Source organism: Pelodiscus sinensis, chromosome 10 (genome assembly GCF_052426305.1).
Source record: "Pelodiscus sinensis isolate ZL-2025 chromosome 10, ASM5242630v1, whole genome shotgun sequence".
In the NCBI taxonomy this organism is placed as follows: Eukaryota; Metazoa; Chordata; order Testudines; family Trionychidae; genus Pelodiscus; species Pelodiscus sinensis.
In genome coordinates, this window is record NC_143061.1 from 57,212,489 (window position 1) to 57,353,308 (window position 140,820).

Consider the following 140,820-nt stretch of genomic DNA (forward strand, 5'->3'; position numbering starts at 1 on the left):
CCCATCTGCTCTGCCCCAGGCGTCCTGATTCAGCTGCTGCTGAAACTGACCAGCAGCGGCTGAATCAGGACCTGGGGCAGAGCAGCTGGGGTGCTGCCGGGTTGGTCCAGTAGTGCCCAGAACGGCGCTGCAGGACCAATCGGCAGCGCCCCAGCTGCTCTGCCCCAGAGTCCAAAACAAAAGCCTGGTCTGCTGGGGGGGGGGAGCACACTAGCTGCGCCCCCCCCCCCCAGCAGACCAGGAACACGGGGAGCAGAGCCGCAGCGGCAGCGGGGTGCCGCGCCTCTGAGGCTTTGCTCTGGCAAAGCCTCAGCGGCGAGGGACCCCGCCGCGGCTGCGGCTTCAGTCCCGGTGCCTGTGGTCTGCTGGGGACGGTCCCCAGCAGACCACAGGCACCCGGACTGAAGCCGCAGCCGCAGGGGGGGGGGGTCCTCAGCCTGGGGCAAAGCCTCAGAAGCGCGGGAACCCGCCCGGTGCCCCTGGTCTGCTGGAGACGGTCTCCAGCAGACCAGGGGCACCGGAGCAGCTTACGAACGGGGCTCTCGCCCCGGAGCTCGCAGGTAGCAATCCGCCACCTCGACCTCCGGGGCGAGAAAGCCCCGTTCGTAAGTGCGGATCCGACGTAAGTCGGGGACTGCCTGTATACAAATCCATGGTACTCCCACATCTTGAGTACTGCGTACAGATGTGGGTGCCTCCTCTGAAAAAAGATATACAATAAAACGCCTGTTGTCCAGCATCCAGTGGTCCGGCACTCCTGATAGTCCGGCACCAACTGGAACCCAGAAGTGTTCCGGCCAGCCGGACAATTGGAGCTGCTGTGAGCCCCATGAGCGCTCGCAGCTGGTAAAGGGAAGGGGGAGGGGATTATACCCCTGTGACAGGTCTGCCGAGACACGCACTGCGTCCAGGTGGGGGGTGGGTGGGGAATGGCACAGTGAGGGGCAAACCCTCCACCGTCTTGCAGGAAGGCTGGGGAAGCCCCGCGCCGCTGCCGAGAGTTTCCGGGAGGGGAGCGGGCTCCCCACCCCCCAGACTGCAGTTACCGCCGAGCGGGGGGTAAGGGACGGCGCTGCAGGACAGCTGGGGTGTTGCCAGGTTGGTCCTGCAGCGCCGCCCCTCCCCCCCTGCTCGGTGATAACTGCAGTCTGGGGGGTGGGGAGCCCACTCCCCTCCCGGAAGCTCTCGGTGGCAGCGTGGGGCTTCCCCTGCCTTCCTGCAAGATGGCGGAGGGTTCACCCCTTGCTGCGCTGTTCCCCACCAACCCCCCGGATGCGGTGCAGGTCCCGGCAGACCTGTCACAGCCCCCTGCCAGAGTACCTCCCGATACTCCGGCATATCTGATAATCCAGCACCACACAGATCCCAAAGGTGCTGGAGTATCGGAAGTCTACTGTACTAGCATTAGAAAAAGTTCAGAAAATGGCAACCAAAATGATGAGGGGTTTGGAACAGGTATCCTATGAAGAGAGATTAAAAAGACTGGGACTTTTCAGCTTAGAAAAGAAGAGATACTAAGGGGGGATATGACAGAGGTCTGTAAAACCATGAGTGGTGTGGGGAAAGTGACTAAGGAAAAGTTATTTACTTGTTCCCATAATATAAGAACTAGGGGCCACCAAATGAAATTAAGCAGCAGCAGGTTTAAAACAAATAAAAGGACGTTCTTCTTCACACAGCGCACAGTCAACCTGTGGAACTCCTTGTCCGAGGCAGTTGTGAAGGCTAGGACTATAACAGGGTTTGAAAAAGAGCTAGATAAATTCATGGAGGTGAGGTCCATTAATGGCCATTAGCCAGGATGGGTGAGGAATGGTGTTCCTAACCTCTGTGTGTCAGAGGGTGGAGATGGGTGGCAGGAGAGAGATCGCTTGATTATTACCTGTTGGGTTCACTCCCTCTGGGGCAGTTGGCATTGGCCTCTGTCGACAGACAGGATACTGGGCTGGATGGACCTTTGGTCTGACCCAGTCTGGCCGTTCTGATGTTCTTATAATGCCATCTATGTTTTTTGTTAGTCTCTAAAGTGCTGCAGGACTAGTCATTAAGCTTTTTCTAGAAATGTTCATCTTCTTACTCTGACTTCCTGCAGTTTTATTGTGACCCATTTACCATATTTAATACATTATTAAAAACAAAATATTAAGTCTGTGTTCATGTGACTTCACTGTTGCCTCCATTGGTGCTTGACACAAATGGCTAGCTCAGAGCCAGCGGAGAGCAGGCAGCGGTTGTTCCTGTGAAGTCTTTTACACACAAGTAAAAACCAATATTGTGCTACTTCAGGAAATTGGAACAGAGCACAGTTTGTGATGCTACGTCCCTGTTCCAGCCATGTCCTCCTCGCTGAGCCAGTTCTGCACCCTGCAGGGAGTCATTATGCTTTAACAGTGCTGTGGTGCTACAGAGAAGATGAGGAAATATTCCCAACTCCTGAGTCCCCAGTGTCTCCATGGGTTTGGGTCTCTGGCTGCCAGGCTGAGCTGGGCCCTGCCTGGACTGTGGCTCCAGGTAGATGCTGGGCAGGGTTTTCTAGCCTCAGTCTCTAGACTGAGCAGGCTGTGAGGAGGGATGAGAGGCTGCTCTTGGCTGGAGTCTTGCTGCCTAAGGAGTGAGAGCTGTGGCAAGATTTAGAGCAGAGGTGGGGAAACTTTTTTGGGTCATGGGCTATTGACCCCCAGGGAAGTAGACTTGGTGTGCTCCAGCCCCACCGTGGTATAGCAGCAGGGCTGGAGTGCCAGCATAAGCTCCCCAATTCTAGGGAGGAGCCCTGAACCTCAGGGGCCAGATCCAGACAAGCCGGGGGCTGCAGATTCCCCATCCAGATTTAGAGCAAGTGGTTCAGCAGCTGGGAGCCTGCATACTAAGGAGCAGGTTGTGCAGTGTGTAGCACCAGCGTAATACTCTGGGACAGGCTTTGCTAGGTGCTGGCTGTAAGATGGGAGCAGGGTCAGGGAGGGTGCAGGAAATAGGGGCCCAGTGGTTATGGGGGGCAGCAGTCATGAGCTGAACCCACATGTTAGCTTGTGACACCCCCATTCATCTCTTCACCCATCCATGTGTCCCGCTATCTGTACACCTCTAACTATACACCTCTAACTATCTGTATACCTACGCCCATCTCCATATGCGTCTCTGTCTTGATGGCCATGCAGTGTCTAGCACAATGAAGCCACAACCCTGAATGAGGCTTTTGGAGGCTGCAGTAAAGGAGTGGGAGTGTGGATCCAGGCAGCTCCAGTTCTCACTCCACTTCCTCTGAGCCCAACTGGATTTCATGCTTGTTAGTCCTAGAGTTCGTGGCCTCATAGACACCTGAGTGGCCACTCACACGGTGACTCAGTTACAATAATAATCTTCTGCAACTCTGTCTGAAAATTGGGGGGGAAGGAGCAGCCCCCTGAGTATGGCAGGCCATATACATCTTTCCCAGTATGGCAGAGATCATGCCCATAGGCAGATAATACCTGCTCAGGCCATGGGACACTGGGATGGGGGGTGGGCAGGGGACAAGGCTACATGCCTCTGAGCATGACAGGCGATGTGGACCCTCTCATGCGTAACATGGGGCACATGGCTTCTTGAGAGCATCTGGATCCTACTTGCAGCGTGGGAAACCATGGGGTCACTATCCAGCATGTGGCTCTGCTGAAGGCCCTCCACATCATCTCCAGCATGTCTACTTTTTCCTCCTTGGATCGCTGCAAGAGGAGGAGGCTCTGTTACCAAGTGATGGGATGTATACTGACTTAAGAGCTTGGAGGAGGGATGAGAAACCTACATCTGGGCTGTAAATTCTAGAGGAATTGATTATAGGATAGGCACACCCATTCAGGGGTCAGATCGATCATCCAGCTAGTCCAGTATCATTGTGTATGATAGTGGCCAGTGCTGGATGCTGCTGGCAGTTGAAGGTTTAGCAACACCCCAAAGCATAAGGGTGGTTCCTGACCATCTTGGCTGAGAGCTACTGGCAGAGTGCTATCCTCCATGCTGTTAATACCTAGATTAGCTATGTGAAATACAGTACTTCCTTATGTTTGCTTTTAAACCACTGGTCTATTAAAAGCAACAAAAATGATTAAAGGGCTAAAAAAATTGACCTATTAGTGAAGATTGAAAGAACTGGGTTTGTTTTATCTAAAAAAGAGACAAACAGCTTTCAAGAATCTAAAAGGTTGTTCCCTAAGACTGGAAGATAGCTAATGTGACACCAATCTTTAAAAAGGACTCTAGAGGTGATCCTGGCAATTAAGGATGTTAGAAAGTCTAACATCAGTACTGAGCAAATTAGTTGAAACTATAGTAAAGAACAGAATTGTCAGATATATAGATGAACACAATTTGTTGGGGAAACATGGCTTCTAAAAATGGAAATCATGCCCTACTAACCTACTAGAGTTGTTTGAGGGCATCAGTAAGCGTGTGGACAAGTGGGATCCAGTGGATATATACTTAGATTTCCAGAAAGCCTTTGACAAGGTCCCTCGCCAAAGGCTCTTAAGTAAGCTATTGTGCGATAAGAGGGAAGGTCTTGTCATGACCTTCTAAGTGGTTAAAAGATAGGAAACAAAGGATAGGAATAAATGGTCAGTTTTCAGAATGTAAAGAGTTAACTAGTACATGAGTTTGCACTGGGACCAACCCTATTTAACATATTCATAAATGATCTGGAAAATGGGATAAACAGTGAGGTGGCAGATGATACAAACCAAAGCGGACTGTGAAGAGCTTCAAAAGGATCTCACCAAATTAGGTGACTGGTCAACAAAATGGAAAATGAATGTTAATTTTGATAACTGCAAAGTAATGCATATTGGAAAACATATTCCCAGATTCTCTGGTCTCCCCCGGACAAGGCACAGAGATGGGGTAATCCCCTCCCACTCCTGATGAGCAGTGCAGACACTGAACCACTTCCGTGCTAGGAGGATGCATTTTTGGGGCACAGCACCCAGGAAACCAACCCCCAAAAGGGATCAGACCCCCAAATAAATCTTTCAAAGTTTTGCACAAAAAAAGCTCATGTGGATGTTCACTCTCTTTATCAGTGAAAGCAAGAATATGCACACTGATTGCTTCCCCCTCCCCAAAAGTAACAGTTATTTACACTGCACTTGATAGTAGACAAAAATAACTTCATTAAGTACGAACAGTAGGATTTAAGCAGTTGCAAGTGAAAACAGACAGATCAAAGTAAGTTACAGAATTAAAACAAAAAGACCCACATAGCTAGTTCTCATACACCAACGCTTATTACAAACTCTCCCTAAAACCTGCTCTTTCTTCAGGCATGCTTTCAAGTCATAGCTGATCTTTTTCTCTGACTTGGGTCTCCAGCTCTCCTCTTGGGTGTGTGTCACTCACCAAAGACAAAAAGTACCGATAGCTTCCCATTGTTTTTATAGATTATCCCTGGGTGGGAATCTTTTGTTCTCTACACCCACCTTCCATGGAAAATTACCTGGTCAAGCTGATATCCCATTATCAGGTGATATGGTCATATGTCTTTCTAGGACTGCCACTGCTTAGATTTAAAGGACGAACAAGGTTGTTCTTATGCTGTTAAGTTGATGACCCAGTCATTAAGGCTGGGGGCGGGCCATTAAGGGCTTACATTTGCACATTTAAAACCATAAACCATCTCATACCTCATAGTTCTAAATTTACATATAATAATGATACATTCACCCATGTATAAACAGATCCAGCAGATTGTTGCATTAAAATGGATAGGTTCTATGAGGTATTTTATCCAAAGCATCTTCAAGGTAGGCCTATTTGTATTTATAAGCCAGTTTCATAAAGTAAGGAGGGGAACCATCACAGGGAATCTCAAGATAGGGGGCTGTGTGAATGGGAGTGCAGGAGTCAGGGTAGGAGTTGGGGGGGTCTCAAAGCAGAGAGTTGCATTGGGCGGGGAGGCGGAGAGCAGGAGGCTGGGTGTGTGTGTGTATGGGACGATGTGAGGCTGGGGCAGCCCACTGCTGGGTTATCTTACCTGGCTGGTGGACGGGTCCCTGCCCTGATACTCCTGTTTGCTGCTTCTGCCACAAGGGAGCTAGGGGTTGGCTGTTTGTGGAATCAGCGGCAGTGCAAGAGACCCACTAGCCTGCTGCTCCCTTTCCCTGGCTTCTTCCCAGGGCCACTGGCAGCGTGCGTGCCACAGACTGCATGTGCACTTCCCAGTGTCCAGCGAGAGAGGGGCAGCAGGATAGGTGCAGATGCACCAGGAGCTCAGCTGGGGTGACTCACCTCCCCTACAGTGTGCACCCAGCTGGCCTCTTTCACACCTGCCTGCCTCACCTGGCTGCACAAGCAGGACCACCAGTGCCAGTCTGCAGCAGGAGTTCCAAGAGCGCAGCAGGGAGAGCACGCTGCAAGCCACACTGTGAGCTTCTCCCTGCTACGGAGTTCCCCAGCCAGCTCTTGCTGGAGCGCTGCACCAGGGCACACTTCCTTTCTTTCATCTCTTGTCTCCCCCAGCTCCAGCCCTGCTGCTGGCCTGCCAAGATGGTTATCCCCAGCCTCCTGAGACCAGTGGAGATGCTGCTGCCATGCCCAACCAGTGTGAGAACTGCTGATCTGCTTAGTCTGTCTGCTCCCAGCCCTGCTGTTGGCCTCCTCAGCCCCCTGTGGCCAGCTAAGAAGCTGTGCCTTGTCCAGGTTGTCTACTCGCAGCCCCTGCCCCTCTTCTGACCTCCCTCACCTCAGCCTCTGCCTGGATGAAGTGTGCCCTACCTTTCTACTCCCCTCCCCAGCCCCAGCTCCCTGCAGCTAGCTGAGAAGCTGCTGGCCTGCCCAAGCTGTCTCCCCCCACATCTCCAGTCCTGCTATTGGCCTGCCCAAGATGTCTCCTCCCACCCCCCAGTCCAGTCCAGTTCTCCTGTCTTCAGCTGAGAAGCTGCCCCAGCTCCAGCTGTGCTGCTGGCCTGTCCAGGGTGTCTGCCCCCAGCCTCCAGTGCCAAACTGAGAAGCAGTAGGGCTGTCCTGCCAGCTCTTAAATTATTTTCCTGTGAGAGAAGCACAATAACATAGCAGCAGATGAACTGTGAATACAAGGCAGAAGGAACGGTTCACTGGGAAACACAAATCTCAGGGATGCTAAATCATCGTTTTGAGATTAAGGAGGTGAAGTTTTTATGCCCTTCAACCACAAATCCTTCCCTATATCAACTTGAAACCAGCCCAGTACTGTAACAAAGCAATGGAAGTGGGCGTAAGTGAACAGGGATTCAACACACATATCCCAAAATGTCTGCATCAGATGTGTATAGAGAATCAGTGTCAAGCCCACAGAATCAAAGCAGCAAGTTTGTATGGATGTCCACAATCATAACAGGTACTAGGAGAAAAATCCGTGGGTATCTGACAGTGGCCGAGACATGTTCTGGAATGCCCACTGCAGGATCCCATCAAAGGAGCTCTGGAAGACGAGAGAGGCAGGAAAAGGGTAAATACGTATGTTTTCTGGGATCCTTCAGAGAAGGGGCTGGAGGTGTGGGTGGGGAGGGGGGAGTTGCATAGTTAGGACAGGGGTTTGGGCAGGACAGGACAAAATATGGCCCGTGGGCCTATGGATGCAGTGGGGAGACCCTTCCTGCCCCCTGCACTGCTGAGAAAAGTGGCTGCTGCCAGGCCTTGTTTGAACAGCAGTGATCCTGGGGGAGGGGAAAGAGGCTTTAGGTGTTGCCTCCACCTCCAGTACAATCCCGTTGGCTGGTTTCTTGCCAATGGAAGCTACTTGTTGTCAACAGACATTTTGCGAAGCACCTTCCCTCTCCCCTGAGGCTTGTAGCTATTCACAGACCACGTGGCCCCTGCATCCAGTGCAGGGGCAGGGCAGACCGGTAGTTTGCCTGAGAAGGCTGCTGGCTGTGAGTCAAGCAGGTAAGTTCCCTGGCCAGAGCCTGGTGGGAACTAGGACAAATGTAACCCAATTGGGGCAGTAGGTGGCAGGTGTGGAGGTAAGCTTCCCACTGCTGTTCTGGCAGCAAGGCCTCTACTGCAGCCAGCACTGGGGCTCTGCCCCCCAGCCAGCCTGCTCCCTGCTGCAGCCAGCCCCAGGGAGCCGCCACCCAGGCAGCATGGCCCCCACTAGCACTTGCACCCCCAACATTCCCAGCCCCCCTTTTTTGAGCCCTCCTTACTCCTAAACCATGACTCCTGCACTCTCACACCCCAACCCCCTGTCTTGACTACTGCAAATCACACTCCCAGCGCCCTGCCCGAGCCTCTCCTCATCCCCCAACCTTGACTGCAGCACCCCCACACACTCCCAGCCCCCTGCCCTGAGCCCCCCACATCACAAACCCAGGGGTGGGCAATAATTTTGATCGGCAGCCACTCCAAGAATTTGGAAAGTGGTCAAAGGCCGCACTCTTCCATGATATTAATGGAGGGGGTGCAGGGACTGGGTGGAGGTTGAGTGCAGAAGGGAGCTTGCAGTAAGGGATTGGGGTGCAGGATCTGAAAGGGAGTTTGGGTGAAGACGTCAGTTGTGACCTGGAGCAGGGGACTGGGATGCAGGGGTTTGGGTAGGAGTGCTTTATGACCTGGGACAGAGGACTGGAATGCAGAATCTGGGATGGGCTATGGGGGCTGGGCTTTTGGGTTGTGACCTAGAGCAGGGGATTGGGGTGCAGGATCTAGGAGGGGATATGGGTACTGAGGGTTTGGGTTATGTTATGTAAAATATTTGAAGTGGCCCCGGGCTGCCCGGAAGGGGCGGGGCCAGGATGCTTCTGGGCTTCCCCATCAACAGACCATGATTAGTCTGGCAGTGGGGGAGCCTCTTTGCCCCCCTTCCCACTAAGCACCCATGCCCCTGGCACGGCAGGAAGAGGCTTCGCACGCTCCCCCACCCCCACGCCAGTTAGGGCCTGGGGGTGGGGGAAGCGCACGAAGTTTCCTCCATCCTGCCAGGAACACGTGACACTTTGCAGTGCCGCGTGCTCCTGGCAGGGCGGGAAGAGACTTCATGCGTTCCCCCTCCCCCTAGCCCTGATTGGCCTGCGGGCGGGAAGAGCACGCGAAGTTTCTTCCGCCCTACCCCTGCCTTGCAAGGTGCGTGAGGCACTTCAAAGTGCCACATGCTCAGCGCAGGGCAGGGGCAGAGCGGAGGAAGCTTTGTGCACTCCCCCACTCCCAGGCCGGTCAGGGCTTGGGGTCGGGGGAGCAGGTAAAGTCTCCTCCCGCCCTGCCAGAAGCGTGTGGCACTTCGAAGTGCTACGTGCTCCTGGCAGGATGGAGGAAACTTTGTGCGCTTCCCCCACCCCCGGATCCTAGGAGGCCCTTTTGCCCATCCCTGAGCTAAGGTCTTCGTATGTCTGCATTTGGCCCCAGCTGCCTTTAAGCCTGGATTGGGTGGGGAGCCTTTGCAAACAGAGGTAAGCAGAGTGCCTGTGAATTCCAGGAGCTGTAGGAACTGCTCTGTTCAGATTGTGGACTATTGACTTGCATAACATAAAATCAGAGACATGAGAAGATGAAATAGATTGTTACCTCACCAAGGAGAGAGTCCAGCTCCTCTTTATTCAGGATTGGGTCATTCCCAAGAGACTCTTCCACCACCTGCAATCCAGAACATGGCCAGACCACTCAGTTTCCCAATATGAACATGAGATGTTAAACACTTGGAAAGTAATAAAGTGATAGGGAATAGCCAGCATGGGTTTGTGAAGAACAAGTCATGCCAAACTAATCTGATAGCTTTCTTTGATAAGATAACGAGCCTTGTGGATAAGGGAGAAGCGGTGGATGTCATATACCTAGACTTTAGTAAGGCATTTGATACGGTCTCGCATGATATTCTTATTGATAAACTAGGCAAATATAACTTAGATAGGGCCACGATAAGGTGGGTGCATAATTGGCTGGATAACCGTAGTCAGAGAGTTGTTGTTAACGGTTCTAAATCCTGCTGGAAAGGGATAACAAGTGGAGTTCCTCAAGGGTCTGTTTTGGGACCCGTACTATTCAATATCTTCATCAATGATGTAGATATTGGGATAGAGAGTACTCTTATTAAGTTTGCAGATGATACCAAACTGGGTGGGGTTGCGACTTCTTTGGAGGATAGGGACATAATTCAAAATGACCTTAGCAAGTTAGAGAAATGGTCAGAGGTAAACAGGATGAGGTTTAATAAAGAGAAATGCAAAGTGCTCCACTTAGGAAGGAACAATCAGTTCCATACATACAAGATGGGAAGCGACTGTCTAGGAAGGAGCATGGCGGAAAGGGATCTAGGGGTCATAGTGGACCACAAGTTGAATATGAGTCAACAGTGTGATGCTGTTGCAAAAAAAGCAAATATGATTCTAGGTTGTATCAACAGGTGTGTTGTAAGCAAAACTCGTGAAGTCATTCTGCCGCTCTATTCTGCACTAGTTAGGCCTCAGCTGGAGTACTGTGTCCAGTTCTGGGCGCCACATTTCAAGAAAGATGTGGAGAAATTGGAAAGGGTACAGAGAAGAGCGACAAGAATGATTAAAGGTCTAGAGAACATGACCTATGAAGCCAGGCTTCATGAACTGGGCTTGTTTAGTTTGGAAAAAAGAAGATTAAGGGGGGACATGATAGCGGTTTTCAAATATCTAAAAGGGTGTCACAAGGAGGAAGGTGAAAATTTGTTCCTCTTGGTTTCTGAGGACAGGACAAGGAGTAATGGGCTTAAAGTGCAGCAAGGGAGGTTTAGACTGGACATTAGGAAAAAATTCCTAACTGTCAGGGTGGTCAAATATTGGAATAAATTGCCAAGGGAGGTGGTGGAATCTCCCTCTCTGGAGATATTTAAGAACAGGTTAGATAGACATCTGTCAGGGATGGTGTAGACGGAGCTTGATCCTGCCTTGAGGGCGGGGGGCTGGACTCGATGACCTCTCGAGGTCCCTTCCAGTCCTATTATTCTATGATTCTATGATTCTAACACAATGGGCCTGAGTCTCTCCCCAGTTACACTGGTTTATGCTGGAGTAATAAGTCTGCTGTAGCCAAGAGGAGAATCCATTCCAGTCAAGCTTATCTGTCACTGAGGGTAAAGAATTTGGTTGCTTCGTGAAGTTTGTTTAGCAGACAGCTCGGCAGTTAGGAAAAGGTGATGCTAGACTCAGCAGAACCTAAGCTGAAGCAGGGCTGTTACGCAGAAGATTGTGCTTTCATACTTGGTTTAGCATTGTGGTTTTTTCTGGTCCTGTTGACTGAAGTTCTTGGAGTGAATACTGACTAGGCAATTGGCTGTCTTCTCTGTAATCACTGGAGTAGCTAGTAAGTGTGGCGATGTCTACAAAGTGAAGTCCTGTACTATGTGCTGCTTCTTTTAAAAAGGGCTTTTGAAAATTTCACCTCCAGTCTATATCAGGTGATATGGGGCTTACTTTAACCAGAAGGACTTGGAACTGTGTACTAAGTTCAGTGGATCTCTGAATCATGTTACTCTCATAATACATGTTTTACACTATAGCCCTAGACATGTCTGTTTTTTTACAAAAGATGTGGATCATCTAAGAAGGCTGGTCTTGTGATTTAAAGTAGTGTGACCTTGATTCTGCCCCTCACCCTCAATCTGGTGACACTTGAGTAGAGAACAGCTTTTTTTGCCTCCGTTTGATCATCTGTAAAAGGGGGGGGAGCTCCTCATGAGTATGTCTGATTGTACCGTGCTTTGAGAGTCTTTGATGGAAGATGATACGGAAGGGCAAAACATATGCTGGAAGAAATTCCTTTCACTGAAACTCACATTGCTAAGTATCTTTTAAGCACTTTGAACTTCCTCACGTACTGCAAATAAGCCTTGGATTGTACTGACCTTCACTGCTCTTAGAGTAGGATTATCTGAAGCCTCGGTTCCCTCCACACCACTGGTTTCAGAGCTGTCAGAGCAGGACTTGCATAGCAAGATTTCACTGGAACAGAAGATAAAGATTATGGCTGCTAGTGAAAGCATTGCTGCGATGGTGCCTCCTCCCCATGTCTTAGGAGAATTGGCTAATGAATATGCATAAATTGAAGCTGCTTTATGCATTAGTCATGTAACACATCAATTTTACAGTTAAAATGGGCTGAATCGGCACATCCTATTTCTGTGCATGTATCATCCTTGTGTGTGAAGTTAGAAATATGAAGTGTGACTGTTTATAGATCTAAATGTGTAAATGAGGACCATTATTGGGTCTTCAGATATTAATGATTTAGTAGTCAAATCAATAACTTGTGAATGGCCTTGTTTGTCCTGTGAACTCAGGGAGTGGTTGGTCCTGAAAAGATGTGACCAGGCTACCTAGTACTGGACTTCATCTTGGTACTAGTAATTTTCCATGGGGATAGGCGATGCAAAACAAAGCATTCCCACCCCGGGGGAAAGTCTGATTGCTTCCCATTACTTGGCCTCTGTCTTCAGCAGACTTTTGAAATCCTCCCCCCAAGAGGATACAAAAGAACTTCGAAGAAGGTTATAGATTCAAGCCAGGGCAAAAGATCCACTCTGATTTGAAGCTTATACCTGTAATAAGAACAGCTATTTAGGGAAAGAATATGCATGTAACAAGTTTCTTAGTAGATTAGAATAACTATGTGTTTTCTATTCATTTTAATTTAGTAACTTACTTTGACCTGACAGTTTTCACTTGCAACCACTTAAATCCTACTTTTTATACTTAATAAAACACTTTTGTTCATTATTGAGCTCAGTGTAAATAATTGTTACCTGGGTGGAGCAACCACTGTGCATCTCTCTTTCATTGATAAGGAGGGCTGACCTAACCTTATCAGCTTTCCCTGTGTAAAAGTTTTACACGGGGTAATATGGATTGGTAGGGAGGTAGTGTTGGTCCCATTTGGGGGTTGGTTTCCTGGGTGCCAAGCCCTTAGAACTGAGTCCTCCCAGAGCTGAAATGGTTCACTGTCTGCATTGCTCTGTGGGGGGGGGGGGGAGAACCCCAACTCTGTGCCCTGACTAAGGGAAACCTGAGGATCTGGCCCGGCAGAACAGGGTGGTGGGGAGCCCCAGAAAGCAAGAAGGCAGGCATCGGTGGCATAATCTGCACACCGAGGAGCAATCCCCAGGGGGCATCTGGAATCGCACCCTTTCACAATCACCCTCAGTCTGGAAAACTCAAGAAGAGCCTTTGTAGTTGTTGGTCTGTAGGATTAGAAAAGGGAAGGGAAGCAGAAGGATTTCAGACAATGTAGAAAATGTCATTGCCATCTTTGGTAGCAAGCCAGTAGCTCTCAACTACTGGCCAGACCCCATAGTGGATCAGAATGCGTGTGCGTCGGTGCTGGAATATAGAACACGAGAGTAAATACCAGAGAACTGGGGAGCTACCCCAAATGTAACAGTCACAGATACTTTGATCTAACTGGAAAGCAGCAGTGTCCAGTGAACTTAACGCCCATCCCTTGACAAATAATGAAATCAGGCACAGTGTGAGAGAAAGCAATGCCTCTGTGCTCATGACCTCACCTGAGCCGCTCTGCCTGAGCAGGGAAGTGGCAGTGGGAGTGAAAGGCTTTGAAGCACTGGGCGCAGTAGATCATGTCTCCTTCTCCCCTGCAGACTCCACATCTCTCACCAACTGGGAGTTTCTATGGACAGGAACAATGGAGGATTTGAATTTTATTCTCAGCCCCACATTCCGGCTCAGTCGTGAGACCTGCTGGGTCTCGGGTTTTGTGCTCTGCCCATCCTTCCCAGCTCATTGTTTGATGTACAGGCCGTCCTCGCTATAAGTCCAAGATATGTTCCAAAAAACTTGGACTTACAGCGAAACAACTTCAAGTGGGGGATTTTTTCCCAGGGCTGACTTCCATTTAAGCAAATTGGGGGGAGTGTTTTACACGACTTATAGCAGGGAATGGGAGGACTTATAACAAATCAGTTCCTACAAATGTCAATGACTTTGGTGTGGAATGGATGTATACTGGGGTGACTTAGAGTGGGGACACCCTGTAGTGTATTCTCTGCCATTAGCCCAGACCTTTCTCCCCCGCTCTTCATAGGGCATGGTACGTGCTCTACTCTCCAGAACGCATGCACTGACTCCATACCTGCTGCTCTGAGTGCTGGGGTAGAAACTTCATGGAGTATTTTGGGGTACATTTGAGCTGCTAGGGTAAGATGAACATGCCTACAGCCAGCTCAGATGAGCTTAATATACTCTCTGGATTAGGAATGTTAAAATTAGGTTAATTTACTAATCAAGTAGTTAATAGAATTTTTATCGACAACTCGATTAGTTGATGGGGTAGGCAGTCTTGCTTGTGCCAGGTCCGGGAAGACTCCTGCACTGTGGCTTTGCAATTTAAAAGGCAGTAGGAGCCAGGGGGAAGGCTTCCTGGTTCCTACTGCCTTTTAAATTGCAGGGCTGCAGCAGCCCCTGTCCGTGGGTGACCGGGGGGAAGCTTGTCCACCCTGCGACCAGGGGCTGCTTTGTGGCAGCCTCCCCTCGCCCCTCCCCTGTGCTGCTGCCTCTGATAGAGGGCGTGGGGAGGACAGGCGGCGCTGCAGAGATGGTGCTGGGGGAACCGGCTTTTTTAACCTGCTGAAACAGAGGCAGCAAGTAGGGTTACCAGATGGCTTAAAAAAAACTACCAGACACACTTGATGTCAGATGGGGTGGAGAGGGACTGGCCGGGAGGGGAGCGGGACTGTCTGGGAGGAGGTCGGGGGGAGCGGGGCTTGCTGGGGGAGGTTGCAGGGGTGGGGAACCAGCCGGCGGGAAGCAGGACTGGCTAGGAGGGGGTCGGGTGGAGCGGGGCTGGCTGGGGGCAGCGCAGGGAGAGAATTGGCCAGCGGGGAGCAGGGCTGGCCTGGGCGCACGCAGATCCCGGGGTGCTGCCTGTCCTGTGCACAGTCCCAGCACGAGCGATTCCACCCCCTCCTCTCTACTGCGTAGTTGCGCACTGCCTGGCTGGTAGACATGCTTGCACTGCATGAGCGTGCCTACCAGCCAGGCAGTATGCAACTACGTACGGATACTCATAATAATAAAACTTACCTAACTAGAAAATACTGGACATTTATATGTCCTGTATTTTCTCAATTTATTTCCTGAACCGAAACCTTAAATACCAGGCTATCCGGTTCAAAACTGGACTCCTGGCAACCCTAGTAGCAAGGGGTGGAGGGAGGAATGCGAGTAGTTGACTCAACTAACCAATAAGCCTAGACTTATCGGTTAGTCAACTACTTGCTTGCATCCCTACTCTGAATCTGAATTCTGTGTACACGTGGGTTTTAAAGGCCCCATAGAGTAAATCACGTGGAAAGCAGAGTCACAAACCAGCTGTCTCTCTGGGCCCAAATTCGGCAATGGCTGGAGGGTTGAGATTGGTGTTACCACTGGCATTGGAGAGGCAGAAGGTGCAGGGAGCAGAGGTTGCTTGAAGGTAAATGAGGCATCAGAGCCTGGTTTGGGTTCTTTGATAAGAATTCTTTCCCCATCTCCAGTTGCCCTTTGTCCATACAGACCCTTCTAGGCACAAACAAAAGTGTAGTTAGTTAGTGCCTATGGCAGAGGTATAGCCAGAAGGGCCGACTTGGGTGGACCCCAACTTCAGATTGGTGGCAAGAATGGAGGAGGTAGTGTAACAGGAGGGATAGGGAACGGGATAAGCCTTGATCCCACTCCCAGACCAGAGCACTGGGGCTCAGTGAGGCAAGCCCCAGCCCCTGATCCCTAGCTTGGAGTGCCGGAGTGCAGATGGGAAAGCCCTGGCCCCTGCTACTCAGCCTGGAGCACCAGGGTGCAGTAGGGCACAACAGGGACCTCTGCAACTGGAGCGTTGGACAGGTTGGCAGGGGTGGGCCTGGGTGTAAAGTGGGTGGGACATGGCCCACTCAGGGCCACCCGTGGCTATGCCCCTGGCCTATGGAGGAGGCACCTCAGACCCTTGCAGTTGGATCTACTGATGACAGTTCTGTATAGATGTACTTCGGTCTCCTGAATGGCTGTACTAGGTGAGACCAATGGTCCCTCTAGCCCAATACGCTGTCTCTAGCAGCAAGAGTCTACAGAACATAGTGTGTGGAGCAATCCCGTGTTCTCCTGGCTTCTGACAGTCAGAGATTTAGGGCCCCCCTCAGACCATGGGTTTGCGTCCCTAACATCTTGGCTAATAGGCTAGTCATTGACCGACTTTTCTCCAGGAATTTATTTAGGCCTTTTTTTAATCCCTATTATACGTTTGGCCTTCCCAATATACCCTAACAATAGGTTAATTGTGCATTATATGAAAAAGTATTTCTTGTGTGTATTAGACCTATTAAGCCTATTCCTTTCCTCACACCTATTACACCTATTTGATCCCTGGCTTTTGCATTGTGGGAAAGGGTAAATAACTTTCTTATTCATTGTTTTCACATCATTCATGATTTTATAGATCTCTATCATCCCTACTTAATCATCTCTTTTTTAAAAACTCAGCAGTCGTAATCTTTAGTCTCTCCTGGCATGGATGTCTTTCTGTACCCGTGTTCACCTTTGTGCTCTTCTCTGAACTTTTTTCAGTTGCACTATAAACGATTTTGAGATGGGGCAATTAAACCTGGACACAGTATTAAATGTGATGGAGCACGGATTTGTATAGTGGCATTGTGATATTTTCTATTCTATGTTTTTATCCCTTTTCTGGCATTTCCTAACGTTCTGTTCATCGTTTTGACTGCTGCTGTACATTGAGTTGAACACAAGAACGGCCACACTAGGTCAGACTAAAGGCTCATCTCGCCCAGCAGTGCAGATGCCCCAGAAGGAGTGAACAGCACAGGGAATCACCACGTGACCCTTCTCGTGCCATGCATTTTCAGCCAATGACAAACAGAAGCGAGGGACAGCATTCCTACACACCCTGGCTAATAGGCATTGATGGACCTATCCTCCCTGAATGTATCTACCGTAAACTCTCGAGTATAATGCGCACCTGCCTTTTAACGTCCGAATTCTGGAATAAACTGAGCTCTTATCGATAATGCACCCCCATTGCACTCGCGATTTTACAGTCCCGCTCGCACCTGCAGGCTCGCCCTGGAAAAGCGCCCGCAGCACGAAACCTGCTCCCTGCCCAGCTGCTCGTGCACCGGGCTGAGCTCACGCCTGCTGCGGGGTCCCTTCCTCCCCTCCCTGTCTGGGAGCCTGGCTGAGCTCGCGCCTGCCCCGGCGGCCCCCTGCCCAGCTGAGCTCGCGCCTGTCATGGGGGCCCTCTGCTCAGCTGCCGGTGCACCGTGCTGAGCTCACGCGTGCCGAGGCGGCCCCCTGCCCAGCATGGTACACCGGCAGCTGAGCGGGGGGCCCCACAGCAGGTGCGAGCTCAGCTGGGTGGGGGCTCCCGCGGCAGGCGCGAGCTCTGTACAGCACGCTGGCAGCTGGGCAGGGGGCCCCGCGGCAGGCGCGAGCTCAGCTGGGTGGGGGCTCCCGCGGCAGGCACGAGCTCTGTACAGCACGCTGGCAGCTGGGCAGGGGGCCCCACAGCAGGTGCGAGCTCAGCTGGGTGGGGGCCCCGCGGCAGGCGCGAGCTCTGTACAGCACGCTGGCAGCTGGGCAGGGGGCCCCGCGGCAGGCGCGAGCTCAGCTGGGTGGGGGCCCCGCGGCAGGCGCGAGCTCTGTACAGCACGCTGGCAGCTGGGCAGGGGGCCCCACAGCAGGTGCGAGCTCAGCTGGGTGGGGGCTCCCGCGGCAGGCGCGAGCTCTGTACAGCACGCTGGCAGCTGGGCAGGGGGCCCCGCGGCAGGCGCGAGCTCAGCTGGGTGGGGGCCCCCGCGGCAGGCGCGAGCTCAGCTGGGCAGGGGGCCCCGCGGCAGGTGCGAGCTCAGCTGGGTGGGGGCTCCCGCGGCAGGCGCGAGCTCTGTACAGCACGCTGGCAGCTGGGCAGGGGGCCCCGCGGCAGGCGCGAGCTCAGCTGGGTGGGGGCTCCTGCGGCAGGCGCGAGCTCTGTACAGCACGCTGGCAGCTGGGCAGGGGGCCCCACAGCAGGTGCGAGCTCAGCTGGGTGGGGGCTCCCGCGGCAGGCGCGAGCTCTGTACAGCACGCTGGCAGCTGGGCAGGGGGCCCCACAGCAGGTGCGAGCTCAGCTGGGTGGGGGCTCCTGCGGCAGGCGCGAGCTCTGTACAGCACGCTGGCAGCTGGGCAGGGGGCCCCGCGGCAGGCGCGAGCTCAGCTGGGTGGGGGCTCCCGCGGCAGGCGCGAGCTCTGTACAGCACGCTGGCAGCTGGGCAGGGGGCCCCGCGGCAGGTGCGAGCTCAGCTGGGTGGGGGCTCCCGCGGCAGGCGCGAGCTCTGTACAGCACGCTGGCAGCTGGGCAGGGGGCCCCGCGGCAGGCGCGAGCTCAGCTGGGTGGGGGCCCCGCGGCAGGCGCGAGCTCTGTACAACACGCTGGCAGCTGGGCAGGGGGCCCCACAGCAGGTGCGAGCTCAGCTGGGCAGGGGGCCCCACAGCAGGTGCGAGCTCAGCTGGGTGGGGGCCCCGCGGCAGGCGCGAGCTCAGCTGGGTGGGGGCCCCGCGGCAGGCGCGAGCTCAGCTGGGTGGGGGCCCCGCGGCAGGCGCGAGCTCAGCTGGGTGGGGGCCCCGCGGCAGGCGCGAGCTCTGTACAGCACGCTGGCAGCTGGGCAGGGGGCCCCACAGCAGGTGCGAGCTCAGCTGGGTGGGGGCTCCTGCGGCAGGCGCGAGCTCTGTACAGCACGCTGGCAGCTGAGCAGGGGGCCCCACAGCAGGTGCGAGCTCAGCTGGGCAGGGGCCCCGCGGCAGGTGCGAGCTCAGCTGGGTGGGGGCTCCTGCGGCAGGCGCGAGCTCTGTACAGCACGCTGGCAGCTGGGCAGGGGGCCCCGCGGCAGGTGCGAGCTCAGCTGGGTGGGGGCCCCGCGGCAGGCGCGAGCTCTGTACAGCACGCTGGCAGCTGGGCAGGGGATGGTTAGGTAAAAACTTTACAAATTGCCTCGTATGTATAATGCGCACCCTGGTTTTAATCCTTAAAAACCGGGGAAGAAAGTGCGCATTATACTCGAGATTTTTACGGTAGTTCTTTTTTGACCCCTGTTAAAATCCTGGTCTTCACAACATCCTCTGTCAAGGAGTTCCACATGTTGACTGTGTGCTGCATGAAGAAAAACTTTCTTCTGTTTGTTCTAAACCCGCTACCTATTAATTCCATTTGGTGACCCCTAATTCTTGTTATGGGGAAAAGTAAATAACTTTTCCTTATTCCCATTTTCCACACCAGTCAGGGTTTTATAGATCTCTATCATATCCCCACTTAATCTCTTTTCTAAGATGAAGAGTCCCAGTCTTTTAATCTCTCTTTATATGGCAGCCATTCCAAACCCCTAATAATTTGTGTTGCCCTTTCCTGAACTTTTTCTAAAATCAATATATCTTCTTTGACATGAGGCGACCACATCTGTATGCTGTATTCAAAATGTGGACACACCATGATCTTATGTAGAAGCAATAAGATATTTTCTGTCTTACTCTCTATTCCCTTTTTAATGATCCCTAGCATTCTCTTTGCTTTTTTGACTTCTGCTGCACATTGAGTGGATGTTTTCAGAGAACTATTCACAATGTTTCCAAGATCTTTCTTGAATGGTAAGAGCTAATTTAGATCCCCCTATTTTATATGGAATTATGTTTTCCAATGTAAAATAATGCATGTTTTTCAACATTGAATTTCATCTGCCATTTAATTGCCTACTCACCCAATTTTGCAAGATCCTTTTGTAGCTTTGTGCAGGCAGTTTTGGATTTAATTATCTTGAAGAATTTTGTATCATCCGCAACCTTTTCCGGCTCACCCCCTTGATCCTTAGAAGACCCTTCTATTTACCTTTCTCCATTGTGAAAATGGATAATTTATTTCTACCCTGTGCATTTTAATCAGTTATTGATATGAAATGTAGCCGTGTTAGTCTGGGGTAGCTGAAACAAAAGACAGGACTATGTAGCACTTTAAAGACTAACAAGATGGTTTATTAGGTGATGAGCTTTTGTGGGCTCATCTGATCCGAGGAAGTGGGTCTGGCCCATGAAAGCTCATCACCTAATAAACCATCTTGTTAGTCTTTAAAGTGCTGCATCGTTCTGTCTTTTGTTTCTGATATGAAAGAGGATTGTCCCTTCACGGGAGCCAACAGCCTTGCCATGCCCCTGGGAAGTTGGAGTGGGACCCAGTAGAAGGGGTGGGGCCTTGGATGGAAGGGGTGGAGCTGGGGATAGCCAGCCCTCCACACTGCCCAGAGCACATCACGCCCCCTCCCGCCATTCAGCCCTTCACACTGTCCAGATCACACTGCCTGGTTCTAGTATCAATGTAAAGGACCCAGGACTGCAATAGCAGAGCCCTGGAGCAGCTGTCCCCTTCCCTCTCCACCCCCCGCCCGTGTTGGCGGGCCTGTGCCTCTCTTAGCCCATGAACACTGAGCTTCCTTAAGAGTCTTTGCTGAGGAACCTTGTCAGAGGCATTCTGAAAATCCCAAGTACACTGTATTGACTGGACCACCCTTCTCCATGGTGTGCTTGCTGGCACCCACAAGGAATTCTAATATGTCCCTACTGGGGGAAGCAAGGCATCCCAACAGACTGCAGAAACTATGAGCAAAATCTTGCCCACCTTTTCTTGTGTAGGTACAAGGGGAAGAAGAGGGAGGCCATAGAGCAGTGGTTCTCAAAATCTGGTCTATGGACCACTAATGGTCCATGATCATCCTGCAAGTGGGCTGCAGGCTTGGGGCTCCCTGCTTTCCCTTCAGTGAGGAGCCTGTGTTGGCATTCCAGCCCTGTGCCCTACCTTGCAAGATTGGAGCACCAGCACCAGCTTCCTGGTGGTGCGAGGTGGGGGAGCCTTGTCTGCTGGATCCAGCTTGTGGAGGAAGGAAGCGGCTCTGTGCGCTGCCACTCCTCCTCCCCCCAGCTGGGGGAACAGCAACTCAGGAAACGGCTTTCCTGGAGGCTTTCCACTCTGCACCCATTGGCTGGAATCAGACACTGGGAGCAGCAGGGGGGAAGCGCCTGGAAGTGGTGGGTGGCACAGAGCCAGGTAAGCAACCCCCATCTTCCTTATGCACCCCCTCCGGCTGAGGCCCCCTGACCCCAGCCCACTCCTGCACCCAACCTCCCACCCAGACCTCCCCCACCTTCAGCCTGTTCCTGCACCCAACTTCCTGGGCAGGCACCCATCCCCAGCCCGCACCCCACGCTCCCACCCCCTCCTGCACCCATTTTATCATCCTGGATGGTTAGCTGGTGGTTTGAGGAAAGCTCTGTGTTGAGCCAGGGTGGGGGTGGGGTGGTCCACAGATCACAAAGTTTGAGAACCATGGCAAGAGGGTTCAGATGTCACATTACATATGAAGCAGGGTAATCCCAACAGCACCTGGTGCACGATCCTCTCACTTTTGCCCCGTTTCTGCCTAGGGCACATGAGAAGAACAGCGTGGGGTTAGCAATAGGGGTGTAGTTGGATGCAGCTACATTTGGTGAATCAAGGCTCCTATCTATACCTGTGTCTCAGATGGTAGCTCTTTGGCCCGCTCCTCTTCTATGCGCTGATCCTGCTTCGCTTTCTCAGCTGAGCAAGAGATGCACCTCCATGTTCCACTGGCCAGAGTCAGATGGCAGAAAAATAGCCATGTCAATGTTTAGGGGGAACAGAGAAACGAGGAAGCAAAGCCAGCCTGTGTTTACCACAATGGTGCTTTCTTTTAGTTCCAAGGGATTTGGAGACTGAACTCATTGGTCACAGTTGTGTAAGGCAACAGTACTGTCTAGTGGCCAGTTCTGTGAACAGCAATGCATTACAATGAAGCTATGTTGATTTTACAACCTGCTAAGAACCTGCCCAAGGTGTAGTCCTCACACACCCCTGCTAGGGATGTAAGAGCTGAATCGGTTAACCGGTTAACCTATAAACTTACACTTAGCCACTGCAGCCCCAGTGCCCTGTGGAGCCAGGAGCCCCAGCAGCTCCGCAATTAACTGTGTAGCCAATAGGAATTTCTGTTGGTTACGTAGTTAATATTTTTTTCCATTTCTCACATCCCTAGTCCCTGCCTGTGTAGGAAGACTGATGCCTTCCTGAATTTAGGACAATAAGATTTTGTTTTTATTTTAAATCTGAGTAAGAAAATCCAGCAAAATAATATACAATTATTTTAGCTTTTTTATCCCTAAACTGAAAATCCTTCACTTTCTCCCCATTGCTGGACCAGAGCAAGCTGATGGGCTGATAGAGCAGTGAATACTTGCTGAGGGGATTCCTGGGAATTCTTGTTATTACCTTGGAATTTCTGTCAGTGGGGGCACGAGACAGGCCAGGTGGAAAGCTTTGGGGCAGCCGTCGCAGCAGATTAGCTCCCCTCCATCCCTGCACATTGCGCATTCATCATCGTTCTTCTGACCCAGGGAGGCAAACAGCACATGATGTAACAGAAGGTCAAAGCACAGAGAACAGACTCAGTGCCAACTTACTACTATGGTGATCCGTAACACTAGCTCAGGGGTTCTCAAACTGTGGGTCAGGACCCCAAAATGAATTGTTGACCCTGTTTTAATTGGGTCACCAAGGCTGGCTTTGCCTTGCTAGGACCCAGGGCTAAATCTTAAGCCTCAGTCCCATTTCTCAGGGCAGAAACCCTTGGGCTTCATCCCTGGAAAGTGGGGCTGGGGCTGAAGCCCTTGAACTTTGGCCTTGCCGTGCTCTTCCCCATCAGTGGCATTCAGGCTCATGTGTCAGTCCCCCTTCCTGGGTCATCTATTAATTTTTGTTCTCAAAAGAGGGTTGCAGTGAAGTTTGAGACTCCCTGTACAAGCTCAGTGCAATTCATTATACAGCAGGACAAACTGAACTTGGTCATAAGAACAGCCATACTGGGTCAGACCAAAGGTCCCTCTGGCCCAGTATCCTGTCCTGACAGTGGCCAATGCCAGATGACCCAGAGGGAATGAATAGAACAGGGAATCAGCAAGTGATCCCTCTCCTGTCGCCCATTCCCAGCTTCTGGCAGACAAGAGGCTAGGGACACCATTCCTGCCTATCCTGGCTAATAATAGCCACTGATGAACCTGTCCTCCATGAATATATCGAGCTCTTTTTTGAACCCTGTTAAAGTCCTGGTCTTCACCACCTCTTCTGGCAAGGAGTTCCACAGGTTAACTGTGTGTAGTAGAAATAAATATTTCTTTTTGATTGTTTAAAACCTGCTGCCTATTAATTTCATTTGGTGACCACTAGCTCTTATGTTATGAGAACAAGTAAATAAATTTTCCTTATTTTCTCCACACCACTCACGATTTTATTGACCTCTTTCATATTCTCCCTTAATCTCTTTTCTAAAATGAAAATTCCCAATCCTATTAATCTCTGCTCATATGGAAACTGATCCATACCCCTAATCATTTTTATTTCTGTTCCTTTTCCAATTCCCACATAATCTTTCATGAGATGATGCAAACATGTCTGCACACAGTATTCAAGATGTGGGTGTAGCATGGATTTATATAGAGGCAATAAGACATTCTCTGTTTTAGTCTCTATCCCTTTCATAAAGATTCCCAACATTCTGTTCGATTTTTTTAACCGCTACTACACACTGAGTGGATGTTTTCAGAGAACTATCTACAATGATTCCAAGATCTCTCTCTTGAATAGCTAATTTAAACCCCATAATCTCGATCTGTTGAAAAAGGTTATGTTCTAACACAGATAACTAATTAGTGAACCCTTGCTTTCAGATATCACAAAACTAATAGCTGGAGCAAAACATTAGCATCCTGGACTTCAGAAGATGCCTCTTGTTTCTCCCTCCATGACGGCTGTACAGTAAACAGAGGAGAGCAACTGAGGGAGGTCACTGCACATGTTACAGCTGGCTGCAGCTATACCATCATAACACAAGCCTGCATTACTTCTGTAGTCCCCAGAACTGTCTATGGTAGTTTGGAGAAATTATAGCTGGTGGGTGCTTCCTCTCTGGGGGTCTGGCAGGGAGTTAAAGTACAGAGCCCTACAGGAGCAGTGAATGCTTCATCCTTAATTCCAAGTTTGAGAATCCCAAATTCAACAGACACTTGTCTCCATGGATCATATAGAATACATCTGATAGCCTGCTGCAGGGAAGCAGTGTTGGGTATGTGTGTGAGAACACAACAGCCCTCTGAAACCCTTTCCTACTGCATGCTGTGGTGCCCACACAGACTGTCAGTTAAGCAGGGTGCTCTTAGGCCGGGCAGTGAATGAAAATGGTGGCTGTTTTTGTTTGGAATCTTCTGGGGAATTCCAGCTTGCCAGAGGAAGGGTTTTTTCACAAGCAAATGTTTATCCTGAATAATCCCTTGTTCCTCTTCCTCTCTGTAGCAATGCAGGCATCAGACTGAGAAAACCAGACTTCCAAGAGCCATACAGTAAATCCATGCACTGCCCTGAGACTCATTAGGAGACTCTGATTCTCACTGGGACAAGGTGGTGTATGCAGCAATGAGACATGTTGCCTTTCAGGAGAATCAATGAAAATGGGTGTGGGCCCTACACAACATTTGGAAAACTCACCCTGGAGGAGAAGAGAGTGCCACTGGGCAGAAACACACTTCCTGCTCCTGGCAGAGGGGAGGAGAAGCTGGGCTCCTCAGCAGGGTCATTACCTGGTTTAGGGTTTGATCCACGCTGTGCATAGGGGTGACATGGAACCTGCTCTGTGAATTTATTTTCAGCTCCCCATTCTGCAGCGAGAGAGAAACAGGAAAGAATAAAGGAGTTAGGCAGGAAATGCTGCTGTGATCAGACTGTCTGTATAGATGCACGTTCCATAGATGCGTGTCCTGTCTCAGAAGGATGCTAGGTTTAGGTGCTAGAGCAATCTGTGTCCCCTTGCAATGGGACCTGACTTATGCCAATGGCCACGAAAGCCATGGTGCTGCGGACGGAACACTGCTCTGACTGAGCTGGTTCAGAGACCAAGGAACAGTTAGAAAACCCCACACCCCTTTCACATTCAGCATGAGAGAAACCTGCTTTGGGCTTCCTAGGCCAGGCACAAACCTGCTTGCTAGTTTATGAAGAAAGAGGACAAGTCTGGGTGAGCTGTATGGATGGAATCAATGCAGAGTGTGAACACCCTCATTGCAGAGGGGACTCAAAGAGGACAAAGAGGCAAAACAACTCATATTTGCTGAGAGCATACACATTGGGGCCCTTGCAATCCCTTGGTTCGCACACTGGGCTTCTGGCTTCGGCTTTTGTTCTTTCCCCCAGGATCCTCAAACTTGCTTGATGCATAAAACTCGCCTCCAAGTTTGACACCTTTCTTGGAGCCCCCTGAAAGAGAAGACACTCTGGCTGTTGTAAATTGTTGCTGTGAGCACACACACGTGCTGCTCACACTATGATGCCACTCCTGGGAAGGTTTCATTGTTTACTTAGTAAGGATACAGGGGTTCAGGAAGAACTGGGGCAAAAGTATTACCTTTTAGAACATGTTTGAAAACCATTTTCTGCATTTCCCTCCCTGGTCCCAATTCAGGAGGCAGAACAGCCCCGGTCCTGCTGCTTGCCACATTGCAACAAAAATAACTCTTGTGCACCATGGCAGGATGTTACCTATGGGTGTGTCTAGACTACAGGTTTTTTTCAGAAAGTCGCCTTTTTTCGAAAAAACGTCCCCTGCGTCTAGACTGCTGCGGCATTCTTTCGAAAGTAAATCGAAAGAACACGGCAGTTTTTTCGACCACGGAAAACCTCATTCTATGAGGAATAACGCCTTTTTCCAAAAGTGCTCTTTGGCAAAGGTGCTATGTAATGCAAGCTGTGCTTTTTCAGAAGAGCATCCAGACTCTTGAAAGAGGCCTGTAGTCTAGACACAGCCCACATGTCCATGTCACAACTAGTGCTGCTTGCAAGCTGAGGTGCCCTTTGCCCTTCTTACAGACAGCAGCTATTGGCTGTGGAAGGGCTGCATTTGTTTATATTCTGCCAGTGACTTAACAAAAATTAAGACCATCTCTATTAGGAGGAGGGGTTCCAGTCCAGGGTCTCAGACCATAGGTGCTGGAACTAGGGGTTGGGGGATGCTGCAGTACCCTCTGTATTGCAGTGGTTTCCATTATATCCAGGGATTATAATTTGGTTCTATAGCTCTCAGCATCCCCACTGCACAAATTGTTCCAGCATCCTTGTTACAGACAGTACTTCTATACTTTCCACCTGAATTGGGACTCCGATGCGGGGGTCCCCTTTCCCTAACATCCCAGATATTCTCCAAATGCTAACTATCTAATTCTCTGACCTTCTTTTCTCACTTTTCAGTGTGTATGCTACTTCCAGGACCCTCTGGCTGGTCTAATCTGCTAACCCCGTCCTCCCCTGCAGGCCCCAGCATCCTCCCTATTTTCCCTCTGCGAACATGCATTGAAAACTTGCCCTACCTACAGTTGCCTGGGAGGCTTCTAGATTCAAGACAGAGGGCCCTTTTACTCTGATTAACCTGAAGAATACCTGTCCCCTGGAAAGGTTTCTGGGGCTGTCTTCGGGCAGGGAGAAAACCTGCAATGGAATTGGCCCACATCATTGTTATGAGCACTGTTCTTGAGCTCCCTAGATACTCATAGGCACTACCAGCCCTGAGTTCATGAATCCTGGCAGAACAGTAGCATATCTACCTGACTCAAAAACCTGTTTGATGAGAATTCCTTCAACAGCCCCGCAGCTCACTGGTAGATCCCTGGATGACACAGTGACAGCTCTCTGGACTGAAGCAGCCATAGTCTGAGTGCCTGTGGGTTTAAAAACAATCGTTCTCTATCCCAGTGGTGCACAACCCATGGGTCGTGACCCCCAAGGGGGTTGTGGATCTCTTCGTGGGAGGTCACGGTGCTTAGATCCGGCCGGCCGGGGGCTGGGCTCAGCAGCTGGCAGCTCCCACAGTGTGGCACCTAGATCTGGCTGGCTGGGGGCTGGGGGCTGGGCCCAGCAGTTTGGGGCCCCCATGGCATGGGGGTCACAGATCAAGAAAGGTTGCGCACCACCGCTCTATCCAACAAAAGGCCTTTGTGCATGCATTCACCCAAAGGAAGGGGGAGGGCTAAGGTTTGACGTGTGTTAAAAACTGGCAAGAAACACTGAACACAACTTGATCACCCCAAGTCAAGGGTTCTGCCAACCCTGACTGACATTTCCTGGCAAGGTCTGTCCCAGTCTCCACTAAATCACAAGCCCTGGCTGCCTTGTCCCACGCCTGGCAGGGCAGGAGGAGGCAGATTTGTTTTCCCCATCTGCTGAGATCAGCCTCTGGCGAGGTGGGTTTAACAGGGTTTGTTTTCACATGAAAGTACATTGTGGGCTTGGTCTAGTCTCCAGTAAATCTCTGGCCATATTGCCTCATAGAGCATGACTGAAGGTTTTTACATCACGGCCAAGCCCTGCTCTGGAGTAGGGGGTACCCAAAGCTGGGAGTGAGATGGGTTGGAAAGGTTATGCAACTGATGTCTGCCTTGGTTTGTTTTAAGCCATTGCTGCTAGTCCTCTGGCTTCATAAACACTAAGGGCGTGTCTGGACTACAGGGGTTTTTTTTAGAAAAAAGTGGCCTTTTTTCGAAAAAACTTCCTCTGCATCTAGACTGCTGCCACGTTCTTTCGAAAGTAAATTGAAAGAACGCAGCAGTTTTTTCGACCGCGGAAAACCTCATTTTACGAGGAATAATGCCTTTTTTCGAAAGTACTCTTTCGATAAAAGGCACCATGTAATGCAAACTATGCTTTTTCGAAAGAGACCATCCAGACCGCCTGGGGGCTTGTAGTCTAGATGCTCTTTCGAAAAAGCCTCTTTCAAAAGAGGCTCGCAGTCTAGATGTAGCCTGAGACTCCTCCCTTCACCTCCTGTTCTCTCTGTCTCCTTATGAAAGCCATCTCATCGTTTGAGGTACCTGTGTGGTGCTGCATTTGCCACTTTTTCTGGGAGGTGCAGTTTCTCTGAGACATTTTACTTAAGTTAATGCTGCGTCTGCGAGATGCCAACCCAGTAGCAACCACAGAGGTCATTGCTCTGCAGGATGGTGGATTCTCTTCCCAGGCTGAAGGACGCCCACTGACTCTGTTCAGGAATGGTTTTAGCCTATTCATTGGGCTGATGACAAAGATCTCCAAACATGGCTTGAGGAATGAGGGTAACCTCACTGATGGGGTAAGACATCACTCACCATTGCCCACCGGGAAACGCTGTATCTCCACACCTTCAGGTTTCTTTACAGCTTTTGCTTTCAGCATGGTCCCTGTGAGGTTACAATATGGGTTAGGGATAAGGATACATTTTAGATATTAGTAGATAGGCCCCCTGATGAGACAATGGAGACCTTACAAAAAACTGTGTAGTCAGGGATAGTGAATGCTCCAACATGAGCAACTAGATCTGGCTATTAAGGTGATCAGATTTTACCCGCTGCAGGGTAAGAGAAACTACATCAGATCTTCTTATTGGAAGTGGTTCTTCTTGCATATGCAGTTGTGGTGCACACCTTTGCGGCACGAGGATCTGCTGAAGTCCAAAGGCCATAGATAAAGGACAAGGTATTTTATGTATTTATATGAACTTTAAAGAGATTCATAGATTCCAAGGCCACAAGGGACCACTGTGATCATCCAGTCTCATCTCCTATGTGTAAAACAAGCCAGTGATGTACCCTCAAAGTTAGTCCTCCTTTTAGAAAAACAGCCAATGTGAATTTTCTGACATTTTCTTCATACATCTACCACATTTTCCTCCTCCTCTTTCTCTCTATTTCATATTCTCTCCTTTCAACATTCTTTTCTCTTCTCTGTCTCCATTCTTAAACATCTCCATCTTCATTCTTTTTTCCTCAGTCTTCTTCCTGTCTTTCCATCCCTCCTTCCTGTGACCTTGATTCTCCTCCATTCTTTCCATTTCCTTCTTTGTTTCTGCATTCTCCATCCCATCCTTCCTTACTCCCCCTGCCAGCCCTCCCAAACTGGCATCATTCTGCAAGGCCTGGCCCAGTCTCTGCCTGATTATAAGCCCCTGGTTATAAGACTTTGATTGGTCCCTTGCTTGGCTGCTTAGCAGAATCTAGACCTGTGGTCTCCAACCTTTTTAAGCACAAGAACACTTTCTGAATTTAAGGGTATGTCTACACTACCACTCTAGTTCGAACTAAGGTGGTAATGTAGGCAACCGGAGTTGCAAATGAAGCCCGGGATTTGAATTTCCTGGGCTTCATTTGCATAAAGCCAGGCGCCGCCATTTTTAAATGTCCGCTAGTGCGGACTCCATGCCGCGCAGCTACACGCGGCACGGACTAGGTAGTTCGGACTAGGCTTCCTAGTCCGAACTACCGTTACTCCTCGTAACAATAGTTCGGAAGCCTAGCAGACATTTAAAAATGGCGGCGTCCAGCTTTATGCAAATGAAGCCCGGGAAATTCAAATCCCGGGCTTCATTTGCAACTCCGGTTGCCTACATTACCACCCTAGTTCAAACTAGGGTGGTAGTGTAGACATACCCTAAGTCAGTCCAGGGTCTATCTCAAACCCAAATAACCCTGTCCTGCCCTTTGCTGAAGCCCGACCCTCCTCACTCTGTGAAGACAGGGTACTGGGGAGGGGGACAGAGTGACATCAATGCCCCCCTGCCTCTGTCTGCCCCACTCTTCACAACAAGCAGGAGGCTCCCAGGGGGCAGCTCTGAGACTCTGGGCAGGAGCAGCAGGGCAGTGGGGAGAGGGACAGCTGAAGTGCAGGCATTTGATAGCCCCCCAGCCAAACCAGTCAGGATCACCTGTCAAGAGGCTCCAGGCTCTACCAGTAAATCCCAGTCTACTGGTTGGTGACCACTGATCTAGACCTCTCTTCTCCACTCTAGTTAGATGGCTCGAGAGGGTGTGGGGAGTTACATGAGGCCAACAAGAAGCCAACATCGGAGTGGGGAGGTGGAAGAGCTGCTTGAAAGCCCAAAGCAGGATGATTGCTCTTCGTTGACCCTAGAGTCTGAGGTAACTGTGAACATAAGAAGGGCCTGTTGAGCTATCTGCCTGATGGGGTTGGAAGGCTGCACGCCAGCACAGCATAGGGGCTAGCATGGGCCAGGCAGTGGAAGAGGTTCCATACCAGGGTTTGAGTTGCATTTCAGCAAGGGCTGAGCTAGCAGGGGCGAGTCCCTTTCCTCTGATGCTTTCCTCTTTGGCTGTTGTTTGTGCTGGACCAAGGCCTTGGGGCTAGGGGGTGGTTTCCTCCCCCGGCGCTGTCTGCTGAGATCCACATCTGGAAGTAATGACAGCAGAGAGATTAACATGCAGGGCAGGGACACTCCAAACTGCCAGGTCTTTTTCTGGGACTCAAGATGTCTTTGTGTGCCCAATGATCTGGTGCAGGTTCACCCCTTGGTGCTGATCCTTAGTAAGACAATCACTGCTTGGAGCACAGGATCTGGTCCAAGAGGTAAATATAATTGGACCATTTGGAAATAGTGACCATAATGTAATAAAATGTAACATCCCTGTGGTGGGAAAAACACCTCAGCAGCCCAGCACTGTGGTATTTAATTTCAGAAAGAGGAACTACACACAAATGAGAAGGTTAATTAAACAGAAATTAAAAGGTACAGTGACAAAAGTAAAATCTCTGAACGCTGCATGGAAACTTTTCAAAGACACCATAATAGAGGCCAAACTTAAAGGTATACCCCAAATTAAAAAACACAGTAAGAGAACCAAAAAAGTGCCACCGTGGCTTAACAGCCAAGTAATAGAAACAATTACAGATAAAAAGACATCTTTTTAAAACGGAAATCAAATCCTAGTGAGGAAAATAGAAAGGAGCATAAACTTTGTCAAAATAAGTGTAAAAATATAATAAGAAAATCCAAAAAAGATTTTGAATAACAGCTAGCCAAAAACGCAAAAAATAATTGCAAAATGTTTTTTAAGTACATCGGAAGCAGGAAGCCGGTAAACAAGCAGTGGGGTCCTTGGACGATTGAGATGCTAAAGGATTCTAAAGGAGCACTTAAAGAAAATAAAGTAATTGCAGAAAAGCTAAATGAATTCTTTGCTTCAGACTTCACGACTAAGGATATTGGGGAGATTCCCAAACGTGAGCCATTCTTTTTAGGTAACAAATCTGAGGAATTGTCCCAGATTGAGGTGTCATTAGAGGAGATTACATAAGAACATCAGAACAGCCAGACTGGGTCAGACCAAAGGTCCATCTAGCCCAATATCCTGTCTGCCCACAGTGGCCAATACCAGATGCCCCAGAGGGAGGGATCACAACACATAATCCTCATGTGATACCTTCCCTGTCTCCAACTTCCAGAGAAACAGTGGCTAGGGACACCATTCCTACCCATCCTGGCTAATAGCCATTGTTGGACCTAACCTCCATGAATCTATCTAGCACTTTTTGAACCCTGTTAGAACCCTGTTAAAGTCATAATCTTTACCACATCCTCTGGCGAGGAGTTCCACAGGTTGACTGTGCACTGAGTGAAGAAAACTTCCTTTTGTTTGTTTCAAACCTGCTGCCTATTAATTTCATTTGGTGACCCCTACTTAGACTGTGGGAATAAGTAAATAACTTTTCCTTATTCACTTTTTCCACACCAGTCAGGATTGTACAGACCTCTATCATATCCCCTCTTAGTCTTCGCTTTTCTAAGATGAAAAGTCCAAGTCTTTTTAATCTCTTTTCATATGGGACCAGTTCCAAACCTCTAATCATTTTTGTTGCCCTTTTCTGAACCTTTTCCTATACCAATATATCTTTTCTGAGATGAGGCGACCACATCTGTACACAGTATTCAAGATATGGGCATACCATGGTTTAGGTTTGGAACAAATTGATAAACTTAACAATAACAAGTCTTTGGGACCAGGTGGCATTCACCCAAGAGTTCTGAAAGAACTCAAATGTGAAATTGTGGAACTATTAACTGTGGTTGGTAACCTATCCTTTAAATCAGCTTCTGTACTTAATGACTGGAAAATAGCTAAAGTGATGCCAATATTTAAAAGGGGCTCTAGAGATGATCCGGGCAATTATAGACTAATGTCAGTATCAAGCAAATTAGTTGAAACTATTGTAAAGAATAAGATTGTTGGACACATACATGAACATAATGGCTACGTCTAGACTGGCATGACATTGGAAAAAATAATCCCAACTATGTATACAATATGATGAGGACTAATTTAGCTACAACTACTTAAGAGAGAGATCTTCGAGTCATTGTAGATAATTCTTTGAAAACATCCACTCAGTGTGCAGAAGCAAATGTTAGGAATCATTAAAAATGGGATACAGAATAAGACAGAAAATATCTTAATGCCTCTATATAAAACCATGGTACGCCCACCTCTTGAATACAGCGCACAGATGTGGTCGCCTCATCTCAAAAAAGATATATTGGCATTGGAAAAGTTTCAGAAAAGGGCAACAAAAATGATGAGGGGTTTGGAACGGGTCCCATATGAAGAGAGATTAAAAAGACTTGGACTTTTCAGCTTAGAAAAAAGGAGACTAAGGGGGAGAGATATGATAGTGGTCTGTACAATCATGACTGGTGTAGAAAAAGTGAATAAGGAAAAATTATTTACTTATTCCCACAGTATAAGAACTAGGGGGTCACCAAATGAAATTAATAGGCAGAAGGTTTAAAACAAACAAAAGGAAGTTTTTCTTCACTCAGCGCACAGTCAACCTGTGGAACTCCTTGCCAGAGGATGTGGTAAAGACTAGGACTTTAACAGGGTTCAAAAAAGAGCTAGATAGATTCATGGAGGTTAGGTCCATCAATGGCTATTAGCCAGGATAGGTAGGAATTAGGGTTGCCAGATGGTTGAAGCAAAAATATCGACCCCCCCCCCACAAGAAAAATGAGAAAAATTCTGTTGAAGGGGAAAAAAAGGGTGGGGAGACCAAAGTTGTTGAGAAAAGAAAAAAAAGGACTCCAAGGACTAATTAAGACAAAAAAAATGAAATAAAACAGTATGTCCCCTTTAAGAGTGAGTGCAGGGTTAGGAACAGCTGAGAGGTTTAGCACTAAGACCCAAGGGAAAGCATTGCTTCCCCTAGGTCTTTTGGCCAGCAGCCATGTTGTGCTGGCAGCCTTGGGGAATCAGGTAAGCATGGGTGCTGGGGTCGGGGGAGGCCAACCACTGAGTGTTTGTAGGGTTGCCAGGTGCCCAGAATTTTCGCCTCCTGGCCGGGGAAAAATTCCAAAAATACGGGACATTTTAGGTGTCCGGTATTCTCTGATTTTTTTTACCGGACTATCTGGGTGAATACCAGACACCCTTGTAGGAATGGTGTCCCTAGCCTCTGTTTGTCTGGAAATGGGTGACAGGAGAGAGATCACAAGAAGATTATCTGTTGAGTCCCCTCCCTCTGGGGCATCTGGTATTGTCACTATTAGCAGATAGGATACTGGGCTAGATGGACTTTTGATATGGCCATTTTTATGTTCTTACTACTTGTTTCCCCCTGCCCCAGCCCTTGTTCCTTCTACATATTTCTAGGGCTGATAGTTGCCATCTGTACCTTTCCTGGGGCTGGCACGGGTGGACACGAGGCAAAGGTCTTGGTTCCTAAAGAGCCGCATGATGTGCTCTTTGGGGAAGCGTGGAGCAGAGGTCTGCTAGGTAGGAAGTTGTTCTCTTTTCCGTTCTTCTGAGCACCTCCTACCTTTGGGAAAGCTGCTCCGAATAGGCTGGAGTTTGGAGTATCTCTCCAGGTTGTAATCCTTGAAGAGGACCCTCCAGAAGTCCTGGATGGAAGCTGAATCCTGGCCCAGAAGCCAGGTCAGCATGGCATGGAAGGCCTTGTGAGAGCCCTCCTGCTTCTTCAAACTCATTGTTTCCTTCAAGAACAAAAAGAGCAGCATAATCAAAGGTGCGGTTCCCAAAGGCAAATCTCCTGTTCCCAGCTGTGCTATACGCATGCTGTGCAATGCAGGCTTAGGGCAAAAAGGGAGCTATGGTACAGCATCTGGCATATCTCTCCCCCTCCCCCACATGCTGCCAGGGTGTGCATGAATGGATGCTTTAGTCAGCCATTAAAGGAAAACAGAAAGATCACAACCATGCAGTGGGGAGTTGGGGTAAGTTGTGCTATGTTTTGGGGGGAGGTAAGACCTAGGACGGAGATGACAATGAGGTTGTCACAATGTTTAACTAATAGCCTGAGATTGAGAAGTGTATTGCCTGGAGCTGACAACACAATCACATTATTACTGTAGCATAAGATGCAGGTGGTGATAAGTCATGAGGACACCAGGTGAAGCACAGAAAGAAACCAGGAGCCAATTGTAAATATAAAAACAATGGTCTTAAATTGAAGGGGCCATAAAAAGTACTTACAAAATTCCATGAGCAACCATCATATAAAATAACTATGGCCCTGCAAATCTGTGAGTATCTCCTTTATATCCATAAGTATCCGCATCTGAGGAGATGAATGTGGATCTCTGTAGCTTATTTTTGCAGATATGGATGCAGATAGAAAATTTTGTATTGGTGCAGAGCTCTCAAAATCTCTGTTCAGGGCAAAAGTGCATCTGACCAGTCCTAAATGTAATAACCAAGACCGAGCTTCTATAGCTAGAGATCAGCTTTATAGTGACTTGGCTTCACCCCTTTTGATTTAATCCAATCAGCTCCCTCTTCCTGCACAGGCTGTTTCCCCCTTTTTCTTTGTGTGTATGTCTTCCTGCCATTAAAACACTTTTCACTTTATTTATTCAAAACAAGAGAATATAGGGGCCCCTACCAAGAAACCATCCAAAACTAAACAAGCCACCAACAAGTATTTAATGTTCCCCTCTTTGGGGAGGAGAGAAGCGGCCAGACTGACTTCCTTGCCGTATCACCTGGGCAGAAAAGGGTGCTGGTAAGAATATAAATAGATGCATTTAATAGCTCCCTCTAATGATTGAAATGGAGTCCAGCAGCCACTTTCAAGAATTGTGAACTCTGCTGATTCCAGGGAAAACTCTCCCTGAGATACTGCCCCAAGGTAAGAGTCTCCAGTCTCCAACCTGAGGAGAGAGCAGCTGAAAAACAAGGTCAACTCTGCAGCATGCATCCTGCGGTTGTTTCTCCTTCTCCTTTTTAACCCTGACCCTTACATATAACTCACCATACAGTTTTACTCCCACTACAGTTCATATGTATCACTCAACAGGTCTACCTTTGAGTTTCCACACTATCTGCACTAGCTTGTGCCACTGCGATTGCCTTTGCTGGTGAGACTCCCAGCAAGCTGTGGGGCTGGGCAGGGAATCAGAGGGTCAGACACAAACCAAGAAAATACACTTGCTAGATCTGCAGTAGAATAGTTCATTTTCCGCATTCCTTTTCAAGAGTACAAACCTGGCGCTTCAGTCAAGCTTTTCAAAAGTGCCCAGTAGTTTAGGATGCTTAACTTGATGCCTAAAAGAACCTGACTTTCAGGCCGTGGGTACTCAGTGCTTTCAAAACTTCTGCCCCTTTAGGGTGATTCTCATTGGGCACCCGAAATTGCTAGCTAATTGAAAATCTTGGCTTATGCATACGCATATATGCATATACATGTGTATATAAATAGTGGTGCAAAATTACTGCACAGCCCTAAAGGAATGTAGCCATAACCCCAGAGATCTTAACATACAACACTCTCCTCCACCCTCCATCCTCAAAAATCACCGTCCTTTTTACAGCTCCCCACATATTGTAGATGCCCTTCTTTTAGCTTGACTGGTATCCATATTCAAGCTGCTGGCAGGGTTAGAACCCTCGAGGGCCAGGGAATGCAGCTCCCCCGTCATGGTGTGCAAGGCCTGTGCTTGCCTCACCTGGAACATCTCCTCTGTCACAACGTCATGATCAGCCAGTCCATGAAGCAATGGGAAAACGTCGTCCACTGCCATGGAGATCTCTGTGCGGTACAGCTTCAGCAGCTGCCGCAGACCCCCTTCTCCCCAGGGCCTGTCGGTGCTGGACATGCTGCAATGAATCCGTATTTGTGGCGGCTTCAGCTGGAGAGGAGGGTCTCCCCTATACACTAACACCACAGGGAGCAACTGGAAGTGCAGTAACTGGGGTGCCCGTGCTGTCTCTGCTCTTACGTTGTGCCCTGGTTCTGGGAAAGGCAGGGATTGAAACCAGGCAGTGTGCATCTTATCTATGACAGGACTTGCTATGTCAAGACATTTGCCAAAACTTCCCCTTTAATAGAAGCCTGTATGTCTTGTCAGGAATAGCCAACTCAGCTCTCAATCACTGGCGGAATATTGAGCGGAATCCAGGAGTCCTGTTAAGTTCAATTATCGCACTCACCCTCATATTAACATCACTTTGTATGAGTTTCTTCTCAGGTCTCGCCTCACTGACAGTTCCTCACCTGCCCCTGGGGCGAGACGCCACCAGACAGAATGCGCTATACTGGAAAGCACTGACTCTGTTCACACTGGCGAACAAGGCAGCAGGTATTCTCTGTTTTTGTGTAGATACAGGAAGGGAGTGTGCCAGACAAACATAAAGGTATTAGTAGCTAAGCATGGTGTCTGTGAAATCCATCCTTGGCCCTTTAGTATGCAACACTTCTTAGGCTCTTTATACAGTTTAATTTGTGGTTGGAGAAAAAAACAAAATCCCATTATCGAGGAATCAGTTGGGTATCAAGGATGAGCTTCTGAAGCTTGATTGGAGAAGGAAAGGTTTCTCTTATTAAACTCATTTGCCCAGTTTGATTTTATGAGAGTTTATCGGGGATTTTTTTTTCATCCCAGCTGCACTTAAACCCTACAGATTATTATAAATTGGTTCAAAACAAACTTGCTTGGTTAATTTAGCCACATATAAAAGTATGGTAAGTGCATTATCGGGTCCGCACTGCTAGCATGAAATGTTCACTCTTTGCAAACATTCTGTGCAGATTGCTGTGTGATTTAAAATTTTGCCACGGTTGATTCTTTCTAATCAGTATTCAGTAAGTAGGAATATGTCTGGCTCATTCAGCTCTGGTCACTACTGATTTCCAATTTTTGTAAGGTCTGGCTGCTGTTTATACCCGTTGAGTGGTCATATTTACAAAACGAAGACACACATTTGCAGGCTTGCTTAATTAGACTACATGTCAGCTTTTGAATAACTTTATTTATCCAGTGGCAGTACATTTTTTGGTAGTACCTGAAATTCTAACCCACTCATATTATCAGAATGGATAGGGTATTTTTCTTAGGGGCAGAATATTCAAAACTTTAAGCATCTGCCTAACTTTCCAACCAATTTGAAATCGAGTTATGCACATGTGTATATAGGGTTAGAACCTTAATTTTGAAATTATTAGTTTTTTAACATCTGTTGTTTGCACCCAACCTTCAGTTTTTGTTTTGCTAGTGAGACTCGAAACTTCAAATGTGATTGTTTCAGCCAGTGGTGAAAGTAATTTAAAATTTCTCATAGGTCCTGTCCTATTGCAACCCGGGTCCCTGCCTGCTCTTTCGATAGTTCAACACTGCTTTCCTTAGGAAATATAATTTCTTCCTACAGTGTTCATTAGTGGCAGCTAACTGCTTGCTGTAGGTAATTTTGACTCGAATATATTAATGTTGATGAGACAATTTCAGAGATTGCAGCTCATGCAAGGGAAAAGTAACCCAGATCTTTATATAGCAGTGATGCTCACAATGCGTCTCTTTGTTCTTGTGATTAACTAATAGTCACCTAAAAATTTATGGACTTTCCAGGGCACCTGATTATTTCATCTAGAAACTCTCCTGTGTAATTTTATCACTAGCAAATATCTCTTAGTGTTTGCTCCTGCTCTCAGTGAGGTAATTGGAGTTTTGCCAGTGACCTCAGTGAAGACTGGTCAGTCCTGTAATAGAGCTAGTTCTCTGTACACCCTACACTCTAATCCTGAGGTGATGGTAGAGAAATTCAGCCCTGAGTTGAAAATCTTAGCAGCCCATATTTGCTGAAATAAACTGTTAAAATGAGAGCAGTAGACTGACAATCTCAAGTAGCAACACAGTCTGGGATGAAAAAAAAAACATTGCTTACTTCAGTGCTCGGGACTATACCCCCATGTAAGTTGTAGAAAGCAGAGCAGTTCAGGGCTTAATTCCGTCACTTGTTTATAACTTCTCTTGCCCCTTTAACACTTGAAATCTGTTCCCTTACCAAAGTGTTTTGCTCTTCTTTCACCCCCAGCTCTTTCTCACACTTCCTTGGTATTCTAAGGCTGCTCATTATGGACATGCAGAGTTGTTGATCTCTTCTGAGGAGCACAAAATGTTCTAGGATGCAATTCAGTAACCTAAAGTTATAAAGTAAATGATCTTGTGGCTTTAAACACAACATTTTTGTCTCCCTACCTCACATCTGCTCAAATCTCTCTGCGCCCAGTCATTTTGGCTGAGGACTCAGTTGATGGTGTAAGTGTTCTCCATGCCACAAGGTTTCTGGAATAAGCTAGATCCCAGCTCCAGTCCTCTGTCAAAGGGCTTCTGGAAAAGGCCGTAGATGTTTACAGCAGCTCTCCTGATGTGTGCAATATGACAGTTGTATAGTAGCACCACTAGAGTTAAGGCTGCGCCCTGAGTTTTGTTTAAAGGTCACCCCTTCAAATTCCTCTAACATCACCGTTAGGGTTACCAGATGTTTCAAAAAAAGTCCCAGACACACTTGATCTCAGATGGGGGTGGGGACCGGCCGGGAGGGGAGTGGGGCTTGCCAGAAGGAGGTCGGGGGAGCAGGGCTGGCCAGAGGAGATCAGGGGGTGGGGGAGAACGGCTGGCAAGAAGCAGGGCTGGCTGGGAGGAGAGTGGGGGGAGTGGGGCTGGCTGGGGGAGATCAGGGGAAGGAACCAGCAGGAAGGAAGGAGGGCTGGCCAGGAGATGGTTGTGAGAAGCGGGGCTGGCTGGGGAGAGAACGGGCTGGCAGGGAGCAGGGCTGGCTGAAAGGGGGTCGGGGGGAGAACGGGGCGGGGGGGAAACAGCCAGCAGGGAGCGGGGCTGGCCCAGGCGCACGCAGATCCCGGGGTGCTGCCCATCCCGCACATGGTCCCAGCAGGGTACACAGGTGAGTCTGGCCCTGGAGATTCCATCCCGCCTCACCCCCACCCCTACCCCATTCCCCTCCTCTCTACTGTGTAGTTGCGTACTGCCTGGCTGGTAAACACGCTCACGTGGTGCGAGCATGTCTACCAGCCAGGCAGTATGTACTGATACTCGTAATAATAATAAAACTTATTTAATTAGAAAATTCCGGATGTTTATATGTCCGGTATTTTCTCAATTAGTTTCCTGGAAAGAAAGCTCAAATACCAGACTGTTCATCTGGCAACCTTAATCACCGTTCAGTTAGATTGCTTCGTAAATTCGTGTCCTAGGAGAGCGCAGGGCCTAGGCTTCAGGCCCCAGTTTTGGGATCATTTGAGGGAGGAGGTTGCAGCAATATAGCAATTTTTTCAGTTTCTAGGTAAGTGTGTCGGTTCTAGCTGAGTGTCAGTTACAGACCATCCTTTCTCCCAGGAGGAGGTAGTACAGAATGGTAGTTTCCACCAGGAGGGGAGATCTGAGAGGATTGCAAGGGGTCAGTAATGTAGTTGTTACCCATAGCTTTGATTATGCCAGTGGCTAAGGGGAGGGGTATCAGCACCAGGGGTTCCCAAACTTTTTGACACGGGGACCAGTAAATCCATTCACGAGCTTTTGAAGGACCGGTAACATTCATTTGCATATTTGCATATTCATTAAGCAAATAATGAATATTCAAATAAGTTGTTTCTGGTCCTCCCAAAGCCCCCAGTGCCAACATTAGCAAAGCTTTTGATACAGTCACCCTGTGACGGGGCGAAGCAGCCCCGCACTGAACCCGCAGGGCCCAGCCAGGGTTACCTGGCTGCAGAGGCCCCTCCCCCACAGCCCTACCGAGCATGCCTGGGCTGTAGCTGTGCTATAAAAGCCTGGGGAAGGACTCAGTCTGGGGAGACAGCTGGAGGAGAAGGACCGGTGAAGGGAGCTCCCACTCAGCTGTTGCCAGGGTCTCCAGGAGAGGCTGGAAGGGGCGTGGAGGCGAGTTGGTGCAACCCAGGGACTGCCTGCCGAGGGGATGCCAGCCCGGAGCTCGCAGCAAGCTGGGCAAGTCCAGGGGAAGGAACCCTGGGGATCCAGGTAGGAAGCGGCCCAGGGCAGGAGCAGGAGCCGCCTCTCCCGCCCAGAGAACCTCGGCGCGTTTCGGCCGGATTGCCCCGCCGAGGGAGTGACCCACTACCCAGTCGCTCGCAGGGCCCTGGGCTGGGACCCGGTGGAGTAGGGTGGGTCTGGGTCCCCCTACCTGGGGTGCGTCCCCGCTACAACCCTGAACTACAATGTGGACTCAGGCTGGAGGACCTGGGCCTTGCTTAAAGGGCCAGCTATGGGCTGCATTGTGACTGTGTTGGGGGGACTCAGGCTGGAGGGCCTGGGCCTCGCTTAAAGGGCCAGCTATGGGCTGCATTGTGACTGTGTTGGGGGAACTCAGGCCGGAGGGCCTGGGCCTCGCTTAAAGGGCCAGCTATAGGCTGCATTGTGACTGTGTTGGGGGAACTCAGGCTGGAGGGCCTGGGCCTCGCTTAAAGGGCCAGCTATGGGCTGCATTGTGACTGTGTTGGGGGAACTCAGGCCGGAGGGCCTGGGCCTCGCTTAAAGGGCCAGCTATAGGCTGCATTGTGACTGTGTTGGGGGGACTCAGGCTGGAGGGCCTGGGCCTCGCTTAAAGGGCCAGCTATGGGCTGCATTGTGACTGTGTTGGGGGAACTCAGGCCGGAGGGCCTGGGCCTCGCTTAAAGGGCCAGCTATAGGCTGCATTGTGACTGTGTTGGGGGAACTCAGGCTGGAGGGCCTGGGCCTCGCTTAAAGGGCCAGCTATGGGCTGCATTGTGACTGTGTTGGGGGAACTCAGGCCGGAGGGCCTGGGCCTCGCTTAAAGGGCCAGCTATAGGCTGCATTGTGACTGTGTTGGGGGAACTCAGGCCGGAGGGCCTGGGCCTCGCTTAAAGGGCCAGCTATAGGCTGCATTGTGACTGTGTTGGGGGGACTCAGGCCGGAGGGCCTGGGCCTCGCTTAAAGGGCCAGCTATAGGCTGCATTGTGACTGTGTTGGGGGGACTCAGGCTGGAGGGCCTGGGCCTCGCTTAAAGGGCCAGCTATGGGCTGCATTGTGACTGTGTTGGGGGGACTCAGGCTGGAGGGCCTGGGCCTCGCTTAAAGGGCCAGCTATAGGCTGCATTGTGACTGTGTTGGGGGAACTCAGGCTGGAGGGCCTGGGCCTCGCTTAAAGGGCCAGCTATGGGCTGCATTGTGACTGTGTTGGGGGGACTCAGGCTGGAGGGCCTGGGCCTCGCTTAAAGGGCCAGCTATAGGCTGCATTGTGACTGTGTTGGGGGGACTCAGGCTGGAGGGCCTTGGCCTTGCTTAAAGGGCCAGCTATAGGCTGCATTGTGACTGTGTTGGGGGGACTCAGGCTGGAGGGCCTGGGCCTCGCTTAAAGGGCCAGCTATAGGCTGCATTGTGACTGTGTTGGGGGAACTCAGGCTGGAGGGCCTTGGCCTCGCTTAAAGGGCCAGCTATAGGCTGCATTGTGACTGTGTTGGGGGAACTCAGGCTGGAGGGCCTTGGCCTCGCTTAAAGGGCCAGCTATAGGCTGCATTGTGACTGTGTTGGGGGAACTCAGGCCGGAGGGCCTGGGCCTCGCTTAAAGGGCCAGCTATAGGCTGCATTGTGACTGTGTTGGGGGAACTCAGGCCGGAGGGCCTTGGCCTTGCTTAAAGGGCCAGCTATAGGCTGCATTGTGACTGTGTTGGGGGGACTCAGGCTGGAGGGCCTGGGCCTCGCTTAAAGGGCCAGCTATAGGCTGCATTGTGACTGTGTTGTGGACTCAGGCTGGAGGGCCTGGGCCTCGCTTAAAGGGCCAGCTATAGGCTGCATTGTGACTGTGTTGGGGGAACTCAGGCTGGAGGGCCTTGGCCTTGCTTAAAGGGCCAGCTATAGGCTACATTGTGGACTCGGGCCTGGGAGCCTTGGACTTAAGAGGGCAGGCGGTAGGTGCCTGCCACACACCCACAATATTCTTGCCAGCAAGTTAAGGGAATATGGATGGATAAACGGACTGCAAGATGGATAGAAAGCTGGCTAGATCAGGGTTTCCCAAACTTTTTACTTTAATTGGAACCCATTTTTTTTTCAGTACTGTTTTTTGCAGCTCAAAAATATAAACACATATAAAAAAAGAATGAAAAATGAATAAATTTTCAGTGTTTCACCCGGCTGCATTCTCCGCCCAACCTGGGCCAGGGCTTGGGGGACCCGGTGCCACATGAGCACTCCAGGTGGCGGGAGCAGGAGCAGATTGGGGTAGGGTATCTGGTTAGGAGGAAAGGTGCAAGGAAGGGTAGGGTTGCCAAGTGTCCGGTTTTGTACCAGACAGTCCGATATTTGAGGGTTTTGTCCAGGAAAGAAATTGAGAAATTACCAGACATAGAAAATGCCTGGTATTTTCTAATTAGGTACGTTTTATTATAATTAGGTATATCAGTCCTTAGCTGCGAACTGCCTGGCTGGTAGATGTGCTCACACTGTCTGAGCGTGTCTACCTGCTAGGCAGTTCGCAACTACTAGAGGGAGGGTACGTGGGGGAGGGGGGAGGCAAAATGGAATCCCTGGCCAGACTCACTCGTCTGCCAGGGTCTGCAGGGTCTGCATGTGCCCAGGTCAGTCCCGCTCTCCCCCCCACCCCGTCCTCCCGATCTCCCCAGTCCAGCCCTGCTTCCAGTGGCCGATTCCCCCCGCCCCCCACCAATCTCCCCCAAACAGCCCCGCTGCCCCTGTCCAGCTCTGCTTCCGGCAGCTGGTTCTCCCGTTCTCCTCCTCCCGATCTCCTCCAGCCAGCCCCCTGGCTCCTGTCCAGCCCTGGTTCCGTGCGCCCCCCCCCCCCCCATCTCCTCGGGACAGCCCCGCTTCCTCCAGCCCTGTTTTCTCTGGCTGCCTGCTCAAATCTCCGCGGGACAGCCCTGCTGCCCCCAGCCCTGCTTTCACCGGCTGGCTGCCTGCCTGCCTGAATCTCCGCAGGACAGCCCCGCTGCCCCCAGCCCTGCTTTCACCGGCTGCCCGCCTGAATCTCCACAGGACAGCCCCGCTGCCCCCAGCCCTGCTTTCACCGGCTGCCTGCCCGCCTGAATCTCCGCAGGACAGCCCCGCTGCCCCCAGCCCTGCTTTCACCGGCTGCCTGCCCGCCTGAATCTCCGCAGGACAGCCCCGCTGCCCCCAGCCCTGCTTTCACCGGCTGGCTGCCTGCCTGAATCTCCGCAGGACAGCCCCATTGCCCCCAGCCCTGCTTTCACCGGCTGGCTGCCTGCCTGAATCTCCGCAGGACAGCCCCATTGCCCCCAGCCCTGCTTTCACCGGCTGCCTGCCCGCCTGAATCTCCACAGGACAGCCCCGCTGCCCCCAGCCCTGCTTTCACCGGCTGCCTGCCCGCCTGAATCTCCACAGGACAGCCCCGCTGCCCCCAGCCCTGCTTTCACCGGCTGCCTGCCCGCCTGAATCTCCGCAGGACAGCCCCGCTGCCCCCAGCCCTGCTTTCACCGGCTGCCTGCCCGCCTGAATCTCCGCAGGACAGCCCTGCTGCCCCCAGCCCTGCTTTCACCGGCTGCCTGCCTGCCTGAATCTCCGCAGGACAGCCCCGCTGCCCCCAGCCCTGCTTTCACCGGCTGCCTGCCCGCCTGAATCTCCGCAGGACAGCCCCGCTGCCCCCAGCCCTGCTTTCACCGGCTGCCTGCCCGCCTGAATCTCCACAGGACAGCCCCGCTGCCCCCAGCCCTGCTTTCACCGGCTGCCTGCCTGCCTGAATCTCCGCAGGACAGCCCCGCTGCCCCCAGCCCTGCTTTCACCGGCTGCCTGTCTGCCTGAATCTCCACAGGACAGCCCCGCTGCCCCCAGCCCTGCTTTCACTGGCTGCCCGCCCACCTGCCCGGATCTCCATCGGACAGCCCCATTGCCCCCACCCTTGCTTCTGCCGGCCACCCGCCCGCCTGTTCTGATCGCTGCGGGACAGCCCCGCTGCCCCCAACCCTGCTTCCTGGTGGCCAGTTCTCCCCCCCCCTCCAGCCTGCCCCACTCTGCTCCCCTCCCAGCGGCCACGCTGAGGCCCGGTTGGGAAATGCTGGTCAGCACTCAGTCCCCACTCATTGTACTCATGACCCCAGAATTCCTCACTCATCTTGCTCATTTTCTTAGGGTTTCTTATAGTTTTAATACACATTATGTATTTCTGGGCCAGATGTGGTAATGAAAATATTTATGATGTTAAAAGTGCTTAGCATGCAATTGATTTAACATCAATGAGTCCCCAGTTTGCTTGTCAGCAAGAGCCACAGTCCTCACATGAGAAGTCCCACTGATTTTAAGAGGATTACTTTGGTGAAATTCCCAAGGACGAGAGAGGATCACTGGTTGGCCTCACCATCCCTCTTCAGTAAAAGCAGAGGCTCTGCCTGTGTCTGGAAACCCACTGTCTCCCTCTGCTCTTGCAGCTCTCTCTGCTCTTCTTCCCCATAAAGGCACCGTATAACTTTGCAGAGAGTCCATTGCCATCCATCCTGTTTCCTTGCACATTTAACTCTTTTTGTTCTCCCTCAATCCTGCCTGCCCCGATACAGTTTGAATTCCGTTTTGCTCTGGCTGGGGAAGGGGAGCAGAGAGCTGTCCTGTCAGCCTCTTTGCCTACTATGAAGGTCCAAGGGACCCAGCTAATGTTCCCTCTAATCTTTTCCATCCATGTGCAGAATAAATTTTATGTGCACGGAGGCGTGTGTGAATATGCACCACCAGTAGAAACAAAAAACCCGTCTGTGGGCAGTCTGCTAATCAGCTGAGCAGCACTGGAATGTTTCCTGAGCTGCTGCATAAGCAAGCAACTTACAGGGAACACTTGACCTGGCCTTTAGGGCCTTGCCCAGCATCTGCTACTCATGTTGTGTCACACTTCCAGCCTCCACTACACGTGTCCTTCGCTGCTTCACTGCTGTTGTGATGCTAAGTCAGACAGTCTGCCTCCCCAAGAGCCAACAAAGCAGAGAGGATACAGTCAGTGAGACTAGCCAGCTTAGGAGGTGTATACAGTTTCATTTAGTATCCCCTTTCCCCAAGACAGACCCTGTAACTCTGCACCAATTTCATTATCTACCCTACCCATCCACAACTCTACACCCATTTCACTATCTATCCCCCCGACCAACAGCTCTGCACCCATTTCATTATCTATCCCCCCTGACCAACAGCTCTGCACCCATTTCACTATCTATCCCCCCTGACCAACAGCTCTGCACCCATTTCATTATCTATCCCACCTCACTGCACCCATTTCACTATCTATCCCCCCGACCAACAGCTCTGCACCCATTTCATTATCTATCCCCCCTGACCAACAGCTCTGCACCCATTTCATTATCTATCCCACCTCACTGCACCCATTTCACTATCCCCCCTGACCAACAGCTCTGCACCCATTTCATTATCTATCCCACCTCACTGCACCCATTTCACTATCCCCCCTGACCAACAGCTCTGCACCCATTTCATTATCTATCCCACCTCACTGCACCCATTTATTTCACTCTCACCCAACAGCTGTGCACCCATTTCACTATCTAGCCAACCTCACTGCACCCATTTCATCATGTCCCCCACAGTTCTGCACCCATTTCATCATCTGTCCCCCACTGTTCTGCACCCACTTCATTATCTATCCCATCTCACCCCTAGTTCTGCACCCATTTCAGTATTCGTCCCTCCTCACCCACATACCCACAACTCTGCACCCATTTCATTATCTCTCCCCCTTACTGCACCCATTTCAATATCTATCCCTGCAGCTCTGCACCCATCTCACTATCAGTCCCACCTCACCCACAGCTTTGCACCTATTTTACTATCTATCCCACCTTACTGCACCCATTTCATCATGTCCCACTTCACCCCTAGCTCTGCACCCATTTCACTATCTGTCCCACCTCACCCACAGCTCTGCACCCATTTCAGTAGCTACTCTCCCCACTCGTAGCTCTATCTACACTCATTTCTTATCTACTGTACCTCGCTCACAGACCATTCATTCATTCTCTCACCCACAGGCACTGTCCAGAGCTAGGTCAGTATTCCCACCCCACCACCTTTAAAAGTAGTTCTCTCCAGTTGAGTGTCTGGACATCTGGCAGTACCTTTCTATTCTTTGTTCTATCGTGGTGTATGTTTGCCTACCTAGGTAATAAATTTACGTTAAAGTTGTAGTATGTTGTCCCGGCAGTGCATTTTGGGATCCTAATTCTGATGACAAACTCTCCAGAATAATCAGTGTGGAGGCTGACTCCTCACAGACCACTACATTTTGAATCTGGAGAGATGAACAGAGTAAGCGACAAACTAGCAAAGAAATGGGAGGTCTTGATGTCTCCAAATTAAGAATGGATGCCTTTCTGGAAGATAGGCCATAGTCACATTATTGGACTCTGTGCAAGGGTCACTGGATGAAATTTAATGGCCTGTGATTTATAAGGCATTAGATTAGATCAGGGGTCTCAAACTCATGGCACATCTTCAGGCTGGATTGCAAATATGCTGCAGCCTGTAGATGGCCCACGGGCCGTGAGTTTGAGCCCCCTGGTCTAGATGGTCTGATGGCACCTTCTCGCCCACAAACTATAAACATTATCGAAGCACTATAAAAGTGTTTGTTCCGAGACTGGCCACATTTGGTCCTGGTCCAGTGCTCAAGCAGTGCTGCTGATCTGAGTGCCCAATGGTGGATTTAAGGTTTACTATATCTCAGGTCTTGAAGGCCAGAAGTTTAAGTTAAGGATGTTAAATTGCTGTTATCTGGATAATCATGTAGTCGATATTTGTATCGACTACACAATTAGTTGATAAAGGGCTTCTCTGCAGAGCTGTAGTGGAGGTAGCTCCCAGAGCCAGCTGGAACTGGATCTGAGAATCCTGGCTCGCACTGGCTCCAGGAGCCACCCATGCTGCAGCTCTGCACTTTAAATGTTGTAAAAGCTGCAGGGCCCTTACGTTTAAAATGAAGAGGTGCAGTGTTCCGGATGAGCACAAGCCAGGACTGCTCGGTCCCAGCTTGTGCCAAATCCAGCAGCTTCTGTTCGTGGTGACAGCAGCCCCGGCCACCGAGAACAGGGGCTGCTTGGCAGCAGTAGCCCCTGTTCATGGCAAGCCTCAGCCTGCCTCAGGCAGAGACTGCTTCCCAGGAGCCTTCCCCATTTCTCCCTCCCTCGAGGGGGCAGGCAGCACCACAGAGGTAGTGCTGGGGGCACCGGCTCCTGTTTGCCCCCTCCTTGTGGCCTCTCATACAGAGGAAGCTGGGTATTCCACTTGACTACCCAATAAGCTTATACTTATCAGGTATTGAACAGTCAACCACTTACTATCATCCCTAATTTAAATGAGGCATGCAAATAATTAATTTTTAAATTTTAATGAAAAAAAGTAGAACTATGTTTACTGCACTGAGTTTGGTTAATATTTTGGAATAAATCCTCAAGGGACCTTAGCAGTTATTTATGTGAAAATTAACTGAGTAACCAATAGAGATTAAGTAGTTTATTAAGAAAGGCAGACAGCTGCATCCTTTGAGAGACATAATGTAGATACATATACTTGAGCTTGAGACACAAGGCCATTGCCTCCTACACAGTACCAGCAACTTTTCATTATTCCATGTAAATTTGAAATGTAACATTAATACTAATTTAAGTAGGTACCCGATAGGAGTGGGATTTCAAAGCAGTTCCTGAACAAAGATAATTAGCAATTTTACTATTAGTCCCCATTAACAGATGCTGGACTCACAGAACTAACAGGAACTAACTATGTCAGCACGAGTGTCCCAGCTGCTGGCCCCAGGGTTCTGGATGCCAGTTCCTCTGCTGCCACCCAGGGTCGTGGCTGTCGGCCCTTTACCAGGGGCTCTGATGGCAGCCTATATCCCAGCTCCCAGCCCCTGTTGCCACTCAGCGTTTCAGCCTGGGAAAGTGAGAATAGACAAAATCCCTCCCCTTACACTTCTTCTTTGCCTTCTCCCCCAGCTGTGCCCTATCCCTGCTCCCCTCCTGGAGCTTGAATTCCTGGAGCTGATTCATGGCACTTGGGAAGAATAGGTGAGCAGGGAGCTGCCAGCATGCAAGAGATGTAGGACAGGACGAGCAGGCGAAGAGCTTGTGCCAGTGGGTGCTCCAGTCTGCACCATTTTTTCCTGTGTGTGCTCCAGCTTTGAAGCACCCATCAAGTCAGCATCTATGTGCCACACTGCCGATGTTGCCGGACTAGAGAGGTTCAACCAGTACTGATTTCAGCATCTATCTTTCTGCAGCTGCATGTGTCCCTATCTGTGTGTGTGCACTGGCAGAGGGTCTTGCTCAGCAGGTCCAGCTGGAAGTACAGGTGCACTAGGTATAGCAGGTGGCAACTCATCCCACACCCTTCTGGAGTTTAATGCCCCTGCTTCTATATAACATTTGAGACCCATACATTTGGAGGGCTATTTTCCTCCTTTACATCCTAAGAGGATAGAGCAACTGATTATCAAACCCTTCCTCTGACAGTGCTAATGCAATATGTAACCCCCACCATTTCTCTCTTTAATCTTCAATGTAGATAAAATATTAGTGCTTTATAGGGTCTTGTTTAAGCTTCATACATTCCAGAGTACAAATTTAACTCTGAATCAGGGAACTACAAGAATATTTTAAATCAATGTTTTGTTACTACAGTATGTAGAATCATAAATTCATCACAATTTTTACACTGTAAAAACCATGGAAGTCCATAATGTCTGTCTTTTCAAACAAGGCAGCACTTTTTTAGTAAAATTAGTCTCCAAAACTGTAGAGTCCTTCTCAGGGAGCAGGTGCTGCAAACTTAAACAGTAAGCTCCCCAAAGTGACTGGTTCTAAGAGGTGCTCAACATCCCCAAGTCCCAGTGAATTTAATGGGAGTTGTAACTGCTGAGCATCTGCACTTTAAAACAGCTCTTCAACACTATTAACCTACTACTGGTGGAGCTACAATAGTGGGAGATTTCCTAAAAAAGTCTAGGTTTTAGAGCCTTTGATTTAGACACTTGTACTGCTCCATAACCTTGATCATATAATAACTTTTTTCCTTTGGATTTAAATCTTTTACAGCTTCTGCCAATCTCATTACTTCAGTGCTGTTGCCTCCAATGTTTCTGAATGCTGTTAGAATATCTACATCAGTGACTTCCAAATGATCATAGTATTTCAAGATCTTTTAAAACATGTTGTTGCTAACTTTTATTAGCGGAGGCTGATGTGCACTAGCAGTTTTCAAACTTGTCAACAGTCTCATAAAACCCAGGCCTAACTTTCCTGATGCTCATGCATATATGTTGACATTCAACAGGCACAGTATGACCAGCTGATGATGGTGAGCTAGCAGTCCATGCAGAACACTGACGCTTTCTTTTCCCCTTAAATGAAAAATCTTTAACACCTTCCTCATCCTCCTCTTCTACAACATAGGATTCATTTACACTCAGACCTTCATCTGACTTACTAGTTTTGTAAGTCTCTTCTTTGACTCCTCTTGCTGCTTTTTCTTCATTTTTTTTCACATGTTCCAGGCACCGTACTTTTCTATTTTCCATCATCTTAATTTCTTTTTTGTCTATGAAATCTTTATGGTACATTTTTCTTTCGCTTCTTTGGTCTTCAAGAAATTTCCACTCAGTCTCTGTCATTTTTATACCACTATATTGTTCCAGCTCATTTCTTATCACTGTGTCTGTACAAAATATGTCAAAGAGCTGTTCTGTCCGCCTGTTGAATAGATCTGCTTTCTCTGTAAATGACTGATTTTGTCTTTGCTTCCTGGTTTGATGGAGTTTTGTGAATTCCTCATATATTTTGAGAATATTCTTCTTTATATGTTTTGTTGCTATGGTATGTAAGTTGCAAAACAACCAGTGTTTCTGCAGAAGTTCAGCAAGTAATTGGGCTGCATCTTCTTTTGACCTTTGTGCTTGCCCAGCTCTTTTGGGCTGCAACAGATACAACATGTTTTGAATAACATCCTTATTTGTAGGCAGCATTCCTTGAGAAAATTCTGATGACTCTATATAGTCAACATTTCCTAGAGTTTTCTTTGCTTTAGCCCCCGTATCCAATGGCTCCATCACTACTTTCTTATCCTCTTGTAATTTTAACAACCTGAAAATAAGATGAAACTCAAAATTAGATAAATGACATTTCTGCAGCAAGAACAAACATCGGAACAAGCTGGGGGAGGGTGGAGATGTTCTAAAACATAGTGTACACACATGCTGGGTAATCTCTTAGATCAGTCCATCCAGATGTCTACACTAAAATATTTATACAGATCATCGGGACATTTAACATTGCATAAAAAAGCTTATTTGGTTAGTTTTACCATTTCTTGGACTGAATTTCCTAAACTATAGCTCTTCCATATTACAAAAGCTCAACTCATTGTTTCAACTTCTGAAGCACAGAGTGGCTATACAATATACACTCTGAAAAAGTCAAAGCTTTACCTTGCATTCACACTTAAACGGATGCACGTGTAATGGATGTGCCATTATCTCAAAGGCCCATCCCTCACTCTTATTCTTTTAAAATGCATCCTGGCGACATCATCCAACAGCTACCCCTAAAGTATCCAATCCCCATTTGCACCACAATATACCCCCAGGATATGGCCCTGAACACCCTCAATTGACAGTATTTAATCTTTTGCAAAAATTATTAATCATTGTAAAAAGGTGCTGTTGCTCCAAAGCAGAGCCCTAATGAGATATAGTTGGGCACTTTTTCTTTGGCCCTGCTGGAGCCCAAATGAGGAAAAAGATGGTGTCAATCAGCATTATTTGGTTCATCAACTATAAGTCATGATTTGGCACCTGTACTTATAGCTGGGGAGCCAGTTAGCTCAGTCTGGGACACCTGGTGGCCAGGACTTGGGGATTTCAAAGATGAGGATTAACTGAGTGGGTCATGGGCAGAGGGTAACATTTAACAGGAGACTGCATACTCTGGAGGTCATTGCTAGGAGGAGGGAAATTGGCCAGAAATTCATGCTTGGGGTTGTTAGCTTAGACCAGCGTTTCCCAATTTTATTTGGCCATAGAATCCTTTCAGCTTAAAAGAATTTCAAGCAACCTTCAGGATTGCCAGGGTAAAGTTTATCAAGCAAACAAAGCCACCAATGGGGAAACACTGGCTTAGACTGTATCTCCGCAGAGCCCGTTAGTGAGCGTGGGCCGCCTGAAGGAAGCGCTCACAGGCAGGCAGGCAGCGCTGGGGACTCGCAGCAGACCAGGGCGCTTCGCCGACTGCCCGTGCTGCCAATGGTGACCGCGTCGGTCTCCGTCTCCCCCCGTGAGCGCAGGCAGCGCGCGAGCTGCTACCCGGCTGCCTGGAGCGCTCTGCAGCCTCCGCCGCCCCCCTGGCCGCAGCCCGGCTCGGGACCCCTGGCAACTGCCGCGCGCGCCAGGCTGGCCCCGGCCTCAGCCCCCCCGCAGTGCCCAGGGCGTCACAGCCCCCGACCCATCCCAACGGGTCTCCCCGCCCTCTTCGCGAGGGCTCTGCGCGGCCAGGGAGAGGGCCGCAGCCAGAGTAGATTACCTCCGCCATCTTGGAAACGGGCGCCGCGAGCCCACGCCCTTCCGGGAGTTGTGTCTTCCAGCAGCCTCTCTATAGCCTAAACCGGAAATGCTACTCTCGCTCCGCCCCCCGTGACCTCGATGGTGTCTGCCTCGCCTGTCTTTCCGCCCGATTCTATCGCCGGGGTGGGTCGGCCTCCCGAAGCTGGGCCACGTGCCCCGCCCCCTCGGTGCGCAGGTGGGACAGACCTGGCCGTAGGCGACGGGTGAGCGCGAGGCAGCCAGGCCCCGCGCGGAGCTGATTGGCTGGCGCGCGGGTGTTAACGGTCGGTCTGCGTGAGGCTGGGCCCTGGGCGGCGGGTCCCTCTGGCCCCAGTGCTCCGCCTGTTTGACGGGGCTAGACCGGCCGCTTCCCACTAAATCCGCTGCGTTGGCGGGAAGCTTGCAGCTGCCTGCCTGGCCGCCTGAATTCCACAGCGCACGGCCGGTCTCTGTAAGAGTGTCGGTGCTTTGGCGGGAAGCTTGCAGCTGTCTGCCTGGCCGCCTGAATTCCACAGCGCACGGCCGGTCCGTGTAAGAGTGTCGGCACGTTGGCGGGAAGCTTGCAGCTGTCTGCCTGGCCGCCTGAATTCCACAGCGCACGGCCGGTCTCTCTAAGAGTGTCGGTGCTTTGGCGGGAAGCTTGCAGCTGTCTGCCTGGCCGCCTGAATTCCACAACGCACGGCCGGTCTCTGTAAGAGTGTCGGTGCTTTGGCGGGAAGCTTGCAGCTGTCTGCCTGGCCGCCTGAATTCCACAACGCACGGCCGGTCCGTGTAAGAGTGTCGGTGCTTTGGCGGGAAGCTTGCAGCTGTCTGCCTGGCCGCCTGAATTCCACAGCGCACGGCCGGTCCCTGTAAGAGTGTCGGTGCGTTGGCGGGAAGCTTGCAGCTGTCTGCCTGGCCGCCTGAATTCCACAATGCACGGCCGGTCCCTGTAAGAGTGTCGGTGCTTTGGCGGGAAGCTTGCAGCTGCCTGCCTGGCCGCCTGAATTCCACAGCGCACGGCCGGTCCCTGTAAGAGTGTCGGTGCTTTGGCGGGAAGCTTGCAGCTGTCTGCCTGGCCGCCTGAATTCCACAGCGCACGGCCGGTCTCTGTAAGAGTGTCGGTGCTTTGGCGGGAAGCTTGCAGCTGCCTGCCTGGCCGCCTGAATTCCACAGCGCACGGCCGGTCTCTGTAAGAGTGTCGGTGCTTTGGCGGGAAGCTTGCAGCTGCCTGCCTGGCCGCCTGAATTCCACAGCGCACGGCCGGACTCTGTAAGAGTGTCGGTGCTTTGGCGGGAAGCTTCCAGCTGTCTGCCTGGCCGCCTGAATTCCACAGCGCACGGCCGGTCTCTGTAAGAGTGTCGGTGCTTTGGCGGGAAGCTTCCAGCTGTCTGCCTGGCCGCCTGAATTCCACAGCGCACGGCCGGTCTCTGTAAGAGTGTCGGTGCTTTGGCGGGAAGCTTGCAGCTGTCTGCCTGGCCGCCTGAATTCCACAGCGCACGGCCGGTCTCTGTAAGAGTGTCGGTGCTTTGGCGGGAAGCTTGCAGCTGTCTGCCTGGCCGCCTGAATTCCACAGCGCACGGCCGGACTCTGTAAGAGTGTCGGTGCTTTGGCGGGAAGCTTCCAGCTGTCTGCCTGGCCGCCTGAATTCCACAGCGCACGGCCGGTCTCTGTAAGAGTGTCGGTGCTTTGGCGGGAAGCTTCCAGCTGTCTGCCTGGCCGCCTGAATTCCACAGCGCACGGCCGGTCTCTGTAAGAGTGTCGGTGCTTTGGCGGGAAGCTTGCAGCTGTCTGCCTGGCCGCCTGAATTCCACAGCGCACGGCCGGTCTCTGTAAGAGTGTCGGTGCTTTGGCGGGAAGCTTGCAGCTGCCTGCCTGGCCGCCTGAATTCCACAGCGCACGGCCGGTCCCTGTAAGAGTGTCGGTGCTTTGGCGGGAAGCTTGCAGCTGCCTGCCTGGCCGCCTGAATTCCACAGCGCACGGCCGGTCTCTGTAAGAGTGTCGGTGCTTTGGCGGGAAGCTTGCAGCTGCCTGCCTGGCCGCCTGAATTCCACAGCGCACGGCCGGACTCTGTAAGAGTGTCGGTGCTTTGGCGGGAAGCTTCCAGCTGTCTGCCTGGCCGCCTGAATTCCACAGCGCACGGCCGGTCTCTGTAAGAGTGTCGGTGCTTTGGCGGGAAGCTTCCAGCTGTCTGCCTGGCCGCCTGAATTCCACAGCGCACGGCCGGTCTCTGTAAGAGTGTCGGTGCTTTGGCGGGAAGCTTCCAGCTGTCTGCCTGGCCGCCTGAATTCCACAGCGCACGGCCGGTCTCTGTAAGAGTGTCGGTGCTTTGGCGGGAAGCTTGCAGCTGTCTGCCTGGCCGTCTGAATTCCACAGCGCACGGCCGGTCCCTGTAAGAGTGTCGGTGCTTTGGCGGGAAGCTTGCAGCTGTCTGCCTGGCCGTCTGAATTCCACAGCGCACGGCCGGTCCCTGTAAGAGTGTCGGTGCGTTGGCGGGAAGCTTGCAGCTGCCTGCCTGGCCGCCTGAATTCCACAGCGCACGGCCGGTCTCTGTAAGAGTGTCGGTGCTTTGGCGGGAAGCTTGCAGCTGCCTGCCTGGCCGCCTGAATTCCACAGCGCACGGCCGGTCCCTGTAAGAGTGTCGGTGCTTTGGCGGGAAGCTTGCAGCTGCCTGCCTGGCCGCCTGAATTCCACAGCGCACGGCCGGTCCCTGTAAGAGTGTCGGTGCTTGGGCGGGAAGCTTGCAGCTGTCTGCCTGGCCGCCTGAATTCCACAGCGCACGGCCGGTCCCTGTAAGAGTGTCGGTGCTTTGGCGGGAAGCTTGCAGCTGTCTGCCTGGCCGCCTGAATTCCACAGCGCACGGCCGGTCTCTGTAAGAGTGTCGGTGCGTTGGCGGGAAGCTTGCAGCTGCCTGCCTGGCCGCCTGAATTCCACAACGCACGGCCGGTCTCTGTAAGAGTGTCGGTGCTTTGGCGGGAAGCTTGCAGCTGCCTGCCTGGCCGCCTGAATTCCACAACGCACGGCCGGTCCCTGTAAGAGTGTCGGTGCGTTGGCGGGAAGCTTGCAGCTGCCTGCCTGGCCGCCTGAATTCCACAGCGCACGGCCGGTCCCTGTAAGAGTGTCGGTGCGTTGGCGGGAAGCTTGCAGCTGCCTGCCTGGCCGCCTGAATTCCACAGCGCACGGCCGGTCCCTGTAAGAGTGTCGGTGCTTTGGCGGGAAGCTTGCAGCTGCCTGCCTGGCCGCCTGAATTCCACAGCGCACGGCCGGTCCCTGTAAGAGTGTCGGTGCTTTGGCGGGAAGCTTGCAGCTGTCTGCCTGGCCGCCTGAATTCCACAGCGCACGGCCGGTCTCTGTAAGAGTGTCGGTGCGTTGGCGGGAAGCTTGCAGCTGCCTGCCTGGCCGCCTGAATTCCACAACGCACGGCCGGTCTCTGTAAGAGTGTCGGTGCTTTGGCGGGAAGCTTGCAGCTGCCTGCCTGGCCGCCTGAATTCCACAACGCACGGCCGGTCCCTGTAAGAGTGTCGGTGCTTTGGCGGGAAGCTTGCAGCTGTCTGCCTGGCCGCCTGAATTCCACAGCGCACGGCCGGTCTCTGTAAGAGTGTCGGTGCTTTGGCGGGAAGCTTGCAGCTGCCTGTCTGGCCGCCTGAATTCCACAGCGCACGGCCGGTCTCTGTAAGAGTGTCGGTGCTTTGGCGGGAAGCTTGCAGCTGCCTGCCTGGCCGCCTGAATTCCACAGCGCACGGCCGGTCCCTGTAAGAGTGTCGGTGCTTTGGCGGGAAGCTTGCAGCTGTCTGCCTGGCCGCCTGAATTCCACAGCGCACGGCCGGTCCCGTGTAAGAGTGTCGGTGCGTTGGCGGGAAGCTTGCAGCTGTCTGCCTGGCCGCCTGAATTCCACAGCGCACGGCCGGTCCCTGTAAGAGTGTCGGTGCTTTGGCGGGAAGCTTGCAGCTGTCTGCCTGGCCGCCTGAATTCCACAACGCACGGCCGGTCCCTGTAAGAGTGTCGGTGCGTTGGCGGGAAGCTTGCAGCTGTCTGCCTGGCCGCCTGAATTCCACAACGCACGGCCGGTCCCTGTAAGAGTGTCGGTGCTTTGGCGGGAAGCTTGCAGCTGTCTGCCTGGCCGCCTGAATTCCACAGCGCACGGCCGGTCTCTGTAAGAGTGTCGGTGCTTTGGCGGGAAGCTTGCAGCTGTCTGCCTGGCCGCCTGAATTCCACAGCGCACGGCCGGTCTCTGTAAGAGTGTCGGTGCTTTGGCGGGAAGCTTGCAGCTGCCTGCCTGGCCGCCTGAATTCCACAACGCACGGCCGGTCCCTGTAAGTGTGTCGGTGCTTTGGCGGGAAGCTTGCAGCTGTCTGCCTGGCCGCCTGAATTCCACAGCGCACGGCCGGTCCCTGTAAGAGTGTCGGTGCTTTGGCGGGAAGCTTGCAGCTGTCTGCCTGGCCGCCTGAATTCCACAGCGCACGGCCGGTCCCTGTAAGAGTGTCGGTGCTTTGGCGGGAAGCTTGCAGCTGCCTGCCTGGCCGCCTGAATTCCACAGCGCACGGCCGGTCCCTGTAAGAGTGTCGGTGCTTTGGTGGGAAGCTTGCAGCTGTCTGCCTGGCCGCCTGAATTCCACAGCGCACGGCCGGTCTCTGTAAGAGTGTCGGTGCTTTGGCGGGAAGCTTGCAGCTGTCAGCCTGGCCGCCTGAATTCCACAACGCACGGCCGGTCCCTGTAAGTGTGTCGGTGCTTTGGCGGGAAGCTTGCAGCTGTCTGCCTGGCCGCCTGAATTCCACAGCGCACGGCCGGTCCCTGTAAGAGTGTCGGTGCGTTGGCGGGAAGCTTGCAGCTGTCTGCCTGGCCGCCTGAATTCCACAACGCACGGCCGGTCCCTGTAAGTGTGTCGGTGCTTTGGCGGGAAGCTTGCAGCTGTCTGCCTGGCCGCCTGAATTCCACAGCGCACGGCCGGTCCCTGTAAGAGTGTCGGTGCTTTGGCGGGAAGCTTGCAGCTGTCTGCCTGGCCGCCTGAATTCCACAGCGCACGGCCGGTCCCTGTAAGAGTGTCGGTGCTTTGGCGGGAAGCTTGCAGCTGTCTGCCTGGCCGCCTGAATTCCACAACGCACGGCCGGTCTCTGTAAGAGTGTCGGTGCTTTGGCGGGAAGCTTGCAGCTGTCTGCCTGGCCGCTTGAATTCCACAGCACACGGCCGGTCCCTGTAAGAGTGTCGGTGCTTTGGCGGGAAGCTTGCAGCTGTCTGCCTGGCCGCCTGAATTCCACAACGCACGGCCGGTCTCTGTAAGAGTGTCGGTGCGTTGGCGGGAAGCTTGCAGCTGTCTGCCTGGCCGCCTGAATTCCACAACGCACGGCCGGTCCCTGTAAGAGTGTCGGTGCTTTGGCGGGAAGCTTGCAGCTGTCTGCCTGGCCGCCTGAATTCCACAGCGCACGGCCGGTCTCTGTAAGAGTGTCGGTGCTTTGGCGGGAAGCTTGCAGCTGTCTGCCTGGCCGCCTGAATTCCACAGCGCACGGCCGGTCTCTGTAAGAGTGTCGGTGCTTTGGCGGGAAGCTTGCAGCTGCCTGCCTGGCCGCCTGAATTCCACAACGCACGGCCGGTCCCTGTAAGTGTGTCGGTGCTTTGGCGGGAAGCTTGCAGCTGTCTGCCTGGCCGCCTGAATTCCACAGCGCACGGCCGGTCCCTGTAAGAGTGTCGGTGCTTTGGCGGGAAGCTTGCAGCTGTCTGCCTGGCCGCCTGAATTCCACAGCGCACGGCCGGTCCCTGTAAGAGTGTCGGTGCTTTGGCGGGAAGCTTGCAGCTGCCTGCCTGGCCGCCTGAATTCCACAGCGCACGGCCGGTCCCTGTAAGAGTGTCGGTGCTTTGGTGGGAAGCTTGCAGCTGTCTGCCTGGCCGCCTGAATTCCACAGCGCACGGCCGGTCTCTGTAAGAGTGTCGGTGCTTTGGCGGGAAGCTTGCAGCTGTCAGCCTGGCCGCCTGAATTCCACAACGCACGGCCGGTCCCTGTAAGTGTGTCGGTGCTTTGGCGGGAAGCTTGCAGCTGTCTGCCTGGCCGCCTGAATTCCACAGCGCACGGCCGGTCCCTGTAAGAGTGTCGGTGCGTTGGCGGGAAGCTTGCAGCTGTCTGCCTGGCCGCCTGAATTCCACAACGCACGGCCGGTCCCTGTAAGTGTGTCGGTGCTTTGGCGGGAAGCTTGCAGCTGTCTGCCTGGCCGCCTGAATTCCACAGCGCACGGCCGGTCCCTGTAAGAGTGTCGGTGCTTTGGCGGGAAGCTTGCAGCTGTCTGCCTGGCCGCCTGAATTCCACAGCGCACGGCCGGTCCCTGTAAGAGTGTCGGTGCTTTGGCGGGAAGCTTGCAGCTGTCTGCCTGGCCGCCTGAATTCCACAGCGCACGGCCGGTCCCTGTAAGAGTGTCGGTGCTTTGGCGGGAAGCTTGCAGCTGTCTGCCTGGCCGCCTGAATTCCACAACGCACGGCCGGTCCCTGTAAGAGTGTCGGTGCTTTGGCGGGAAGCTTGCAGCTGTCTGCCTGGCCGCCTGAATTCCACAGCGCACGGCCGGTCCCTGTAAGAGTGTCGGTGCTTTGGCGGGAAGCTTGCAGCTGTCTGCCTGGCCGCCTGAATTCCACAACGCACGGCCGGTCTCTGTAAGAGTGTCGGTGCTTTGGCGGGAAGCTTGCAGCTGCCTGCCTGGCCGCCTGAATTCCACAGCGCACGGCCGGTCCCTGTAAGAGTGTCGGTGCTTTGGCGGGAAGCTTGCAGCTGCCTGCCTGGCCGCCTGAATTCCACAGCGCACGGCCGGTCCCTGTAAGAGTGTCGGTGCTTTGGCGGGAAGCTTGCAGCTGTCTGCCTGGCCGCCTGAATTCCACAACGCACGGCCGGTCCCTGTAAGAGTGTCGGTGCTTTGGCGGGAAGCTTGCAGCTGCCTGCCTGGCCGCCTGAATTCCACAGCGCACGGCCGGACTCTGTAAGAGTGTCGGTGCGTTGGCGGGAAGCTTGCAGCTGTCTGCCTGGCCGCCTGAATTCCACAGCGCACGGCCGGTCTCTGTAAGAGTGTCGGTGCGTTGGCGGGAAGCTTGCAGCTGTCTGCCTGGCCGCCTGAATTCCACAGCGCACGGCCGGTCCCTGTAAGAGTGTCGGTGCGTTGGCGGGAAGCTTGCAGCTGTCTGCCTGGCCGCCTGAATTCCACAGCGCACGGCCGGTCCCTGTAAGAGTGTCGGTGCGTTGGCGGGAAGCTTGCAGCTGTCTGCCTGGCCGCCTGAATTCCACAGCGCACGGCCGGTCTCTGTAAGAGTGTCGGTGCTTTGGCGGGAAGCTTGCAGCTGTCTGCCTGGCCGCCTGAATTCCACAGCGCACGGCCGGTCCCTGTAAGAGTGTCGGTGCTTTGGCGGGAAGCTTGCAGCTGTCTGCCTGGCCGCCTGAATTCCACAGCGCACGGCCGGTCCCTGTAAGAGTGTCGGTGCGTTGGCGGGAAGCTTGCAGCTGTCTGCCTGGCCGCCTGAATTCCACAGCGCACGGCCGGTCCCTGTAAGAGTGTCGGTGCTTTGGCGGGAAGCTTGCAGCTGTCTGCCTGGCCGCCTGAATTCCACAGCGCACGGCCGGTCCCTGTAAGAGTGTCGGTGCGTTGGCGGGAAGCTTGCAGCTGTCTGCCTGGCCGCCTGAATTCCACAGCGCACGGCCGGTCCCTGTAAGAGTGTCGGTGCTTTGGCGGGAAGCTTGCAGCTGTCTGCCTGGCCGCCTGAATTCCACAGCGCACGGCCGGTCCCTGTAAGAGTGTCGGTGCTTTGGCGGGAAGCTTGCAGCTGCCTGCCTGGCCGCCTGAATTCCACAACGCACGGCCGGTCTCTGTAAGAGTGTCGGTGCTTTGGCGGGAAGCTTGCAGCTGTCTGCCTGGCCGCCTGAATTCCACAGCGCACGGCCGGTCTCTGTAAGAGTGTCGGTGCTTTGGCGGGAAGCTTGCAGCTGTCTGCCTGGCCGCCTGAATTCCACAGCGCACGGCCGGTCCCTGTAAGAGTGTCGGTGCTTTGGCGGGAAGCTTGCAGCTGTCTGCCTGGCCGCCTGAATTCCACAGCGCACGGCCGGTCTCTGTAAGAGTGTCGGTGCTTTGGCGGGAAGCTTGCAGCTGCCTGCCTGGCCGCCTGAATTCCACAGCGCACGGCCGGTCCCTGTAAGAGTGTCGGTGCGTTGGCGGGAAGCTTGCAGCTGTCTGCCTGGCCGCCTGAATTCCACAGCGCACGGCCGGTCCCTGTAAGAGTGTCGGTGCTTTGGCGGGAAGCTTGCAGCTGTCTGCCTGGCCGCCTGAATTCCACAGCGCACGGCCGGTCCCTGTAAGAGTGTCGGTGCTTTGGCGGGAAGCTTGCAGCTGTCTGCCTGGCCGCCTGAATTCCACAGCGCACGGCCGGTCTCTGTAAGAGTGTCGGTGCTTTGGCGGGAAGCTTGCAGCTGTCTGCCTGGCCGCCTGAATTCCACAGCGCACGGCCGGTCCCTGTAAGAGTGTCGGTGCTTTGGCGGGAAGCTTGCAGCTGTCTGCCTGGCCGCCTGAATTCCACAGCGCACGGCCGGTCTCTGTAAGAGTGTCGGTGCTTTGGCGGGAAGCTTGCAGCTGCCTGCCTGGCCGCCTGAATTCCACAGCGCACGGCCGGTCCCTGTAAGAGTGTCGGTGCTTTGGCGGGAAGCTTGCAGCTGCCTGCCTGGCCGCCTGAATTCCACAGCGCACGGCCGGTCTCTGTAAGAGTGTCGGTGCTTTGGCGGGAAGCTTGCAGCTGCCTGCCTGGCCGCCTGAATTCCACAGCGCACGGCCGGTCCCTGTAAGAGTGTCGGTGCTTTGGCGGGAAGCTTGCAGCTGTCTGCCTGGCCGCCTGAATTCCACAGCGCACGGCCGGTCTCTGTAAGAGTGTCGGTGCGTTGGCGGGAAGCTTGCAGCTGCCTGCCTGGCCGCCTGAATTCCGCAGCGCACGGCCGGTCTCTGTAAGAGTGTCGGTGCTTTGGCGGGAAGCTTGCAGCTGCCTGCCTGGCCGCCTGAATTCCACAACGCACGGCCGGTCCCTGTAAGAGTGTCGGTGCTTTGGCGGGAAGCTTGCAGCTGTCTGCCTGGCCGCCTGAATTCCACAGCGCACGGCCGGTCTCTGTAAGAGTGTCGGTGCTTTGGCGGGAAGCTTGCAGCTGCCTGCCTGGCCGCCTGAATTCCACAGCGCACGGCCGGTCTCTGTAAGAGTGTCGGTGCTTTGGCGGGAAGCTTGCAGCTGTCTGCCTGGCCGCCTGAATTCCACAGCGCACGGCCGGTCCCTGTAAGAGTGTCGGTGCTTTGGCGGGAAGCTTGCAGCTGTCTGCCTGGCCGCCTGAATTCCACAGCGCACGGCCGGTCCCTGTAAGAGTGTCGGTGCGTTGGCGGGAAGCTTGCAGCTGTCTGCCTGGCCGCCTGAATTCCACAGCGCACGGCCGGTCCCTGTAAGAGTGTCGGTGCTTTGGCGGGAAGCTTGCAGCTGTCTGCCTGGCCGCCTGAATTCCACAACGCACGGCCGGTCCCTGTAAGAGTGTCGGTGCTTTGGCGGGAAGCTTGCAGCTGTCTGCCTGGCCGCCTGAATTCCACAACGCACGGCCGGTCCCTGTAAGAGTGTCGGTGCTTTGGCGGGAAGCTTGCAGCTGTCTGCCTGGCCGCCTGAATTCCACAGCGCACGGCCGGTCCCTGTAAGAGTGTCGGTGCGTTGGCGGGAAGCTTGCAGCTGTCTGCCTGGCCGCCTGAATTCCACAGCGCACGGCCGGTCTCTGTAAGAGTGTCGGTGCTTTGGCGGGAAGCTTGCAGCTGCCTGCCTGGCCGCCTGAATTCCACAGCGCACGGCCGGTCCCTGTAAGAGTGTCGGTGCTTTGGCGGGAAGCTTGCAGCTGTCTGCCTGGCCGCCTGAATTCCACAGCGCACGGCCGGTCCCTGTAAGAGTGTCGGTGCTTTGGCGGGAAGCTTGCAGCTGTCTGCCTGGCCGCCTGAATTCCACAGCGCACGGCCGGTCCCTGTAAGAGTGTCGGTGCTTTGGCGGGAAGCTTGCAGCTGCCTGCCTGGCCGCCTGAATTCCACAGCGCACGGCCGGTCCCTGTAAGAGTGTCGGTGCTTTGGCGGGAAGCTTGCAGCTGTCTGCCTGGCCGCCTGAATTCCACAGCGCACGGCCGGTCCCTGTAAGAGTGTCGGTGCTTTGGCGGGAAGCTTGCAGCTGTCTGCCTGGCCGCCTGAATTCCACAACGCACGGCCGGTCCCTGTAAGAGTGTCGGTGCTTTGGCGGGAAGCTTGCAGCTGTCTGCCTGGCCGCCTGAATTCCACAGCGCACGGCCGGTCCCTGTAAGAGTGTCGGTGCTTTGGCGGGAAGCTTGCAGCTGTCTGCCTGGCCGCCTGAATTCCACAACGCACGGCCGGTCCCTGTAAGAGTGTCGGTGCTTTGGCGGGAAGCTTGCAGCTGTCTGCCTGGCCGCCTGAATTCCACAGCGCACGGCCGGTCCCTGTAAGAGTGTCGGTGCTTTGGCGGGAAGCTTGCAGCTGTCTGCCTGGCCGCCTGAATTCCACAGCGCACGGCCGGTCCCTGTAAGAGTGTCGGTGCTTTGGCGGGAAGCTTGCAGCTGTCTGCCTGGCCGCCTGAATTCCACAGCGCACGGCCGGTCCCTGTAAGAGTGTCGGTGCTTTGGCGGGAAGCTTGCAGCTGTCTGCCTGGCCGCCTGAATTCCACAACGCACGGCCGGTCCCTGTAAGAGTGTCGGTGCTTTGGCGGGAAGCTTGCAGCTGTCTGCCTGGCCGCCTGAATTCCACAGCGCACGGCCGGTCCCTGTAAGAGTGTCGGTGCTTTGGCGGGAAGCTTGCAGCTGTCTGCCTGGCCGCCTGAATTCCACAACGCACGGCCGGTCTCTGTAAGAGTGTCGGTGCTTTGGCGGGAAGCTTGCAGCTGCCTGCCTGGCCGCCTGAATTCCACAGCGCACGGCCGGTCCCTGTAAGAGTGTCGGTGCTTTGGCGGGAAGCTTGCAGCTGTCTGCCTGGCCGCCTGAATTCCACAGCGCACGGCCGGTCCCTGTAAGAGTGTCGGTGCTTTGGCGGGAAGCTTGCAGCTGTCTGCCTGGCCGCCTGAATTCCACAGCGCACGGCCGGTCCCTGTAAGAGTGTCGGTGCTTTGGCGGGAAGCTTGCAGCTGCCTGCCTGGCCGCCTGAATTCCACAGCGCACGGCCGGTCCCTGTAAGAGTGTCGGTGCGTTGGCGGGAAGCTTGCAGCTGTCTGCCTGGCCGCCTGAATTCCACAGCGCACGGCCGGTCTCTGTAAGAGTGTCGGTGCGTTGGCGGGAAGCTTGCAGCTGTCTGCCTGGCCGCCTGAATTCCACAACGCACGGCCGGTCCCTGTAAGAGTGTCGGTGCGTTGGCGGGAAGCTTGCAGCTGTCTGCCTGGCCGCCTGAATTCCACAGCGCACGGCCGGTCCCTGTAAGAGTGTCGGTGCGTTGGCGGGAAGCTTGCAGCTGTCTGCCTGGCCGCCTGAATTCCACAGCGCACGGCCGGTCTCTGTAAGAGTGTCGGTGCGTTGGCGGGAAGCTTGCAGCTGTCTGCCTGGCCGCCTGAATTCCACAGCGCACGGCCGGTCTCTGTAAGAGTGTCGGTGCTTTGGCGGGAAGCTTGCAGCTGTCTGCCTGGCCGCCTGAATTCCACAACGCACGGCCGGTCCCTGTAAGAGTGTCGGTGCGTTGGCGGGAAGCTTGCAGCTGTCTGCCTGGCCGCCTGAATTCCACAGCGCACGGCCGGTCTCTGTAAGAGTGTCGGTGCTTTGGCGGGAAGCTTGCAGCTGTCTGCCTGGCCGCCTGAATTCCACAGCGCACGGCCGGTCCCTGTAAGAGTGTCGGTGCGTTGGCGGGAAGCTTGCAGCTGTCTGCCTGGCCGCCTGAATTCCACAGCGCACGGCCGGTCCCTGTAAGAGTGTCGGTGCTTTGGCGGGAAGCTTGCAGCTGTCTGCCTGGCCGCCTGAATTCCACAGCGCACGGCCGGTCCCTGTAAGAGTGTCGGTGCTTTGGCGGGAAGCTTGCAGCTGTCTGCCTGGCCGCCTGAATTCCACAACGCACGGCCGGTCTCTGTAAGAGTGTCGGTGCTTTGGCGGGAAGCTTGCAGCTGTCTGCCTGGCCGCCTGAATTCCACAACGCACGGCCGGTCCCTGTAAGAGTGTCGGTGCTTTGGCGGGAAGCTTGCAGCTGTCTGCCTGGCCGCCTGAATTCCACAGCGCACGGCCGGTCCCTGTAAGAGTGTCGGTGCTTTGGCGGGAAGCTTGCAGCTGTCTGCCTGGCCGCCTGAATTCCACAGCGCACGGCCGGTCTCTGTAAGAGTGTCGGTGCTTTGGCGGGAAGCTTGCAGCTGTCTGCCTGGCCGCCTGAATTCCGCAGCGCACGGCCGGTCTCTGTAAGAGTGTCGGTGCTTTGGCGGGAAGCTTGCAGCTGTCTGCCTGGCCGCCTGAATTCCACAGCGCACGGCCGGTCCCTGTAAGAGTGTCGGTGCGTTGGCGGGAAGCTTGCAGCTGTCTGCCTGGCCGCCTGAATTCCGCAGCGCACGGCCGGTCCCTGTAAGAGTGTCGGTGCTTTGGCGGGAAGCTTGCAGCTGTCTGCCTGGCCGCCTGAATTCCGCAGCGCACGGCCGGTCTCTGTAAGAGTGTCGGTGCTTTGGCGGGAAGCTTGCAGCTGTCTGCCTGGCCGCCTGAATTCCGCAGCGCACGGCCGGTCCCTGTAAGAGTGTCGGTGCTTTGGCGGGAAGCTTGCAGCTGTCTGCCTGGCCGCCTGAATTCCACAGCGCACGGCCGGTCCCTGTAAGAGTGTCGGTGCTTTGGCGGGAAGCTTGCAGCTGTCTGCCTGGCCGCCTGAATTCCGCAGCGCACGGCCGGTCCCTGTAAGAGTGTCGGTGCGTTGGCGGGAAGCTTGCAGCTGTCTGCCTGGCCGCCTGAATTCCACAGCGCACGGCCGGTCCCTGTAAGAGTGTCGGTGCTTTGGCGGGAAGCTTGCAGCTGTCTGCCTGGCCGCCTGAATTCCACAGCGCACGGCCGGTCCCTGTAAGAGTGTCGGTGCTTTGGCGGGAAGCTTGCAGCTGCCTGCCTGGCCGCCTGAATTCCACAGCGCACGGCCGGTCTCTGTAAGAGTGTCGGTGCGTTGGCGGGAAGCTTGCAGCTGTCTGCCTGGCCGCCTGAATTCCACAGCGCACGGCCGGTCCCTGTAAGAGTGTCGGTGCTTTGGCGGGAAGCTTGCAGCTGTCTGCCTGGCCGCCTGAATTCCACAGCGCACGGCCGGTCCCTGTAAGAGTGTCGGTGCTTTGGCGGGAAGCTTGCAGCTGTCTGCCTGGCCGCCTGAATTCCACAACGCACGGCCGGTCTCTGTAAGAGTGTCGGTGCTTTGGCGGGAAGCTTGCAGCTGTCTGCCTGGCCGCCTGAATTCCACAGCGCACGGCCGGTCCCTGTAAGAGTGTCGGTGCGTTGGCGGGAAGCTTGCAGCTGTCTGCCTGGCCGCCTGAATTCCACAGCGCACGGCCGGTCTCTGTAAGAGTGTCGGTGCTTTGGCGGGAAGCTTGCAGCTGCCTGCCTGGCCGCCTGAATTCCACAGCGCACGGCCGGTCCCTGTAAGAGTGTCGGTGCTTTGGCGGGAAGCTTGCAGCTGCCTGCCTGGCCGCCTGAATTCCACAACGCACGGCCGGTCTCTGTAAGAGTGTCGGTGCTTTGGCGGGAAGCTTGCAGCTGTCTGCCTGGCCGCCTGAATTCCACAGCGCACGGCCGGTCTCTGTAAGAGTGTCGGTGCTTTGGCGGGAAGCTTGCAGCTGTCTGCCTGGCCGCCTGAATTCCACAGCGCACGGCCGGTCCCTGTAAGAGTGTCGGTGCTTTGGCGGGAAGCTTGCAGCTGCCTGCCTGGCCGCCTGAATTCCACAGCGCACGGCCGGTCTCTGTAAGAGTGTCGGTGCTTTGGCGGGAAGCTTGCAGCTGCCTGCCTGGCCGCCTGAATTCCACAGCGCACGGCCGGTCCCTGTAAGAGTGTCGGTGCTTTGGCGGGAAGCTTGCAGCTGTCTGCCTGGCCGCCTGAATTCCACAGCGCACGGCCGGTCTCTGTAAGAGTGTCGGTGCGTTGGCGGGAAGCTTGCAGCTGTCTGCCTGGCCGCCTGAATTCCACAGCGCACGGCCGGTCCCTGTAAGAGTGTCGGTGCTTTGGCGGGAAGCTTGCAGCTGTCTGCCTGGCCGCCTGAATTCCACAGCGCACGGCCGGTCTCTGTAAGAGTGTCGGTGCTTTGGCGGGAAGCTTGCAGCTGTCTGCCTGGCCGCCTGAATTCCACAGCGCACGGCCGGTCCCTGTAAGAGTGTCGGTGCTTTGGCGGGAAGCTTGCAGCTGCCTGCCTGGCCGCCTGAATTCCACAGCGCACGGCCGGTCCCTGTAAGAGTGTCGGTGCTTTGGCGGGAAGCTTGCAGCTGTCTGCCTGGCCGCCTGAATTCCACAGCGCACGGCCGGTCTCTGTAAGAGTGTCGGTGCTTTGGCGGGAAGCTTGCAGCTGTCTGCCTGGCCGCCTGAATTCCACAGCGCACGGCCGGTCCCTGTAAGAGTGTCGGTGCTTTGGCGGGAAGCTTGCAGCTGTCTGCCTGGCCGCCTGAATTCCACAGCGCACGGCCGGTCTCTGTAAGAGTGTCGGTGCTTTGGCGGGAAGCTTGCAGCTGTCTGCCTGGCCGCCTGAATTCCACAGCGCACGGCCGGTCCCTGTAAGAGTGTCGGTGCTTTGGCGGGAAGCTTGCAGCTGCCTGCCTGGCCGCCTGAATTCCACAACGCACGGCCGGTCCCTGTAAGAGTGTCGGTGCTTTGGCGGGAAGCTTGCAGCTGCCTGCCTGGCCGCCTGAATTCCACAGCGCACGGCCGGTCCCTGTAAGAGTGTCGGTGCTTTGGCGGGAAGCTTGCAGCTGCCTGCCTGGCCGCCTGAATTCCACAACGCACGGCCGGTCTCTGTAAGAGTGTCGGTGCTTTGGCGGGAAGCTTGCAGCTGTCTGCCTGGCCGCCTGAATTCCACAGCGCACGGCCGGTCTCTGTAAGAGTGTCGGTGCTTTGGCGGGAAGCTTGCAGCTGTCTGCCTGGCCGCCTGAATTCCACAGCGCACGGCCGGTCCCTGTAAGAGTGTCGGTGCGTTGGCGGGAAGCTTGCAGCTGCCTGCCTGGCCGCCTGAATTCCACAGCGCACGGCCGGTCTCTGTAAGAGTGTCGGTGCTTTGGCGGGAAGCTTGCAGCTGCCTGCCTGGCCGCCTGAATTCCACAGCGCACGGCCGGTCCCTGTAAGAGTGTCGGTGCTTTGGCGGGAAGCTTGCAGCTGTCTGCCTGGCCGCCTGAATTCCACAGCGCACGGCCGGTCCCTGTAAGAGTGTCGGTGCTTTGGCGGGAAGCTTGCAGCTGTCTGCCTGGCCGCCTGAATTCCACAGCGCACGGCCGGTCTCTGTAAGAGTGTCGGTGCTTTGGCGGGAAGCTTGCAGCTGTCTGCCTGGCCGCCTGAATTCCACAGCGCACGGCCGGTCTCTGTAAGAGTGTCGGTGCTTTGGCGGGAAGCTTGCAGCTGCCTGCCTGGCCGCCTGAATTCCACAGCGCACGGCCGGTCTCTGTAAGAGTGTCGGTGCGTTGGCGGGAAGCTTGCAGCTGTCTGCCTGGCCGCCTGAATTCCACAACGCACGGCCGGTCCCTGTAAGAGTGTCGGTGCTTTGGCGGGAAGCTTGCAGCTGTCTGCCTGGCCGCCTGAATTCCACAGCGCACGGCCGGTCCCTGTAAGAGTGTCGGTGCTTTGGCGGGAAGCTTGCAGCTGTCTGCCTGGCCGCCTGAATTCCACAGCGCACGGCCGGTCCCTGTAAGAGTGTCGGTGCTTTGGCGGGAAGCTTGCAGCTGCCTGCCTGGCCGCCTGAATTCCACAGCGCACGGCCGGTCCCTGTAAGAGTGTCGGTGCTTTGGCGGGAAGCTTGCAGCTGTCTGCCTGGCCGCCTGAATTCCACAGCGCACGGCCGGTCTCTGTAAGAGTGTCGGTGCTTTGGCGGGAAGCTTGCAGCTGTCTGCCTGGCCGCCTGAATTCCACAGCGCACGGCCGGTCCCTGTAAGAGTGTCGGTGCTTTGGCGGGAAGCTTGCAGCTGTCTGCCTGGCCGCCTGAATTCCACAGCGCACGGCCGGTCTCTGTAAGAGTGTCGGTGCTTTGGCGGGAAGCTTGCAGCTGTCTGCCTGGCCGCCTGAATTCCACAGCGCACGGCCGGTCCCTGTAAGAGTGTCGGTGCTTTGGCGGGAAGCTTGCAGCTGTCTGCCTGGCCGCCTGAATTCCACAGCGCACGGCCGGTCTCTGTAAGAGTGTCGGTGCTTTGGCGGGAAGCTTGCAGCTGTCTGCCTGGCCGCCTGAATTCCACAGCGCACGGCCGGTCCCTGTAAGAGTGTCGGTGCTTTGGCGGGAAGCTTGCAGCTGTCTGCCTGGCCGCCTGAATTCCACAGCGCACGGCCGGTCCCTGTAAGAGTGTCGGTGCTTTGGCGGGAAGCTTGCAGCTGTCTGCCTGGCCGCCTGAATTCCACAACGCACGGCCGGTCCCTGTAAGAGTGTCGGTGCTTTGGCGGGAAGCTTGCAGCTGCCTGCCTGGCCGCCTGAATTCCACAGCGCACGGCCGGTCCCTGTAAGAGTGTCGGTGCTTTGGCGGGAAGCTTGCAGCTGCCTGCCTGGCCGCCTGAATTCCACAACGCACGGCCGGTCCCTGTAAGAGTGTCGGTGCTTTGGCGGGAAGCTTGCAGCTGTCTGCCTGGCCGCCTGAATTCCACAGCGCACGGCCGGTCCCTGTAAGAGTGTCGGTGCTTTGGCGGGAAGCTTGCAGCTGCCTGCCTGGCCGCCTGAATTCCACAGCGCACGGCCGGTCCCTGTAAGAGTGTCGGTGCTTTGGCGGGAAGCTTGCAGCTGCCTGCCTGGCCGCCTGAATTCCACAGCGCACGGCCGGTCCCTGTAAGAGTGTCGGTGCTTTGGCGGGAAGCTTGCAGCTGTCTGCCTGGCCGCCTGAATTCCACAGCGCACGGCCGGTCCCTGTAAGAGTGTCGGTGCTTTGGCGGGAAGCTTGCAGCTGTCTGCCTGGCCGCCTGAATTCCACAACGCACGGCCGGTCTCTGTAAGAGTGTCGGTGCTTTGGCGGGAAGCTTGCAGCTGCCTGCCTGGCCGCCTGAATTCCACAACGCACGGCCGGTCCCTGTAAGAGTGTCGGTGCTTTGGCGGGAAGCTTGCAGCTGCCTGCCTGGCCGCCTGAATTCCACAGCGCACGGCCGGTCCCTGTAAGAGTGTCGGTGCGTTGGCGGGAAGCTTGCAGCTGTCTGCCTGGCCGCCTGAATTCCACAGCGCACGGCCGGTCTCTGTAAGAGTGTCGGTGCTTTGGCGGGAAGCTTGCAGCTGTCTGCCTGGCCGCCTGAATTCCACAACGCACGGCCGGTCTCTGTAAGAGTGTCGGTGCTTTGGCGGGAAGCTTGCAGCTGTCTGCCTGGCCGCCTGAATTCCACAGCGCACGGCCGGTCCCTGTAAGAGTGTCGGTGCTTTGGCGGGAAGCTTGCAGCTGCCTGCCTGGCCGCCTGAATTCCACAGCGCACGGCCGGTCCCTGTAAGAGTGTCGGTGCTTTGGCGGGAAGCTTGCAGCTGCCTGCCTGGCCGCCTGAATTCCACTGCGCACGGCCGGTCCCTGTAAGAGTGTCGGTGCTTTGGCGGGAAGCTTGCAGCTGTCTGCCTGGCCGCCTGAATTCCACAGCGCACGGCCGGTCCCTGTAAGAGTGTCGGTGCTTTGGCGGGAAGCTTGCAGCTGTCTGCCTGGCCGCCTGAATTCCACAGCGCACGGCCGGTCCCTGTAAGAGTGTCGGTGCTTTGGCGGGAAGCTTGCAGCTGTCTGCCTGGCCGCCTGAATTCCACAGCGCACGGCCGGTCTCTGTAAGAGTGTCGGTGCTTTGGCGGGAAGCTTGCAGCTGTCTGCCTGGCCGCCTGAATTCCACAGCGCACGGCCGGTCCCTGTAAGAGTGTCGGTGCTTTGGCGGGAAGCTTGCAGCTGTCTGCCTGGCCGCCTGAATTCCACAACGCACGGCCGGTCCCTGTAAGAGTGTCGGTGCTTTGGCGGGAAGCTTGCAGCTGCCTGCCTGGCCGCCTGAATTCCACAACGCACGGCCGGTCTCTGTAAGAGTGTCGGTGCTTTGTCGGGAAGCTTGCAGCTGTCTGCCTGGCCGCCTGAATTCCACAGCGCACGGCCGGTCTCTGTAAGAGTGTCGGTGCTTTGGCGGGAAGCTTGCAGCTGTCTGCCTGGCCGCCTGAATTCCACAACGCACGGCCGGTCCCTGTAAGAGTGTCGGTGCTTTGGCGGGAAGCTTGCAGCTGCCTGCCTGGCCGCCTGAATTCCACAGCGCACGGCCGGTCCCTGTAAGAGTGTCGGTGCTTTGGCGGGAAGCTTGCAGCTGTCTGCCTGGCCGCCTGAATTCCACAGCGCACGGCCGGTCCCTGTAAGAGTGTCGGTGCTTTGGCGGGAAGCTTGCAGCTGTCTGCCTGGCCGCCTGAATTCCACAGCGCACGGCCGGTCTCTGTAAGAGTGTCGGTGCTTTGGCGGGAAGCTTGCAGCTGTCTGCCTGGCCGCCTGAATTCCACAGCGCACGGCCGGTCCCTGTAAGAGTGTCGGTGCTTTGGCGGGAAGCTTGCAGCTGTCTGCCTGGCCGCCTGAATTCCACAGCGCACGGCCGGTCTCTGTAAGAGTGTCGGTGCGTTGGCGGGAAGCTTGCAGCTGCCTGCCTGGCCGCCTGAATTCCACAACGCACGGCCGGTCTCTGTAAGAGTGTCGGTGCGTTGGCGGGAAGCTTGCAGCTGTCTGCCTGGCCGCCTGAATTCCACAGCGCACGGCCGGTCTCTGTAAGAGTGTCGGTGCTTTGGCGGGAAGCTTGCAGCTGTCTGCCTGGCCGCCTGAATTCCACAGCGCACGGCCGGTCTCTGTAAGAGTGTCGGTGCTTTGGCGGGAAGCTTGCAGCTGTCTGCCTGGCCGCCTGAATTCCACAGCGCACGGCCGGTCTCTGTAAGAGTGTCGGTGCGTTGGCGGGAAGCTTGCAGCTGTCTGCCTGGCCGCCTGAATTCCACAACGCACGGCCGGTCTCTGTAAGAGTGTCGGTGCTTTGGCGGGAAGCTTGCAGCTGTCTGCCTGGCCGCCTGAATTCCACAGCGCACGGCCGGTCTCTGTAAGAGTGTCGGTGCTTTGGCGGGAAGCTTGCAGCTGTCTGCCTGGCCGCCTGAATTCCACAACGCACGGCCGGTCCCTGTAAGAGTGTCGGTGCTTTGGCGGGAAGCTTGCAGCTGTCTGCCTGGCCGCCTGAATTCCACAGCGCACGGCCGGTCTCTGTAAGAGTGTCGTTGCTTTGGCGGGAAGCTTGCAGCTGTCTGCCTGGCCGCCTGAATTCCACAGCGCACGGCCGGTCTCTGTAAGAGTGTCGGTGCGTTGGCGGGAAGCTTGCAGCTGTCTGCCTGGCCGCCTGAATTCCACAGCGCACGGCCGGTCTCTGTAAGAGTGTCGGTGCGTTGGCGGGAAGCTTGCAGCTGTCTGCCTGGCCGCCTGAATTCCACAGCGCACGGCCGGTCCCTGTAAGAGTGTCGGTGCTTTGGCGGGAAGCTTGCAGCTGTCTGCCTGGCCGCCTGAATTCCACAACGCACGGCCGGTCCCTGTAAGAGTGTCGGTGCTTTGGCGGGAAGCTTGCAGCTGTCTGCCTGGCCGCCTGAATTCCACAACGCACGGCCGGTCTCTGTAAGAGTGTCGGTGCTTTGGCGGAAAGCTTGCAGCTGCCTGCCTGGCCGCCTGAATTCCACAGCGCACGGCCGGTCCCTGTAAGAGTGTCGGTGCGTTGGCGGGAAGCTTGCAGCTGCCTGCCTGGCCGCCTGAATTCCACAACGCACGGCCGGTCCCTGTAAGAGTGTCGGTGCTTTGGCGGGAAGCTTGCAGCTGTCTGCCTGGCCGCCTGAATTCCACAGCGCACGGCCGGTCCCTGTAAGAGTGTCGGTGCTTTGGCGGGAAGCTTGCAGCTGTCTGCCTGGCCGCCTGAATTCCACAACGCACGGCCGGTCCCTGTAAGAGTGTCGGTGCTTTGGCGGGAAGCTTGCAGCTGCCTGCCTGGCCGCCTGAATTCCACAGCGCACGGCCGGTCCCTGTAAGAGTGTCGGTGCTTTGGCGGGAAGCTTGCAGCTGTCTGCCTGGCCGCCTGAATTCCACAACGCACGGCCGGTCTCTGTAAGAGTGTCGGTGCTTTGGCGGGAAGCTTGCAGCTGCCTGCCTGGCCGCCTGAATTCCACAACGCACGGCCGGTCCCTGTAAGAGTGTCGGTGCTTTGGCGGGAAGCTTGCAGCTGTCTGCCTGGCCGCCTGAATTCCACAGCGCACGGCCGGTCCCTGTAAGAGTGTCGGTGCTTTGGCGGGAAGCTTGCAGCTGTCTGCCTGGCCGCCTGAATTCCACAGCGCACGGCCGGTCCCGTGTAAGAGTGTCGGTGCTTTGGCGGGAATACTGTGCTGCTCCCGTTCGGGCAAAAGTCTTTTTCCGAAAGACTTTTGTGCAAAAGGGCCGGTGTGGACAGCGGAGATTTGTTTTCCGCAAAAAGCCTCGATCGGAAAAATGGCGATTGGGGCTTTTTTGCACAAAAGCGCGTCTAGATTGGCCACTGACGCTTTTCCGCAAAAAGTGTTTTTGTGGAAAAGCGTCCTGCCAATCTAGACGCGCTTTTCCGAAAATGCCTTTAGCGGAAAACTTTTCCATTAAAAGTTTCGGGAAAAACCATGCCACTGTAGACGTAGCCAGTAACTCTGCGGTCACCAACCGGTTGATCGCGAGGCCTCGACCACTCGATCACAAGGTGTTCGGGAGCCCTCCCATTTTCCCCCCACCCTCGAGAAGCCCCGCTACCTACCTCTAGTGTAGTGCCGGCTTTCTGCGGGGTGGACGGAAGTCCTGCCTGCAGCTTCGCGCCTCTTTCGGGGATTCCGGAAATGCACTGGCTGCTCCCTCCCACAGCTCTGTGGTGTGCTATGCGCGCTGTGGGAGGGGGCATCGACCTCGGAGGAGGAGTGCAGCAGCTTCCCTGCGCCGCAGGAGGGGTGAGTCGAGCACAGGGGTTTCCCTGCACCGCGGGAGCAGGGGTCGGTCCCGGGGCAGGTGCTCACATGGGTTTGGCTGTGCCGCGGGAGAGGGGTTTGGTCCTGGGGCAGGCGCCCATGGGGGTTTGGCTGTGCTGCGCGGGCTCCAGAGGAGCCACGTGCCAGCTTCCCTCCGGGGGGGGGGGGTGGGGAGAGAATTCTGGGAGGAGGCAGGTGCAGGGGACTCACTCCTCCCACTGCTCCCCTCTCCCCACTTGCCTGTTCCTTCTCTCCAGCTCCCCCCTGTTCCCTCTTCTCACTCCCCAGCCTCAGAAACCTGTCCCCACTGGCACCCTGTCCCCTCTCCCCTCTACCGTCCCCAGAACTCTGTCCCCACTGGCACCCTGTCCCCTGCCGAAGCATCCACTACCACCCTTCCCCAGTACTATGTCCCCTGGTCCCACCAACACAGTTGGGGCCACATTAGTGAAGCTTGGGGGGGGAGGGTTTGGAGGGGTTTTTTGCATCTTACTTGTGTGGCCCCAACTGACTTTTCTGTGGGTCAGTGACCCCTGACTCTAAACAGGTTCCCTGCCCTTTTCAGAAACAAAGATAATGCAGAAACTTTTTGTGTTTGACATAGTATTTTATTTGAAAATGAAGCCTGGCCATTGGGCCAAGCCCCCATCTGGCCACAGCATCATACCACTCCTGCACTAGCATTCCTTTCCCCCAGACCCTATATCTGAGCCTATCATACACTGGAATCCCCTGCCCCTCAACTCTCATATACCCCAACCCAAATTCTTGAACCTTCACATGCAGAAGTCTGTGGCTTACTTACTACCCTAATCCTACATCTCACCCCAACACTGCCCGGCCTGGAGCCCCCTCCCTGAGCCAGCGTTCCCTTCTCCACTTCCTCCTGCATCCAGATTTCCTCCCAGAGCTTGCACCTCTCACCCCTTCCCACACCCAAATCCCTCATTCCCACCCCAGAGCCTACACATCCTGTCTCAGCTCAGCAAGGGTATGGCTAGACTGCAGGAGTTTTTCAGGATTCCAGAGATATCCCAGAAAAATTCTTCTGCATGTAGGGATACGTTTGTTCTTCCACTTCTTTTAGTGGAAGAGCAAACATGATATTTTGGTCACCCCCTATATTCCTCTTTCCATGAGGAATAAGGGGGCTTCCAAAAGAAGGGGGTTTTCTGACATTTGGTCAAATCTAGACGGCCAAATGTTGGAAAAACTTCTTCCTACAGAAGAATTGGGGGGGAAAAATCAGCAGTATAAGGGTTGGGGATAGCAAGTGATGGAGAGGAGGAGAATAGAGAGGGCGGGGCTTCAAGGAAGGGGCGGGGTGGTAGATCTTGGCTTGTTCTGTCATTTAAAAAGTGATCTTGGGTGTAAAAAGGTTGGAGAGCACTGGGGTAACTGATTAAAAGGTCAGGTGGGAGGGCCATTCTAGCCTGCCCAAGCCCCTGCCTGCAGTTAACTGGTTACCTGTTCACATCCCTCATTTGCAATTACTACTTTCAAAGCATTTTTTCTTTTAATATTATTTAATACTGCTCTCCATTCCTGTTTGACAAGTGAACAATCAGAAAATTCTCTTCTGAGCAGAGCTGTCAATCAGTTTTTTAAAAATCACTATTGGAAGATTAAAATAGTTACAATTAATTGCAGTTTCAATTGCACTGTTAAACAATAGAATACCTATTTAAGTTTATTATAAATGTGTGGATGTTTTTCTACGTTTTCAAATATATGGATTTTAATTACAGGATACAAAGTGAAGTGTACTGTCTCTATACTATTACAAATATTTGTACTGGAAAAAAGGTAAAATAAATAGTATTAAGATTTAAGAATCTGAAGTGCCATCCAAAATCTGACACACAAGATGCAGAACATCAGAAGACTTAAAATTGCAACACTCCAGTGCAGAAACTACAGAACCTAAATCATCAAAAAAGAAAATTTAACCTTCTGTTGGAGGCATCCGACTCAGATGATGAAAATGAAGATCCATCCATCCATACTTCTTTGGATTGTTATCAAGCATAATCTCTCCTCAGCATGGAATCATGTCCACTGGAATGGTAGTCAGAATATGAAGGGGCATATGAACATTGGTCTATCTGACATGAAAATAAGCCTGTATTCATTTTCAGATGATATTGTAAATAAGAAGCTCTCCTAGCTCTTGCAAATGTATACAGCCTTGTTTGTCTTAGTGATTGGCTGAACAAGAAGTAGACTGACTGGATGTTTTGTTGTTCGAGTGTTTTGTTTTCATGTGTGGTTATGTAAAAATAATAATAAATCTGTATTATAATGTAAGTTGCATTTTTACAATAAAGAAACTGAACTACAGTACTTCTATGGAAGTGAATTGAAAAATACTATTTTTGTTTTGTACAGTGCAAATATTTGTAATAAAAATTGTACAAAGTGAGCACTGTACATGTTACATTTGAAATCCATATATTTAAACATGTAGAAAACATCCAAAATATTTATAATAATTTTAAATTGGTATTTTATTATTTAATAGTGCTATTAAAACTGCAATTAATAGTGACTAATATTTTAAATCTAGTTAAATTGTTTTGTGTTAATAGCTTGCTTTAACTGTGATTGACAGCCCTCCTTCTGATCTCTCTTCAATACACGAACCTCAAAGTCCTGTAATATAATTTGCTAATAAAGCTATTTTGACAGATTTCTTTTTTATTAGCAATTTTTCAAAAAAAAAAGAAAGTTGATCAACCGAAAAATTTCCCAGCTATTCAAGCACGAGAAATGTAACATTTTAATCTGATTTAGATTAAGAGAATTTGATGGTGTAATCTGGGAAATTGATGGACAGTTTGCTTAAAGCAGTTGTACAACTGTCAGCGATTTGGATGGCCCAGAAAAGTAGCCTGTCAGGAGAATTACTCATCTAATTTAGGCTGTGTCTACACTGCAGCGCTATTTCGCATCTTTTGAGCGTCTATTTTCAAAATAGAAGAGGCTCACTATTCCATCATCCCTGTCAACCTCATTCCATGAGGAGTAAGGGATGTTTCAGAATAGTGATTTCTTTTGAAATAAGTGCTGTGTAGACAGCACCAAATTTTGAAATAAGTTATTTCAAAATTACCTCAAAATGAGGTATGCAATTTGCGTCGCACAAATCGTGAAGCTTATGTCAAGGTAAGGGTGCACTGCAGACACACTCTTAAGGTGCATTGGGAGGGATGGACTGAGTGGAGGAAATAGCACTTACCTACAGAGTTTTTGCCTATAGCTGGTACATTTTTTTTCATGTTCATAGCTAAGGGAGTAGTGTGTTCATTGGATTTTACTACTGTTTAAAATAACACATTTGTTTATTTCACTTTTTTTTTTTTAATGGCCATGCAGAAATCATGTTGGGAGGCTTTTTGTTATTTTTTTTATGTATCAGATCACTTTTGAGAGTGGAAGTGATTCTTGTATTCTTCGTTTGGTTTGCAACATGACTACTTTATCTTTGTGGACAACAAAAAATTACGTGCTAAAACTTTAGCCTTTTACTTCTGGAAAGGAATATTTTATATATTGCCTTAGATGACAAATATTTGTACTCTTAATGCATGCTTAGTGAATATTCATAGCCTCACTCATTTTGCTTTCATTACTTCCTCTCTTAATACTGCTCTTCTTTTATATCTAAGTACACTTTAGTGAGCCTATGATAGTGTGGTGGCCAGATAATTCTCTTACTTGAAAAAAACAACCACCACATTCACTCATTCTGTGATATTCATTCATATTTTGCCCTTGAGGTGTTTAACTTGTCTAGGGACAAATTCAGATTCTGCAGAAAAGAAGCTTCCACATTTTAAAGGAAAAACTTCTGGTCCTTATGATTATGAATAGAATTTGCCAAAATGAAGCAAGTGAAATAGTACTCAAAGTGATGTTTGAAGCTGCAGCCAGCTGAATCAAGGCTCTGAGGCGTGTAAACTGTCCCAGCCAACTGACTAGCATTTTAACTTTTAAGACCCTTTAATAGCCAGATTTTAAAGTAGTGTAGGTGTGCAACTGCAGTCTTAATTTGTACAATTCTTGCAATTGCGTACATCAGGAAATTGTAGACAAGTAGACTGATAAACCAAGGACAGATGTACCAGATTACTTTCAGGGCCATTAGTGTTGCCTTTTCCTACTGAGTGATGCTGAATGCAACTATAACTTTGCCAGCTAAAATATGAGGTACATGAGACCAATATTCTACCCTGATTTTGGTACAGTACAAGCTTCCATTTGTTATTGACGAGAACTTCACTGTAGACTGAGAGAAGCGTATGGCCCTTGTTATACAGACTTGACTTACAGACAATCCCTAAAAATATAGTTTTGCCTTCTGCATGGAAAGAGTAGGTTAAACTCTGGTGTGTAAATATTGCATTTCCCCACACCACAGACAAGGCTACTATAGGGTGATGGATCAGTGGATTGCACAGTTCAATAGAAGGTCTCAAAGAATTGTCAGAGAGAATCACAACCACTTTAAAGGATGAGGATATTTTCCACAAATGGTATAGGGAAGATGTAGAGAGAGGGGGTTCTTGATATAATCTCCCCAATCCTCTTCACTAGAGCATTCCTCAAAATGTACATCATGTGCAAAGTATAAACGAACCTTTCAATCTCATTATTAAAACTTCACTGGAAAGAGAGGCATGAATAGAACTCAGAAATGTTGTTATAGAGATATGTTTACTAAATTACTAGAGAGGGTCACCATTCAGCATTTCAGCCTCACACCAAGAATTCTGTGAATACTATTAAGTTTAGGGAAGTTTATATGTTTAGGGAAGAATGAAACAAACTCTGTACACTTGTGTTTAAAGTAGAAATCACAATAAGATCAGGAGACTCAAGTCTGTACGTGTGTTTGTTAAGCTTAGACTTCTACTGTCCTTACTGATTTTATATGTAGATTTCTGCAGAATGGAAGGGGACCAAGTGGAAAAAATGGTGCTATCAAATGATGGGAGAAAAACCGCTGTGGATAAGGAGTGTGATGGGGAACAAAATAAATCAGTGGAAAGGTGAGTTAGTGACTTCTCTATTTTTCCTAGTTGGTATAGAGAGAAAGACCATGAGGGTTGAATTTTTTCTGAGTTGCTGATAAATCTAAAATTCATTAGACTAGCAACAGGTTTTAGGCCTAGGTATTCATGGAGGTTATGATTAAGTCTTAGGTCAAAATGTCTGACTTAAGAATCTCTTGTGATCTCTTCTGAAATAGTCATGGTCAGGACTGTGGTCTTGCAGGTTTTTTTTGGAGGGTGAGGTGATCATTCTTTTCTCATGCTATGATCTTATTGGAGGAAGCAGGAGGACAATGAAACCAGGTTGAAGCAATATTTTAGTGTAAAGAAGAGCTTGCTCTCTGATAGAGCTGTAACATTCATTGTTTAATCCTCCTGACAACTGACTCTCTTCCTGTTTGTGCACTCTCTTTCTCTGCTTCCTTACCTACAGCAAGGTTTACATGGATTACAATGCAACTACTCCAGTGGCACCAGAGGTGATTCAATCTGTAACAGAGACCATGTGTGGGGCCTGGGGCAATCCCAGCAGTTCTTACCCAGCAGGTAAGTGAAGCTCCTGAAGGAAAGGCAAGAATGACCTTGAGCGAGTCACAGCAGATTATGTAGTGCTGGGAAGAAGGGTCAAGGAATTTGAAGCGCAAGTGGTGTTCTTGTTCATCCTTCCGGTTGAAGGGAAAGGTGCAGGTAGGGATCGTCGAATTGAGGAAGTAAATGCGTGGTTGCGCAGGTGGTGTCGGAGAGAGGGCTTTGGTTTCTTTGACCATGGGACTCTGTTCTGGGCACAAGGATTGTTAGGAAGAGATGGGCTCCACCTAACCAAGAGAGGAAAGAGCATCTTCGCGGGCAGGCTTGCAAACCTAGCGAGGAGGGCTTTAAACTAGGTTCGTTGGGGGACGGTGACCAAAGCCCAGAGGTTAGTGAGGCAGTTGGACACCGGGAAGAATCACAAGGAGGAACGAGCAACAAAGGAGGACCCCTTATTCAAATGGAGAAGGTAGGGCGATCAACTGGTTATCTAAGGTGTTTGTACACAAATGTGAGAAGCCTGGGAAACAAACAGGAAGAGTTAGAAGCCCTAGCCCAGTCGAAGAACTGTGATTTGATTGGAATAACAGAGACTTGGTGGGATGACTCGCATGACTGGAGCACTGTCGTGGAAGGGTATAAACTGTTCAGGAAGAACAGGTGGGGGAGAAGAGGAGGAGGAGTTGCATTGTATGTAAGAGAGCAGTATGATTGCTCAGAGCTCCAGTATTTAGAGAGAAAAAAGACTGTTGAGAGTCTATGGGTTAAGTTTAGAGGGGTGATGTTGTGGTTGGTGTCTGCTATAGACCGCCGGATCAGGTGGATGAGATAGATGAGGCTTTCTTTGGACAACTGAGAGAAGCTTCCAGATAGCAGGCCCTGGTTCTCATGGGCAACTTTAATCACTCTGACATCTGTTGGGAGACCAATACAGCAGTACACAGACAATCCAGGAAGTTTTTGGAGAATGTTGGGGATAACAACTTGGTACAAGTGCTGAAGGATCCGACCAGGGGCCATGCGCAGCTTGACCTGCTGCTCACAAACAGGGAAGTACTAGTAGGGGAAGTAGAGGTGGATGACAACCTGGACAGCAGTGATCATGAAATGGTAGATTTCAGGATCCTGACCAAAGGAAGAAAGGAGAGTAGCAAAATACACACCCTGAACTTCAGAAGAGCAAACTTTGACTCCTACAGAGAACTGATGGGCAGGATTCCCTGGGATGCTTACATGAAGGGGAAAGGAGTCCAGGAGAACTGGCAGTATTTTAAAGAAGCCTTATTAAAGGCACAGGAAGAATGCGATGTGCAGCAAGAAAAGCAAATATGGTAGGTGACCAGATTGGCTTACTGGGGGACATCCTTGGTGAGCTTAAACACAAAAGGGAAGCTTACAAGAAGTGGAAACTTGGACAAATGACTAGGGAGGAGTATAAATATATTGCTCGAGAATGCAGGGGAGTTATCAGGAAGGCAAAAGTGCAATTGGAATTGCAGCTAGCAAGGGATATGAAGGGTAACAAGAAAGGCTTCTACATGCATGTTAGCAATAAGAGTGTGATCAGAGAGGGTGAGGGGTCCTTACTGGATGAGGGAGGTAACCTAGTGACAGATGATGTGGGGAAAGCTGAAGTACTCAATGCTTTCTTTGCCTCTGTCTTCACGGACAAGGTCAGCTTCCAGATAAATGCACTAGGCAACACAGTATGAGAAGGAGGTGGACAGCCCTTGGTGGGGAAAGAACAAGAAAAGCGAAACATACACAAATCCATGGGCCTGGATTTAATGCATCCGAGGGTATTGAGGGAGTTGGCAAATGTCATTGTGGAGCCTTTGGCCATTATCTTTGAAAACTCATGGAGATTGGAAGAGATCCTGGACGGTTGGACAAAAGCAAATGTAGTGCCCATCTTTAAATAAGGGAAGAAGGACGATCCAGGGAACTATAGACCAGTCAGCTTTACCTCAGTCCCCGGAAAAATCTTGGAGGGGATCCTCAAGGAATCCATTCTGAAGCACTTGGAAGAGGGGAAAGTGATCAGGAATGGTCAACATGGATTCACGAAGGGCAAGTTGTGCCTGACCAATCTGATTAGCTTCTATGATGAGGTAACTGGCTCTGTGGATATGGGAAAGTCAGTGGATGTGATATACCTTGACTTTAGCAAAGTTTTGGATATGGTCTCCCACAATATTCTTGTCAGTAAGTTAAGGGAATATGGATTGGATAAATGGACTGTAAGATGGATAGAAAGCTGGCTAGACTGTTGGGCCCAACGGGTAGTGATCAACGGCTCGATGTCAGGTTGGCAATCCGTTTCTAGCGGAGTGCCCCAAGGATCTGTTCTTGGACCAGTTTTGTTCAACATCTTTATTAATGACCTGGATGAAGGTATGGATTGCATCCTCAGCAAGTCTGCAGATGACACTAAGCTAGGGGGAGAGGTAGATATGCTGGAGGGCAGAGATAGGGTCCAGAGTGACCTACACAGATTAGAGGATTGGTCCAAAAGAAATCTGATAAGGTTCAACAAGGACAAGTGCAGAGTCCTGCACTTGGGATGGAAGAATCCCAAGCATTGTTACAGGCTGGGGATCAAATGGCTAAGTAGCAATTCTGCAGAAAAGGACCTGGAGATTACTGTGGATGAGAAGCTGGATATGAGTCAACAGTGGGCATGCCCTTGTAGTCAAGAATGCTAATCACCTATTAGGGTGCATTAGGAGGAGCATTGCCAGCAGATCCAGAGAAGTGATTATTCTCCTTTATTCGGCTTTGGTGAGGCCACTACTGGAATATTGTGTCCAGTTTTGGGCCCCCCACTATAGAAAGGATGTGGACGCATTGGAGAGGGTCCGGCGGAGGGCGACCAAAATGATTAGGGGTCTGGAGTGCATGACCTACGAGGAGAGACTGAGGGATTTGGGTTTGTTTAGTCTGCAGAAGAGAAGAGTGAGGCAGGATTTGATAGCAGCCTTCAGCTTCCTGAAGGGAGGTTCCAAAGAGGATGGAGAAAGGCTGTTCACAGTAGTGACGGATGGCAGAACAAGGAGCAGTGGTCTCAAGTTACAGTGGGAGAGGTCTAGGTTGGATATTAGGAAAAACTATTTTACTAGGAGGGTGGTGAAGCACTGGAATGGGTTACCTAGGGTGGTGGTGGAATTCTCCAGTCCTAGAGGTTTTTAAGTCTCGGCTTGACAAAGCCCTGGCTGGGTTGATTTAGTTGGGGTTGGTCCTGCCTTGGGCAGGGGGCTGGACTTGATGACTCCTGAGGTCTCTTCCAGCTCTATGATTCTAGGGGCTCTAAGGAAGAAGAGGGGCAGTTGCGTCACAGGACTGCTAATACTTATGAATAGAACATTCCACTGCCAGAATTCAATTTGAGCCTATTGCTGTAGCACCATGGTCACCAACCCATCGATTGCGATCGACCGGTCAATTGGGGGGGGCTCGACCAGTCGATCACAAGGCGTTCGTCCCCACCCCCAAGAAGAAGGCCCCGCTGATGCTACCTCCAGCGACTATGGAGGTAGTGCCAGCTTCCTGCAGCATAGGGTGTGTGGGGCGGGGGGAAGTCCCGCTGGTGTGTTCCATGTCCAGGGTTTCTGGAAGTGCATGGGCTGCTCCCCCAAACAGGTGTCGCATTTCCTGAAACGCTGGGTCTGTCACACGCCGGCAACTTCCTTCCTGAGTGGGGGGAGGCAGGAAAGGGGGAGTAAGAGTCCCAGGACCGTGCCAGTTCCAACTGCTCAGGAAGCGTGCTCTGCTATAGGGAGCAGAAGAGCGGGACGCGCTTCCTGAGCAGTTGGAGCTGGAAGCTTACAGTCCCGGGACTCATACTCCCCCTGCACACAGGAAGGCAGCAGGGGAAAGGCAGTCGCTGGCGTGTGACAGACCCGGCTGTTCAGGAAATGCCCCAACTATTTGGGGAGGGGGAAGCAGCGCAAGTGCTTCCTGAGACCTGGACCTGGCACGCAGCTGCAGGATCCCCAGGTACTGGCCCCAGCTGTCCCTGTCCCCTCCTACTGGCCAGTCTCCCCCTCCCCATGAGTACCCTGCCTCAGCCCCCACCAGTACTCTGTCACCTGCCCCAGCATCCTGCTACCTGCCCCAGCATCCTGTCTCCTGCCCCCACCAGCACAGTTGGGGCCACATTAGTGAGGCTTGGGTTTTTTTGGAAGGGTTGGGGTTTTTGGGGGGGGGGGTTGCATCTCACTTGTGTGTCCCTGACTGACTTTTCTGTGGGTCAGTGGCCCCCTGACTCAAAACAGGTTCCTCGCCCCTCTCATACAAAAGGTTTCAGCATTGTCTTTATTTATTTGACATAATATTTTATTTAAAAATGAAGCCTGGCCAACAAGCCCCCAGTTGAGGCCAAGCCTCTGTCTGGCCACAGCATCATAACGCTCCTGTATCCCCCACCCCGACTCCAAATCTGAGCCTATCATACACTGGATCCCCCTGTCCTGAGCCTCTCACATCCCCAGACTCCTGCACCCCCACGTCCCCAGTCTTCTGCCACAACACTCCTGCACCATCCACACACTGCAAATCTGTGTCCTGATCCCATCATACTCCCAACCTCCCTGCCTTGAGCCCCTCACACACCCAACCCAAACTACTGCACCCTCACATCCACAAGCCTGCGGCTTGCTCAGCACCCCAATCCTTCACCTGACCCCAACACTCCCCAGCCTGGGGACCCCTCCTCATGCCAGCATCCCCTTCTCCACATCCTCCTGCACCCAAATTCCCTCCCAGAGCTTGTACCTCTCACCCCTTCCCATACCCAAATCCCTCATTCCCACTCCAGAGCCTGCACCTCCTGTCTCAACCCAGTGAGAATGTATAAGGGCTGGGGAGCATGTGATGGAGAGGAGGGGAACAGAGGGGACAGGACCTCAAAGAAGGGGTGGGATCTTGGGGAAAGGGATGGGGTACATCTTGGCTTGTCCTGACATTTAAAAAGTGATCTTGGGTGTAAAAAGGTTGGAGACCCCTGCTGCAGCAGATTCATAGTTACAAACTGAGCAGATGCAGATATGAATTTTAATGCTTTATACGTTCTAACCTATGTAAGAGTTTGGATCACATTTGGCTAGTGGCACGTGCTACATTGATGCTTACAGGTAGGGACATCTGGAGGAAAATAATTATATTTTGTGAAAATAAGTCAACATTTCAATATTTGCTTCCATTTCAGTGCTGAATGCAACTAAAATGGTCCTTTTTTTTTTTGTGGAGGGGAGGGGGAACAAACTAAAAAAAACCTATAGAAAGAGAGAATAGCTAGAATAGTAAAAAGCTTCCAAAGTAGGGAGTTGGTATTGGGTTTGCCACAAACCTGATGATTGCCCTAAACACCAGGGTGTTGGCTGTCTGGGTTGGGTTGGCCTTGCCTCTCTGGTTTCATAAGAAATTCCATCCTAGACCTGAGAAATGCTGCTGTAACAGTTGATATGCTTCTGTGACAGGTATGATAAATCGGTATTTTCTAACAAAAAATCTTCTGTTGGAAAGTTTCTGATCAAATGTTCTGCCGTTTTTTAGTTATTTGCCAACCAAAACTTAGAATGTAAGCCTTCCAAGGTAAGAATTGCCTTTTCATTCTGTCTGCTAAACACAGTGGAGACAATAGATGCTAATGCAATCCAAATAAATAATCTTACTAATAACTAGTAATAAAGGTTGTATGCTTTTTTAAAAAGCTTGTGCAGGGTAATTTAATATACAGGCAGTCCCCGGGTTACGTACAAGATAGGGACTATAGGTTTGTTCTTAAGTTGAATTTGTATGTAAGTCGGAACTGGCTCCAGATTCAGCTGCTGCCACTGAAACTGACCAGGGGCTGACTACAGGAAGCCAGAGGCAGAGTTGCTCTGCCCCAAGCTTCCTGGAATCAGCCTGATCAGTTTCAACAGCTGCTGAATCTGGAGCCTGGGACAGAACAGCTGGGGCGCTGCCCGGTAGGTTCCTACAGGACCAACCCGGCAGCATCCTAGCTGCTCTACCCGAGGCGTCCCGCAACGAAAGCCTGGTCTGCTGGAGGGGGAGGGGGAGGGGGCGCAGCGCAGCTAGTGCGCCCCCTCCCCCCCAGCAAACCAGGGAGACCTGAGCAAAGCCGCACAGGCGGAGGGACCCCGCTGCCCGTGCGGCTTTGCTCCTGTCTCCCTGGGGTGCTGGGGGGCGTCCCCCCCAGCACACCAGGGAGACCCGAGCAAAGCCGCACAGGTGGAGGGACCCCGCTGCCCGTGTGGCTTTGCTCCTTTGCCCCCGAGCAAAGCCGCACAGGCGGCGGGATGCCACCTGTGCGGCTTTGCTCCTGTCTCCCTGGTCTGCTGGGGGGGTCCAGCAAATCCGCTAGACCCCCCCAGCAGACCAGGGAGACCGGGAGAAGCTTTTCTCGCCCCAGAGGACACGGGTGGCGACCCGCCGCCTGTGAGCTCCGGGGCGAGAAAAGCCCCGTTCATAAGTGCGGATCCGACATAAGTCGGATTCGCGTAAGTCGGGGACTGCCTGTATTCATCTAACTAAAAAATGGTCAAAATAATTGAATTAAATCACTCTAAAGAATTGTGCCTTGGACTGAGGGCAAGCATGTTGAATTTCATAGAATCATAGGACTGGAAGGGACCTCGAGAGGTCATCGAGTCCAGCCCCCTGCCCTCAAGGCAGGATCAAGCTCCGTCTACACCATCCCTGACAGATGTCTATCTAACCTGTTCTTAAATATCTCCAGAGAGGGAGATTCCACCACCTCCCTTGGCAATTTATTCCAATATTTGACCACCCTGACAGTTAGGAATTTTTTCCTAATGTCCAATCTAAACCTCCCCTGCTGCACTTTAAGCCCATTACTCCTTGTCCTGTCCTCAGAAACCAAGAGGAACAAATTTTCTCCTTCCTCCTTGTGACACCCTTTTAGATATTTGAAAACCGCTATCATGTCCCCCCTTAATCTTCTTTTTTCCAAACTAAACAAGCCCAGTTCATGAAGCCTGGCTTCATAGGTCATGTTCTCTAAACCTTTAATCATTCTTGTCGCTCTTCTCTGTACCCTTTCCAATTTCTCCACATCTTTCTTGAAATGTGGCGCCCAGAACTGGACACAGTACTCCAGCTGAGGCCTAACTAGTGCAGAGTAGAGCGGCAGAATGACTTCACGAGTTTTGCTTACAACACACCTGTTGATACAACCTAGAATCATATTTGCTTTTTTTGCAACAGCATCACACTGTTGACTCATATTCAACTTGTGGTCCACTATGACCCCTAGATCCCTTTCTGCCATGCTCCTTCCTAGACAGTCGCTTCCCATCTTGTATGTATGGAACTGATTGTTCCTTCCTAAGTGGAGCACTTTGCATTTCTCTCTATTAAACCTCATCCTGTTTACCTCCGACCATTTCTCTAACTTGCTAAGGTCATTCTGAATTATGTCCCTATCCTCCAAAGAAGTCGCAACCCCACCCAGTTTGGTATCATCTGCAAACTTAATAAGCGTACTCTCTATCCCAATATCTACATCATTGATGAAGATATTGAACAGTATGGGTCCCAAAACAGACCCTTGAGGAACTCCACTTGTTATCCCTTTCCAGCAGGATTTAGAACCGTTAACAACCACTCTCTGACTACGGTTATCCAGCCAATTATGCACCCACCTTATCGTGGCCCTATCTAAGTTATATTTGCCTAGTTTATCAATAAGAATATCATGCGAGACCGTATCAAATGCCTTACTAAAGTCTAGGTATATGACATCCACCGCTTCTCCCTTATCCACAAGGCTCGTTATCTTATCAAAGAAAGCTATCAGATTAGTTTGGCATGACTTGTTCTTCACAAACCCATGCTGGCTATTCCCTATCACTTTATTACCTTCCAAGTGTTTGCATATGATTTCCTTAATTACCTGCTCCATTATCTTCCCTGGGACAGACGTTAAACTGACCGGTCTATAGTTTCCTGGGTTGTTCTTATTCCCCTTTTTATAGATGGGCACAATATTTGCCCTTTTCCAGTCTTCTGGAATCTCCCCTGTCTGCCATGATTTTTCAAAGATCATAGCTAAAGGCTCAGATACCTCCTCTATCAGCTCCTTGAGTATCCTGGGATGCATTTCATCAGGACCTGGTGACTTGCTGACATCTAACTTTCCTAAGTGATTTTTAACTTGTTCTTTGTGTATCCTATCTTCTAAACTTACCCTCTCTCTGCTTGTATTCACTATGTTAGGCACACCTCCAGACTTCTCGGTGAAGACCGAAACAAAGAAGTCATTGAGCATCTCCGCCATTTCCAAGTTTCCTGTTACTGCTTCTCCCTCCTCACTAAGCAGTGGGCCTACCCTGTCCTTGGTCTTCCTCTTGCTTTTAATGTATTTATAAAAGGTCTTCTTGTTTCCCTTTATGCCTGTAGCTAATTTGATCTCATTTTGTGCCTTTGCCTTTCTAATCTTGCCCCTGCATTCCCGTGTTGCTTGCCTATATTCATCCTTTGTTATTTGTCCTAATTTCCATTTTTTATGAGACTCCTTTTTTATTTTGAGATCATGCAAGATCTCCTTGTTAAGCCAAGCTGGTCTTTTGCCATATTTTCTATCTTTCCTACACAGCGGAATTGTTTGCTTTTGGGCCCTTAACAACGTCCCTTTGAAATACTTCCAACTCTCCTCAGTTGTTTTTCCCTTCAGTCTTGCTTCCCATGGGACCTTACCTACAAGTTCTCTGAGCTTATCAAAATCTGCCTTCCTGAAATCCATTACCTCAATTGTGCTGGTCTCCCTTCTACCTTTCCTTAAGATCATGAACTCTATTATTTCGTGATCACTGTCCCCTATACTGTCTTCCACTTTCAAGTTCTCAACTAGTTCCTCCCTATTTGTTAAAACCAAATCCAGAACAGCTTCTCCTCTGGTAGCTTTTTCAACCTTCTGAAACAGAAAGTTGTCTCCAATGCAGTCCAGAAACTTATTGGATAGCCTGTGCCTCGCTGTGTCAGTTTCCCAACATATGTCTGGATAGTTGAAGTCCCCTATCACCACCAAATCTTGGGCTTTGGATAGTTTTGTTAATTGTTTAAAAAAGGCCTCATCCACCTCTTCCACCTGGCTAGGTGGCCTGTAGTAGACTCCTAGCATGATATCACCCTCGTTTTTTACCCCTTTTAGCTTAACCCAGAGACTCTCTACACAGCTATCTCCTACGTTCATCTCCACTTCAGTCCAAGTGTGTACATTTTTAATATACAAGGCAACCCCTCCTCCCTTTTTTCCCTGTCTGTCCTTCCTGAGCAAGCCGTACCCTTCCATACCAACATTCCAATCATGCGTCCCATCCCACCAGGTTTCTGTAATACCAATGATATCATAGTTGTATTTATTGGTTAGCAATTCCAGTTCTTCCTGCTTATTACCCATACTTCTCGCATTTGTATATAGGCATCTAAGATACTGATTTGATCTTGCCTCCCTGTTGTGCCCTGACCCTCCTTTCTCCTTGCCATTATAGGCCGTAGTCCCCCCTATTTCCAACCCATCTCCCAGTCCCGCACATTCAGCACTTACCTGTGGGCTTTGCTCACCTGCCCCCGACAAACCTAGTTTAAAGCCCTCCTCACAAGGTTAGCCAGTCTGTGTCCAAACAAGGCCTTCCCGCTCCTGGAAAGGTGAACTCCATCTCCGCCAACCAGTCCTTCCTGGAAGAGCACCCCGTGATCAAGGAAGCCGAATCCCTCCTGGTGACACCATCGTCGCAGCCAGGCATTCACCTCCAGAATGCACCTCTCTCTGCCCGGGCCCCTACCTTTGACAGGAAGGATAGAAGAGAATACCACCTGCGCTCCAAACTCCTTCACCCGTACTCCCAAAGCCCTGTAGTCACACTTGATCCGCTCAGTGTCACACCTGGCAGTATCATTTGTGCCCACGTGGATGAGTAGCATGGGGTAGTAGTCAGAGGGCCGGATAATCCTCGACAATGCCTCCGTAACATCTCGGATACGGGCCCCTGGCAGACAGCATACCTCTCGAGATGAGCTGTCAGGGCGACAGATGGGTGCCTCCGTTCCCCTCAGAAGAGAGTCTCCAACCACCACTACCCTACGTTTCCTCCTCGCAGTGGTGGCAGGAGACTGCTCAACCTTGGTGGTGCAAGGCCTGGTCTCCTCCACTGTGGGGGATGACTCCTTTTCTCCTGCTGAAAGTAAAGTGTAACGGTTATGTAACACAGTGGGAGGGTTAGGAGCAGGGGTGGAACACTGCCCGCTGCCGGAAGTAACCAGCTGCCAGTGCTCACCCTGCACCACTGCCTCCTCCATAAGTGGCTGGTCAACAGTCCCACATCCTACGACAGTGACCTCCGTGGACTCCACAGGAATACTGTCCAGGAATTCCTCATGGCTTCGAATGCTCCTCAGCCTGGCCACCTCCTCCTGTAGCTCTCCCACCTGCTGCCTGAGAGATTCCACTAGCAGGCACCTTTCACAATGGTTGTCTCCCCCAGCCTGGAGATCACTCAGTGGGAATTGCAAGCCACAAATACAGCAAGACCACACCAGGACCTGGGTAGAGGCATCCATGCTCAGGTTCTCTGTCTGGATACAGGCACAGGTGGAGGAGACAGGAGAAGTACTGGCACAAGCGCTTCGGGTCTTCATCACCATCAGTCACTCCCTCTGCCCAACTCCCTCTTCAACTCCCCTGTCTGCAGTCCCCTGTCCGCTTCGCTCCCCTGGTCGCACTGCTAGTTGAATTTCATTCAAAAATTAAAGTTTTTGACAGTATTCATAAACAGTAGGGGGAAAAAAAGGTCATAAAACAAAAAAGCTCACCTGAAGACTGCAGGATTTTAAAAAATGTATGCCTAAAGATATGCTCTTAAAACTATTTTTGATCATTTAAAGAAGCATCCTGACTCTCAAAAACCAAGCAAAGAATAGTGCTTCCAACAAGTCTCATTAGTGCTCGGCACTGTTAAAAGTCATGCCACTTATTCAGGTATGTTAACGTGGACTTCAGACTTTAAACTTTAAGGATCCAGTTTTGAAAACCTTGGCCCTAGCTCCAAAGTTCATGACCAATGTTCCCTGTAAGCCGTGCTCTTGTGCAGCCACTCAGGAGAGATTCAGATGCTGTCCAGCTGAGTAGAAGAGTGCCCACAGCTAGGTTTTTTGTTTGTTTCTACTGGTGATGCATGTTTGCACATGCCTCAGTGCACATAAAAGTTTTATTCTGCACATGTGTGGAAAAAATCCGCTCATGGATGGAAGAGATTAGAGGGAACATTGTTCATGACCCAGTGAAATTAATAAAAAAACATTTCCAAAGAAAGGGAAATATTCTTACTCTTTCAGATTGGAAAATCAGAGAGTTACAGTCTTTGCTTAGGTGTTGGTTATAGGTGCTATTAGGACATTTTAAACATCAGCTGTAAAAAAACAAACCAACTTTCAAGATGAGTGCCCGGAAAACAAGTTTTCCTAATGTGCCAGCTGGGTGTGACTCCAACACCTTCTAGATACCTCCTTTGTCTTTTCTCTCTCTGTTCCTGTCTGCTAACCAGTTCTTTTTGAACTATGATTTATTTTTTGTTTGTTTATACTTTCAACTATTGAACTACTGCACTAAACGGCCATGCAAGGGTGCGGCGGGGAGAGCTTCCTTATGAATCCAGTGATGGATACATGACAAAGTGCATGTATGAAAGAAATGTGCCTGTAAAAAGAGGTACATGCAATTTCAGGAGACAATCCTTTCTTGTGCAGCAAAAAAGGGCTAGATACATTCATGGAGGTTAGGTCCATCAATGGCTATTAGCCAGGATGGGTTGGAATGGTGTCCTTAGCCTCTGTTTGTCAGAGGCTGGAAATGGATGACAAGGAGAGGGAACATATAGAATCATAGGACTGGAAGGGACCTCGAGAGGTCATCGAGTCCAGCTCCCCGCCCTCAAGGCAGGACCAAGCTCCATCTACACCATCCCTGACAGATGTCTATCTAACCTGTTCTTAAATATCTCCAGAGAGGGAGATTCCACCACCTCCCTTGGCAATTTATTCCAATATTTGACCACCCTGACAGTTAGGAATTTTTTCCTAATGTCCAGTCTAAACCTCCCTTGCTGCACTTTAAGCCCATTACTCCTTGTCCTGTCCTCAGAAATCAAGAGGAACAAATTTTCTCCTTCCTCCTTGTGACACCCTTTTAGATATTTGAAAACCGCTATCATGTCCCCCCTTAATCTTCTTTTTTCCAAACTAAACAAGCCCAGTTCATGAAGCCTGGCTTCATAGGTCATGTTCTCTAGACCTTTAATCATTCTTGTCGCTCTTCTCTGTACCCTTTCCAATTTCTCCACATCTTTCTTGAAATGTCGGACACAGTACTCCAGATGAGGCCTAACTAGTGCAGAGTAGAGCGGCAGAATGACTTCACGAGTTTTGCTTACAACACACCTGTTGATACAACCTAGAATCATATTTGCTTTTTTTGCAACAGCATCACACTGTTGACTCATATTCAACTTGTGGTCCACTATGACCCCTAGATCCCTTTCCGCCATGCTCCTTCCTAGACAGTCGCTTCCTATCTTGTATGTATGGAACTGATTGTTCCTTCCTAAGTGGAGCACTTTGCATTTCTCTTTATTAAACTTCATCCTGTTTACCTCTGACCATTTCTCTAACTTGCTAAGGTCATTTTGAATTATGTCCCTATCCTCCAAAGAAGTTGCAACCCCACCCAGTTTGGTATCATCTGCAAACTTAATAAGCGTACTCTCTATCCCAATATCTACATCACTGATGAAGATATTAAACAGTACGGGTCCCAAAACAGACCCTTGCGGAACTCCACTTGTTATCCCTTTCCAGCAGGATTTAGCACCGTTAACAACAACTCTCTGACTACGGTTATCCAGCCAATTATGCACCCACCTTATCATGGCCCTATCTAAGTTGTATTTGCCTAGTTTATCAATAAGAATATCATGCGAGACCGTATCAAATGCCTTACTAAAGTCTAGGTATATGACATCCACCGCTTCTCCCTTATCCACAAGGCTCGTTATCCTATCAAAGAAAGCTATCAGATTAGTTTGGCATGACTTGTTCTTCACAAACCCATGCTGGCTATTCCCTATCACTTTATTACCTTCCAAGTGTTTGCATATGATTTCCTTAATTACCTGCTCCATTATCTTCCCTGGGACAGATGTTAAACTGACCTGTCTGTAGTTTCCTGGGTTGTTCTTATTCCCCTTTTTATAGATGGTCACAATATTTGCCCTTTCCCAGTCTTCTGGAATCTCCCCTGTCTTCCATGATTTTTCAAAGATCATAGCTAAAGGCTCAGATACCTCCTCTATCAGCTCCTTGAGTATCCTGGGATGCATTTCATCAGGACCTGGTGACTTGCTGACATCTAACTTTCCTAAGTGATTTTTAACTTGTTCTTTGTGTATCCTATCTTCTAAACCAGTGGTCTCCAACCCTTTTACACCCAAGATCACTTTTTAAATGACAGACCAAGCCAAGATCTACCGCCCCGCCCCTTCCTCGAAGCCCTGCCTTCTCTAGTCTCCTCCTCTCCATCACTTGCTATCCCCAATCCTTATATTGCTACTTTAAAAAAAAAATTCCCTCCATTCCTTGCAGCTACTCACCTGTGCTGTTGCTCGGTGAGTAGCTGCTCCTCAAATGAGGAAATCTAATGTAAATGTATTGTGCAGGTGTGCAGTTCAGAGAGGGCTCAAGAGCTACTCTTAGAGTCTCCGAGATCTACCGGTAGATCGCGATCTACTGGTTGGTGACCACGGTTCTAAACTTACCCTCTCTCTGCTTGTATTCACTACGTTAGGCACACCTCCAGACTTCTCAGTGAAGACCGAAACAAAGAAGTCATTGAGCATCTCTGCCATTTCCAAGTTTCCTGTTACTGCTTCTCCCTCCTCACTGAGCAGTGGGCCTACCCTGTCCTTAGTCTTCCTCTTGCTTTTAATGTATTTATAAAAGGTCGTCTTGTTTCCCTTTATGCCTGTAGTTAGTTTGATCTCATTTTGTGCCTTTTCCTTTCTAATCTTGCCCCTGCATTCCCGTGTTGCTTGCCTATATTCATCCTTTGTTATTTATCCTAGTTTCCATTTTTTATGTGACTCCTTTTTTATTTTGAGATCATGCAAGATCTCCTTGTTAAGCCAAGCTGGTCTTTTGCCATATTTTCTATTTTTCCTATACAGCGGAATTGTTTGCTTTTGGGCCCTTAACAACGTCCCTTTGAAATACTTCCAACTCTCCTCAGTTGTTTTTCCCTTCAGTCTTGCTTCCTATGGGACCTTACTTACAAGTTCTCTGAGCTTATCAAAATCTGCCTTCCTGAAATCCATTACCTTAGTTGTGCTGGTCTCCCTTCTACCTTTCCTTAAGATCATGAACTCTATTATTTCGTGATCACTGTCCCCCATACTGTCTTCCACTTTCAAGTTCTCAACTAGTTCCTCCCTATTTCTTAAAATCAAATCCAGAACAGCTTCTCCTCTGGTAGCTTTTTCAACCTTCTGAAACAGAAAGTTGTCTCCAATGCAGTCCAGAAACTTATTGGATAGCCTGTGCCCCGCTGTGTTAGTTTCCCAACATATGTCTGGATAGTTGAAGTCCCCCATCACCACCAAATCTTGGGCTTTGGATAGTTTTGTTAATTGTTTAAAAAAGGTCTCATCCACCTCTTCCACCTGGCTAGGTTGCCTGTAGTAGACTCCTAGCATGACATCACCCTCGTTTTTTACCCCTTTTAGCTTAACCCAGAGACTCTCTACACAGCTATCTCCTACGTTCATCTCCACTTCAGTCCAAGTGTGTACATTTTTAATATACAAGGCAACCCCTCCTCCCTTTTTTGCCTGTCTGTCCTTCCTGAGCAAGCCGTACCCTTCCATACCAACATTCCAATCGTGCGTCCCATCCCACCAGGTTTCTGTAATACCAATGATATCATAGTTGTATTTATTGGTTAGCAATTCCAGTTCTTCCTGCTTATTACTCATACTTCTCACATTTGTATATAGGCATCTAAGATACTGATTTGATCTTGCCTCCCTGTTGTGTCCTGACCCTCCTTTCTCCTTGCCATTATAGGCCGTAGTCCCCCCCCCCCCATTTCCAACCCATCTCCCAGTCCCGCACGTTCAGCACTTACCTGTTGGCTTTGCTCACCTGTCCCCGTCGAACCTAGTTTAAAGCACTCCTCACAAGGTTAGCCAGTCTGTGTCCAAACAAGGCCTTCCCGCTCCTGGAAAGATGAACTCCATCTCTGCCAAGCAGTCCTTCCTGGAAGAGCACCCCGTGGTCAAGGAAGCCAAATCCCTCCTGGCGACACCATCTTCGCAGCCAGGCTATTCACCTCCAGGATGCACCTCATAGACTCATAGACTTTAAGGTCAGAAGGGACCATTATGATCATCTAGTCTGACCCCCTGCACAGCGCAGGCCACAGAATCTCGCCCACCCCTCTTAGAATAATCCTCTCACCTATGTCTCAGATATTGAAGCCTTCAAATACTTTGAAGGCCCCAACATGTAGAGAGTCCTTCAGCTGTGATCTGTGCCCAATGCTACAGAGGAAGGCGAAAAACCTCCAGGGCCTCTGCCAATCTACCCTGGAGGAAAATTCCTTCCTGACCCCAAATATGGCGATCAGCTAAGCCCTGAGCATGTGGGTAAGACTCACCAGCCAGACACCCAGAAAGTTCCCTATAATGAATGGTCAATTAGTTACCAAGATCATGTTATTTCATCCAACCATCCCCTTATCATAGAATCATAGAACTGGAAGAGACCTCAGAAGGTCGTCAAGTCCAGCCCTCCGCTCTAGGCAGGACCAATCCCATCTAAATCAACCTGGCCAGGGTTTTGTCAAGCCGAGACTTAAACACCTCTAGGGATGGAGACTCCACTACTTCCCTAGGTAACCCATTCCAATGCTTCACTACCCTCCTAGTAAAATAGTTTTTCCTAATATCCAATCTGGACCTCTCCAACCACAACTTGAGACCATTGCTCCTTGTTCTGCCATCTGTCACTACTGAGAACAGCCTCTCTCCATCCTCTTTGGAACCTCCCTTCAGGAAGTTGAAGGCTGCTCTCAAGTCCCCCCTCACTCTTCGCTTCTGCAGACTAAACAGACCCAAGTCCCTCAGCCTCTCCTCGTAGGTCCTCTCTCTGCCCGGGCCCCTACCTTTGATAGGAAGGATATGATGATTACCCTTTCTGTTCACTCCCTCTGGGGCACTTGGCATTGGCCATTGTTGGAAGACAGGATAGTGGGCTAGATGGACCTTTGGTCTGACCCAGTCTGGCTGTTCTTATGTTATAACTGCAAATGATGGGGAGTTCCTGTGGTTGTGATTGGGAATAGCCTATGTCATCTGTTTGAAAGTGATTTTTGTTTGCAGTCACTGTCACCCTATTACCTTTTCTGGAGCTTTTGTCTTACAGAGAGACAATTCAAATAAATATGGATGAGAATCCACATTATAAACCAAATATCTATGCAAATACATAAAATCTCTTTTAAATTAACCTCTAGTACAGGAATAAACATTCATTGATGCATTTATAATAGCTTTCTACTGTAAATGTGTAATAAAAGCAACTTGATTAACTGTGTATATTGATCCCGCAGGTAGAAAGGCCAAGGAGATCATACATGAAGCTCGGGAGAACCTGGCCCAGATGGTGGGAGGAAGGCCCCAGGATATCATTTTCACCTCAGGAGGCACAGAGGTGAGCCCATGAATCTCAGCCTTATCCTCCCTGAACTGGACGAGTGCTTATATTGTGATGTTTGAGAGAATAGACAGTAACAGCTCCTCTACATGTGGTGATGCACTCTGTGTTTTTGGGGTTAAGGTGTACTTTTTTGTCGCACACTAAAGTGATACACATTAATTGATCCATGTAGAAACTGCTGGTGCACAGTAATGGTTCCCTAGTGCACTTTAACTTCGTACTGTTTCAAATAGCACTGAGTGCTTTTAAATAGAACAATTAATGTACAACAAATTAGTGCACTTGAGAAATCCTTTTCCCAATAGAGCACATTACCTCAATGCATAGACAAGACCCAAAACAATAAAGACCAGTCCCTCTTTTGTCTATTTTTATTTGAAAAGCCAGAACAGTACAACCTTTTTCCTAATCTGTGTGGTAAGTTCTAGTTCTCTGTGAAGATGTAACTAGTTAAACCAACAGAAACTGTATACTGGCATTCATAGAATCAAAGGGTTGGGCAAGACCTCAGGAGATCATCTAGTCCAATGCCCTACTTGAAGCAGGACCAACACCAGCTAAATCTAAATTTTTGTCAGAAAATGCCGATTTATCAAAACTGAAATCTGACATGGAAGCTTATCAGTGGTGACAGGAGGGTTTCTCAAGTCCAGAATGGAGTTTCTGATGAAAGCCAAAAAGGAAAGACCAACCCTTCCCAGGTATCCGATAGTCTGGTGATTAGAGCACTCATCAGGGTTGCAGCAGACCTAATTGGCATTGCAGCATGACCTTTTCTCTCAAATATAACTTGTAAATAGACATGTTTTGAAATGAGACCCTGGAGTGAAAACCATTACTCAGAGATGATGAGCACAAATGACCCCTTCCTCTCACAATGAAGATGAACCAATGCCCTTGCTAAAGGTCTTGTTAGAGGAGTTCATTTCCTATTGACATTTTCAGTTTGCCTGATGGTTATGTTTTCACAAAAAGCATTTTAAGCTCTTACTTGCCCGCAGTTAAACGAACAATTGAAAGTATAGGACTTGCACCCCTACCAGTGCTCTTGGTTATACCCTGCTCTGGTAATTTTCTTCTCATCTGTCTGCAGGCAAATAATTTAGTTATCCACACGGCACTGAGGCATTTTAGAGAGATCCAGGTGTTAGGACAGGATAGAGCTGGTGAGGATCACAAAAGGACAGCCGGGGCCATTCCTCATTTTGTTACATCTAATGTGGAACATGACTCAGTTCGTTTGCCATTGGAGCACCTTGTGAAAGAGCACATGGCAGGTGAGTACGTGTGTATTGCAGAGGAGTGTCGTTAATATATACTCCCCACCGGTTGAGCGCTGTGTTAAGCTGCTTTTCACAGCAGCTTTTGTTTCTAAGTAATAAATACAAGTCTGTCTTTCTTTGCACAGTGGACTTTTCCCAGTGCATGAAATTGAAGTTTCTGAACGGGGTGCTGGCAAAAGCAATCTTAGGCAGCATAGTCACCGCAGTTACTTTGTCAGACAGCTATGATTGAGGTCTTGTAGGGAGCACAGAGTTTGAGGAGCTAATGGGAGCACCAACGGAATTTTTTGGTTTTTTAAGTGCAGGGGAAAGTCCAATATTTTGTGCTGTTTTCTGCAGCCCCCCCACTGAGGGACTGTTTCACTCTCCTTTTCTCACTGATCTGGCTAAGTGTTGCTTTCCCTGGACAGTAAATGTAGTATTTTAGTGGCAAGTCTGAAGGTTTAGCTTAGTGTTTTCAGTCTGGGACTCTTGCCCCTTTTTCTGTTTGTCCTCTCTATTCTGCATCCATCCCACGTCTGCAAGCACATTCCTTATGTGGAACTAGCTGGTGCTATCCCATATTTATGCCACTCATTGCTTGAAAGCTGGGTGCATTAAAGTGTCCCATTCTCCAAGTTGTGAAATGACTCTGATTAGTTTCTGGCAACCTTCCCTGCTGCTAAATATCATTAAAATGGGTACACTTCAAGTTAGACAACCACTTGTCAGGGGGAGTTTAGATGTTCTTAATCCTGCTTCAGCTAGGGGCTGGACCACTGAAGGATCCTTCCAGTCCTACATTTCTATGTTTGCTTATTACAAAAGTATTTAATATCACTTTTCTATGCAAGCTTTCCTGACGGGGATTTTGTGAGATAGTGAATGGAGGGAAAGCAGCCTGCTGATTAGTTTATAGGAAGGGAGGCATTAATGAAACATTCTAACAAGATGTGTTGCAGAGCCTGAAGAGTTTGAAATCTCCGTCACCTAAGACAGTGTTTTTTCCGGCCAGCCCATCTCAGTGCTCAGCCAGCAGATTCAGATCTTGAATCAGAACAGAATGGCCTCAGGACTACCAAGGATTTTGCTGCACACAGATGCAGCCCAAATGATAGGGAAGGGACGAGTGGATGTGCAGGACCTGGGAGTGGATTACCTCACCATTGTGGGACACAAGGTCTGTATCTATTCCCCTTGGATTTCTCTCTTCACATCACACTGGAGCCGTCCAGTCATTTAAATCATGTTTCAATACAAGAACATTTTCTTCTGAATTGCTGCCTCTTCTAAATAGAGGTTTCATATTCTCTGCCTTAGGTCTGGCAAAATAATGTCTGGTGATGGAAAGCGGTTTTCTAATTTTTTACAAAAGGGAAAGGAAAACCCAACTTTCTTAGTACAAGTGCAGAGGACAAAAAACATTCTTCAGAGAAGCCAACAATGGCTACATCAAGCTAGATAATCTTAACCCAACCAGTATTGTGGCAGGGGCTTTGGGAATCCAAATTTTATCCACATGCTTTCTGCTTTTCTAGTTCCAAACAAGGCATGTGGATGAATGTTCTTCTCTTCTCAAGGTCATAACATGGAATTTGGGTTGATCTACTTGAGAATTGCTGACTTACACACGGCATCCACATTTCCTTCTGGCACAAATAAAGAGGGAATAAAGCAGTATTGTGGAGGATTTAGTGCATTAAACTTTTGTTCAAGTATTGAAGTTTCTCACTAGAGAACATAGTCTTTACTGTAGCCAGCGGTCTTTTGTATATGTCAGTGGTCAACAACTGGTCGATCACGGCGCCCCGAGGAGTCAATCACTGCAGTCAGCTGGCCAGGCAGCTGCCTCTCTTTGATCAAGCCCAGCTGTAGTGTGGCGCAACCTCAGTGGGTTGAACGCCATGGCCAGCCAGGCTGGAGTAAAGAGAGGTAGCCGTCCGGCCAGCTGGCCGCGGGTTCAAGCCGTGGAGGCTGCACCATGCTCCAGCTGAGCTACATGCCAGCTGGTGGGGAGAAGAGGCGCACGTGCACGCAGACGCATGTGTCCCCGGCTCTTGTCTCCTGGTCTGGAAGGGGGTGGGGCTGGGCCTGCTCTGCAGAGCCAGGGTTGGGTAGCCTGCACACATGGTATGCTGGGGACTGGACTACGCCACGCTGTTCCCTGCGGGCTGTGTGCAGGGTTGGGGAGCCCCTTTCCCAGCGCCCTGCTGCTCCTGGCCGGGCTGGAGCCAGCCCTGGGCTCTACCTGCCCTAATCCCAGCCCGAGCCCCGGAGCCACTGCCTGCAGGCAAAGAGCTGGGCCAGACAGGGAAGAGACTCTGCTCCCCTCCCTCCTTGCCACAGTGCTACTTCCGGGAGGCTGCAAGTCCCAGCGCTGCTGCCCTGCTGGTGAGTGTGCTGGGGCATAGGGATGTGGGGAGGGGATGAAGGAGGATGCAGGGGAAGGATGGGAGGAGGCTGGGCTTGCACTGAGAGGCATGGGGTGATACAGGGGATCAGGCTGGGGGGATCATGAGGCTGAGGAGAGTGAGTCTGGAGCAGAGGGAAGATGTGAGGGGGGATACAATTTTACTTTGCAGAAGCTTCACTTTCCTTTACTTGCCGCCACTTTGCCTTCCTTCCCAACTAGCTATTTGGCTGCATTCTCACCCTTCCTGCATTACTCCCCCAACCTCCTTCTGCTCCCAGACTTCCTCTCTTTCCTACACCCTCTCCTGCTGCCAAACTCTCTTCCAGACCCTGCACCCCAGCTCCTACCCAAATCCTGCATCCCTGTTCCACTCGCTGGCAGTCCTGTCCCGCACGTTGAGCCCCTCATTTTTGTTCCCAACTCAGTGACTAAGGGGGTCTGCAAAATCCACTAACTCTGGAACCCCAGAAAAGTAAATCTGGCCTATGGGAAGCCCTGAACCTCAGTCCTCTCTGTCCCTTCCCCTCACCCCATGTGAGGTATCTCAGTTGGAGGCCACATTAGTGTGGGTTGGGAGTTTGGGGAGGAGTTTTTTTGCTTCTCACTTGGTGTGATCCCCAGCTGATTTTTCTGTGGGTCAATGACTCCCAACACAAAAAAGGTTCCCTACTCCTGCCATAAATAAAAAAACATTGAAACCTTTTGTGTTGGACATAATATTTTACTTAGTTTATCAAACTTCATTTTAAATAAACATGAGAAAGTTAAAATGCTTAATCTGTGTAATAATTTAAAATAAACTGTTCTCCCCAGCTGCAGCACTAACAAAATGGCTCAGATGTAATTATGTAATTAACGGTGAGTTTTCATTAGCAAGGGGTAGTCTGCAGAAAGATTTGGAGAGGGTGGGACCTCAAGAAAGGGGTGAGGTCTCAGGGAAGAGATGGGGTGAATCCTGGCTTGCCCTGAAATTTAAGAAGTGATCTTGGGTGTAAAAGTGTTGGAGACTATGGTATATGTATACGAGAAGATTTACCCAGTGTTGCTCAGGTGCTGTGGTGGTGGGGGCCAGGCATCTTGCCTTCTCCCTGAGCTGTGAGGGGTATGCAGCCCCCCTGCTGGCTTCTCCCCAGGGTGGAGAGAGTCCATGCAGTCCATCTGCCAGCTTCTTCTCAGGGCTGGCCAGGGACGTAGGGTAGGTCACGCGGGCCACCTGTTGGTTTCTCCCTGGGGCCAGGGGGCACATGATCTACCCCATGGCTTCTCCCCAGGATGGGTGGGGGCAGCACAGGCTGACCACTGGCTTCTCCCTGGAGTGGGTGGGGGCTGCTCAGCCTGCCTACTAGCTTTTCCCAAGGGCAGGGGGGTCACGCAGCCTGGTTGCAGCTGTTCCCTAGGGCAGCAGTGGCCATGTGCCATGGTGGTACCATGCAGCAGCCAGTAGCTGCTCTCTGTATCAGATGGGGTGGCAGTCAGTGGCTAATTCCTGGGGCTGGGGCGCAGGCAGTCTCCTGTGGTCATTCGTGAGTATAACTGTCTCCTGTGCTTGCTGCCCCTTTGTGATTATTCATGAATATTAACTGTCCTTGCTATCATACCTCTCCCTTTCCGCTTAATGCAAAACATTCGCATTCCATGTACATCCCATTGTCGTGGCACAATCTAACCCTGATCTTGCTTTTAAGTTATGCTAAGAGGAAGCTGCATACCAAATTTAGTGGTCCTAGCTCTTACCATTTTGGAGTAGTTCTTGAACAGATGGATAGACAGACACTCAGCAGACACACTAACTCTCTAAAATATGTAGTAGTGCACACTGTTGGGTACAGTGAGGTGAGGACATGGCATGCAGCGAACAGACAGCTAAATAGTACTTATACCCTCTCCCACCTTATGACAGGCATGTGTCTGCAAGATGGTACAAAAATGGAACTGGATTTTGCAACAATAGGGAATTGACTGTTACTGTGCAGGGCTAACTGGACAGAGGTGGTAAAGTGCATTAATGTAAAAGAATGGGGAAGTGCTGTGTATTATTATTATACATTATCGTGAAAGTAGGAAGGATCAGAACAGGTAGTATTCAGCAACCCTATCCAAGAGGTGCAAAGTGAAGTGGGAGGGGGAATTACAAAGAGCCTTTAGCTGAGTTTCCTTGAGTTCTTAGAGATGGTGTTTGTCATTGCAGTTCTATGCCCCACGGATTGGAGCACTGTATGTGCGAGGGCCTGGGGTTACCACTCCTCTGCATCCCATGCTGTTTGGAGGGGGACAGGAGCGGAATTTCCGTCCTGGGTAAGGTGGATGGCCGGATGGGTGAGCAGATGTTTTACTGGGTCAGTGCACTTAGAGGACTGGTGGAGGCAGCAGATGGCTGTGCTATTTAGTGGATACGCCCTCTTGAGAAGCCATGGAATGCTCATTTCCATTGGTTTTTCTGGGATGTCGAGTTATGAGAAGCTTAGAGAAAAATGAGTTAGTTTGTTAATTGCACTGAAAGTGTCAAGTGTTAGAACCTTTCCCTGCTGCTGGAGCCTTTCACTATGGAAAGGAAAGGTGCTGGAAGAGGGCTACGAGTGCCTTTCTCTGCCTAAACGAAAGGCTCAGTGCCCTTCCCCATTGCCTTTCCCTGCTATTGGAGTCTTTCACTGCAACAGAGAGGTAGTTGGATACTACAGTGCTAAAAATATCAGTGTGGAAGTGGGAGGCTCAGCTTGGGCATGCAGAAAGTCTTGCAGGTATACACCTTAGTATTCAGGAGTGGAAGGCACTGTGCTTGCTTAAGCTGTGCCTCCGCATAGGCGGTGCTGGGTCAGTATTCTAGATGCCATTGCAGTAGTAGGCATTCCCTAAAAGTCTATAAAGTTGGAAGTCTTTCCTCCATGAGAGAGAACAGTCTGATCAGCCAGCCAGATTTAGGGTCTAATTAAATTGCTAGTTAAACATATTTAATTATATTCCCAGTCTGTCTCTCCAAGAAATGTCCGAAGTACAGTGACGTTTTTTTGTGGGAGAAGAACCCTGCTACTGCTGGATACTCATTGGGGTGCATCTAGACTGGCAAGATTTTGCGCAAGAGCAGCTGCTTTTGCGCAAAAACTTGCCAGCTGTCTACACTGGCCACTTGAATTTGCACAAGAGCACTGACTTTGTAATGTACAATATCAGTGCTTCTTGTGCAAATACTTTCACACTTCCGCTCGGGAAAAAGCCCTCTTGCGCAAGAATTCTTGCACAAGAGGGCCAGTGTAGACAGGGAAGAACTGTTTTGCGCAAAAAAGCCTCGATGGCTAAAATGGCGATCAGGGCTTTCTTGCGCAAAACCGCGTCTAGACTGGCCATGCATGCTTTTGCGCAAAAGCACTTTTTGCGCAAAAGCATCCGTGCCAATCTAGACGCACTTTTGCGGAAATACTTTTAACGGAAAAACTTTTCCTCTAAAAGTATTTCCGCAAAATCGTGCCAGTCTAGATGCAGCCATTGGCGTCTTCTATCTCTTGGATCCCTAAAAACCATTTGCAGACGTCCCAGTGACAGCTTCCAAACTAGTTACTGATTTTTGCAGCCAGAGGTAGAACTTAACATGTAGGAAAAGGAAACATTGATTCTCTGGACTAAATGAAAACTATCAGTTTCCCTTACCACAACTATGAGTAAATAGGAAATTTACACAATTGTTTGTTGTGGCAATTACCCCACATGTTGCTATGCTCCCATTATTCATGCATGTGAGTGGGGCTACCACTTTTTAAACATGGGGTTCTCAGCACTCATTGATTTCCCAGGGAAGATGGAAATAAATAATTGTTGTACAAATATTTCTCTTCCAGGACAGAGAATACTCCCATGATTGCTGGCCTTGGCAAGGTGAGTTCAGAAGGAATCAGGAGAAAAAAGAAATGTGTGAGTTAATGCTGCCTGATGGACAAACATGCAACTTGTCTGCTGGGCTCCAAGTTTAAAAAAAAAAAAGCCTAACTAAGAAAGAAAAGTCAACTTATAGCAAAACAAGACTGCAGCGTAAACCCTTGTTTTCTGTTAATAGCCAAAGGAAATTTTTTAAAGATGTTCTGGGAGTTTTAGCTGAACAACTTCCCAAGCCAGTAACAGGAGTGACCCAGCTAAATTTGCACAATGCTTTGAGAATGCTGGGAAAAATGTATATTTCACAGGAAGAGCGGAAAGTTGTGTCTGGTGATTATGAGTCTTAGCATTAGTCTTGACCTTGAAAAATGGCCTTTGTAATTCATGAAAGATCTGTAATAAAGCATAGCATGATCTACTGTTCCTACTACTTCCCCCTCCTTTCCCTTTCTGTTACCTTCACTGTCCGGTTCCCCAGCACTCATGTCAGCGTTTGCTACAAAACATTTGCATTCACTTGAGGAGTAATAGCACATTCAAAAATTATATCACCCAGAGATTTTTTTATAAAGGGGCCAAACCTACATCATGGTTTCTGATGTATAGAGCTGTGATTAGGAAATGTTAGACTTGGAGGCTTACTTGCCCCCTGTGCATCTATATACCAAGTTTAAAAGAAGGCTTTGGGGAAAGGTGGGAGTCCATGACCAGTTTGATATCTGGGAAGCATTCTTCAAAGTAGATGAACAAACTGCATATTGCCTAGCACTGGTGTGGCAAGTTATCAGGAGCCTGAACACTGCACCGAGTTGTACTATAAACATGCCAAACAAAGGACAGGACTTTGCAAGGAGCTTAGCTCCCATTTAGGCATCAGAGTAAAGGGACAGATTTTCAAAGTGCTCAGTATACTGAACGTAGTACTATTGTGAAATCTTGCCCCACGCCATACAAACAAATGTGTTGGTACTTGCCTTCTAAAAGTGCTCTTTGGAAGAGAAGTGATGTGAGGGCCCAGAGTATGTGGAGTTTCACCAGACTAGGATTGGTGCCCCACTGATGGTACCAGCATTACTGTCAAGGTGCCTTCCTTCCGACTGAGGGCTGGGCTCCTTAAGAATGTAAGAATGGTACATTGGATCAGGCCAAAGGTCCATCTAGCCCAGTACCCTGTATTTTAACAGTGGCCAGTGCAAATTCCACGGTGGTGGAATTAGTTCATATGTAAGCCTTTCCACTCTCAAATGCACCTCCTTTTATGGAAGAAAAGTTGTATACATAAAGGTACCTCAGTAAATGAAATGATTCCATTCTGGTTGGTTTTATGTTGGTGTACTGTACACCCACATTTATAGTCCCTGGTAAAGGCAAAATGTATCCCTACTTGGCTCAGAAGCTGAGAGTGGACGAGAAGGGATGGATCACTCAGTCCCGTTCGTTTCCTCTGAGGTTTCTGGCAGTGGCCACTATCAGAAGACAGAATACCTTGGGCTAGATGGACCATTGGTCTGATCCAGGATGGCTGTTTTTATAGTACCTTTCCAGGGGATTATTGTTCTTCTCACATGATTGTCACCAGGCCTTGTGTTACAATTGCTGAGAAACATAGCGTGCTTTTGTTTTCTTTTCCCCACTCAGGCTGCTGAGCTGGTGAACAAGAACTGTGAGGACTATGAGGCTCGCATGAGGGAGGTTCGAGATTACCTGGAAGAGAGGCTAGAAGTGAGCATACCTAGTTCCTGTTATGTTTATCTCCCTGCTAGAGTCCCTGTTTTCTGGGCAGCTTGCACAGTAATTTTCTTAGAGGAGGAGGACAAAAGAGTGTTTTTCAAAAGCAGCAGCGATTTGGAATGATGGTGACCAAAGTGTCTGGCAGGGAAATGCCCGATGGCATGCGTGGGTACTGAAATGGGAAGGAAGCAGTAAAATGTAGCAGGCTGATTGGAGAGCACATACATGGTCCTGAAGAAAGGGGGACGAGGAAACAGACTGAGAAGGGTAGAGTAGGTGCTCACATACTCTATGGGCCAAGTAAGTAGCTAGATCAGTGTTTCCCAATTTTATTTAGCCATGGAACCCTTTTAAACGCAAAATAATTTTGCAGAACCCCTCCATATATAAAACTGTTATTAGCTGAAAAAGTAGACCACAAATAAATAAGGATAATCATAAACATATGCTAAATAAGATCAACATTTAGTTTAATTGCACATATTTAAAAACAAAAATCACATTAATTAATACATATTAATTACTTTTTAAAAAAATCATAAAATGTTATTGTAATGGAATTTTCTCGTGGAAACTTTATTTTCACTTCGCAGAACCCCGGGGTTCCGTGGAACATCATTTGGGAAACACTGACTTAGTAGATAAAAAAGGGGGCTGAAATGAGAGTCCTCCTTTCGGATTATTCAGCTTCTTAGCCAGCACTGGTCCTTCTCAGCTTTCTTGTATAAGAAAGTTGCAACACCTTTCACTGGCTTTGCACTTATGGAGATGAGTCCTTTCTGATTGGTGGTATGCAGCCCTTCGATTCAGAGATGCTGTTTTGCCCTACTGCCCCTTACTTGTAGCCCTTTTGCATTGGCCCTTATGGCTTTCTGAAGGAGTGCAGGAGTCCTGGGGAGCCAGGGTTGGACAGGCTACTTCCCTGATATACTACTCACCCACTCTGGAACTCTCCCTGCAGCAGGGCCTCTTGAAAGTAGAGATGGGAGAGGGATTGTGGAATCCGCTTAGCAGGGTCTGCCGCTTCCTTGGCAACTCCTACACTAGGTTGTTTCTTGTGGCAGCCTTGGAGCTCCCTTATCCCAGTGTAGCCAGAGCAAAGTTCTTGTAGCACAGCAGAAAATTCCCCAGAAACAGTCTAAAGCTTGTTTGTCCCAGCTGGACAGCTCAGTGCTCAAATCATCAGTCAGCACAGGCTGGGTACAAGTCAAGTCACAAAAGGTTTCCCCCAAACCCTAGTGGTGAGTGGGGATGAAGGCTTATAGGGGCTCAAAGGCATGTTCCTTGTGCATTCCTCATGCCTAGCCGCCTCCTACCCAGGGCAGGGCGGTTTGCATTCATGGAGCTATTAATGTTTCTTTTATTTTCCAGGCTTCATTTGGAAAGCAAAGACTCTACCTTAACAGTCAATTTGCAGGTGCTAAGAGGCTCTGCAATACTTGTAACTTTTCAGTCTCAGGGACAGGACTACAAGGTATCTCTCTTCTATCCGAGCCATGGCCATAATTTGCGTCTGTCTGGGACCCTGCTTCTCCTTCACTCTAACCTGCTGCTTCTCCTCTTGTGCTGTCAGAGTCTGAAGGAACTGTCTTCCATGGCCACCTCAGCCATGGAACATGATACCTGGCAATGCCAGAAACAGACCTGCACAATCCTGGGGAAGCAGCTTATTGATCTTGGGGGAGGATGCCAGACACAAGGCTGAATCATCAGAATCCCCGTATCTCTGGAGAAGTGTGTCAGGCCATCCAGTAACATGCATGACATCTTACCTGGAAAGCAGAGAGAAAACTAGCCCTGTCAAATAAGAACAAACAACCCTGATCAGAAATTGAGCCGAAGGGGTTGTTTGAAGTGTACGGTGATCATTTGCATGTGGGAGGTTTAAAGAATGGTCCCCGTGCTGTCATTCAGGTTGGTAAGTATCCTGTGCAGAGCAAGTATCCTGTGCTTTGTCTCTTCTGCAGGGCGGATGGTGTTGTCCTGCTGCAAGACTCTGCTCGCTAGTGTTGGTGCTGCATGCCACTCGGAGAATGGTGACCAGTAAGTCATCTTGGTTGTGATACTGAGTTTGTTCTCCTGAGAGTAGAGGGGTCAGGTTGAAGATGGTTAGAGGGTTGAGTTTGCACCTTTATGAAATCATTTCCCATAATATAATTGTGCCTTCAAACAATTTCTTTAGGATCACACAAGAAGAGCAGGTGCTTTCCACGGGGTCCAGAGTAACCCCCAGCAGGAGGCTGAAGACGTACAGTAGACATGATCGGTCACTGAGTAACTTGGATGAGTGTGACATTCGTGGGTAACTTCTCTCTGAATAAATAGGGCAGTGTAGTTTGATAGATCAAGTACTCAGGTGCAGACTCACTCTCCTGCTGTTGTGTGCCAGGACACAGATGGAGTGAGAAAGCATGTGGAAAGCAAGGAGGCTGATCTGGGGAGCTCAGCCTTTGGAGCGTCAGAATAAGAGCAGTTAGAATGGAAATATAGGGCACCACATGACCAGCTAAGCCACGAGGCAAGAAGATTCCAGATTGTTCAGAGCTCACAATTTGAGTAAGAAACTTGGGTGTTTTCACATGTTTTCAGTGTCTTTATTTTTTGTGGCACTATCACTGACTCACTCCTGGCAGCTGATATACTGCAGGCTGGGAATACTGTGGAATCAAGGTATTGAGCTCCAGTAGACAGAGGCAAGGGCAGGTATCTCACACCACCATCTTGGCACTTCCAGCTGATCAGGCTGACCAGCTCCTGGAAGAGGCCAGTGCCATTCAGCCAGAATGACAAGGTGCATAATCTGCCACTGCCCAGGCAATTCTTATTCCCCTCTCATAGTGAGTTTTACAGGAAAGGACTGTGTTTCCTTGGTGTTACAGGGTTAAACCCGCTTTCATTGTATTGCTTTCCAGACCCTCCTCTCTCCTGCTCAGCTGTGGGATTCCCTATGAAGTGGCTCAGAATGCCTTGCGTCTCAGTGTGGGGCGGGACACCACGAAGGAGGATGTGGACGTGGTAGTGGAAGATCTGAAGCAGGCCGTGGCTCAGCTGGAACACAACAGTCACATAGAGATCAGGAGAGGGAACTGAGGGGGGAGGTCTCCTTGAAAGAACCAGTTTCCTTGAACAGGAGTCTCCTCTACCCTGTATCTCGTGTGTCATTGATTGGGTGTGGTAAGCAGTCTAGTCCAAACAGAAATGTTTTACACCTGCCTTGCCCTAGTGTAAATGATTACCAAAGATGCAGGGCAAGGGAGGGCGAGCTCTTTTAGACTCTTTGCATTCCTGAGGAACTGGCTCTCCGGTGTTGGGAATACTACAGCTGCTATTACATCTTCATTACTTTAGGATATTGGAGTGTAGCACGTAATGTCACTAAATTTGAGGAACTTTCAAATGCTCACTTGTTCTATGAGAAGTTAAAAACTCTGGGTTTGTGGTCTGTGCATTTGGGTTGGGGGCGTTAGTGTATTCAGGGGAGTGGGTATGATTGTGCTCAAGTATGCCTGGATAGTGCCTAAGAAGGAGAGTAGGAGTGTGCATTCAGGAGTACTCTACGTTGAAGTAGGAAGGTGCGTGTGTGTTCCTAGGATAAAGTATTTGTACATAGGAGGCTATGTGAAAATTCCAGCATTTATACTTAGGGTAGTGTAAGAAAGAACATCCATACTGGGTCAGACCAAAGGTCCATCTAGCCCAGTATCCTGTGTGGCTATTCCTTGTGGGTCTTGCACTACTGGGCTACATCTACACTGCAGGCTTCTTGTGCAAGAAATGGCCATTCTTGCACAAAAACTTGCAGAGCGTCTACACTGCACGCATGTTCTTGTGCAAGTAAGCTTACAGTAAAGCATCAGAAGGGAAAGCTTTTTGGACAAGAGTTAGTCCTCTCCCCACGAGGAATAAGCCCTCTTGCGCAAGAAGGCAGTGTGGACGGCAACAGGGGTTTCTTAAGCAAGAAATCCCTATGGCTAAAATGGCCATCAGAGCTTTCTTGCACAAGAGAGCTCCATACTGCCGTGGACGCTCTTGCGCAAAAGCACATGGCAGTGTGGACATGCTCTTGTGCAAGACCTTTTGCACAAAACAGTTCTTGCTCAAGAAGCCTGCCGCGTAGACGTAGCCCTGGTGGTTAGTGTTAGCCTCAGAGGCTTGCTGTGTCCCTCCACACAGCCTCTTTCTTAGAGGCAAGTGCTAAAGCCTACTGAGCCATACTCATCACAGACTAGTTCATAAGTTTAGGGTAAAATCCCCTTTGAAGTTCTGATCTCCCTTCTCAGATTTTGAGAAGTCATGGAGAGGTTGGGGGAAACCACCCACTACTCTGGGTGAGGCTTAGGGACCCTAAGGCAGTGGCAACAGGCAGAGTTACGGCAACTCACAATCTGGCAGCTTTTCCCTGGGCCACTTCCTCAAACAAGCTGATCTTTTCCTACCTGCTCCCCAATCCTCAGCTCACACTGCACTTCCTGTTCTGTTCTGTTCTGTTCTGTTCTGTTCTGTTCTCCTTTCCTTCCCTTCCCTTCCCTTCCTTTCCTGGGGGAGACCTTTTAAGGCAGCACCACAGGCCTTAATTAGCTGCAGGTGTCTAATTAGCCTGGGGCTTCTAGCAAGTTCTGATTGACCCCAAGTGTCTGCCTGATTATGCTAGACTTAGGCTTGGCATTTTTCTACACAGGAAAGAAAAAGTTGTTCACCCAAGCTCTAGCATGTATTCCCTCCACCAGAGAGCAACATACAGTTGGTCTAGGTCTGTCACACCTGTCTTCCAACAGTGGCCAATGCCAGATGCCCCCAAAGTAGTAAACAGAACAGATAATCATCAAGTGACCCCTCTCCTGTCATCCATTCCCAGCTTCTGAAAAACAGAGGCTGAGGACACCATTCCTACCTATCCTGACTAAAAAGTATTGATAGACCTAACCTCCACTAATTTATCTAGTTCTTTTTCAAATGCTGTTTAAATCCTGGTCTTCACAACATCCCCGGCAAGGAGTTCCACAGATTGACTGTGCTGTGTGAAGAAAAACTTCATTTTGTTTGTTTTAAACCTGTTGCCTATTACTTTCATTTGATGACCCCTAGTTCTTATGGCAACAAGTATATAACTTTTTCTTACTCACTTTTCTCCATACCTCTCATGATTTTATAGACTTTTATCATATCCCCACTTAGTCACCTCTTTTCTAAGTTGAAAAGTCCCATTTATTTTAATCTCTCTTCATATGGCAGCTGTTCTAAACCCCTAATAATTTTTATTGCCCTTTTCTGAACTTTTTCCAATGCCAATCTATCTTTTCTGAGATGAGGCAACCACATCTGTACACAGTATTCAAGGCATACCACAGTTTTATATAGAGGCAATAAGTTACTATCTGTCTTAATTTCTATCCCTTTTTCATGTATGAGTGTAGTGCTCATTGTCATGATTATGAGGGTTAGCCAGCAGCCTGGGGATTAAGGGGTTAACTACACCTAGCCAGGTGGAGTGACCAATAGGAATGTAGGTGGGATTTTTCAAACTGGGACAAAGGAATTTGGGTTTTTTTCTTTTCTCCATTTTCTCTCTGAGAGAGTTCTCTGCAGCTACAGAGAGGGACAAGCATGTCTCTCTCTCTCTCCAAGGCACCATTCTTCATTTTCTGTAAGTAGGGTAAAGTTTAGGCAGTTTCGTTAGGTTTTATTGTGTTATGGATTGGGTATGGGATCTGAGATCTGGCCCTGCTTAAAAGATGTTTTGGCTTTTCTTTGTAACTAAGTTCTAGGCCCATGGAGTTTCTCCATGAGTATATTTTGTTACCTTCCTCTCTAGTCATTATACTTGCAACCAGAATATTGTTGTAATAATAAAAGTTCTTTCTTTTCTTTTATTAACCTGGCAGTGGTTAATGGTGTGCCCTGATTTTTGTTTTAGGGGGAAGATTTCCCAAATGATCTTTCCCCTGGTTTCTTTAGCAACATTTGGGTGGTGGCAGCGGAAGTTTTATTCCCAAGATCTAGGTTTTTAAGATCTTGGGGGAAGTTTTATACCAAAGCCTGGTAGATAAGGCTTTGGGGTACACTTGCTGGCCCCCACTTCTGCATTTATCATGCCAGAGTGGGGAAGGAGCCATGACATGGTGGCATAGCGGTGGGATTATTTGGAGAACCCAGGATTTTTAAAAGGGCACAAGTTTTCTTTTGAGTTGCAAGCTTTGCAAGTTTTCCTTTTGTTTTTTCTTTTGTTTCTGGGCTGCCTCAGGGAGGGGCAGACCTTTAGCCAGACACAGACCTACCCAAACAGTTTGTTTTTTTGTTAGCTTTCGGGACAACTGGATAGCTAGGCTAGACTAGGGCAGGGAAGGAACCCAGTACATGCTCTTGCGATCAGGCAAGGTAACCCTAGAGAACCCAACCCTTCCTAAGCAACACCCTGAGGCAGAAACAGCCTCAGAGCCAGGCATGATGTTAAGTACCGGGAAAGATTCACCCCCCAGAGAGGGGAAACAAGAGCTTACCTCTGTGAGCCCTGGGGGAAGGGATCTTGAGGAGGCAGGAGCAGCCAGCTGCCGCTCTCCCTCCCCCCCACCTGTGCCTTCTGTGTGCAATTATGCCATAAGGACCGGCAGGCCTCTAACTGACAAGGAGATGGAGTTTTTCCTACAGCTGGAGGACAGGCGTGCACAACTAGAGGCCGAGGACAGGCGTGCACAACTAGAGGCCGAGGACAGGCGTGCACAACTAGAGGCCGAGGACAGGCGTGCACAACTAGAGGCCGAGGACAGGCGTGCACAACAGGAGGTGAAACTGGCAGAGATCGCAGCAGGGACAAGGCGAGCAGAACTAGAGGCCCAAGTTGCGCTGGAGAAAGCCAGGCAGCCGGACACCTCAGGTACCCCACCCAACAATCCCACCTCCATCATCATTGAACCCCCCAGAAAGCTTCCCATGTACCAAGTACGGGATAATGTTGAGGACTTTTTCCTCAACTTTGAGAGGGCCTGTCAGGGGTACAACATTCCTCCTGATCAATACATGAGAGAGTTAAGATCCCAAATCGCTGGTCCCTTACTGGGGGTAGCCGCGGACCTGCCAGGTGACATGGCAAATGACTATGAACTGTTTAAGCAGGAGGCCAGACTCAGGATGGGCCTCACCCCTGACTACACGCTGTGTGAAGAAGAACTTTCTTTTATTCGTTTTAAACCTGCTCCCCATTAATTTCATTTGGTGTCCTTTAGTTCTTCTATTTAGGGAACTAATAAATAACTTTTCTTTATCGGCCCTCTCCACACCACTCATGATTTTATAGACCTCTATCATATCCCCCCTCAGTCTCCTCTTTTCTAAACTGAAAAGTCCCAGTCGCTTTAACCTCTCCTCATATGGGACCCGTTCCAAACCCCTAATCATTTTAGTTGTCCTTTTCTGAACCCTTTCCAAGGCCAAAATATCTTTTTTGAGGTGAGGAGACCACATCTGTACACAATATTCAAGATGTGGGCATACCATAGTTTTATACAGGGGCAGTAAGATATTCTGTGTCTTATTTTCTATCCCTTTCCTAATAATTCCTAGCAACCTATTTGCCTTTTTGACCGCAGCTGCACACTGTGTGGAAGTTTTCAGAGAACTGTCCACGATAACTCCAAGATCCCTTTCCTGATTTGTCGTAGCCAAATTAGCCCCCATCATACTGTACATATAGTTGGGGTTATTTTTCCCAATGTGCATTACTTTACACTTATCCACATTAAATTTCATTTGCCATTTTGCTGCCCAATCACTGAGTTTGGTGAGATCTTCTTGGAGTCCCTCACAGTCTGCTTCTGTCTTGACTATCCTAAACAGTTTGGTATCATCCATAAACTTTACTACCTCACTGCTTACCCCTTTCTCCAGATCACTTATGAATAAGTTGAAAAGGATTGGTCCCAGGACTGACTCTTGGGGGAACACCACTAGTTACCCCTCTCCAATCTGAAAATTTACCATTTATTCCTACCCCTTGTTTCCTGTCTTTTAACCAGTTCTCAATCCAAGAAAGGACCTTTCCTCTTATCCCATGGCCATGTAATTTACACAAGAGCCTTTGGTGAGGGACCTTGTCAAAGGCTTTCTAAAAATCCAAGTATACTATATCTACTGGATCCCCCTCGTCTGCATGTTTGTTAACCCCTTCAAAGAACTCTAACAGATTAGTAAGACAGGATTTCCCTTTACAGAAACCATGTTGACTTTTGTCCAACAAATTATGTTCTTCTACATGCTTCACAATTTTATACTTTACTATTGTTTCGACTAATTTGCCCGGTACTGAAGTTAGACTTACCGGTCTGTAATTGCCAGGATCGCCTCTAGAGCCCTTTTTAAATATTGGTGTCACGTTGGCTACCTTCCAGTCATTAGGTACGGAAGTCATTAGGTACTGGAAGCTTACCTTTGTCCCCTCCACTTCCTCCCCCCCATGGGGTATAGATGTCCCAGTTCCCATTGCTGCTCCTATGTGGCCATTACACAGTATAGCTGTCCCTGCTGGCAGCCCCCTTGCTTTCTGTGTTCAGAACAATCTCATTCCAGGCACATCCCATTGTCCTTGCACAACCAAACTTTGACTTTAATAAGTTATAAGAGGAAGCTGTCTACCAAATGTAATGGTCCTAGCTTTTCCTGTGTAGGAGGAGTTCTTGAACAAAGAGATGAACAGACAGACTTGCTCGCTCACAAATTCTAACGCATAGTAGATGAAATTAGAGACTTGTTTATATGTGCACATAGTATTTGTAAGCTTGAACTAGAACAGTAAACCAAGTAAGGCAGTGAAATAGCTACTCCAGTGTTTCTCAAACTAAGGACCATGGCCTGGTACCGGGCCTCAGCGTGGCTGCCGGGGTGCTCCGGGCTTCCGGAGTGCCCGTGCGGTGCCGGGTCCCCCAAGCCCTGAACCAGGCTGGGTAGAGGATACAGCCGGGTATTCCAGGCTCTCGGCACAGAGGCATAGTGCCGGGGGGGGGGCAGTTGCCCCCCGGGCACCACACTAGGCAGAGGCGTAGTGGGGGGGCAGTTGCCCCCGGATGCTACGCTAGGGGGGCGCCGGGCTGGGGTAGGAGCAGAGCGCACAGCACCATACGTTGTGGCGAGCCTGGTCTGTATGGAAATGCTCCCTGTAGGATTGTGCTACTTCTGGTAGCAGTTTCCTATTGGGGCATTTCCTTACAATCATACAGATAAGAAAATGCTTCCAGTAGCACATTCCTATAAGGTAGCAGCTTTCTACATTACACGAGCACTGTCGGGCCACGTGCTCCCTGTGCAATCAAGCCTCCGAGGCAGGGCCAAGCAGCAGGAGCAGCCACTTTAGAGGTAGGGTTACCCGGCCTGGCTCTGTGGAAGCGGAAGAGGGATTGGGCTAAGGCGGGGAAGCTGGGGGTGCCTAGCTCTGGGGGTTGGGCATTGGATTACAGCGGGAGGTGTTCTGGGGCAGAAGGGGCATTAGGTTGGAGCAGGGGGGGCTGGGGATGCCTGGATCTGGGGGAGGGGTGGGTGCATTGGGGATACTTATAATTTTTTAAATGGGGCACTTTATAAAAAAAAGTTGAAAAACACTGCTCTAAACCAGTGTTTCTGAACCAGTAGTATGAATACCCTCAGGGGAACTTGAGAGAAGTCTGGAAGGTCCATCAACACAACTGAAATTTGGAGAAAACTGAATTTTTGGTTTAAGTTATTCAGTGCTTTATTATTTTTGTACTTTTTACACCCAAAAATTTCATCACCCACCCAGCTATGATTAAGTTGTTTCAACAGATGTGTTGCAACGGTAGAAAATGTTTGTGTGTGTCTGAAAACTATGCCAGGGGTACTGATATTTTTTTTAAAGAGGGATACTTTATAAAAAAAAAGGTTGAGAAACACTACTCGAAACCATTCCTATTGGTGGCCTCCCTGTTTCCTTTCTCCTTTGGCAAGTTGGGCAGGTAGCAGTTTGGGTAAAAATAATCAGACGTGCACACAGTGCCCTCTCTACTTCAACTCGTGCTGGATAATCCGGGCCTTTAATTCTAAAGGAGTTAGCAATACTGAGGTGATCAAATCCCTCCATGTGTTGTTGTGGATAGTGATGTGGGGGCCTGCCCCAGACTGGAGGGGGTGGGGGAAGATGCAGTACAAGCTCCCCCCTCCTCTTAGGGTCCGGCTCAGCCATGCGCCAGGTTCAGGGCTCTGCCCCATGGTGGCGGGGGTGCAAATTTTGCTTTTGCCCCTGGGTGCATAACACTACTCGGCTGTGTCTAGAGTGGCCAGTTTTTCTGGAAAATCAGCCGCTTCTCCAGAAAAACTTGCCAGCTGTCTACACTGGCTGCTTGAATTTCCGCAAAAGCACTGACTTCCTACTGTAAGAAATCGGTGCTTCTTGCAGAAATACTATGCTGCTCCCATTCGGGCAAAAGTCCCTTTTGCGCAAAACTTTTGCGCAAAAGAGCCAGTGTAGGCAGCTGAGATTAGTTTTGCGCAAAAAAGCCCCGATCGCGAAAATGGAGATGGGGCTTTTTTGCGGAAAAGTGTGTCTAGATTGGTACGGACGCTTTTCCACAAAAAGTGCTTTTGCAGAAAAGCGCCCGTGCCAATCTAGACTCTCTGTTCCGAAAATGCTTTTAACGGAAAACTTTTCCATTAAAAGCATTTCCAGAAAATCATGCCAATCTAGACGCAGCCCTCCTCTGATGCAAGGGGGGGTATTGGGCTGGGCTGAGCTGAGGGTGAGGGGAGAGGAGGAGGTGCAGGGTGCTGGGCTCACCTGGGCTGCAGGAGGAAGGAGGTGCTGGGAACCTGGGGCTAGACTCAAGGGGAGGGAGGGGCAGAAAATCAGAGCTGGGCTCAGCAGTTTTGCAAGGCTTGGGGGGATGTGCAGGGAAACAGGGCTCAGCTGTGCTGTGGGGGAGGTATTCAGGGAAGCAGTGCGGGGCTCACCTGGGCTGAGGTGGATGGGGGAAGGCATAGGGAACAGAAGGGCAACTCTGAGGGCAGCAGGGGACTGGTGCTACACTCCCTTGGATTGTGGGGGATGGTTTTGGGGGAGGTGCAGGGAACCAGTGGGGGTGGGCAGCTCAGTTGGGTTGCAGGGGAGGGAGGTGCAAAGAACCCTAGTAGGGAAGGAGGGAACCAGGAGCCCTGAAATGACCTCCCCTGGTCCAAAAAAATCCCTCATCTGGGACCAGTCAGGTTTGGGAAACCCTGGTCTAGCCAGCTTTCTATCCATCTTACAGTCCTTTTATCCAATCCATACTCCCTTAACTTGCTGGCAAGAATATTGTAGGTGATTGTATCAAAAGCTTTGCTAAAGCTGGCACTGGGAGCATTGGGAGGATCAGATACAACTTATTTGCATATTCATCATTTGATTAATGAATATGCAGATATGCAAATGAATGTTACTGGTCCTCCAAAAGCTCGTGAATGGATTTACTGGTCCCCGTGTCAAAAAGTTTGGGAACTCCTGGTCTAGACCATCCTTGATAGATGTCTGTCTTACCTGTTCTTAAATATCTCCAGAGATGGAGATTCCACAGTCTCCCTGGGCAATTTATTCCAGTGTTTAACCACCCTGACAGGTAGGAAGTTTTTCCTGATGTCCAACCTAAACCTCCCTTGCTGCAGTTTAAGCCCATTGCTTCTAGTTGTATCCTAAGAGGCCAAGGAGAACAGTTTTTCTCCCTTCTCCTTGTAACACCCTTTTACATACTTGAAAACCACTATCATGCCCCCTCTCAGTCTTCTCCTTTCCAAACTAAACAAGACCCGTTTTTTCAATCTTCCTTCATAGGTCATGTTCTTTAGACCTTTAATCATTCTTGTTGCTCTTCTCTGGATCTTCTCCAATTTCTCCACATCTTTCTTGAAATGTGGTACCCAGAGCCGGACACAATACTCCAACTGAGGCCTAATCAGCACAGAGTAGCGCGGAAGAATGACTTCTCGTGTCTTGCTCACAACACTCCTGTTAATGTATCTCTGAATCATGTTGGCTTTTTTTGCAACTGTGTCACACTGTTGGCTCATATTTAGCTTGTGGTTCACTATGACCCCTAGATTCCTTTCTGCCGTACTCCTTCCTAGTCAGTCGCTTCCCATTCTGTATGTGTGAAACTGATTGTTCCTTCCTAAGTGGAGCACTTTGCATTATTAAATTTCCTTTTCATATTAAGCTTCATCCTGTTTACCTCAGAACATTTCTCCAGTTTGTCTAGATCATTTTGAATTATGACCCTGTACTCCAAAGCAGTTGCAGCCCCTCCCAGCTTGGTATCATCTGCAAACTTAATAATTGTACTCTCTATGCCAATATCTAAGTCGATGATGAAGGCATTGAACAAAACCGGTCTCAAAACAGACCCATCCAGAACCCTACTTTTTATGCCCTTTCAGCAGGATTATGAACTGTTAATAACTAGCAAAATGCAGGACAATGTAGCACTTTAAAGACTAACAAGATGGTTTATTAGATGATGAGCTTTCGTGGGCCAGACCCACTTCCTCAGATCAAATAGTGGAAGAAAGTAACTACTCTCTGAGAATGGTTATCCAGCCAGTTACACACCCACATTAGAGTAGCCCCATCTAAGTTGTATTTGCTTAGTTTATCTACTAGCCTGGATCCCCATAGGCTGTGGTGTGTGACGAGAATGTGGGGAGTGTCTTTCCGCTTATCAGTCGGGCTCTCCTTGCATTTAAAATGCAGATATGCAGCGGTCCCAGAGCAAGCCTCCCATTATCGACTACTAGTGTAATCAATACAAATTGTATTGACAACACGATTAGCAAAACGTCAAGCTATGCTGTTTATGCTAACATACCACCCTAGTTCTCACATTTTGGAAGTCTATTGTCATTGTGCAGTTAGAAGCATCAAATAGGAATTGATGTTGACTGAAAAACATTGCAAGGCAGAGTTTTGGTTCAGTGATTCCCAAAGTAGCCGTTGGATACAGACACAAGGGACAGGTTATTTATGGTCCAGTGAAGGGCTGGGCCCTTCTCATGAAAACTCTGGCCCTGAGAAGCAGGGCCATATGCAGACCAGCAGCTACTGGGGGTTCTAGACCAGGCCTGGCCTGAGCACTAGGACACACACACACAGAGAGGATGTGACAGTGAGATGGAGTGGCTCTGCCCCCCTAGCTGCAGCCTGAAAAGCCCCAAACAGCCCGACACTGCCACTGGGAACAGCTGGGGAGGGACAAAGGGCGGCGAGGGACAGGAGGGACTACAGCTCCCATCAAGCACTCAGAGAAGGGAGTGGGATGCAACTCGCATGGTGCATTGAGGAATGAGCTTGTCACTGCCACGTAGTAGCAGCTCCTCTTGTCCCCCTTATGGTGCAACAAGCAGCGGTCATGTGGCTGCCATGTGCTCCTCCGGGGTCGGGTCATGGCGGCACCTCTCGCCCAAGGGTCGCAAGCACCACTGCCACTGTCCAGAAGTGACGTTGGTCTGGTCCATGGCCTGATAGCAACCAACTGGAAACTGTGCCTAGGTATGTGTTCTAATTGCATCCTCCGGGAATGGCACCCAGAGTCCCTTGGTTACGGTGAGCGCTCAGCTTACCCTGCCACTGTCGAGCAGGGCGGAGACACAGGGCCAGGCAGGCGGAGCTGGGAAAGTTTAAGACTCAGGGCATCTGGCTGGGGCAGGGGCTAGAGTCAGGGGGTTTCCTACGGTAGTGCATTAAGCACAGGCCGCAGCTCCTGTGGTGCGTGGGGTATAGAATAACAGAATCATAGAGCTGGAAGAGACCTCAGAAGGTCATCGAGTCCAGCCCCCTGCCCAAGGCAGGACCAATCCCAACTAAATCAACCCAGCCAGGGCATTGTCAAGCCGAGTTTTAAAAACCTCTAGGGATGGAGATTCCACCTCCCCCCTAGAGAACCTATTCCAGTGCTTCATCCCCTTCCTAGTAAAATAGTTTTTTCTAATATCCAACCTAAACTACCTCCACTGTAACTTGAGACCATTGCTCCTTGTTCTGCCATCTGTCACCACTAAGAACAGCCTCGCTCCATCTTCTCTGCAACCTTCCTTCAGGAAGTTGAAGGCTGGTATCAAATTCCCCCTCACTGTTCTCTTCTGCACACTAAACAAGCCCTCTCCTCCTAGGTTATGTGCTCCAGCCCCCTAATCATTTTAGTTGCCCTCTAATGGACCCCCTCCAATGCGTCCACATCCTTTCTGTAGAGGGGGGCCCAGAATTGGATGCAGTACTTCCAGATGTGGCCTCACTAGAATACAGGGGAATAATCACTTCTCTATATCTGCTAGCAATGCTCCTCCTAATGCACCCTAATATGCCATTAGCCTTCTTGGCTGCAAGGGCACACTGTTGACTCATATCCAGCTTCTCATCCACTGTAATCCCTAGGTCCTTTTCTGCTGAACTGCTATCTAGCCAGTTGGTGCCCAGCCTCTAACAATGCTTGGGATTCCTCTGTCCCAAGTGCAGGACTCTGCACTTGTCCTTGTTGAGCCTTATCAGATTTCTTTTGGACCAATCCTCTATTCTGTGTAGGTCACTCTGGACCTTATCCCTGCCATCCAACATATTTACCTCTCCCCCTACCTTAATGTTATCCGCAAACTTGCTGCAAGTGCAATCCATCCCATCATCCAGATCACTAATAAAGATGTTGAACAAAACTTCACCTAGAACCGATACTTCGGGCACTCCTCTAGAAACTGACCAACAACCTGACATCGAGCTGTTGATCACTACGTGTTGGGCCTGACAATCTAGCCAGCTTTCTGTCCACCTTACAGTCCACTTATCCAATTCATACTTCCTTAACTTGCTGGCAAGAATATTGTGGGAGACTGTATCAAAAGCTTTGCTAAAATCAAGGTATATCACGTCTACTGACTTCCTCATGTCTACAGAGCCAGTTACCTCATCATAGAAGTAAATCAGATTGGTCAGAAATGACTTTCCCTTGGTGCATCCATGTTGACTATTCCTGATCACTTTCCCCTCTTCCAAGTGCTTTAGAATGGATTCCTTGAGGATCCCCTTCATGATTTTTCCGGGGACTGAGGTAAGGCTGACCAGTCTGTAGTTCCCTGGATCGTCCTTCTTCCCTTTTTTAAAGATGGGCACTACATTTGCCTTTTTCCAATCTTCTGGGATCTCTCCCAATCTCCACGAATTTTCAAAGATTATGGCCAAAGGTTCTGCAACATTTGCCAACTCCCTCAGTACCCTCGGATGTATTAAATCTGGACCCATGGATTTGTATATGTCTAGTTTTTCTAAACATTTCTTAACCTGTTCTTTCTCCACTGAGGGCTGCTCATCCTCTCCCCATACTGGGCTGCTCAGTGCAGTAGTCCGGGAGCTGTCCTTGTCTGTGAAGCCAGAAGCAAAATAAGCATTGAGTAATTCAGCTTTTCCCACATCATCTGTCACTAGGTTACCTCCCTCATCCAGTAAGGGCCCCACACCCTCTCTGATCACCCTCTTATTGTTAACAGGCTTGTATAAACCTTTCTTGTTATCCATCACATCTCTTGCTAGCTGCAATTCCAATTGTGCTTTTATCTTCCTGATAACTCCCCAGCATTCTCAAGCAATATATTTATACTCCTCCCTAGTTATCTGTCCAGGTTTCCACTTCTTATAAGCTTTCTTTTTGTGTTTAAGCTCACCCAAGGATTTCCCTGTGTGACGGACCGGGCCGTGTCTGGGCACAACTTAGGGCGTCCGCTCAGGGCGAGTTGCTCAAATCCGGGGCTCTTTACAGTCCCCCTGACTGGCGACCTCTCCACACAGGCCACAAACCAGTCTCACAGAGCGCTTCAGCTGCCTGCCTGAAGCCTCCTGAGCAAAACCCCTCCGACACCCCAGCAATATCCGTGCCCCAGATGGCCCCGGGCCTATACACAGGTGGGGGGTCCTAGCACCCAATCCCACCTACCCCAAACAAGTTCTGTCCGGTTCCAAGAAACCAGCCACAGATCCCTGGTCAATTTACCCTCTGGACCTTACCCACAAATCACGCTGGGCCAATCCTTTAGAATCTATATCTAAAGGTTTATTATTACAAGAAAGAAAAGCCTGAGAGTAAGGTTATTAAAGTACAGTACGTTACATGCACCGAATCTCCCAGTCCTCGATGCAGGCTCTAGCAGAGATGTTGCAGCTGCTGGTTTAAAAGTTCTTATTGCACATCCTGCGATCAGGATGGGTTCACAGGTCTTCCGGGCTCTTCAATCCCTGCAATGCTGCCTCTGGGATGAAGTGCTGAGCTGAGAACAAAATGGCATCGACCACATGGCCTCTTTATACCTCCTTCCTGGCCTCTTCTAGTCTGCAGCAAGTCACCTGGTCAGAGGCCAATCTCTATGTTTCCTGCTGGCTGCCCTCAGGTGACAAATCCCATTCTTTGGGTGTGTCCATAGCCCATTGAGAACCATTGTTCCACAGGGCTTTGCTACTCAGCCTGTCCATAGCCATGCTTAACCACATTCACAGAAATATTCAGCTTCCACACAGATTACAGATTCCTACCTACACACACAGACATTATACACTCACATAAATAGTGTACATAAGATCAACAAACAATAATCTCCCATTCAATACCTCACATGGCTCCCCCCACACCAATTTCTGGGGCCAACACCCCCACCTAGGGGTGCAGCAGCGATCTGGCTGCTTCCCTCCAATTCAGCAACGTGACACCCTGGTAAGCCAATCTGGTTGCCTGCCATATTTGCTTTTTTTACTGCACGTTGGGATGGTTTCTTCCTGTGCCTTCAATAAAGTTTCTTTAAAATACTGCCAGCCCTCCTGCAGTAGAGCAAGGACAGCACAGACAGGAGCTGAGGGGCGATGGGGGCCGGAACCGCTCCCAGAATGCACCGCTTTACTCCTTGCTAAGGGGGGATGTTGCGCTCTGCCTCTGTGTTAGATCATGATGTCATGTGGAGCCAGAAATTCACACACTGGGAGAGTGTGGGTAGGCAGAGGGGAAGTGAAGTGATGCATGCTGGAAGATGTAGTGTTTTCCCAGGCCAATAGCTTCTATTGGCCCCTGCAGCCCCCACTGCACCATGGGAGCTGTAGCGTTTTCCGTTCTACATGACCCTTCAGCCACTGTGATCCCCATGACACCATGGGAGTTGTAATGTGTCTGGGCCTATATCCCATCTGCCCCTGCAGCTGCATAGCACCGTGGGAATTGTGTTTCTCGACCTAGTGCCATGCGCATCGGGATGTGGCAGTGCACATGGCGCTGGGCGGGCAGTGCCACCATGGGATGAAGGCCCCAGGAGCGCACTGCACAAGGCAGGGTCGGGGTCAGAGCCTGACGCTGCCCAGTGCCCAGCCCTGCCTCAGCACGCCGGCTCTGGATGTTGCATGCCTTGCTCCACTCCCAGTCCCTGCCACGCCCAGGTCTCAACTCTTGGGCGCCCAGACCAGCGGAGGGTGCAGCCTCCGTGCCTCTCCGCACAGCGCGGCCCAAGCCTCGCAGCTCCGCACAGCTGAACTGCTCCCATGGATGTGTCGCTACAGGGAGCCTGAGGCGTTGGTGTGGGAGGGGGCTGAACAGCCTCTGGGGAGATATTAGTTTGGGGAGAGGGTAATTTATGCCCTCTCCATGAACTGTCTGGTGCTGCTGAGTCTCCCTGAAGTGCAGCAGGTTCCTGGAGAGCAGCTCCCCTGTAACTCTGCCCCCAGCTCTCTGCCTGCTACATCGTGGGGGCCCAAACTGGGTCAGTGCAAACCTTTCCGTTTCATGTAAATAATTAAACACAAAGTGTTTTCACATTCTCATGTTAATTTATCAAACATCATTTTAAAACAGTAAAATATAAATGTGTGTCCCAATTGAGAAAGGCGTGAAGCAAGGAGATACAATTTCACCGAAACTATTCACTGCATGCCTCGAAATGGTTATGAACAAGATCAATTGGAGGAGTGGTGTCAACATAAACGGAGAACGATTATCTCATCTCAGATTCGCAGATGACATAATATTAATTGCTGAAAGCACCAACCAGTTGCAGAGCATGCTACGAAGACTTGACAAGAAAAGCAGTCATGTCGGTCTAAAAATGAACCGCTGCAAAACAAAATACATGTGATCAGATGTCTTACAAAAAGCCTGAATAATGATAACAAGAGAAGAAATTGAAGAAGTGGAACAGTTCATATATTTGGGCCAAGAAGTTAATATGCACCAAGACTTGAACAAAGAACTCTCGTGAAGGATTCGGGCAGGATGGTGTGCATTCAGTTCCATCAAGGACATCCTCAAAGGAAAAATCAATAAGACCACACATACAAATATCTTCAATTCAACAGTGCTGCCAGCCATGTTGTATGGCAGCGAAACGTGGGCACTGACTAAGAGAGAAGAGCAGCAACTATTGGTAGCTGAAAGGGCAATGGAGTGAGCTATGTTGGGAATTTCCCTTCTGGATCGTATTCCAAATGAAATGATCAGAGAACACAGCGGTGTGAAAGATATTATCATGGAAAGCAGACATAACAAATTGCGATGGGCAGGCCACACAGCACGGCTCATAGACAATAGGTGGACTGCAATTATTGTTGAGTAGTATCCGCGAGTACAGAAAAGACCACCCGGTCGGCCTCCAAGAAGATGGGAAGATGACATTGTTAAACGTTTTGGATGAACGTGAAGAAGAAAGGCAAGAGCGTGAGAAGAATGGTGGACGTGTTGTGATCGGTGCAATCTTAACGATAACTGAAGACTGATTGATCCAGGTGATCCAGGGATGTCCAGTAAAAAAGGTTCCCAGGTTTTCTTTATGGCAGGGGCCACTGACGGACAGAAAAATCAGTTGGGGACCATTCAAGTGAGAAGCAGAAAAACTCCTCCAAAAATCCCCAAGCCTCACTCATGTGGCCTCCAACTGAGGCATCTCGTTCCCCTGGCACTCCAACCCCACTGGGTGAGGGGAAGGGACAGGGATGACTGAGGTTTAGGGCTTCCCATAGGCCGAATTTACTTTTCTGCGGTTCCAGAGCTAGTGGATTTTTTGGACCCCTCCTTAGGCTCTGGGGGTATGTCTACACTACCCCGCTAGTTCGAACTAGCGGGGTAATGTATGCATACCGCACTTGCTAATGAAGCCCGGGATTTGAATTTCCCGGGCTTCATTAGCATAAGCGGGGAGCCGCCATTTTTAAATCCCCGCTGCTTCGAACCCCGTGTAGCGCGGCTACACGGGGCTCGAACTAGGTAGTTCGGACTAGGGTGCCTATTCCGAACTACCGGTACACCTCGTTTCACGAGGAGTACCGGTAGTTCGGAATAGGACCCTAGTCCGAACTACCTAGTTCGAGCCCCGTGTAGCCGCGCTACACGGGGTTCGAAGCAGCGGGGATTTAAAAATGGCGGCTCCCCGCTTATGCTAATGAAGCCCGGGAAATTCAAATCCCGGGCTTCATTAGCAAGTGCGGTATGCATACATTACCCCGCTAGTTCGAACTAGCGGGGTAGTGTAGACATACCCTGGGGTAGGGACAAAAATGAGGGCTTCAGTGTGTGGAATAGGGATGGGGTGCAGGATCTGGGTGGGAGGGAGGGTGCAGAAGGGGGCTTGAGGCAAGGTGTCTGGCCTGGAGGGAGGCTGCAGGAGCAAGGGAGGGTGTTGTAGCAAGCTGGGGGTGTGCAGTCTTCGTGGCGGGAGGGGAGTGAATGAGGGTGTGGGGGGATGCTTACCTGGCTTTGCACCCCCTTGCAGCGGGGAGAGCCTCCGGACAGCATGCTGCTGCTCCCCTAGCGCGGTGGAAAGGGGGAGGGAACTCAGCCCCTCCCACGCAGCAGGGATTCTGGTGCAGCCGTTGAGTCTGGAGTAGCAGCTACCCATTCGGAGAGAGGGAGAGCTGTGGGGGGGGGGGGAAGATAGTGGCAGTGCATGGAGTGCCCCTGCCGAGCTGAAGTGTGTCCCGCCCCGCAGCGCCTCAGCCGAGCTCGGTGCCGCTCCTCCTGGGGCTAAGGCAACAGCTCCAAAGCGCGGAGATTCGGGAGCAGCTCTGCCAGGTTTTGCCTTGAACCTGCCTGGCCCCACAGCAGCAGTGGCTACTGTAACCAAGAACAAGCGGCCTGGAGGAGGAAGAAGCCATGCAGCTGGACCAGGGGCCCCACAAAGCAGTGGCAGTCCTGTGTGGGGAGGGAGAGGGCCATGTGGTATGCAGTGGTGGTGCAGCAGGTGGTGTGGTGACCAGAAACCATGTGCCACTGGAAGCCAGCCAGGCTGCTGGCTGGCAAAACTATAATGGAGCTGCCTGTACACTATGCTGGAGCGGGGAAGGAGGCCGCTGTGCCACGCAAGAAGCAATGGCATGGAGCCATTTCTTGGTCAGTTCTTCCCTGCAAGCGGGTGTCCCCATCACGTAGTGAAATGTCTGGTGGGGCTTTCTGGGATATTTCACTACGTGATGGGGACACCGGAACAGTATTTAAATTCGGAACTGTCTCAGAAAATTTGGGACGTATGGTCGGTGTTGGTAGCTGGGGGAAAGAAGGTGTGCGTGGGTGCTGCTGTTGGTGAGGTGGGGGGGTTCTTTGTGGTGTGTTCTCCTGTCCTGATTCCAAGCTGGGCTGCAGCTGCGGATGCCTGCAACTCTGAGAGGCAGGTCTACCCTAGCCCCCAGCTGGGCTGGGTAGGGGGTGGTGGGGAAATCAGATTGCATGGGGGTAGGTGGGGAAAAGAGGGGCTCGGTGGATGCTGGCATCAGTGCAGTGAAGTAGGGAGAGAGGGGAGTTTGTTTGGAGTGCCTAACTTGTTTGCCTCTGGGCTGCATCACATCTCAGCAGTGCAGCCCTAGCTGGGCTGCAGACATAGGAGCCCTGAGCTGGGGCAGGCTGCCCCTGGGGTAGAGCAGGCTGCATGGGGTGTTACCACAATTTCATGTTCGTTAAAATACTTTAGGCTGCTTTTGAATACTGGAGCAAAAGGCCTAGCTCATGACATTTGTATGATCATATTTCAAACAAAGTTTACATAGGTGATAATGGCTTAAGGTAAGAAAGAAAAGGATTCTTTTAACAGAAGTTTCGTTTTGTAGATACCTGCAAACTCTGATCTTAATGATTTTTTTTTTAAATCGTGAGTTGCTAGTTAATATTGTTAAAACTAGAAGAACTTTTATCATGTATCCTCTTTAATTTGTTTGGCCTTTCAACTGGAGTTGGGATTCCAGACAAGTACAGGCAGTCCCCGGGTTACGTACAAGATAGGGACTGTAGGTTTGTTCTTAAGTTGAATCTGTATGTAAGTCGGAACTGGCGTCCAGATTCAGCCGCTGCTGAAACTGATCAGTTTCAACAGCGGCTGAATCTGGACGCCAGTTCTGACTTACATACAGATTCAACTTAAGAGCCCCAGGCATCCCTAAGTCAGCTGCTGCTGAAACTGATCAGCGGCTGATTCCAGGAAGCCCGGGGCAGGGGCTTCCTGTAGTCAGCCACTGGTCAGTTTCAGCAGCGGCTGACTTGGGGACGCTTGGGGCAGAGCAGCTGGGGTGCTGCTGGGTTGGTCCAGTAGCGCCGCCACTCCTCGGCACTACTGGACCAACCCAGCAGCACCCAAGCTGCTCTGCCCCAGGCGTCCTGATTCAGCCGCTGCTGAATCTGACCAGCAGTGGCTGAATCAGGACGCCTGGGGCAGAACAGCTGAGGTGCTGCCCGGTTGGTCCAGTAGCGCCCAGAGCGGCGCTACGGGACCAACTGGCAGCGCCCCAGCTGCTGTACCACAGGTGTCCGGAGCAAAGCCACGGAGCACGGGGGCAGCGGGACAGCCCAGACGCGCCGTGGCTGTCCTGCTGCCCTCGGGCTCCGTGGCTTTGCTCTGCTTTGCTCCCCGTCTCCCTGGTCTGCAGACCAGGGGGATGGGGGGGCGGGGCAAAGCAGAGCCAAGCCGCGGGCAGCGGACAGCCCAGACGTGTCTGGGCTGTCAGCTGATCGCGCACTCCGCGGCTTGGCTCTGCTTTGCCCCCCCGTCCCCTGGTCTGCAGACCAGGGAGACGGGGGGGGGGGGGGCAAAGCAGAGCCAAGTCTCGAAGCGCGTGGGCAGCAGACAGCCCTGTCCGCTGCCCACGTGTTCCGCCGCTTTACTTCCTCTCCCTGGTCTGCAGGAAACCAGGGAGAGGAACGGCCCTGTTCGTAACTGCGTATCCGACATAAGTCGGATCCGCGTAACTCGGGGACTGCCTGTATTCTGGGGTTTCTACTCTTTGAGTTAATAACACACACAAGGATAGAAGTTCAAATCAGAACTTTTATTAGTTTTTATAGGTTTCTGTTTCACTTGCATAGCATGGTCATAAGGTTGCCAGATGGTTTCAACAAAAATACTAGACACACTTGACATTACATCACAATGTACATTACATCTTATTTAGAAAATACTGGGCATTTATATTTTCTCATTTATATTTTCTCAATTTGTTTCTCTAACAGCTCAAATACTGGACTGTCCAGTTCAAAACCAGACATCTGACAAACCTAAGCATGGATCCTAAACCTTCCCCAGAGAAAGTGTATAACTCTGAGTGAATGTCTTTAGTAAATATTGTATTACATCTTTTCAAGGAGAGCATGACTATTTCTAGTTAACTCAGATATGTTGAGCATCTTAAAGCTGTGCATTTTTTTATGCTTTTACTTGATGGCCACCATGTCTTTTATTTATTTATATAGTTATTTTCAGAATGTCCCATTTTGGTATATTTTCTAGCTTGAGTTGTTGGAAAGGATGATGATGTATGTACTCCAAGAGTAGTGTTAATTTTTTTTTTATTTCATATTAAATAAATACCTTAAGTATTGCACCTTGTTAATTATTCCTTGTTTTAATACATTGCCTTCCATACCTATGAACTATTTAAAATATATGGCTGCATCTAGACTGGCAAGTTTTTGTGGAATAACTTGCCAGCTGTCTACACTAGCCACTTGAATTTGCGCAAGAACACTGACGATCTAATGTAGGATTGTCAGTGTTCTTGCAGAAATACTATGCTGCTCCCGCTCGGGAAAAAGCTCTCTTGTGCAAATGCTTTTGTGCAAGAGGGCCAGTGTAGACAGCTAAAAACTGTTTTGTGCAAAAAAGCCCCGATGGTGAAAATGGCGATCGGGGCTTTCTTGCGCAAAACCGCGTCTAGATTGGCACGGACGCTTTTCCGCAAAAAGTGCTTTTGCGCAAAAGCGTCCGTACCAATCTAGACACTTTTTTCCGCAAATGCTTTTAACGGAAAAACTTTTCTGTTAAAAGCATTTGCAGAAAATCATGCCAGTCTAGACGTAGCCTATATGTAAACCTAGGTTTTTATTTGTATTTGGACACACAACACATCCATACAGAACCTCAATATTGGTGGTACACATAAGACATTTCTACCCATCCAAGATGGAAAGTGTTAGACGGAATACTGTGTGTGACCCATGCCACGCTTGGGGACAGTAGGTTGCAGTGGGGCACCTTACCCTCCCCCCCATCAGTGTTATTTTCCCTTGCTCGTACGTGTGCCTCAGTTTCCTCCTTGGAAATTACAGTTTCCTCCTTGGAAATTACTCCATCTCCTGTCCCGCCAACTCACAGCCTCCCTCCGTCACCTAGATCAGCCTCTGATCCCTCTCATCCCCCCCTTTGGCACCCACGGGCCAGGCTTTATGTGACATCCCCTTCTTCTTCGAGTGATGTTCCCGTGGGTGCTCCACTAAAGGTGTCGGGCTCGTCCCAGCACCGCAAACCAGAGAATTTTTGCCAGCAGTAGCCCCCTCCGGAGGACTGAGCATGCGCAGCAGTGCCTCGCGCCATTCACGCTCTTTTCTGCGTTGAGTGGTCCGAAGCGCCAGTTCCTCCTAACCGTCCACGGTCACAGACGGAGTTAGAAAACGCTCCTCCTTTTCTGAGGAGAATTGAGATTATTATTAGTTCTATTCCCAGTTAGCCCCTTCCCTGTATTGTTAGTTTTCTCTAGTTGTTAGTTATTTTAAAAGTTAAAACAGTTAAAGTTAGAATTAACGGCCGTCGTTCCTAGGCCTCTCTGACCGGCCCCTCTAGTGCCGCTGTCGTGCCTGGATCTCCGGGCTTCAAGAAGTGCGCTTCTTGCGCCGACCCTATGCCTGCCTCGGACGGCCACTCCCGCTGCATCCGCTGTCTGGGAGAAGGCCACATCCCCCAAAAATGCGGTCACTGCTCTAAGCTGACGGCTCGGGCTCGGCGTGACAGAGAAATGCGCCTGAAGATGTTGCTTTTCAATAAGGCGCTCCAACCCCCATCAACTGAGCGACGGGAGGCTTCAGTCCCACATAAGTCTCGGGACGGGAAAAAGCTCCGCTCCCTGTAGGAGTGTAAGTGCAGGAGAAGCATGGAGCTCATCGGGCTTCCCTCCCAGACAGGGAGCGGATAAGGCACCTAAAGCCCGTAGTACATCGGCGCCTAGTCCCGCGCTCTCCGTACCACCGGCACCGGCAGTGCGCCCGGAGTTGGCACCATCATCTACGGCACTGAGCCTCCACGCGGCACCATTTACCACCACGGCACCGCCTGCGGCACCGGGACCTCGACCGGCACCGTCGAAACACCTGCCGGCGAGGGAGGAGTCGGCACTGGCGACTGGCACCGCGCCATCAGCTAAAACGGCACCGATAGCCCGCCCGGCGCTGAGGGGCGAGCCATGCTGAGAGATCAGGAGGCGCGCCGATCCGACCCAGCGCCGAGAAAGCAATCGGCGCCGAGACCAGCCCGGCCTCATTCAAAGTGCGGGGAGCAAACTACACGGCAGAGCGAACACCAGCACAGCTCTGTCGCACCAACCTCTGCGGAGCCGGTTCCCGCGGCCCGACAAATTGGCGCATCAGGGGAGGATACAGCACCGCCATCCCCAACCTCGGTGCCTAGGTCGCCACACCTTTTAGGGGATGTATCCGACTCTGTCTCCGTCATATCCGTCCAGGGCAGCCCAGTCTCAATGGCTTCTCCACCTAAGAGTATTCCAACTAAGGCACAGAGGAAAACACACCACGTCCGTACACCTTCCTCCAGCCCGGGCAGAGCAGTCTTCTCTCCTGAGCCATCTCTCTCACCTCGTCACAGGGGACGACATTACTGCAGTCATTCTCCCTCTCGGCACTACCGGCGATCCTCAAGACGGTCCTTCTCACCACGCTATCGCTACTCATACTATTAGAGGTCTCCATCTCACTATTCCTGTCGCTCACGATCTCCACGATCACCCTCCCGCGTGTATTATCACCATCGCAGGAGCGCCACCTCATGTTCACCCGTCTACTCGCACCACGATTATCACCATCGGCGAGACACCTTGCACTATCGTGACCGCTCACACTCTCCCACAAGGCTCTCACAACCCTTGTCTCCGCAAGAGCGTCAATCATATTCACCACAGCCAGAAACACAAGACTCCATCCCACCAGCGCAGCGCCCTCCAACGCCCACCGGCGACGCTTCACATGGAGGCGCCCCTCAATCCCCGGTGACAGACCAGCAACCTACAGGTTCCCCGACGGACCTCTCCTCCTCCTCCCCAGATGATGCAGTTTTTAACGATGAGCCCTCTCTGGTGGATGATTATAAACAATTTCATGAGCTTTTTAAAAGGGTCGCCTATTCCCAGAATCTACATACCTTGGAAGCACCCCAGAAGCAGCACGCGCTCCTCAGGAATCTTCAACAATCCAACAAGTCAAAGCTGGCCCTTCCTTTCGATGCGGCGATCCTCGAAATCTCTAACGACATCTGGCAGACGCCAGCATCCGTGCCTCCTACAAACAAGCGCGCGGATAGGAAATACTTTATTGATGCAAAGGATGCGGAATTTCTTTTCACCCATCCCGCCCCCAACTCCATCGTCGTTGAGGCTGCCCAACAAAAGGGGAAGTCTACACAATCTGGGAATTCGGTGGCAGACAAGGAAGCGAAGCGTCTGGACCTCCTCGGCAGGAAGGTCTATTCTGCTACGGCCACCCTGAGAATGGCTAACTACTCTGCCCAGCTCACTAACCACAATTTTGACAACTACTCTAAGTTGGCTCCCCTCATCCATCATTTACCGGAGTCCAAGAGAGAGGTACTAAAATCTATCGTGCAGGAGGGGTACACAGCGGCCCACACCGCGCTCCAGATCTCTCTTGATATTGCTGATTCCGCTTCCCGCACTACGGCGACGTCTATCGTCATGTGACGCGCCTCTTGGCTACACCTGGCATCCGTGCCCAAAGACCTACAACCCAGGGTGGAGGACCTCCCCTTTGACTGTGCCTCGTTGTTCGCGCAGAACACCGATCAGGTGTTCCGTTCAGGAAAGGATTCTCGAACTACGTTGAGAACCCTTGGCATGTATACCCCGCCTTTCAGGCGCAAGAGAGCTTGGCCCTACAACAGGCAGAGGCCCTCCTCCTCCTCCTATACTCCCCAACACTTTAGACCATACGAGCAACACAGGCAGAGGCAGCGCCCTCAGCGACAGCACCAACAACCCAATAAGGCGCACAACCAACAACAACCTCGACAGCAGGTTTGACGCCCTTGTCGTGGGACTGCGTGCCATACCCCTGTTAGAGCCCTACCCACAGGTAACCAAGTTATTCCAGTATCGCCTGAGGCCCTACTACCGCCGTTGGTTCGCCATCACCACGGACCGTTGGGTCAGGGAGATTGTCATTTCTGGCCTCGCCATCCCCTTCACCACCCTTCCCCCCCTCCAACTCTCCATCCCCGTCCCTTTTCAGGGACCCCTCTCACGACCTTCTACTGCGCCAGGAGGTTACGCGCCTACTTACTACCAGGGCAGTGGAGGAGGTTCCTTCCGACTTCAGAGGCAAAGGCTTCTACTCCCGGTACTTTCTCACGCGAAAGAAGTCCAGCGGCTGGAGACCGATTCTAGACCTTCGTGGCCTCAACCGCTACCTGCGGAAGCAAAAATTCAAAATGGTTACTTTGCGCTCCATCATACCATCACTACATCAGGGGGATTGGTTCGCGTCCCTCGATCTCCAAGATGCGTACTTTCATATCTCCGTCCATCCGGTACACAGGAGATTTCTACGTTTTACCCTAGGCACCGACCACTACCAATATGCTGTACTTCCTTTCAGTCTTTCTGCGGCTCCCAGGGTATTCTCAAAGACCCTAGCAGTTATAACCGCATACCTCCGATGCACTGGCATCACCATCTTCCCCTATCTCGACGATTGTCTACTCAGGGCCCCTTCTATGCAACAGATCGAAACCGCAGTTACCGTCGCGAGAGACATCTTCGAAGCTCTAGGACTGGTAATCAACCTACCAAAATCATCTCTGATTCCGTCCCAGTCCATCGAGTTCATTGGGGCAAGGGTGTACATACCCACGGACAGGGCCCACGCCATCCGAGACCTGGTGAATGTTCTGCGCACTGCTCCGGCGGTCTCGTTCCTCACATGCCTGAAGTTATTAGGCCACATGGCTTCTACAATGTATGTCGTTGCACATTCGCATCTCCGCATGCATTGTCTGCAGCACTGGCTCCAGATGGTATACAGTCCCGGCATCACAGATATACACAAATTGACTTCCATCCCTGCTCGCATCAAAGATTCACTGACGTGGTGGCTCGATCCGACCAAGGTGCTTGTGGGTGTCCCATTCCGCGCTCGAGCTCCATCTCTACAAATTACCACCGACGCGTACCTCGTAGGCTGGGGTGCTCATATGCTACAACATCAGGTCCCCAAGGTCTATGGTCTCACCAAGAAGCCCTACTCCACATAAATTTTCTAGAGTCAGAGCAGTCTTCAACGCATGTCGTCACTTTGTTCATCACATCCAAGGCACCTCAGTACAGATCCTTACGGACAACATCTGCACCTTATACTATATCAATCGCCAGGGCGGAGCCAGATCCAGAACCCTATGTGCAGAATCAATACGCCTTTGGAACTGGGCGATTCGCCATGGCGTCACACTCAAAGCTGCTTACCGACCGGGCAAGAGCAATACCATCGTGGATACACTGAGCAGATCTTTCCACTCCCAGCACGAATGGGAGCACCTCGATAAGGTAGTCCGCGGCCTCTTCCAACTATGAGGCCACCAGGAAGTGGACCTCTTTGCCACTCGAGACAACAAGAAATGCCGTTCTTACTGCTCGAGAGCCGGCATAGGCAACGGATCGATAGGAGATGCCTTTCTGCTTCATTGGGGGAAGTACCGTCTTCTATACGCCTTTCCCCCAATTCCCCTGATTCCTCGGGTGATAGCAAAGATACTGGCGGACGCAGCAACAGTAATCCTTTTGGCCCCATCAGACTTGGCTATCGCAACTTATGCACATGTCGATGTCTCAGCCTCTCCAACTTCCGCAGCGGCCCAACCTCCTCTCCAAGCAGCATAGTACCCTTCTCCACTCCAGTGTTAACGGGCTGCACCTAACAGCCTGGCTCCTGACTGGCTCCAAGGACCGGAATTAACCTATTCCCAAGCAGTCAGAGAAGTCCTCATACAAAGCAGGCGCCAATCCACCAGGAGATCTTACTTTTACAAGTGGCGACGCTTCCAGATGTGGTGCCACTCACAGGACACGGACCCTCTAAGGGCACCTATACAATCCATCCTGAACTATATGCTCTACTTACGCTCACAGAGCTTGGCGATTACTTCACTTAAGGTTCATTTGGCGGCAATCTCAGCTTTCCAGTCTCCCGTAGACGGATCTTCTGTCTTTGCACATCCACTCGCAAAGAGGTTCATGAAAGGAATTACCAACCTTTACCCACCATACAGGCCCACTCCTGAGCCTTGGGACCTTACCTTTGTATTGGACACTCTTACTTGGCCACCATTTGAACCGCTGGCAACTTGTGACATGCAGACTCTCACCACTAAGGTCGCCTTTCTCCAAGCGATCACGTCAGCCCGCCGCGTCTCTGAACTCGCAGCACTTTCCGCCGATCATCCGTATACGTTATTCACCCAACAGGGGGTCACATTACGCTGTCACCCAGCCTTCTTGCCAAAAGTCAATTCACCATTCCACGTCAACGAGCCCATGGTTTTTCCCATTTTCTTTCCGAAACCACACGCTAACCCCGAGGAGGCACGCTTGCACACACTAGACATCAGGAGAGCGCTTGCATTCTACTTGGACAGAACGTGTTCTTTTCGAAAGTCCTCATGCCTACTACTTTCTCTGGCAACCCACTCTAAAGGCCAACAGATCTCCCCGCAGCGCATCTCCTCACATATTGTGAATTGCATCACTCGCTGTTACACCATCTGTGGCAGGCCCCTGCCCTGTAGACCAAAAGCACACTCGACCAGGAGCATGTCCACTTCCATGGCATTCCTGAAGAACGTTCCCCTGCGAGACATATGCCGTGCGGCTACTTGGTCATCTTCATCTACGTTCGCTAGGCATTATGCCCTGGATCGCTTTAGGGCTACAGATATAGCAGTCGCTCAAGCAGTTCTCTCTTCTGTGCATAGATAATTCCGAAGCACGGCATCTCTGTTTGGGCTACTGCTTCCTACTCACCTTTAGTGGAGCACCCACAGGGACATCATTCGAAGAAGAAGAAATTGTTACTCACCTTGTGCAGTAACATATGTTCTTCGAGATGTGTGTTCCCGTGGGTGCTCCACGACCCGCCCTCCTCCCTGCTTCGGAACGCTTATGTTTGTATTTTGCAGATGTTCCGGCTAGGCGGAACTGGCGCGTCGGACCGCTCAACGCAGAAAAGAGCGCGAACGGCGCGAGGCACTTCTGCACATGCACGGTCCTCCAGAGGGGGCTACTGCTGGCAAAAACTCTCCGGTTTGCGGTGCCAGGACGAGCCCGACACCTTTAGTGGAGCACCCACGGGGACACACATCTCAAAGAACAGATGTTACTGCACAAGGTGAGTAACAATTTCTTCCCTCTCCTGCCCTTGGTCCCTAGTGGGTCCCAGGCCACTCACACTTCAACCCCAATGGGCCTGGCTACAACCCCCCAGCCCCAAACTGCTGGGAGCCCTGAAACCCCAGCTCCCTGCGTCTCACCCTGTTCCCTCCTGCGCAGCCCTGATCCTCCGCAGGACCCGCCCTCCCATCCCCATAACCCACAGGCCTGGCCCTGCGCCCTCCCCCCCACATGGCTAGGTGCCCGCTGCCCAGATACAGGCTCGGATGCTCTCAGAAGGGTGGAGAGGATGGAGCCGCAGTGGCTTGTGGGAGATGTAGTGTGCCCCGGCCTCCATCTTTCAGCAGCCATTGGAGGGCCAGCGACACCTCCCAGCGGCCACTGCAGGGCCCTGCGTTTTCAGTTGGGCGGGGAGAGGCTTTTGCCGCTGCAGGTTACGGTTGCAGGGCGATGGGAGGAGGGGGAAGTTGGCGGAAGAGGAAATGACACCAGCAATCTGGATGCCAACCTAGGGGCTGGGTCTCGTGCTTGAGTCACTCCTGGCATGAGTGATGCATCCAGGGAGTTGTAGTTTTCACAGTGCTGCCTCCTCAGGTTCGAGAGTCGCTAGCACGTCACAGCCAGTGCCCCTCGCCCCACCAGCACCTTATAGGCCAGCTCCTGCCCCACCCTGCCTGCAAACTGCACCACAAGCTGGCTCCATGAGACCCTGCAGATCGTTCTTTCCTGCCTTCCTGAGCCAGCCCCAGCCCAGCCTTCATCCCTGTTCCCCCCACTTCCCCAGTCCATTCCAGTACCCCCCACCCAGCCTGCACCCCATCAGTGCCCTTCCCCACATCCATACTCATCCCAGGGGCCCCTCAGTTTCCCTTCCGCTCCACAACACCCACCCCAACCTGCACCTTCAGTCCATACCCCCATTCATGGGATCCATCAGTCAGCCTCCTCCTCCCTGCACCACCCACTAGCTCACCTCAGCCTGCACCCTATCCCTACCATTCCCCTGACCATAGGACCTTTTGGCCACTTTTGCTTCCTTCCCAACCCAAAATCCCTACTCCCACACTTCTATCCCACCAGCCATGGGACCTGACAGCCTCCCTTATTCTTTCCTTCCTTAGCACCCTGAACTTGCACCCCTTCCTCCCTCAGTCTTCCTCCTCCCCCACATCCTCCTACCATACCCTTCCCTACTCTAACCCCAGTGGATCCCTTTTCATCCCTTCATGAGATCCCTTAACCCCCAACACTCCCCTACTCCAATTCTTATTCCCCCTTAACCTTGCAAGAGTTCACCTTCCCTGCCAACTTGGGACCCTCAATACTCCTCCATCCTCCCCTTCATTCTGGACCTCAACCCCTCAGTGCACCTGGCAACGTAGATCCCTCCACTCAACTGTGCAGCCCCAAATACCATAAATTCAAGATAGACATATTTAAGTGGGAAACCTAAATTGCTTATTGAACTTCTCCATTGATCAGCCCAGCTAAGACTCTCCCCTTCCCTGTTCTGTTGTCTCCCTCCACTGGACGGGCAAGTCTGCATGGCATACATCCCCACAGATGTGCTCTCAGGAGCCACAGACAAGAAGGGGACAGTGGGCAGTATATTTCCTCACAGACCATATGCTTCCTTTTTTCACATGGGACCCTGTGGCACTGAGGCTAGGGAAGGGATAGTAGTCTGCTCTGTAGAGTGACTATTTTGGATACCAGCTCAAAAACCTCCTTTCTCATTGTATTCCTGAAGTGGCAAGGAAAGGGTGTGACAAATGGCAGAAGTCTGCAATATCTTATATGCGAATAAAAGAGGTTACACAAGATTACCAACTGAGAAGTTCACTTGTTTCCTTTTCTCCTGTATGCTTTAAGTAGCGAGGGATAAAACACAACGGTCCTAGTCTCCTCCCAAAACGTGATAGAAAGCGAGGGAGAGCTCGGAAGAATGATGTATGCAACGCAAGAACCGTCCAGCTGTGAGCATAGCAGTCACCACTGTCACTGAGATGAGTGCCTGGTTTGGAGAGCTCTGTGCGTACAGCCCAGCTGGGTGCAAGTAGGGATGCCCTGTTTGCCTAGAAGCCAACCCTAGCTGAGGTTCCCGACTAGCAGCTTTGCTTATGAGAGATACAGGGTTCCGACTTGTAGGTGCTGCAGGTTTCTCTGGAACAGAGGGTCCTCCGCAGTAGAGACTTTGGATCCAGGAGATGATGCCGGTGGTGAGTTGTTTGCCTTCCTCCCGTGTGGTTTTTCTCTCTTCTCATTCTGTTGTGTTGGTCAGTGTGGTTAAATCCCTGTAATATTATATTTTGTATTAAGATCTTGTCCTTTTAGATATGTCTTTAAGTGTTCTTATAGAATCTCTATAACATTTCTCCTATACCTTTGTATTAAGATATATAGATCTTGTAAGAAAAAATGTCTTTTGAGCTCTTCCCTTTCCTTAGGTCCTGTTGAAATGAATGAGGTGTGAATGGAGAATGAAAGGGGAGCGCCTCCAGCAGCAGTTGCAAGGGTGGAGAAGATCCAGGAGCCAGATCTAAGACAATACCTGCAAAGTGAGCTCATTAAGACTGGACATACAGATGCCTTGGGAGTCAAGCAGCAAGTGCCTGCCCTTGGAAGAACTCTCTTTGAAGCAGCATTAAGAAAGGCCAGGTGATGACTAATTGGCAGCATGAGAGGGATAAATAGGCATCTTGCAGAGGGACCCCGGGTTTTTGTCTTGGGAGCATCAATCCGGATAGGCAGAAGCCCGGCTCCACCCCTCCCCTATCTAAGTCACCTGGCCAGTGCAGTTACGGGGAGCAACTTTTGGTAACATCAAGAGTGAGTGTGAGTGTGTGTGTGTGTGTCATATGCATATGATAAGTATTGACTGATCTATGTATGTTCAATAAATGTGACGTTTTGCCTTATCCCCCTGAAAAAGATCCCGGGTGCTTCTTTTAAGCACAACACCAGCACGTTCCAACTGTGTGTCTCCGTCTGCTTCTTTATCTGTCTCTGCTTCTTTCATCTCCTTCTCTTGGACACTTGCAGGCATTTTAGGTGCGTGGCCTCACGTGTTAGGCCTTGGGAGCCAACAGGAATCACGCAGGTACGGAAACTGCGCAAGCTAGAGGATGCAGGAGTGCAGCTGTGTCTTGGTTGACTCAGCTGGTGCGAGGAAAGTGGCAGAGGTGGACTAAAGAAGGCTGGGCTGGACATGGTTCTCAGGAACTTTAGGCCTTTACGTGGCTGTGTGTGAGTAAGTGAGGAGGGCTTCAATGTCCTCCTTTGCACTGGCAGTAGGTTTCTTCAGAGGCCTTGAGCTTGCCGCTTGAGCGCAGAGCTTTGTTGCATTGAGGCTGGGGATGGGACAGTAGTTGGCTCTATAGCAAGACTGGTTTGGATGTAGGTTCAAGGGCCTCCTTTGCAGTTGTTCCCCTGCATTGGCAGCGAGAGGGAGCGGCCGATGGTGGGAGGATGCGGCATGTTTCATGGGAGAAAAGGAGATTGCGCGACATTTCTGACAGAGATGCTAACTTCCTCCCCTCCCCCACCGGGTGCTTGGTTTATTAGCGGGGGATGAGAAGTTGACCATCCTTGTCTCCACCCGTCACGTAATGGAAAGCAAGGGAGAGCAGTGAACTTGCTGGGACTCCGAGTCCTTGTCCCAAGCAGCGCCCCACCCCCTTGTGAGTAGAAGGCGAGACTCCCTGCCCTCCCCACTAGGGAGCACTGCTCCTGGGGCAGGCTGTGTGCAGGTCAAGGTCTGTCCCAGGCTTTTCCCCCCAGGGCTGGGTTGAGAGTCCCTTCCTTTGGCAGAGGGAAGCTGCTGCCAGCCCCCAGCATTTGCAGGGAGTGGGAGCCTGGGTGTGGGGCAGCAACAAGTGGGGAAGCAGAGATGGGGGAGCTGGCAGGGGGCTCGGAAGGCAGTGAGGGAGGAAGAGCAAAGTGGCAGGGAGGAGCAGGGTTGCAGGGGGCCCCAGCCCCGGCCCCAGGAGCAGCTGCACCACAGCCCCAGCTCCAGTAGCCACTTGCCACGCAGCCTGCCCTGGGAACAGCAGGGCAGCCGCCATGTGGCTCTGCCTGCAGCTCCAGCCCTGGGGCGGAAGTCCTGGCTCCCAGTCCCCTACTGGGGAAGTGACTAGACAGTTACCACAGGGCCCCTGGCAGAGGGGAGCATAGATCAAGATATGGCTGCCGGGCAGTGTGGTGAAGATGAGTGCACAGTCCTTGGAGCGATGTGGTACCAAGAGCAGACATCATGATGGGTGAGGAAATGTTGGGAGCAGGGTACGGACCTACAGCGCTCATCCCCACGAGCTCCAGCAGGAGGCACCACGTCAGTGAGAAGAACCCAGTCCTGCGTGCGCTTACAAATGCTACATCTACACTGCAGCGCTATTTTGGGATACTGGAGGTATCCTGAATGAGCCATTCCGCGTCTCTTGTGCGTGCCCGTTGATTGGAAATATAATGGGCTTGCTACTCCTGGGAGTTGTGGTTTCCTGCAAGTGCTCTGCCTTGCCCCTTGAGTTTCTCCCCCGCGCATCCTGGCCAGAGCCCCCGCCTCAGGGCTTGGGCTTCTGCTGCTACTGCCCTGCCCGTGTCTCAGCCTGTGGGCACCCCTGTTAATTAGATAACCAGTTAACAAATTAAACAGGATTTTACAACTCTAATTCCAGCTGGCCTCAAAGATAAAATGTACGGTCTCCTAGGGTCTCTGCAGGTGCCCCTTTGTCCCGTCTCTCTACAGAGATCTCACAGCAGGGGCCAGGTACTAAGAGCACTAAGCAGCTGGCTGAATCACGGAGAACAAGAGGTATGGGGGGCCAGGGAGAAACCCTCTGAACCAGAGGCGGGGGTCCAGGCAGTTAAATGTGAGGTGGAGAACCTCTTTCTTTTAGAATTGGCTTCCCCTCCGCGCTTGCAGAACTGCACAGCTAAAACTGTTAGAAGCCAAATCTGACTGGCCCACGTGTGTGTCAGAAACCGCTACTGGGAGCCAATGGTGGTGGCAGCTGTTTGTGATGTCACACCGGCCCCGCCCCCGGGACTGCAGAATCATTGAGTAGCAGGTGAGAATTCATGAGTCCCTCGACTGCTCTGTAAACCAACATTGCACATCCCCCCCAGCTCTGCCTTCCCTGGCGGATAGCTGTGCCTCAGTTTCCTCCTCTGCAATCACATCATCAACGCCCCCTCCCTGCCCCAAGCACTCGCCCCTCCCCCTTTCCTGGATCCGGCCCTTGCCCCTTGCCCCCATGCAGTTCCCCCCCACCCCTTCCTGGTCCCAAGCGGGACTCAGGCTGCCCTGCTCCCCCAGCCACAGCCTGTCCCCTGAGGCGCGCTGTGACCCGGCCGGCGAGAGGGAGGAGGAAGGGAGCCGCAGTGGCCTGTGGGAGATGGAGGCCGGGACAACTACATCTCCCAGCAGCACGTGAGAGGGGCAGGGACCGGCGCCTGCTCTCCCAGCGGCCAGTGCGGGGTGTGGTGCGTCCTGATTGGGTGGGGGAGGTCTTGGCTAAACTGCCATTTGCTACGCGAGGCGGCGGAAGTGGGTGAAAGAGGAAGTGACGTTGCCGCGCCGGACGCCTCCTGGGAGTTGTAGTTTCCTGCGAGTGCACTACCTTCCCCATTGAGTTTTTCCCCGGCGCGTCCCGGCCAGAGTCTGCTGTAGCCTGGCCCCGCGAGTCAACGTGCGGGCTTCCGGACCGGCTGGGGGGGAGCCGCGGCGCGTCCCGAGCCCGGCCCCCGAGGGGACGTGTCCCTGCGCCCTTGGCGTGTTTCTCTCTCCCTGCCCGGCAGCTCCGGGCCAGCCTGGCCGGACGCGGAGAAGGAGCCGCTGGAAATGGGGGGAGGGGTCGTGGGGCCTTAACGCACTGACGTGGGGGCCGTTCCCTGGCTCAAGGACACGTTAACGGGCGGCTCTGTGGGCGAACGGCCTGTGGCGAAGGGGCGTGTCTTTACTGAGCGATCGGCCAATGAGCTTTCCGGAGCAGACGTTAACTGACTGTTTTGTAGGCACGTGGGCAGTCACTATAGGGGCGTGTTCCGACTCCGCTGGCAGCCAATAGGCTGTCCAGGTCGTATCCTGACTCTGAGGCGCCCAGTAGGTTTTACGGGGTGGATCTTAACGGACTAGTCTGTCTGCGAATGGGCTGTGACGAAAGGGCGTATCCTAACTCTGCTGCTTTCCAATAGGCTGCCCGGGTGGGTCTTAACGGACTGCTCTGTCCGCCAATGGGCTGTGTCCTGACACTGCTTAGGCCAGTAGACTGTCGGGGTTGGATCATAAGAGACTCTTCTCTCTGCGAATGGGTAGTGAGACCAGTGTGTCCTAACTCTACTGGTGGCCAATAGGCTGTGTGAGACGGCTCATAACACACTGTTTTCTCCACGAATGGGCTGTGACTTAGGGGCGTTCCTGGCTGTGTGCCAGCCAATGGGCTTTCGGAAACAGCCTTGGCGGAGGATAGTGTCGCCCAATGGGCTGTCAGCAA

At 51.1% G+C, this 140,820-nt stretch overlaps 3 protein-coding genes across 4 annotated transcripts; 1 reads left to right on the top strand and 2 right to left on the bottom strand.

The window, feature by feature from the left end:
• Positions 1–7,288: 7,288 nt before the first annotated feature.
• On the bottom strand, positions 7,289–35,995 carry AIRE (autoimmune regulator). The gene is made up of 14 exons (XM_089781000.1): positions 35,816–35,995; positions 33,670–33,844; positions 30,097–30,249; positions 28,176–28,247; positions 26,640–26,753; positions 25,166–25,299; positions 24,569–24,704; positions 22,267–22,441; positions 21,491–21,587; positions 15,285–15,476; positions 13,466–13,587; positions 11,810–11,906; positions 9,505–9,573; positions 7,289–7,426 (listed from the first exon to the last, which is right to left on the bottom strand). The coding sequence occupies exons 1-14, from the start codon at positions 35,963–35,965 to the stop codon at positions 7,346–7,348; spliced, it is 1,767 nt and encodes a 588-aa protein (XP_089637126.1). The 5' UTR covers positions 35,966–35,995; the 3' UTR covers positions 7,289–7,345.
• An 11,606-nt stretch (positions 35,996–47,601) lies between these two features.
• LOC102449010 (uncharacterized) lies at positions 47,602–51,807 on the bottom strand. 2 transcript variants are annotated; one of them, XM_075917852.2, is made up of 2 exons: positions 51,678–51,807; positions 47,602–50,243 (listed from the first exon to the last, which is right to left on the bottom strand). In XM_075917852.2, the coding sequence occupies exon 2, from the start codon at positions 50,207–50,209 to the stop codon at positions 49,352–49,354; it is 858 nt and encodes a 285-aa protein (XP_075773967.2). In that variant the 5' UTR covers positions 50,210–50,243; positions 51,678–51,807; the 3' UTR covers positions 47,602–49,351. The 2 variants fall into 2 exon arrangements, with proteins under 2 accessions (XP_075773967.2, XP_089637110.1); XM_089780984.1 differs by lacking the exon at positions 51,678–51,807 and adding an exon at positions 51,335–51,506.
• SCLY (selenocysteine lyase) lies at positions 51,794–116,605 on the top strand. The gene is made up of 14 exons (XM_089781001.1): positions 51,794–51,921; positions 72,684–72,766; positions 77,724–77,835; positions 78,272–78,384; positions 95,048–95,148; positions 96,248–96,431; positions 96,563–96,642; positions 97,432–97,596; positions 101,018–101,124; positions 102,660–102,696; positions 104,332–104,415; positions 105,796–105,898; positions 106,392–106,467; positions 107,337–116,605. Exons 1-14 carry the CDS (start codon positions 51,797–51,799, stop codon positions 107,512–107,514), a joined length of 1,548 nt encoding a protein of 515 aa, XP_089637127.1. The 5' UTR covers positions 51,794–51,796; the 3' UTR covers positions 107,515–116,605.
• The last annotated feature ends 24,215 nt before the right edge of the window (positions 116,606–140,820 follow it).

Excerpts from the sequence above, each read along its gene's own strand:
- LOC102449010 (XM_075917852.2), bottom strand. The coding sequence starts at position 50,209 with ATGGAGCCATTGGATACGGGGGCTAAAGCAAAGAAAACTCTAGGAAAT.
- AIRE (XM_089781000.1), bottom strand. The coding sequence starts at position 35,965 with ATGTCCAGCACCGACAGGCCCTGGGGAGAAGGGGGTCTGCGGCAGCTG. Across the intron at positions 26,754-28,175 it reads GCGTTTCCCGGTGGGCAATG|GCACTCAGACTATGGCTGCT; the intron begins GTGAGTGATGTC and ends TTAAACCCACAG. Across the intron at positions 22,442-24,568 it reads CTGCCAGGAGCAGGAAGTGT|TCTGTTCTCTGTGCTTTGAC; the intron begins GTTTCTGCCCAG and ends GTTGGCACTGAG.
- SCLY (XM_089781001.1), top strand. The coding sequence starts at position 51,797 with ATGGTGTCTGCCTCGCCTGTCTTTCCGCCCGATTCTATCGCCGGGGTG. Across the intron at positions 96,432-96,562 it reads TGTGAAAGAGCACATGGCAG|TGGACTTTTCCCAGTGCATG; the intron begins GTGAGTACGTGT and ends TTCTTTGCACAG. Across the intron at positions 106,468-107,336 it reads CACTCGGAGAATGGTGACCA|ACCCTCCTCTCTCCTGCTCA; the intron begins GTAAGTCATCTT and ends ATTGCTTTCCAG.